General features: G+C 44.3%; 1 protein-coding gene and 1 long non-coding RNA gene across 2 annotated transcripts; one reads left to right on the top strand and one right to left on the bottom strand.

The window, feature by feature from the left end:
• The first annotated feature begins 45,788 nt into the window (after window positions 1-45,788).
• LOC147448314 (uncharacterized) lies at window positions 45,789-131,416 on the top strand. Its single transcript, XR_015189693.1, has 3 exons — window positions 45,789-46,088; window positions 131,083-131,151; window positions 131,280-131,416. It is a non-coding gene; the product is annotated as an uncharacterized LOC147448314 (long non-coding RNA).
• On the bottom strand, window positions 130,689-132,785 carry LOC147448313 (gamma-glutamyl peptidase 3-like). Its single transcript, XM_086524160.1, has 4 exons — window positions 131,836-132,785; window positions 131,576-131,731; window positions 131,302-131,469; window positions 130,689-131,180 (listed from the first exon to the last, which is right to left on the bottom strand). The coding sequence occupies exons 1-4, from the start codon at window positions 132,250-132,252 to the stop codon at window positions 130,950-130,952; spliced, it is 972 nt and encodes a 323-aa protein (XP_086380286.1). The 5' UTR covers window positions 132,253-132,785; the 3' UTR covers window positions 130,689-130,949.
• Window positions 132,786-144,179: the final 11,394 nt, after the last annotated feature.

Genomic DNA, 144,179 nt, shown 5'->3' with positions numbered 1-144,179 from the left:
CATCCAAGTCACTTCCCTAAGTATTGATGTTATGCTAATGTTAGATAGGTATGCTACAGACGTCCAATTGCGTCGACCCGCTAATAGTTATGGAGTGAGTTCAACGGAGCAAGATTTTTTTCCATCTCACCACCACTACCTCCCATTATTTCCCCTTACCACCCATGGCCACCTCCATCCTAACCTACCATCGATGGTTGGTGCTGCTAGCTTACTTCCACCATGTGCCACCCCTCCTCCTACCACCACTGCCCATTGCCGCCCCTCCTCCCTCTAGTGGATGCTCTAGCCAAGGACCTCACCTATCTCTCTCACACCTCATCCTCTCTCTCTCCCTCTCTCTCTCTCTCTCTCTCTCTCTCTCTCTCTCTCTCTCTCTCTCTCTCTCTCTCTCTCTCTCTCTCTCTCTCTCTCTCTTCACATTCAAAATGCCATATGTTCTCCAACACTTGGCTCCATTTGATCTTGCTCTATTTTTTAGACCAAATATAGTAGACATGCCAAACCCATTGCTCCGAGAAATCCAGCTTCTCATATAAGCTCGTGCAGCCAAAGCTGGTCGACCATAGGAGATGGCAGAGGCAGGGATGTGTATGCTAGTAGGTGCATGGCATAGAGCTAAAGCAGATGGAAAGATCTTGGGTAGATAGGTAGCAACTACCGTGTATGTTTGATGAGGTTTTATAGGCCAAGAGGGCTCCATAAATGGGCTAAATTGGACGGTAAGTACCAAGGATCACAGGGCTAGTTTTTGGCTTGGACATGTAGAGCTTGAAGTGCTAAGGGAGCTGGTCTAGACAGCTCATCAAACGGAGCCACAATGTGGAAGATATGGCGCTTTGAAGCTCAAGGTGTTTGCAAATCCAAGATGGGTAGGTCAAGTCGAGACAAGTGGTGGGAGCGGGTTTCAGCCTATGGACTTGAAAAACTCATTATGTGGAGCGTGTCAGTCTTTTCATATCGTCATTTGGAGTCCAAGATGTCAAGATATTAGCAGATGAAATTTTGTCGGGGGTCGGTTCTGTGCCGGTTTGATTGCTCAATTGATGTGCTTGCAGATGTTTTTTGAAGCTTGACAGGATTTACAGAGATAGTGTGCACTGCGTGGAATCAATAGGAAGTGACTCCTTGCCAATCAAGTGCCTGGACAATGAGATATGGCAAGTTGAAGTTTGTGCCAAGTGGCGGTGGTGCGGTGCCAAATGGTTTTTCTACTTTTTGATCGGCTAGGTTGGAGTGCCTAGAAATCTCAAAAGATGGTGGGATTCTGGAGTTTTGAGGCGGCAACATAAAATTTTGGTGGGAATTTTGGACTTGAGGAGAGGAGCTTTGAGCAGTAAATGGCAAGGGTTGGAAACGAGGAGGAAAAAAGTATTTAGTTAAGTTTTGTAAGTGTATTTGGGAGTGGCCTTCGAGGCTTTTGGATCTCAATCAATGAGGAACTGCCAAATGGGAGACAATTTTATCGCACATGGGGAGCTTGGGATGGCGGAGGGGGGCTATAAGGCCTGGATGGTGCACCCACTTGGGGCATGAAGTGTGTGTAAGAGAGAGAGCTCTTCCTCCTCTTGCTATGGTGACGCGTTTGCACGCGCTGCTTTGGCAGCAATTTGGTGCCTCTGATGGCACAGTGGCGCATGGTGGCACAGGTGGGTGGCGACGATTTTGGCCATTGTCAACAACAACATGATGATGTGGCATCCGTTGTGACAGGCGCAAAGCGCAAAACGGACCCCGACGGCCTCAATGCCAGGACCGTGCACGCCGAGCTAGTCACAGTAAGTGAACAAGGGGCGCCACCAAGCTTTGAGCGGCTAGGACACGAACAATAGTGATATAGAATAACACTAATATTACACAGTGGATAGAGAGAGAGAGAGAGAGAGAGAGAGATGTTAGGAAATAAGACGTAGCTAAATAGATAATTGAGTAGATTACTTAATGGAGAGAGACAGATTTATATACACGAGATTATATAGTAGAGAGAGAGAGAGAGAGTACACACGATATACGTGGTTCACCCAATGTGGGCTACGTCCACGGGAAAGCAGCCACTCAATGGCTTTAGTACTTCAAAACAAGAAGTAGTTTACAAAGGGATTACACCCTTAATGGAGCTCCCGCCTTGCTTCACTCTCACCACCTCACACTCACCTTGTTGCATCAACTTCACACTATGAAATGTGTGTAGAAATGGCCTCCTTTTATAGGCCAAAAGGGCTGCCCTCTCTTATGAGAGACAGCCATGTGTAGCCGCCCTTGTGCGAATAAGTCCAAATCGGACCCTCCAATCCGCCCATGTGTGGCCGCCCTTGAGAAGACAAGTCCACTTTTGAATTCGGCCACCGGCCACCGGCCATTGACTTCCGACCACCAGCCACCGGCCATTGACTTCCGACCACCGGCCATCGGCCATTGACTACCGGCCACCGGCCAACCGATCGGTTGTTTTCCGACCACTTTCCGGCCGCCATCCGGCCATAATATTCCGGCGAAAAAGAATATTCCGGCGAAAAAAGTCTCGGGGGCCTCCACCCTCGAGGCCTCTAAAGTTGCCCCTGATTCTTGTCCGTGAAAATTTTGGTTTCCGGTGAGTGATTTTCCTTCACGCACGATGGCTTCTCCTCATAATGGGGGCCTTACAAATGTGCGCTTTTACCACAGAAAATTACAAGGGTAAATCAGACTCCATACTTAACAAGAGAGACGTAGGTGATGAAAACCCCTTGGGATGTGAGGGAAACTTGATTCAAAGAAATATTTATAGAAACCTTAGTTTCAGCGAGATGGCGACTTTGGTGGAAGAGAGAGATAGAGAGCCTATAGTGCATTCTCTAGAGAAGATTTCATATACACGGAGATTCTACTCTTGTGTGTGGTGACCCTTGGAGTCAGGGTGTGTGCATGGCTTCGTTCTCAAGTGCTGACTCCCGCAAGTGCTGCTAAGTGCCACAAGTACTCAAATGCCCCAAAAGAATGCTCTCTCAAATGCCCCCCCTTGATAGTGACGTCTCAGTGGCCTTTTATAGGTGCAAGCTGCATTAGTTTAGGATAATTTGATTAGGTTAGGGCCCTAATTCGGAGAGATAAATCAAGGAGTCGGGTCCTGGATGGTTGACCCTTGCTTTGTTTTATGAGAACTTTTAAATGATATCTCCTAGGTGGGCCTTTGTGACCATCACCTAGAGAGAGGTGGCAATATACAATTGGTTTTTTATACAAGATTTTGGCTTGAAAATGGGAAAATAGATTACCCTATGGATATTTATTGCACAGATGCATTGTGGGCGAGATGCCGGTGAATGGCGGGGTTTGCTGGTGCGTCGGTGTAGCGCGTTCGCCAGTTTTGGGACCGGTCGGGGCATGCCATCAGCGTCATTCCTTGAATCGTGGTCGCCATTGTGTGATTTTGACGTCTTTTCGTTGTTGTGTTAGGCGTCGATGTTGTGTTTCTCTGTTTTTTTCTTCTTGTGTTTGCATATGATGTGCGTGTGCTTGTTTGAACGTGTGCGTGACTGTTGTGAGTGCGTATGTGACTGTTTCTGTGTGCTTGTAAGTGTACGATTGTATGGTAAGTGTGTGTGTGTATATAGGTTAAGGGGAAAGAGATTACTTACATAGAACGGGGGTGTGTATGTGAGTGTGTGTGTGTGTGTGTGTGTGTGTGTGTGTGTGTGTGTGTGTGTGTGTGTGTGTGTATGTGTGTGTGTGTGTGTGTACGTATGTGGATAAGTGTGTGTTTGTGGGAACGAGAGATAAGGGATATTATTTATATTTTATTTTTACCTACTTGGTCGATTACTCAGAGAATGAGAGAGAGAGTCTGAGAGATGGCAAGAGTGAACGAGAGGGAGGGGAAACTAGAGGGAGGGAGAGTGTGAGAGTGGGTGCTTGTGTGTATGGGAGGGTGTGTGTGGGTATAATGGAAGAGAGAGAAAACTACTCTATTATGCGCCATGCATGGCGGCTACACAGAGGGAAAGAGAGAGTCTGAGCGAGTGTGAGTGATGGAGAGAGAGTGAGTGTGTGTGTAAATAGAGAGAGAGAGAGAGAGAGAGAGATTATTATATGCTGAGCCGGCTGCAGCTACACATAGAGAGAGAGAGAGAGAGAGAGAGAGAGAGAGAGAGAGAGTGATTTGCTGAGAGGGGAGAGAGAGAGAGAGAGAGAGAGAGAGAGAGAGAGAGAGAGAGACGGTGGGGGGGGGGGGGGGGGGAGGGGGAGAGGATGAGTGTATGTTTGTGTGTGTGTTTATGTGTGTGTATAGGTAACAAAAGAGAGAGAAAGAGATATTATGCTAAGCCCACTGGGTTGTTGCCGAAACAGGAAAGGAGGGCGAGGGAGAGTCAAAAGGAGGGAGAGAGAGAGAGAGAGAGCATTTTGTCATGCTGAGAAGGAGAGAGGGAGAAAATGTGGGGGGCTAAACGAGGCGGAGAGAGAGAGAGAGAGAGAGGGATTTTATGTGCCCACTGGGTTGGTTACATAGAGAGTGAGAGAGAGAGGGAGTGAGAGAACAAGAGGGAGTGTGAGTGAGAGAGAGAGAGAGACTAGCTTGAATAATGGATGAGAGGGAGACAGAGAATTGTCCCATCCATGGCGGCCCCCTATGGGTTGACAAACGAGAGGGAGAGATAGGGTTTTCGGCTGCATGGGATAATGAAAGAGGGAGAGGGGAATAATGGAGGAGGGGGGGAGGGTGGTGCCAAGGGAGGGGCGGCCCACTATGGGTGTATGCATGGGAGGAAAAAGAGTGGCGGGGTGGCAACAAGAAAAAAACATTTTGTTATTTCTTTTTTTATACTACCAAGCTCCCCTTTTTTGGGTTTGGTTCCCGTGGCTGTAGCTTGTGAAAGCCGGCCATCATTAGCCCTCCCCTTCTGGCTAGAGGCATTTATGCTTCTAGCTCTGCTTGTGATTCCCTAGGAGCGGAGTTGGAGGCTTCTCCCTCCTCTAGAATATCTAAATGCCTCTAGCTCTGCTTGTGATTCCCTAGGAGCGGAGTTGGAGGCTTCTCCCTCCTCTAGAATATCTAGCATGAACTCTGGATCAAACCTTAAGAAGTACCTCTTTAGCCTCCATCCATTGACTCTGGTCTTGTGAATTGGACCATTGTGCTTCCATCAATTTGTATCTGCCATTGGCGTATCGCTTTTTGACAATGAAAGGCCCTTCCGATTTGAGCTGAAACTCCTTATCTTTCCTAGTGTCAAATCTGTTGTCTTATCTCAACACTAACATGCCTTTCTTCATACCCTTTTCCTTAAGCCCTTGATTGAATGTGAGTCGGCGTCGCTCTGCTTGCGTTGCATAGTGGTTGATTGCATCTAGCTGAAGCCTTTTTAGATCCAAGATGTGGCTGCGAAGATGGGCAATTGGGCGCTGTAGCTGGCTAGCCATGACTCGCAAGCTGGCTATGTGTACCTCGATGGGTAGAATGGCCTCCTTTCCATATACCAGATGAAAAGGGGTGAAACCTAGTAATGTTTGGAATGTCGTGCAGTAGGCCCAAAGAGCGGCCATGAGATGCTTATCCCAATTACTTGTGTGGTTATTCACCTGCTTTGTGATGATCTTATAGATCATGCCGTTTACCTTTTCCACTAGACCATTGCACTGTGAATAGTATGGGGTGGAGTGTTGGCGTGTGATGCCTAACTTTTTCATCAATTCTCCCACCAAGTCACCTCTGAAACTTGGCCCTCTATCAGATATTATCTCCAGAGGTGTGCCAAAGCGGCAACAAATGTGCTCAAATATGAACTTCGCCACTTCTTGGGCTATAATGCGTGTGGTGGCTACTGCTTACGCCCATCGGGTCATGTAGTCTACACCAACTAGAATGTATAGTTTACCTGATTGGGCCCTTGGTAAAGGACCAATTGCATCTATTCCCCACTTCTCAAGGGTGAAAGCATGTTAACATGTCGCGCTTTTTGTGCTAGTTAGCATTTTCAACTTAGCACATTTTAAAAAAGTTGGGCGTCCGGTAAAATCTTTACAACTTATATCAAAATTTATCGGAGGTTGTACATTTGAATTCCTTGTTTCAAGAGCTTTCTACTAATATATCATATGTCATAGATCTTGGAGATGTAGCTCATGTTATTGTACTAGTTAGCATATGTCAAAATTGTGCTAGTTAGCATTGTCCGGGACATGAAAAAGTGCGACACGTTAACATGATTTCACCCTCAAATGGGCCATATGAGATGATAGGAGTCTGTGGCTCATAGGTTAGTGTTCGATCACTGGATACCTCACAAGCTTTGCATGTTTTACACCAATGATGCACATCCCTGTTTAGACTAGGCCAAGAGAATACTACCTGTAGAATCTTCCTACTAGTAATATCTAGAGCAAAGTGGCCGCCACAAACACCATCATGGAAACTTGAGATTACCTCCGTGATTTCACTAGAGATTGGCACTCGCCTGAGAATCTGGTCTTTGCCCTTGCAATATAAGTTTCTATTGATAAGGCGATATCTTGTTGCCTTTCAGACAAGCCATTGTTTCTGGCCCTTGGTATACCCTTCAAGAAATTCTCATGTATCTAAGAAGCTAATGATATCAGGCATAGCATCACTACCCTGAAAGAGGGGAAGCTTCAGTTAGATTTCTCCTATGGGAACATCTTGTATTCTTTCCTTGGCTAGAGCATCTGCCTCTTGATTTTTTGCCCTAGGGACATGAAATAACTGCACTGCTTCAAACTTCCTTAAAAGATTCTTAACTTGGCGTAATTGGTCAAGTAAAACCCGATCTTTACAAATCCAAGTTCCATTTATCTACTTTATCAAAAGCATGGCATCACCAAACACATTTAGGTGTTGAACCCCTTGCAAAACACATTGTTCTAATCCAAGAATTAGGGCCGTGTACTCTGCTTTGTTGTTGGAGTGGAAGTGTAGTAACTGCCCAATAGAGAATACCTTTTCCTTTTTCTCATCGAAAATGATGATGCCAGCTGCTCCACTGTTCTTTTGTAAGCTTCTTTAAAGAAAAGAGAATGAGCTCTTTCTAGCTTAGGAATATCTACCACTGGTGTCACTTCTTTACCTTTTGTGTTGACCTTCAGCTTCTTCTCATAATGACGATGAGTAAGAATACCTGCTAGACTAGCCCTGGTGGATTTTTCCACTTGCATAGTGTAATAAACTCTTGTAATCTAGCAAGCCACTTAGAGATTCTAGATGAGACATCTATGTGTTGCATCACATACAGAAAGACCTCTTCCATTGTCAGAATTACAAAGGGTCTATGTTGGAATTAGGGTTGCAGAGAAACACACCTACTCTAGTAGAGGGTGCATTTTACAATAAGGTTAGTGGTTAGTAGTTAGTAATTATCACTACAAAATATTTACAAAATCATTCACCAAATGGTGAGATATATGATGAGAAAAGTTAGAGAAGGGATAAGCTTGTAAAGCAAGGTTGAAGCTTGGAAGTTGACATTCACCTCTTTACAGCACCGGTAGAAGAAGCGGTCAGCATGGCGAAGTAGCGCGTGTCGATGAAGCTATGTTATCTTCAAACCTTGGAAATTCATGATAAAAGCCTTTATATGCAGAGGTTATCATTGGATTTTTGCTGATTTTTTGAAGTTCTTTACAAAGCTGAAGAGGGTATGGTAATATGGACATATATGTAGAGAGAAAGGGGGACACATAGGGTGTAGAAATGGAGGATGAAGGTTATGGAGGTGTGAGAGACGTGGCAATGGTGAAGAGGGTGAATTAGGACATGGGAGTTGCAGGTTTGGGAGTGGGAAGGAGAGGGAGGAGTGTGTGTGAAAGAGGAAAATGATAAAGTGGAAGAGGGAGTGTGGCTGCATAGCATGGGCAAACTGGGGTCCACCAATAAAATCATAGCTCACAGCTCGTAGCTCAAAAAAAAAAAAAAAAAATTTGAGGTGAAAGTTCAGCTCACGATCTACAACTTTTGTTTGTATCACCTTTTCAAATTCGGAGAGCATGTGATCTTTAAAAATTCAGCAAAACCGACTGTTTTTCCACTGCACAAGGTCCTTGTGAGGTCCTTCTTTGGATGATTCTTTTGAATACCTCCAAGAGTGAGCTCCCCATGGTGCATGCATGCATGCTACATACCCTTGACCTTATTTGGTAGGTCTATAATTGAAAATATTGTTGAGATCATGATATAAGTGAATAGTACAACTAAGAAAATCAAATATTGAGGGGTCTAAAAAAATATGTACATGTCAAATATAAATAATATAGGTGGAAAAATATAAAGGGGTAAAAATAAATCTCTCTCATTATAATTCTACCATAAAAAGATGAATATTTTTGGTGTTCTAATTTATGAGAGTAAAAGAGAATAGATGTAGGAAGGAAAAATCACAATAGTGAAAAAATATACACATAAATAAAACTAGTTTTTTTGGATTTTTGTTGGGATGGAGTTACACCAAAAATAAGAGAAGCTTGCATGAAATTATTTTTATATGGAATAAAGAGTATGCAAAATGGTTGATGAGTCAATGTACATAGCATAAATAACACACACCTAGGTAGAAATATTTAATTAAATACCAAAATAATTATGAAAAATCCTTATATTTAGGCCCTATATACAATGAAATATTTACACACAAATGGACCATAATATACTTTTATTTTTTTTTTATTTTTTTTTTGGCTCAACTAGCCCAGTGACTAGCTAATTGAGGATTTTTAAGAAGATATGGGAAAAGTCCCCCAACTCACACACGCCTATGTACAATGAAATGGTAAGGATAACCAAAATGTTTAAGTGATTTGATAGGGTGGGGTAGCTTACTATGGCAATTATGGAAAGCCGAAAAACGGCTATCATTAGCCCCCCCCCTTAGATAATGGTACATTCATGTACCATTTATCCGATCATACAACATGTAGATTGTGTAACATCTGTCTTTGTTTGCTCTCATCTTTGAAGAACCTTTGTTGTATGATTAAGAAACCTTGTGTGATATGTAAGGTTCTCAGAGCCAATAGCAGGATGTAATGAAGTGACGGAGTAAACCTCCTCCATTGAGAAAGTTTCCATAAGCACCCCCCAGGATCAAAGATCTTGAAATATCTTTCCCAAAGAGAGATGTATGGTATGGAATCACTTACTGATTTCGGTTGAAGAAACTTGTAGATTTATTGTTGTCCATCATTGCATCTATCACTATGAATGTGATATAAAAGATTGGTTTCTCTTTCTCCTGTGTAAAGTTGATGTATCTGCTACGATCTTCAAGAGCTTGTATGAGCAAATTCTTGAACTGTAGCTCATAAATTTCATTCAACCTGGGTAGGCTCATCAAGTCAAAATTTCTATGATCTTCATGATTTAGGAAATCTTGATCCATGCTTCCAACTGCTATTGGAAGATATTGCAAACGGTTTACCACATAAGTAGATAATAGACGAAGGTTTCTATTGCTTCCAACACATTGGAAGAGAATAGATTTTGGTACTGATTCATGAAATATCCACATGTAGCAATCAACAAGTTTTTCATCTATGATGAAGACCAAAAGCATCACACTGTGCGACCTCCATACACCAAAGAACCAAATGAAGAAGGTTTGGAAACATCCGTTCATCACCAAGTATTCATGTCCTCTTCTACTTAAGAAGGTATGGTGCCCCCGATGAAAGGTATATGTGAAGAGAGGAGAAGTTGACTTTGAAGAGGTGAAACCCAATGTGAAGATGATTGGGGCTTCAAAAACTTGGATTTTCTTGCTAAGAGATTGTCCCATGAATGAAGAGCCACCCACTAAAACACCATTGGAGAGAATGATACCATTCTGATAGTTTCCTTTTATGAATTTATTTTTTACTACTCTGCCATGTTCTTCATCCCCTTCTAAGCCTCCCCTTTGGCAAGGTTGTAACTCCTCACATTGTACCACCTCAAAGGTTGATGGATTACTGTTTGATTTTGTGAAAACTTTGGCTTCTTGCATGATAGTTTCCTCCATGCTTAACATACATGGGTCATACCAATGCTTTTCAACATCCTCAAACACTTCTTGAAGATTATCCTCACATGGATTAAACTCACACTCTTCTACTTTGTTTTGGAGTTGGCATTCCATGTACACAATCATCTCTTGATGATCAATGTGGTCTATGATCTCCCCACCTATGATTTCATCTTCTTCTTCACTCTCTTCTTTTAGACAAGATACACTCTCAGAACATTCCGTAAGATCAAGGTTACCTTCAAGGTCTTCATTCTCCATAGAGTCATGTTGCACAAATGATTCGTCTGCTCGGACTAGAAATGGATCCTCCGCCAAAAGGTTGGATGTATCCATTATTGAATCATCAATGCCATTTGAGATATCTTGTGTCGATTTTTGCATGCTTGTGATAAAGGTAGAAGAAAGAGATTCCACATTTGAATCTTGGCCACACACTTTAGCACTTGAATAATCAGTTGGCATGTATGTAACTTCTTCAACATTTGCCGGAGTAGAAGGAGACAAGTATGGCAAAGGAGATGACTCCTTGATAGAAATACTTTCATGATGGTTGATTCTTCCAGCATGATGGAAACCATTTTTGATGTAGAAGTACTTGTGAAACTTCCTTCGGGCAATAGTGACCGATTCTTCAAAGGTAGAGGGTCCACTACAAGTAACCTTAGTCTTTAGGAAAGGAGACAAACCCGAAATAAATTGCTCCATTTTTACATAATCTGGAAATGTAGAACTAAACCCACATACTCCCCATTGACGAGAAAAAAATTCCTCATAAGCATAGTAGTCTTCACCATGTTGTTGAAGTCTCCCTAATGAAGCCCATGTTGTCTCTCTTGTTGAAAATTTAGAGAATCTGGTCTTCAAAGCTTTGGAAATTTGGTTATACCCATCTTCAATCTGAGAAGACATACTCCAAAACCATTGCTCAGCGTTGCCTCTAAGGCATAGCAATAGAAAATCTCCTTTTTCAATGTCATCCCTTTTACCAAGGATACGACAAACCATTTTAAAATCAGCAAGAAAATCATCAACATCTTCTTCTAGATTTTCGAAGAAGATTGGGATATCATCAAAGGTATAGCGTGTCATAGTCTCTCAATGCTAGAACCACACAAAGATTAGTTCCAAACAATCATTTCCTCTCATGACATCAACTAACTACACAAAGTTTTGAAAGGTCTTTCAACATGAATTCTAGATTCTTATGTGAAAATGTTTTTTTCCTTTCTTATGTTATGCTAATCCAAACCATATTCTAGATCAATCTTGTTGCCTTCAAATTAAACTCGGTCATACAAGCTTTCATGATTTATATAATCTACTACTTGATTATGCTAAAATTCAAGCATTCATGCAATACAACAATAATAAGCACAAAGTCATTCCTCCGTGTGGGCACCAATTTGAGGCGGTCCGGGGCAGGCAACAACAAGAGTGGCCTCTAAACACCCTTCGAGGCTCCCGTGCTGCTCAATTAGGGCTGGGGCAAGCACAATCAGAGACACAACAGCCCACAACCAGAAACCAAACAAGAAAAGGGGCACCACCTAGTTGTAGATGCGAACTAGGACGCACGTGAAATCTCCTTGTACTCAAATGCACAAAGAGAGGGGAATGCAAGATAGCCACACACACACCAAACACAAACATTCACCACGCCAGAGAGAGGTAAAGAGCACAAATCAACTTGAGCAACTCAGTCTTAGCCTTAAAGACTAGATGTACACAAAGCTTGATGAAAAACAAAGAGACAACACAAAACTTGACCTTGTTGCCAATACACAAATTGTCTTAGGGTCACGGGAGCCCTCTCATCGAGCACCCTCTTACAATTGACCTTTTAGGCAAACAATTAAACAAGCCCTCAAACCACCAAGCATGAAATGGCACAACAAACTTCAAGGACAATATATCTTCAACCACCTGATGAGCCAACTTATCAAGTCAATTTGGAGAGAAGAGTCGTAGTTGCAGCATACAATTGCACCCAAAACTATAAATCTTATTTATGCACAAGAGTAGGCTACAAGTGTGGTAAAGAGTATGGCATACACTCCACTCCTCTAGATGGCATAACTAACTTCAAGCGTCTCCATGCACCTATGTGTAATGATGGAATAGAGCACTCACAATGCACACACTCTACACAACTAGGCTTGAAGAGTGGTGTGTTATGTGTTGAGAATGGTGTGGTGTAGTGTGATCATGTGATGATTTACAAGGGAGAGAAGGGCTCTATTTATAGGTTTTAGAAGCCCCGATTAGGATTAGGCCTAATCAAGTTTATTTGAAGAAATAAAAGATTGTGCATAATTTATTTTTTTAAATGAGGGTGGGTCTCTCTTGTCCTTTGAGTCACATGGATGTGGGCTCAAGGGAAGAGAATTATTGAGGATGAAAGGAGAGAGGGATTGAGTGAATAATTTGGGAGTGCCTACTCTAGTAGAGGGTGCATTTTACAATAAGGTTAGCGGTTAGTAGTTAGTAATTATCACTACAAAATATTTACAAAATCATTCACCAAATGGTGAGATATATGATGAGAAAAGTTAGAGAAGGGATAATCTTGTAAACCAAGGTTGAAGCTTGGAAGTTGACATTCACCTCTTTACAGCACCGGTAGAAGAAGCGGTCAGCATGGCGAAGTAGCGCGTGTCGATGAAGCTATGTTATCTTCAAACCTTGGAAATTCATGATAAAAGCCTTTATATGCAGAGGTTATCATTGGATTTTTGCTGATTTTTTGAAGTTCTTTACAAAGCTGAAGAGGGTATGGTAATATGGACATATATGTAGAGAGAAAGGGGGACACATAGGGTGTAGAAATGGAGGATGAAGGCTATGGAGGTGTGAGAGATGTGGCAATGGTGAAGAGGGTGAATTAGGACATGGGAGTTGCAGGTTTGGGAGTGGGAAGGAGAGGGAGGAGTGTGTGTGAAAGAGGAAAATGATAAAGTGGAAGAGGGAGTGTGGCTGCATAGCATGGGCAAACTGGGGTCCACCAATAAAATCATAGCTCACAACTCAAAGCTCAAAAAAAATATGAAAAAATTTGAGGTGAAAGTTCAGCTCACGATCTACAACTTTTGTTTGTATCACCTTTTCAAATTCGGGGAGCATGTGATCTTTAAAAATTCAGCAAAACCGACTGTTTTTCCACTGCACAAGGTCCTTGTGAGGTCCTTCTTTGGATGATTCTTTTGAATACCTCCAAGAGTGAGCTCCCCATGGTGCATGCATGCATGCTACATACCCTTGACCTTATTTGGTAGGTCTATAATTGAAAATATTGTTGAGATCATGATATAAGTGAATAGTACCACTAAGAAAATCAAATATTGAGGGGTCTAAAAAAATATGTACATGTCAAATATAAATAATATAGGTGGAAAAAATATAAAGGGGTAAAAATAAATCTCTCTCATTATAAGTCTACCATAAAAAGATGAATATTTTTGGTGTTCTAATTTATGAGAGTAAAAGAGAATAGATGTAAGAAGGAAAAATCACAATAGTGAAAAAATATACACATAAATAAAACTAGTTTTTTTGGATTTTTGTTGGGATGGAGTTACACCAAAAATAAGAGAAGCTTGCATGAAATTACTTTTATATGGAATAAAGAGTATGCAAAATGGTAAGAAAAAATATAGTAATGATGAGTCAATGTACATAGCATAAATAACACACACCTAGGTAAAAATATTTAAATAAATACCAAAATAATTATGAAAAATCATTATATTTAGGCCCTATATACAATGAAATATTTACACACAAATGGGCCATAATATACTTATATTTTTTATTTTTATTATTTTTTTGGCTCAACTAGCCCAGTGACTAGCTAATTGAGGATTTTTAAGAAGATATGGGAAAAGTCCCCCAACTCACACACGCCTATGACAGTGAAATGGTAGGGATAACCAAAATGTTTGAGTGATTTGATAGGGTGAGGTAGCTTACTATGGCAATTATGGAAAGCCAAAAAACGGCTATCAATAGCTACATCTAAGGGATGATCCTAAACTATGCAACCATTCACGACTAAGAACCACATCTGCCCAACCTCCCTTTAATAGGCTCCTAGCCACTTTCGGACCCCTTTCCACTGCCATAACGGCGACAGACGATGCGTATGAGTTGGTGGACATGCAAGATTTCCGTGCATTGCAAACACGCATGACTGCTTGAAACGAATTTTACACAATTCAATCAGAATGCCACAGCATTATCCGATTTGATTAAGTTGCATATGCGGCAGCAGGCCATGGGCCCTGCTAGTCAGCCAACTCAGGAGCACGGCTCCACACCAGGCCAAGGGCCGGCTGCTGGGCAAGGCTCTCCTCCGGGACCGTTGCACTCTCTGACCCAAAAAGAGGTGGACGATTTGTTGAAAAATACAAAGCCACCAATTTTTCGGGGAGAAGAGCGTGAGCGAAACAAGGACACCGTGAATATTTTTCTCAGTAAGTGGGATGGTATTCATGACCTCAGACGTACCCCGGATGCAGCCAAGGCGCTGCAGACAAGTTTGACTTTGGACGGCAAGGCCTACAAATGGTGGATGTCTCTCAAGGAGAAGGGCATGCTACCACAGACTTGGGCAGCTTTTGAGACTGTCTTCAGGAAGGAATTTCTACCTACCAATGAGAAGGATAGAAATTGGACCGCCTGGGACGAATGTTTATGCACCAGCACAAAACATTATTGGAATATATTTCCCATTATCGGGATGTGATCCTCAAGCTGGAAGGGATGGATACCTTTCACCAAGTGCGTGGGTTCATCCGTGGGTTAACTCCCGAGCTTAAGAAGCACGTTAAAACCTAGGATCCACAAACACTTGAGGACGCAATAGTGCAAGCTCACATCCATGATGATCCCGATGATCGGGCATTGCACAGTTCGCATGTGCATGGCACTACACCTGTTTCAACACGTCCACAGCGTGTGCATCATAAAAGAAAAAATGTCTCTACTGCATCAGAGACCTCCAAAAAGCCCAAGGGGTCTAGAGGTCCTCTTTCAATGGAAGAGTTTGAGAAAGCCAAAAAAGAAAAGTTGTGCTTTAAATGTTTGGGAACTGGACATAGCAAAAAGGATTGTCCCAAGGGGAAATCTGCTGCTCAAGACAAGGGGAAGGAAAAAGCAGTGCACATGGTGCAGCTTTTACCTCTTGAATCCTCTTCCCAGTTTGCTAATGTGGAAGTAACACACACGGAGGCGGTGCATGAGTGTTGTATCACGGCCTCCATGTGGCAGCACACTTTCGGACCACATGAGTTGGTGCGTATGCATGGCTCTATCCAAGGGCACAGGGTGCGGATCTTGGTACACGATGGTGCGTTGCACAATTTCATCAATTATGAATTTGGCAAACGACTCAAATTGCCTCAAACCCCGAGTTCCCATCACTATAAGGTAGCAATGATTAACGGCCATGATGCTGCCATATGGGAAACTCGGGTTAAAGATGTACCTCTGGAAATTCAAGGATACCGTACCTCTTTGGATTTCCAAGTCATGAATATGGAGAGGGCAGATGTGGTTCTTAGTCGTGAATGGTTGCATAGTTTAGGATCATCCCTTAGACGTAGCTATGAGCATAATAGTCTAATGTTCGAATCCAATGGTGTGCACGTGCTGCTGTTGGGGGAGAAGGATGTACCTTCCTCACCACTTATTTGTACAGCTGAGCTTATGAAGCTCGCTTCTGATGATGCAATAGAAGAACTCTTTTTGTGTTACTCACTGTGCCATTTTATTTCCAATGTGGATGATGTTTTTAATGATGATAAAGTTTTAAATAAAACGTCCTCAACGCCGCATTCTTCTCTCTCTCCTCTTCCAGCTATGCCTACTAATTCAAAACAAGCAAATGTTGCTAATGCATTAAAGGAACTTTTAAGGGAATTCACGGATGTGTTCCCATATGATTTGATACCAGGGCTACCGCCGACACGTTCTGTGAAACATGGCATAGACGTGGTTGCAGGCAGTAAGCCAGTGAGTAAACCGCCTTACCGAATGAGTCATTCTGAGGCTGTTGAGGTGGAACGTCAGCTTGTTGACTATCTCAGTAGAGGGTTTATTCAACCAAGTTCTTCACCATGGGCCTCTCCCATTCTCTTGGTGTAGAAAAAGGACGGTAGTATGCGCATGTGCGTAGATTACTGTGGATTAAATGCGGTTACTGTTAAGAACAAGTACCCATTGCCACGAGTGGATGAGGTGTTTGATAAGCTCACCCACGCTCGTATATTTTCAAAGATTGATTTAAGATCCGGGTATCATCAAGTACGCATCAGGCTTGCGGATATACCCAAAACAGCGTTCCGAACAAGGTTTGGACATTATGAGTTTTTGGTGATGCCCTTTGGGTTAACCAATGCTCCAGCTACGTTCATGACACTCATGGATAGTGTCTTGAGACCAAACTTGGAAAAGTTTGTTATTGTTTTTCTCGATGACATTCTTGTCTATAGTGCCACTGAGGAAGAGCACTTAGCACATTTGAAACAAGTGTTTCATTTGTTACGCCAAAATTAGTTATATGCCAAGGAATCCAAATGTGATTTTCTCGAGGAAATTCACTACTTGGGGCATGTTATTTCGGCTGCAAGGTTACACATGGATCAATCCAAGGTGGATGCCATTCGGAGGTGGCCCTCTCCCAGAAATTTGGAAGAGCTCCAGATTTTTTTAGGCTTTGCAGGTTTTTATCGTTGATTCGTTAAAAACTATGCCCATATTGTTGTTCCCATGACAGATCAACTAAAAGCCAAGGGCAAGACCTTTCAATGGGGATTAGAACAACAGCAAAGTTTTGACAAACTTAAGGACACATTAGCCACAGCTCCTATTTTGGCTATTGTGGATCCCTTAAAGCCATTCGGTTTGGAAACGGATGCTAGTAATCGTGCGATTGGAGCAGTCCTTCTGCAGGAGGGAAGGCCAATTGCATTTGAAAGCAAGAAGCTGGATTCAGCACAGCAGAATTACTCTGCTTATGAACAAGAGCTCTATGCAATAGTGTCTGCTTTAAAGACATGGCGACATTATTTGTATGGTGCACAGTTCGAGATTGTGTTTGACCATGAAAACATCAAGTGGTTCACACAACAAAGTGATTTGAAGGGTCGCAAGGCCAGGTGGGCTGAGATTCTTCAGGAGTATGATGCCAAGCTAGGATATCGCAAAGGGCGGTACAATGTAGTGGCTGATGCTCTAAGCCGAATGCCAGAGATCAACTCTCTCCTTTTCATGGAATTGCGGAGTGAGTTTTTGGAATCTCTCAAAGGTAAGTGCGAGCATGATACTGCATACTCCAAGGTGTGGAGCTATGTTAGAAAGAGGGATCCTTCTCACTCCAATGTTGGTAGTGGTTTTGTTTCCTCCACACCCAGTTCTCCTCTTTCGAGTGATGAATTGCAGAGATGGAAGAATTTTTCCATAGATGATGGGTACCTACTCCACAAGGGGAGAGTGTGTGTACCGACAGACGCGGACATTCGGCGCCAAATTCTTTATGAATGTCACGATAGTCCAACTGCAGGGCACCCGGGAATTAAGAAAACTTATGCACTCGTAAGACGACAGTTTTAGTGGCCAGGTTTGCATGGGTATGTTCAAGACTATGTCTTGCATTGCCAAAAATGTCAAGTTAATAAAGCAGAGCACCTGAAAGCGGGAGGACTCTTACATCCTTTAGAGATTCCCAATGGTAAATGGGAAAGTATCTCCATGGATTTTATTGTGGGTTTACCAACCACTATTCGAGGACATGACTCGGTATGGGTGGTCGTAGACCAGTTGACTAAACTTTGTCGGTTTATTCCAACCAAGTCAACCATTAAGACTCCAGAATTAGCAAAGTTATTTATGGACAATCTTTACAGGTTGTATGGATTGCCAAGTAACATTGTGAGTGACTGTGATCCCAAGTTTAACAGTCATTTTTGGAGGGCTGTTTTTAAACGATTGGGTACACAACTTAATTTAAGTACGGCTGATCACCCTGAAACAGATGGTCAGACGGAACGAGTCAACCAAGTGCTAAATGATATTCTACGAGCATACGTTAGCAAGAAGCAATCCGATTGGGAAGATTATCTTCCTATTCGTGAGTTTGCATATAATAGTGATAAGCATGTTACAACTGGTTTTAGTCCATTCATGCTTATGTATGGTTTTCAACCTAGATCACCAGTGACGGTGGGGTTGGCAACTGAAAAGCTCCAACAGGTCAAGGAGTTCCTCCAAGATCATATGGAAATGCTGAGACTTGCTCGTCAAAATGTTTGACAAGCATAGGATCGGTATAAAAAGTATGCTGATGAGAAACGTCGGCAAGTTACCTTCACAGAAGGGGAAGAGGTATTTTTGGGTGTGCCAGTTGGAGATAGGGCCTACAAACTTGAGTTACCTGCGCACTCTCGTGTCCATCCGGTATTTCATGTAAGTCGTTTACATAAACGCTTGCATGGGGACGACAATGTTATCGGCCAGCAGATATTGGTTGATTTCATTGAACCTCCCATTCCACCGCATGAACCTGAACGCATTTTAGATTTTCATGAACTCCGTACTCGTCATCATGTACGTAGTCAAGCTTTAGTCAAGTGGAAAGATCGCCTTGAAGAGGGTGCCACTTGGGAAAACATTAGTGTTCTTGAGAAGAAATTCCCCACTTTTGTTTTCAAGGAGGAAAACGCTTCTCCAAGGGGGGAGTAATGTTAGGCCAAGGGCCAACCAAGGGGTCACAGACTCGGCCAAGGGCCGGAAGACGACAGTTTTACTGGCCAGGTTTGCATGGGTATGTTCAAGACTATGTCTTGCATTGCCAAAAATGTCAAGTTAATAAAGCAGAGCGCCTGAAAGCGGGAGGACTCTTACATCCTTTAGAGATTCCCAATGGTAAATGGGAAAGTATCTCCATGGATTTTATTGTGGGTTTACCAACCACTACTCGAGGACATGCCTCGGTATGGGTGGTCGTAGACCGGTTGACTAAACTTTGTCGATTTATTCCAACCAAGTCAACCATTAAGACTCCAGAATTAGCGAAGTTATTTGTGGACAATCTTTACAGGTTGTATGGATTGCCAAGTAACATTGTGAGTGACCGTGATCCCAATTTTAACAGTCATTTTTGGAGGGCTGTTTTTAAACGATTGGGTACACAACTTAATTTAAGTACGGCTCATCACCCTGAAACAGATGGTCAGACGGAACTAGTCAACCAAGTGCTAGAGGATATTCTACGAGCATACGTTATCAAGAAGCAATCCGATTGGGAAGATTATCTTCCTAGTCGTGAGTTTGCATATAATAGTGCTAAGCATGTTACAACTGGTTTTAGTCCATTCATGCTTATGTATGGTTTTCAACCTAGATCACCAGTGACAGTGGGGTTGGCAACTGAAAAGCTCCAACAGGTCAAGGAGTTCCTCCAAGATCATATGGAAATGCTGAGACTTGCTCGTCAAAATGTTCGACAAGCACAGGATCGGTATAAGAAGTATGCTGATGAGAAACGTCGGCAAGTTACCTTCGCAGAAGGGGAAGAGGTATTTTTGCGTGTGCCAGAGCATTCAGAAAGTCTGAAGACTGGGCCTACACCCAAATTATCTCCACGTTATTGTGGGCCATTCAAGATACTCAAGCGAGTTGGAGAAAGGGCCTACAAACTTGAGTTACCTGCGCACTCTCATGTCCATCCGGTATTTCATGTAAGTCGTTTACGTAAACGCTTGCATGGGGACGACAATGTTATCGGCCAGCAAATATTGGTTGATTTCACTGAACCTCCCATTCCACCGCATGAACCTGAACGCATTTTAGATTTTCATGAACTCCGTACTCGTCATCATGTACGTAGTCAAGCTTTAGTCAAGTGGAAAGATCGCCCTGAAGAGGGTGCCACTTGGGAAAACATTAGTGTTCTTAAGAAGAAATTCCCCACTTTTGTTTTCGAAGACGAAAACGCTTCTCCAAGGGGGGAGTAATGTGAGGCCAGGGGCCAACCAAGGGGTCACGGACTCGGCCAAGGGCCGGCTGCCAGTGGGAAGGGGTCTGAAAGTGGCTAGGAGCCTATTAAAGGGAGGTTGGGCGGATGGACCAGGACCTGGCAGTCCTGTGGTTTTAGACCTGAACCTTGTTGGCATGAAGAGGGGAAATTTTTGAATGAGATAAACTCTTTAGAGGTAGATTTGGAAGCCCATGTTATGAGGTTGGTTATGAGGGGGATTAACCCATGTTGTCCATAGTGAGGGATGTTCTCATAGCAATTTTTTATGTGTGCTAAGAAGAGGGAGGAAGCATTGCTTGGGATATTAATGATACAGTCATAAATGGAGTCAATAATCCACCAAGACTGGAGTTTGATATTATGGTAGAGTAATGCCTTTTTGTTGAGTATCCTGGCCCTATGTTTTAGGGCAGGGAGGCATGACTTTAGCAAGCATGCCATGAGTAAGGATAACTCATTTTAGGCACTAATGGCACCACAAGTAAGCCATCTGAAAGAATGTTTTTGCATTTAATTTGAAGCCCTTAAGGATGAAAGGGGTAAATGGCTAGGTAAACTCATTTTGTTCAACATGAATTCCACTAAATTAGTTGGATTTGCATCACAAATAGTGAAATCTGGGCTAGAGACCCACTCTTTTATTTCAGCATGTGCAAAAGCTTTGCAGATAAAAAGGGGTTTATTGGGGGACTTGTCAATACAAGTATTGAGGTATCTATTTTTGAGAGAGTGAATCAAGATATTGCAATCCATATCCGGGGTACATGAATGTTTCTTTGGTAACCATTCATGACACTATGCAAAAAAGAATTCTTTAACATTGCAATTACTATTGGTACACAAAATCTTCCCTTGTAAAGTAGGTACCATCATCTATGGAAAAATTCTTTCATCTTTGCTACAGCTCATCACTCAAAAGAGGAGAATTGGGTGTGGAGAAAAAAGACACACCACCATCATTGGAGTGAAAAGGATCCCTCACTTTCACTTGGCTCCATACTTTGGAGTATGATTAATCATGCTCATATTATCCCTTTAAAGATTCCAAAAACTGACTTCGAAGATCTGAGAAAAGAAGAGAGTTAATCTCAGGCATACGACTAAGAGCATCAGCTACCACATTGTATCGTCCTTTATGATACCAGATCTTAGCATCATGATCTTGAAGAATCTCAGTCCACCTAGCCTTTTGACCCTTCAAATCGGTTTGTTGCGTAAATCATTTTATACTTTCATGGTCAAACACAATCTCAAACTGACCCCCATACAAATAATGTCGCCACGTTTTCAAAGAAAACTATTTCATAGAGTTCTCTTTCATAAGCAGAGTAATTTTCTTGTGTAGAATCAAGTTTCTTGCTTTCAATTGCAATTAGCCTTCCCTCATGTAGAAGGACTGCTCCAATAGCACAACTACTAGCATTCGTTTCTAACACAAACAGTTTCATAGGATCCACAATAGCTAAAATAGGAGTTGTAGCTAATGCAACCTTGAGAACATTGAAACCTTGTTGTTGAGCTTCTCTCCATTGAAAGGTTTTTCCCTCGGCTTTTAGTTGATCCGTCAGTAAGAACATGCAAATCCCAAATGGTAATCTATGCACACGCGCATACTACTGGGTCCTTTTTCTTCACCAACAAAATGGGAGAGGCCCATGGTGAAGAAATGGGTTGTATGAACCCTCTTTTGAGATAGTCAGAAAGCTGACATTCCACATCCATAGCCTCAAACTGACTCATTCTATAGGGTGGTTTACTTACAGGCTTACTACATGCAACCATGTCTATGACGTGTTGCACAACACATGTCAGTGGTAACCCTGGTGGCAAAACACATCCTTGTATTCCATTATAATTCTTTTAATTTACTAGCAACATTTGCTTGTTCTGGTGATAGAGAAGCAGCCATAGATGGAAGAGAAGAGAGAGAGAGAGAATAAATTTGAATTGAGAAATTGTCATTTAAAACATTATCAATATTTGACAAAAAATGACACAACGAGTAACACAAAAAGAGTTCTTCTATTTCACTTTAAGAAAAGAGGTTCATAAGCTCAGCTATACAAATAAGTGGCAAGAAAGGAACATCCTTCTCCCCCAACAGTAGCACGTATATGCCATTGGATTTGAACATCAAACTAGCTACATTTTAATAATAACCCTGGCCCATATAACTACTCTTGACTGAGTATCACATCTACCCGATCCTATTCATGACTTGGAAATTCAAGGGCGTGTGATACCCGTGAATTGGCCACTGGTACATTCTTTACTTGTGTATCCCAACCTCGGCATCATGGCCGTTAATCATTGTTACCTTGTAGCGGTGGGAGCTAGGAGTTTGGGGAAAGTTGAGCCATTTCACTTAATGAAAATGTCTGAAGCTCTGTCATGCACCAAGATTCTCACCTTGTGACCTTGGATAAACCCATGCATGCGCACCAGCTCGTGTGACCAAAGGTCAACTGCCACATTGAGGCTGTGGTACAACACTCATGGACCACTTTGGTGTGTATTACTTCCACATTGGAAAAACAAGAGGAGGATTTGAGAGGCAAGAATTGCACCATATGCACTCCTTTGTCTTTAGTGTGAGGCCCTTGGGAAAGTCCTTTTTGTCGTGTCCACTCTCTGAACAGGTAAACCATAGCTTTTCCTTCTTTGCTTTCTCAAAATCTTCACTAAACAGATGGTGCCTAGGCCCCTTGGGCTTCTTGGACGTATTAGATGCAATTAATATAAATTTTCTCTTATTATGCACGTAATGTGTTTGTGCATTTTTCATGTAAAGTGTCAAGCACGTGAGTGTTATGCAATGTTTTCTGATCGAGATCGCATGTATGTACGCCTGCTTCTTGGGTTTTAATGTGCTTCTTAAGCTTTGGTGTTAACCTACGAATGAATCCACGCAATTGTTGAAAGGTGTCTAGACCCTCCAACTTGAGAATCACATGACGATAGCACAAAATATACCCTAAATATTGTCTTATGTTGATTCATAGAGCACTTGTTCCATACATACCAATTTGTACACACTTTATTTGTGGGCTTAAATTCCTTGCTAAACGCATCCTCAAAGGCCACCCAAGTTTGTGGTATGATTCCCTTCTCCTTGAGCAACCGTTTATAAGTTTTACCGTCTAGTGTTAAGCTTGTTTGCAATGCCTTGACTGCAGCTGAAGTGCGTCTAAGATTGTGAATACCATCCTATCTTTGCAAGAATATATTCACTGTATCTTTGTTGTGCTCCTTTTTCTCTCCTCAAAAAATCGATGTCTTGATATTCTTTTAACAAGTCATCCACCTCTTTTTGAGAGAGAAGGTGCAACCCCTTCAGATTGCAGCCTTGCTCTTGTGGACTAGGTGTGCTCCCACCAGGTACGACAGTCACAAAAACCCTAGTCTGCTCATTAACTGGCCCTTGGCCAACTGTTGCATGAATTGAACAAGCATATCAAACATCTTAGTGACATTCGCATTCAACTATAGAAAAATAGACTGTAAAACAGCCATACGTGTTTGCAGTGCTCTAAACTCTTGGATGTCAAGCAATTTGATGCTATCATCTAGCCCAATTATTACACAGGCACCCTCCATGGGAGTGGATGATCGCGGAGTAGTAGTAAGTGGAACTGGACTAGGGTTCTCAAAATCAAACGTATGCTGCATATCAACATCCAAATCCATGGCATAACTTTATTATGCTAGCAAGAGAAAATAAGATCCTTGTGGTAAAATTCACCTAGCAAAATCAAAGAATAATCGGCTATATGCAACCGTAAGAAAAATTGATTAGCTATGCTAAATTGAAGTTGTCAATTTGCAATGAAATGCCGACTTCAATTTTGAATGCCAGGATTCACCGTCTACTAGTAAAAAACTTACCAAATTTTCTTTTTACTTTTCGTTGACGTTTGGAAACTGTCAAATTCCGTTCCTTATTGGATAAGGAGTAGAAGGTGATGGACGCTTTGCAGTGCAACATGAATTGGGCAGAGATGACTAGGAAAATTTGAATAATGCTTTAAAAATTTCAAGAGAAAACTTGTCAAAATTCTCAGGCCTTGCTAGAGAATTTTGAGAAATCACAGAAATTGTACTCAAGTAGCATTGTGATTGCGATACCTTCCCATCAAAGGAGCTCTTGTACTCAAGCTTGTTGCTCACATCAATATGGTTGTTGGGTGTACACATGCCCTTGGACTTTAAAAAGTTGGGGTGCCCAACCTTTGGGGCACCTTAGTGTGTAAATAATAGCTCCAAGATATGGCGGCGACGAGTAGTAACATAGAGAAAGGAAGCAAACTTTGCAACACTCCTTGTGGCAACATGAATCTATCAAGCTCGTCTGTTGTGGTGGCTATTGGTGATGGTTTCCCTGGCGTCCTTCCCCCACAAGCCCTCGAGCTCACGCCCTGCTCTGTTGATCGTCTTTTGCTCCATGGTTTCAACTAATGCAACTTTGCTAAAAAAGACCACGTCTTGCCAAAAATCGCTATGATACCAATGAGAGACCACGAAGTCTATAACCTGCCTCACCTACCAGCCACTTGCCCCTTATATAGGCAAACCCTCGAGCTCGGTTCAGACTGGCCCCTGGCCTCTAGACCCTTGGCCTGGCATAGCATGCATTTCACAAGTAACAATAAAAACCATAGCCAATAATGTATTCAAAGTCCAAAAGGGGGGGGGGGGGCAATTGTATCATAGCAATATGATGTGATTTGGAGCGCACGAGAGCAAGATATTAACATCTTAATATCTTTCAATATCTTCACTCTCAATCTTCCCTCAAATAAAGGGTTCTATAAGGCAAGTAGATTTTGTATTAAGCTCACAAAACCATCTTCATGGAAGAAGAGGCTATGCTAGTAAAAATAATTTGCAATGACTATGAACTTTGCTGCACTTGATTGTGGCAATCCTTAGTGATGAAATATTGTGAAAGATGGGCCTCTTCCTAGCTCAATTTTTAAGAATCAATAGTCGTGGAGATTATTGTGTCCCCGCTCTTGTTGCACGCTATGTCCTTACTCTCTCTCTCTCTCTCTCTCTCTCTCTCTCTCTCTCTCTCTCTCTCTCTCTCTCTCTCTCTCTCTCTCTCTCTCTCTCTCTCTCTCTGTGTGTGTGTGTGTGTGTGTGTATGTGTGTGTGTGTGCGTGCGTGCAATGCTATGTAGTGGTTATTGGTGCAACATGGATGACGAGAGCATAGGTAGAGGGCTCTAGGCAACATCAGGCACTGGGACATGATTATGATGCATGGCAAGCCATGGGGGTGAGGGCGACTAGCTGGGGCGAACGTGGATGGAAATTGTAGGTGGAGACATGGGTGGAAGGAAAGACAGGTACATGTGGCATTCTCTCTCTTCTCCTCTTCCTTCCCATTATCCCCTCTTTGATGCAGTTGATATATATATATATATATATATATATATATATATATATATATATAGATATATATATATATATATATATATATATATATATATATATATATATATATATATATATATATATATATATATATATAGATAGGCATAAATTAGGGATTTAGGCAACATCAGGCACTGCAACATGATTATGATACGCACGACAGGCCACGGGGCTGAGGGCGACTAGCTAGGGTAGACGTGTGGCATGAATATTAATTTCTAACCTTCTAAAAGTATTTTTTGTCTTAATTTGTCCACTTAAGTCCATGGAAAATAAAAACAGAACAAGTGAAATTGATTAAGTGTTGATGGACCAATTAGTCGAGGCTTGGGACCAAAAGGGTAAAAGTCCTAGTTGTCTCAATCATAACTACATGTCCAAGAAGGATAAATGTATCTCACGCAACCTTGATCGAAGGTACTGGACAAAGGAGATGATTGAGAGCAATTATAGGAGTTTAAAAATAGAAAGTGATTGTGCTAAGCTCAAGTCATTAGAATAACTCTTTAGACTCCAAGGATGAAGTTTGGGAAACCTTAGGGTGAAATTCTAACTTTCCACACATTGTCTAAATTTAGCAGACTTTGGGAACAACTGGGCGGAACCTCCAAAGCACTATGCTAAGGTTTCACATAGGAGGTGACAGTTTTAAAGCCCAAAGGGTGAGTTTTATTCTTACCAAAGTTTATTCTAATTTAACAGTGAGTGGCGTTAAATGGTAACCTTGCATTTGCACTACATTTCTACTCAAATGTATATATTTTTTATCAAAGTTTTAACATAGTGTTCATTCTCTCTTTCCGTAATAGCCTTTTTCCATACAAACACCTTACCCTTCTTAGATCTTTATGCATTTACATCATATTTCTCTCTTCATGCTAAATGTAAATAGTAAACTTAATTCTACTCTCCTAGTTTCTTTACCGCATATTCTTTTAACTAATTACCTTTACTAATTTAAATAGCTATCTACATCCCATAATTTGTAAATAAATAATTTATGGGCACTTATCTTACCCATCTTCTCTCAAGGGTAGGGTTAACCTTGTAGGCCTTCCCTTCCCCACCACTATGTACCCAACTCTTGGATCATTAACTTGAGTTGGTCAAAAAATCTTAAATATAATGTATATCCCCAATAAATCAAACTTTATTGGAGCCTACCTCATTTGTTTAAGGTGGATTCTCTTTTGAAAAAAGCATGCTACACCTTGGATGCATGCTAAAGGGCCCCCTACAAGGAGACTTGGTTCAAAAGGTGTTTTGGATGCATCTTGAACGCCTTAGCTCATGGGTATACTTGAGGAACACTCCAAAATCAGCTTAAACACTTTGAGAAGGTCAACTTTTCCTTTTACAGCACCCAATTCTAAGTTACAGACTGAAAGTTATGGTGAAAACAAGGTGCTGCGGACACTGTTACTACAGGTCAAAGTTACAATCAGGTAAACCACAAAGGTGAAAAGTTTTCTTGACTTCTTCAACATTCTAAAATACCAATGGGGAGTTAAAAACCACTTGCATGTGGAGGGGTCGGCTCAAGATTCTTCCAGAGACACAACAAACAGGATGGGGACACTCTGCAGGAGCCACTGGAGGGACATCATGGTGGGGCCCACATACATTATCAACCCTGATGGAGCCTCCACGACTTAAAAGGATATTTTTAATAAAAAAATAAGTCCTTTATTTGCATAATTGAAGGAATGGTCAAAAGGGAACCTAACTATGGTTAATTACCTACCCTAGTCAAGTTTAACCTAACCCAAGGTCTTGTGCAGCTATAAAAAGACCCTTTGGCAAGCACAAAAAACACACACACCTACTCCATTGCTGCAAATAAGATCCTCTAAGGTTAGGGAAGCCCTAATCTCTCTCTCCTCTTGTCTCCCTATCCATTTCCTAAGCTCGCTATCATAAGCGGTACCATAGAGAGAGCATCAATATGCTATTGCTACTATTCTCTTGCAAACATTTCTCTTACCATACTCATCCCTAAATAAGGATTGTAGATTCTATATGAGAGCAAGGATATCAAGTTCAATGATCTATCTCATGGTTTGATCAACAAATTGTTGCAATTGGGGTGTCGTCGTTACACCTTTGCTCTAAACGCATGTAAAATTGGTAAGCATATCTTGGCAGCTTCTCATATTTTGTGCTCATTGGGTTGCTTGTTTGTTGAGAAAGTTTTTGTGCACCATGGTGTCTATTTGCTTGGCTTCGCTCCTTATGTTGTGTGTAAGTAAGTCTTGGGGCTGCATAGATGGAGAAGAGCTCTCTATGCATGCCGCCTTATGTGTGTAAGTAGTCTCTTCTTTTGGGAAAGGAAAGGAGTTGTCAAGTATTTGTGCATTATGGTGTTTTGAGTTTTGAGGTTGTGTGCTTGCTTTTCTTAGAAGTATATGAGCACTAATATGGTGAAGCTCAATCTTTGCATGTGAGTTTGTGCAGTGTTCAAAGGGATTGCTTAAGGAGTGTGTGTTGAATGGTTGAAGGGCATTTTGTGTTGAAGCACATAAGAAAGGTGTGAGTGTGTGTGTGTGTGTGTGTGTGTGTGTGTGTGTGTGTGTATATGGTTTGTTTTGGTTTCCTTCTTTCTCCATAAAAGAGGGTGGTGTCCCTAAGAAATATGTGTGTGTAGGGTCTCACGGAGTGGTTGTCTGGTGGGAGCCTTGAGTTGAGCCCCATCTCAAAAAATCCGCTCTCATAAAAGTGGTGCCCCCACTGAGGAACTTTCCTAATTGCCTTCTATTCTCCTCATGAACAATAGAGTTGCACCATATGCTTTTCATTTTGCACAATGCATCAGAATTAACATTTGTGTAGATCGCAAAATTTTTTACCAGCAACGCATTGTTTTTATGTTTGGAGCAGAAAGACTTGGTGAAATCTTGGCATCTCCAAATCCCATCATTCTTCCATTCATTAATTATGATGATTCATTTGATGTCCATGTTTTTATTTTGTTTTGAGGCAGGGACAAGAGGCGCCTAGATAGCGATCCACTCAAAAGGAAACTTTCTTCAAGAGAAAGAAAAAGGAGAACACATTGTCACATGAACCAACCTGGAGCTGCTTCTCCTTTTACACCCATAGCTCGTCAATCTGTGCACATCATAATTGCTACAAAATTTAGATTTCAAGCAGCCATTAGGAGAATTTTTGGACCCACTCGCCTTAATGAAATTAATGCCTCAATCAACCCTTTTATTTTGCCTATGATAAATTATGAACTAACACTTGATGTATATATTTTCATTTTGATGTGATCACTCATTGTAGTCAAAACTTTGTGGTACACAAGCCTCTTTGTATTGTAAAAATGTCAAGCACTTTTCCTACCTTTCATTCTAAAAATGGTGAGGATGCACAAGAATTTCTGGACAATTTGGAGATGGCACACCTCATCTCTGGGAGAGATCAAGAAGAGGTAAAGCTGCGTGCTTTTCCACTCGTTCTCAAAGGGGAGGCTAAGGCATGGTACGAGGCCTTGCAACCTCAAAACAAAACCAATTGGGAGAGGCTACGTGCAATTTTTCTTGCCAAATTTGGGCAAGGAGATACTCCAGAGGGTCTTTGGAAGTGTCTACTTCAACATAAACAGGTATTCCTTGAAGACTACCCATCTTATGAGGCTGTTTTCCTTAACCTATGGGATAGATGGGAGGCTACCTTACAAAACCAAGGTGGTGCACCAAACTTTCTAAAGAAAGATAGGTTCATGGCTGGATTGTATCCAATTTTGAAGACCAAGGTAGAGTTAAAATTCCCATCAACGTTTGAGGAAGCACGTGAGGTGGCCATGGTCAAATTCAAGAAGTTAAATTTTCAAGCACATAGAACAAGGGACCTAAATGAAGTCATTGAGAGGGATTCTTCACCAAGCATGGGAGCACAAGTTAGGGGCTCTCTTGCCCAAACTTCACAAATAGGGGAAGGATCACAACAAGAGATCTTGCAAAGATTAACTCAACAACTAGAGAGTCTCACCTTGAATCTAGTGCAGGGCCTACCCCAACAACGACAACCAAGAGAAGGGAATCGCAATCAACGACGTCAAGCACAAGAGTTGAGATGCTGGAATTGCAACGAAGTTGGTCATGGCATGTATAATTGCCCTCACCCTCGAAGGCTTCCAGGGGACATATACCCTCCTAGACCTCCTCCGCTCATGGTGTAGCAAGAGCATGCTCAAACCCCACAAATTCTTCGTCGACCACCACCACCTCCAGTGGCAAACATCCCTCCTGTCCCACCAGTGGAGGAAGAGAGAAGAGTAAACGTAATAAAGCTGGAAGAGGAGATAGAGGTGAGCCCTATACATTTTGATGTTATGCCAGCAGAAAAGCGCACAAGAGCACACAACAAGGAATGAAGAGTCAGAACCTACAAGGAAGGAGAGGAAGAAAAAGTCAAAGAAGGAGGAAGGAGACAAGAAGCAGAGATCAAGGCGAAGGGAGATCGGCATCAATGATTTTCCATTAGGAAAGAATATGGAACCCTACAACATCTTAGAAGATCTGCAAACTCAAAAGCCCAATATTTCTTGGCCTCAACTCCTACATCTATCACCCAAGGTGAGAAAGCACTGGTCCAAACTTGTAAGCACAAGACTCCCAAGAAAGAAAGAAAAGGTGACAGTAAAGGCATTGACTTCAAAGCCACAACAAGATGTGGAACCTATTGTAGATGCTTATGTAAGGGGTAGGAAGGTATCCAATGTGTATGTTGATGGTGGAGCACAAATGTGTGTGATCACGGAAAGAGCCATGAATAGACTAGGGCTTGGAATCACTAAATCCTCTAATTGTCAAGCTAGGCTGGCCAACAATGCAAGTGTGAAGTGCCTAAGGATCATCGAGAATGTAAAAGTTTCTGTATCTAATATAGATGCACGTGTGGACATGTATGTTATGCCGGCCAAGGGGGAGGGCTATCCCATCATCCTAGGGAGGCCTTGGCTCATTGCTGTGAATGCAGATCAAAAATGGGTACGAGGACAATTGATTCTCAAAAAGGGGCAACATGTAGTATACGATTGGCATGAAGGAAAGCAGCTCGACATCAACTATGAGACCACGGCTGATGAAGAAAGTGAAGAGAGTTTTGGCTCAAGCGACGAGGAAAGTTCAACCACTACATCCAATAGCGAAGAAGAATCATCTTTGGAGGTAATGGGAATCATCTTCAACACATCAAAAACTCCATCAATAGAGGTTGATCCAACAAAGGAGCAAACAAAGGATGACAAAGGTGACCACAAGCACTTTGAAGACTTTGAGAGGATGCTTGCAAAAGATCTTACCCCTTAGGAGAAGCGGTCCTACATCGATATGCTCAAGAGGTATCCCAATTTGTTTATCACTGATTACTCACAAATTAGAGGTGTGGATGTTATAGAGCATGGCATAGAATTAAAACCAGGTACTAAACCTGTGGCTCAAAAGCTAAGGCGCCCAGGAAAAATACAACAAGAGGCACTTTTGACAGAGGTTAACCGACTCCTCAAAGCTAGTTTCATTTACCCTGTGTCTAACTCTGAGTGGGTGTCCCCAATTGTAGTAACCCCTAAAAAGAACGGAAAATGGAGGTTCTGTGTTGACTACAAACCGCTCAATGCTGCAACAAAGAGGGATCATTTTCCTCTTCCTTTCCAAGATGAAATCTTAAACGAAGTAGCCGGCTATGAATGTTACATAGTGTGTGATGGGTATTCAGGGTATTTTCAAATCAGAATAGCAGAAGAAGATCAGTTAAAAACCACTTTCATCACACCTTGGGGTTGCTTTGCCTATAGAGTGATGCCATTTGGGCTCACAAATGCTCCTAGTACCTTTATAAGGTTTACAACTCTTGTCTTTCAGCCCTTCTTTGGAAAGTCAATTAGGGTTTTTATGGATGACTTCTGTATCTATAGTAGCCAAAGACTTCATTGCCAAAAAGTTGAGGAGGGGCTTAGGAGGCTTCATCAATTTGGGGAACAGCTTAATCCTGAGAAGCGTCACATTGCAGAGTCACAAGTGGTATTGCTAGGTCATGTGGTTTCTTTGCAAGGAATTCAAGTGGATCCATCAAAAGTAAATGCTCTCTTGTCACTACAACCACCAACGACAACCAAGGAGCTCATGACTTTCAACCACAAAGTAAGGTACATGTCTCGTTTCATTCACCTTCTAGCAGAAGCTATTGCACCTTTGCACAAGCTAGCAAACAAGCCCACATTTGAATGGAGAGAGGAACACAAATTATGCTTTACTGAAGTAAAGGGTATTCTCAACTCTCTTCCAACAATAATGCCACCAAATCCAAAGGATACATATTACATCACGCCAAGTGTAGGAATGGAGGCCATCGGTGTAGTTCTCATGCAAAACGACCTAAAAACATGCTACATGAGGCCAGTATACTTTGCAAGCAAAGTCATGACCGCTGCAGAGAAGGGCTACACCGATATGGAGAAGGTGGTATTCACAATTATGTTTGCGGTAAAAAAGTTCCGATCATATCTCTTACCTGCACCATTTGTCATTCTCACCATGGAAAACAATTTACCATATGTTGTGCAACACATGAACCTCTCATCTAGGATAGCCAAATGGGTTCTAGAACTTCAAGAGTTTGAATACACTTTTCTTGTGGAAGATAGCACAAGGGCAGGTCTTGCAGACATTCTCACATACAAAGTGAGAGAAAGGAAAGAGTCACCAAAGGCAGGAGACAAAGCTACACCACAAAATAATGAGGAGGAGATGAACAACGCACACATTTTGTGCTTTGATGGAGCTTACGGACGACAACACGATCAGGCAACAGGGGGGGTTCTTATTCTAAGTCCACAAAGGGAAGTTCTTGTTAAGAAAGGTATCACCTTGGAAAATGTTCATTCTAATAATGAGGCTGAGTATGTCACCTTAAAGTTGGGGCTTGAAGAATGCAGAAAACTTGGCATCGAAAGACTTATAATAAGAGGTGATTCCTTACTAGTTATTATGCAAATCCAAGGGATATGGAAGTGCAAGGACCCTACTCTAGTGGAGTGGCTTAGACAGGTGAAGGCATTGATAAAGAACTTTGAAGCTACACAGGTACAGCATGTTGTGAGAACCCTCAACAAGGAAGCAGATTATCTCGCCAATGAGAAACTTCAGATCATGGTGGGAGGTGTGAAGCTCTACGAACCAAAGTACCAAGGCCAAGAGGAATTGAAGGACATCATATTTTTCCTCCAAACTGGTGAGTGCCCTAAACACTTGGATAAAGTGCAAAGGCATGGGTTGGTAAAAAAGGCAACTCCTTACCAACTCATAGGAGATGATTTGTATCATAAAGGGAAGGATTTGGTGCTAAGAAGGGTGCCCTCTGTTCAAGAAATAGAGAGAATCCTCTTTTCATGCCATGATGATGTCTGTGGGGGTCATTTTTCTCATGATATTACAAACAGGAAGATTTTGCAAGCAGGGTTTGTTTGGCCAAGTCTACACCGTGATGTCCAGCATTGGTGTAAGTCATGCAAAGGTTGTCAGATTGCTGGAGATCGACGACTCACTTACGAACCTCGAGTTCCAATAATTTCGTATGGTCCTATTGAGAAGTGGCAATAGGCCCCTTACCTCGCACATCTACCGGGAAGGTCTTCATCATTGTGGGAGTAGATTACATGACACGATGGGCGGAGGCAGCAAGTACAACACGAATTACAGCCGAGGAGGTATCAAAATTTATCTTTGATCACATATGCAGTAGATTCGGCACACCATTAGAGATTTTGTCAGATCGTGGTCCAGGGTTTAGAGCAGAGCTCCTAGATAATCTTTTGGCAAAGTTAAAAGTCAAACATTTGCATTCTACACCTTACTACCCTCAGTGCAATGGGTTGGTTGAAAAGGTGAATGGAATGATATGTAAGATCATTTCTACGCAGGTTGCAGATCGACCAAACGACTGGGATCGTCATTTGACCGCAGCTCTATGGGCATACAGAACATCTTTCAAGGTATCCACTCAATTCACGCCTTTTCATTTGGTATATGGACAGGAGGCACTCCTTCCTATTGAGGTGGAGATTGCAAGCCTACGCATTCTCTCATGGGGAGCAAAGAGGGCAAAAGAAGCTTTGCAGGAAAGAATTTTAGATCTTCAACGACTTGAGCTTGATAGAGAAGAGTCCATCGACTATTACATTGCCCAAGCCACAAGCCAAAGGGACAAAATCAACAAGAAGCTCAAGGGGAAAGGATTGAAGGAAGGTATGTTGGTTCTTCGCTATGATAACCGACTTGATACTCGACTTGACAAAAAGTTTTTGCAAAGATGGGAGGGACCTTTCATGATAAAAACAAAGTTTGGGAATGGTAGTTACAGATTAGCAGATTTATCAAGAAAACTCCACAAGACCAAGGTCAATGGATGGAGATTAAAGCCCTACTTTCAACGTATCAATCCGTTGATAGGAGGTCATCTACCTACATCGTTTAAGCTCCAAATTGGCATGGCTTCCTTCAGCTTGGCAAATGCTCCACCTATTTTTAAAGCTTTGATGTGCAAAGAAGAACCACCCTTGGAATCTGAACATACCCAAGGCAACCCTCCCATCTCCGATTTATGGGATTGAGGTAATGAAAAGCAGGTCTAATGGAGTAAAAGAGTGTATATCACTCCTCCTTTTTTTATAAAAATAAGAAAAAAAAAAAAAGGGAAAAAACTCTTTTATTTCATCTAGGAGCATGAATGATCCTAGATGAAGGAGGAGGGCTAATATGAGTAGCGTTAAATGGTAACCTTGCATTTGCACTACATTTCTACTCAAATGTATATATTTTTTATCAAAGTTTTAACCTAGTGTTCATTCTCTCTTTCCGTAATAGCTTTTTTCCATACAAACACCTTACCCTTCTTAGATCTTTATGCATTTACATCATATTTCTCTCTTCATGCTAAATGTAAATAGTAAACTTAATTCTACTCTCCTAGTTTTTTTACTGCATATTCTTTTAACTAATTACCTTTACTAATTTAAATAGCTATCTACATCCCATAATTTGTAAATAAATAATTTATGGGCACTTATCTTACCCATCTTCTCTCAAGGGTAGGGTTAACCTTGTAGGCCTTCCCTTCCCCACCACTATGTGACCCAACTCTTGGATCATTAACTTGTGTTGGTCAACAAATCTTAAATATAATGTATATCCCCAATAAATCAAACTTTATTGGAGCCTACCTCATTTGTTTAAGGTGGATTCTCTTTTGAAAAAAGCATGCTACACCTTGGATGCATGCTAAAGGGCCCCCTACAAGGAGACTTGGTTCAAAAGGTGTTTTGGATGCATCTTGAATGCCTTAGCTCGTGGGTATACTTGAGGAACACTCCAAAATCAGCTTAAACACTTTGAGAAGGTCAACTTTGCCTTTTACAGCACCCAATTCTGAGTTACAGGCTGAAAGTTATGGTGAAAACAAGGTGCTGCGGACACTGTTACTACAGGTCAAAGTTACAATCAGGTAAACCACAAAGGTGAAAAGTTTTCTTGACTTCTTCAACATTCTAAAATACCAATGGGGAGTTAAAAACCACTTGCATGTGGAGGGGTCGGCTCAAGATTCTTCCAGAGACACAACAAACAGGATGGGGACACTCTGCAGGAGCCACTGGAGGGACATCATGGTGGGGCCCACATACATTATCAACCCTGATGGAGCCTCCACGACTTAAAAGGCTATTTTTAATGAAAAAATAAGTCCCTTATTTGCATAATTGAAGGAATGGTCAAAAGGGAACCTAACTATGGTTAATTACCTACCCTAGTCAAGTTTAACCTAACCCAAGGTCTTGTACAGCTATAAAAAGACCCTTTGGCAAGCACAAAAAACACACACACCTACTCCATTGCTGCAAATAAGCTCCTCTAAGGTTAGGGAAGCCCTAATCTCTCTCTCCTCTTGTCTCCCTATCCATTTCCTAAGCTCGCTATCATAAGCGGCACCATAGAGAGAGCATCAATATGCTATTGCTACCATTCTCTTGCAAACATTTCTCTTACCATACTCATCCCTAAATAAGGATTGTAGATTCTATATGAGAGCAAGGATATCAAGTTCAATGATTTATCTCATGGTTTGATCAACAAATTGTTGCAATTGGGGTGTCATCGTCACACTTTTGCTCTAAACGCATGTAAAATTGGTAAGCATATCTTGGCAGCTTCTCATATTTTGTGCTCATTGGGTTGCTTGTTTGTTGAGAAAGTTTTTGTGCACCATGGTGTCTATTTGCTTGGCTTCTCTCCTTATGTTGTGTGTAAGTAAGTCTTGGGGCTGCATAGATGGAGAAGAGCTCTCTATGCATGCCGCCTTATGTGTGTAAGTAGTCTCTTCTTTTGGGAAAGGAAAGGAGTTGTTAAGTATTTGTGCATTATGGTGTTTTGAGTTTTGAGGTTGTGTGCTTGCTTTTCTTAGAAGTATATGAGCACTAATATGGTGAAGCTCAATCTTTGCATGTGAGTTTGTGCAGTGTTCAAAGGGATTGCTTAAGGAGTGTGTGTTGAATGGTTGAAGGGCATTTTGTGTTGAAGCACATAAGGAAGGTGTGAGTGTATGTGTGTGTGTGTGTGTGTGTGTGTGTGTGTGTGTGTGTTGTATATGGTTTGTTTTGGTGTCCTTCTTTCTCCATAAAAGAGGGTGGTGCCCCTAAGAAATATGCGTGTGTAGGGTCTCACGGAGTGGTTGTCTGGTGGGAGCCTTGAGTTGAGCCCCATCTCAAAAAATCCGCTCTCAACAGGTCCTAATTAGAAGGTAGTTTGTAGCCTCGGGTCAGCTTCATAAGCCTCCAAGTTTTGTGCAAAGGTCTTGCACCCGAGGTGATTAACAAAAGGTAAAGTTTATGATTTTTAATAAATGAAAGGGAGAAGGTAAATACTAAGGTTAGATCAACCCTTCCTCATTTAGTAAGTTGACTCTAGTCATTGTTTACTAAGCTTGGCTATGCCACATGTCCAACGTAGCACACACTTGCTTTGAGTGAATTTAACAAGTGTGTGTGTGTGTGTGGTGTATATACTTGCCAAAAAGGGTCCAAGAGAAGGGGGGAAAGTCCTTCATGCTGGGCAACCTAGGATAAGTGTGTTATAAGCATGAGTTGCATTATGGGGTGTTCCCACCTCATTGGCCATGCAGCCCATGCTCCACCAGTCAATTTGATAGTAATGTGAGTTGAAGGCGGCACCACCCAATCGCTGGCAGTCGTCAACTGATGAGAGAGAGAGAGAGAGAGAGAGAGAGAGAGAGAGAGAGAGAGATTCTGGAGACGGCTACAGAGGGAGAGGGAGAGAGAGAAAGCTGTGGGTGGTTACCAATCGACCCCTCCATTGAGTTTCATTGGGATTGGAGAAGCTTGCTTCTAAGGATGTAATTGCAATCTACATTAGCACACCGCAAGGGACCGCAACACGTACTAGAGCGCACCACACCTTTAAATAAGTCACTATTGCAAGTCACATATTCTATCCAAGAATGCCTAGCAATGATCATGTTACGGATGTCCTTGATTATATTTTGAATGAAAAAAATTGGCTACTTTTTCTCAGTGCCCTACGTTGCAGCATCATTATAGCATGTACAACAAGTCACTTGTCTTATAAATGTTAAGATTGATTTTGACAAAACATGCTCTTCAGTTGTACCTTTGAAGTAGCTTAGGAAATTGGCACTTGAGGATGCCAACCATCGACTCATGTGCATATGACCCCTTTCATTTTTGCAATCATCCCCTTGCCCTGCTTCTACAATTTTTCTAATTGAACACATTCATTCAAATATCATTCTTGCAAATTTTTGCACACAGTGACATGGGTCTTGCGTATATCCAAGTAGTTGTTCTCGGCTCCCTTTCCTTTTTGGTGTTTTGGATTCTTGTAGATATTCTGGAATTCACATTTTTCCCCAATGGGAGGACTGGTGCCCTTGTTACTTGGTGAGCCAAAGGTTCTTTTTCCCCTATCTTGCAGCCATAGGCAACCACGTGGCATGGGAAAAAAAAATTAATTAAAAAAACAAGCGAATCGTGCAACACTAAAGTAGCGCCATGAAAAGCTTTGTAAAGCAGCACTATGCGTTGTCTGCAACACAGAAAAGCAGCATGAAAAGCTCTAAATAAAACTCCGTGCAAAAAGCTACCAAGTGATCTTCTCCACGAGCAGTTCGCAGGTTCCCCAATAGCGATCATAGCAGCTTTGTGTGCAACAAGACCCAGTGGCTAGCTGAGTATGACTCAGCTCGTTTTCCCATGCCTAATTCACACCAATTCTTTTCCGTGCAGTTTGCCTTTGCAGCAGTAAGCCAGGTAGAATCGGTAAGGAGTACCACAGACCTTTCAGGCCCTGGTTATATTTCGTAGATCATAAGCTGGAGAGTACTTCGGATGCTTGCGGAAGTGATGAGCATTCTCAAAGATCAGATATTTCGTGCGATCAACCAATGGCAGAGGTCTGTTCTAGTGCTACTGAAACAGAAGATAATCAGATTTCAATTGACGATCAGTTGGCCTAATCCAAACTCGAACCACTGAAACCCATTGCCTTCGCATGCCCGTTCAACACATTTTTCTGCTGATGCTGTTGGCGATGCGGACGGAAGAGACCAAAGAAATGGAAAGAATAAACATCGAAGTGGACATGAAGGCAGAAAATCTTATGATGGTTATCCTCAAGTAATTAAGCCAGCGGCTTCAGTGCTAGCTGCTTGCGCTTTTAATTAGCAGAGAGTGTGAGGGGATTAGAGGCAGACAACTCAATGTCGAGGGGAAGGCATTGGGGAATATTGCCGCTAGTGCAAGTCATGGTCTAATGAGTTGTTGACTTCAGTCGCACTCCTCGTCCAACTCTGTTGATAGCCTATCTAAAAATTTGATGAGGCAAGCATTTCAGAACGATATGCAAACAAAGAGAAACATCTCTCATGACCAATTCAATGCAGAATATGGTGTGCGTGGGAGTGGTTAATGTGTAACTCCAAGGAGATGCAGCAACATTGCAACGGAATTCAAGTAGTCAATCATACAAGTGCCTACGCTAGCGACCGGGATCAAAAGAATAGTCAAAAAGCAAAAGAGGAAGCTAGTTCTTTTTTCCACACAAAGAGCTTTGATGTTGGAGAAGCCAAAGAACAAGGACTACAGAGTAATGGAATTTTCAACGACAGGCATACCAATATGTCGGCACCTATTAGCCTCGAGTAGTAGTTCATTGCTGGCCATTCAACATCTGGGTGGGATAACAGAAATTTTATAGACAATATGGCCAATATTGCGGCTTGTAAAGAGATTCTCTTTCTAAACCGCGTGCATGCGGCAGCCAATGCTGCCGCAGTTGAGATTAGCAACAACAATATACTATAGCGTTTTTCTTTAGCAGATTCATATGAAGCAGGTGATGCCAGTCATGTGGATATGAACGCATAATATTTATTGTTTCGGAGCTCCCTTCTTGCCAATAACCACGATTCGGTGGCAGATCCTATGAGCAAATGTCCATGTACGCAACAATTATCAAATCAAGTTCAGAGGGTTGCAAATGCAAACATGTACAATTTGGTATTGATAGATAACGCAGGTTAGTCAACAACAACGAGGCAAGAAGACATAATTGCTGACCGTAGCAGCTTACAACTCATAGATAGATAGAGAGAGAGAGAGAGAGAGAGAGAGAGAGAGAGAGAGAGAAGGTAATATTGATCATAGGACATAGAGCATAAAGTTACATTTGCATGTTTTGTGTATGGCAAGGAGGACATGTATTCACAACACTGCACGTTCCAATTACACAAGCAGTACTCGAGCTTGACAACATTGCAAGGTCCATTATTTGCATCCAAATTTTCATGCGCATGCGTTTGCTTGGCGCTACACATAAACGCTACGGGGCAGGGTACAGCTTCTGTTTCTTATAATTTTTTGGAGAGACCACAGCGCCAGCTCTCCACCATACCTTTGTATGGCACCTCTGTATGATGTGCACAATATACTTTGCACTTTCAGTGTGACGTTTCATTGCAAGACGATATGTTTAACTATTCACATTACTTTTGTTATAGCTTGACTCACATATCGGCCTGTTGATTGGACGATCAAAAAACAGGAGTACAACATTGCAGGTGAGTAAAGTACCTCATTTATTGTTGTAATCCATTCATGCTTTATCTACTTGCTTGTTTTAGAATTTTCCGCATTACTTCCTTTGTTGTGGTTTATTTGGATCTCATTTTCAGAACTATACACTCAATGTCGACCAACATCTGCAAGTGAGTTACACACAATTTTTTGCATATGGTCTGCTTGCCAAATGTATGTGATGTATTACAGTAGTGAATACACAAGTAGTGAATGCATGTGGTGTATCATAGTAGTGAATATACACTCCTTTTGCCCTCACTTCTGTATTATTGTTGGGTGCTTGGTCATCGGAGTGTATATCCATTTCACGCAATGCCGACCTTCCCAATTAATTAGTTTTGCTCTTGTTCCCTTTAGTGTTAGCTGTTAAAAGTCAATTTGCATGTCCTGTTATATTCTATACATGTTATATAGCAAGGCCCACCAAGCAAGACTAGTTGGGGTTGTTCTCACTGCTGTGTTTAAAGTAGAGACAGACCTCACGATATTTGGCATCGTGATGCCAGGTGAAGGTTAGTGTATATTTAGAAAAAGTAGACATGTTTACGTAATTGGCTGGCTCACAATACGCACAGAAGCCATGTCGGCACCTCCTACACTAGAACGAGAGAGAGAGAGAGAGAGAGAGAGAGAGAGAGAGAGCTAAAACGCCCCTGTGCATGCGTCTTCGTCACCTCTTCGCTCCACCACCCCACCCTTCTCCACCTTCCTCACTCCCTGCCTCCCATGGCTGGAGACCACAGCTCGCCACTCTGTCAGAGAGAGAGAGAGAGAGAGAGAGAGAGAGAGAGAGAGAGATATTGGTGGCATGTCCACTCTCAGGAGAGAGTACTCGTTGCAGGACCGACAGAGAAAGGGAGGGTGCGCTTTGCAAGAGGCTTTGAGAGAAACAAATGGGCAGTCTATCGCAGTCGAGAGAGAGAGAGAGAGAGAGAGAGAGAGAGAGTTCTGAGGTGGAAAGCACCGTCTGTGTAGAGTGTACATAGACCGGCTAATAGCGGTCTTCGAGGGCCTTCAATGAAAGTGTGTCATGCCCATACACTGTCTCTACAGCTCCGTGAAGAAATCCGTTCTCTACGGCACCTCCCTTGACACAAGAGAGTCGCCTCTGAACGTAGTCAATCTGTTTGACTACGTTTGATCTAATGAAAGTTCTCGATTTAGCGAATTTGTGTTGGACTGTATAAGCATCTGGCTGTCGGTGAGTGATGATGCTATGGGAACCACTGCAATCAAGTTATGTTGTCGAAGCCTATTCCGATCGTTGGCCTCTCACGTTGTCTCAACTCTTCTGAAACCTTGAAACCTGTTGAAACCAGTCCGCGCCGGCGCGGGCTGGTTCCACCAGGTTCACGATATAAAATGTAGGCTTTTGTTTTTTTATAAAATCTTCTCCAATAGGAAGTTATTGGGGGCATAGGGTGCGTTTTACAAAGGACTGAAGGGCCATGTGATCAAGGGAGGGGAAGGGCTCGACTCACGAGGGAGGTTGTCTTCACGAGCTGATGCACGAGGGTGGCATCTAATGTCAAGTGTAGGGAGTGCCTCGAGGTCCATGCATCCTGCAAGGGTAAGGGATTGGGGAGGATAGGCAGGGGTTTTGTTTTATATATTAAAGGTCTCACACTACAGGCACAAAGAAATCATAGCTAGGATAGAATGAGTAACCTCTCAAGTCCAGTGTCTAATCCAGCTCGTGGTTATCAACTTTACCCAAGAATCTTGAAAGGGTCCAAGAAGATTTGTGTTGAGCGACTAGGAATATGTATCTACGATTACAAAGATGTAAAGGACACTTATAATTTGCACCACCGGCTTCCCTTATACTTTATAAATACTTCTACTTGCGTCCCTAATCGGCCCAGTAGGCTATGCTTTTGGCTAGGTGATCCCTCTGATCGGCTCCAGTAGGCTATGCTTTTCTCTAGGTGATCTGTCTCACCGATTCTAGCACATGGCAACACCATCCAAGCTGTGTTGCGGTAATTTTTTGTAAAACAAGGGTCAACCCCCTCCCACATGAAAAGCACACTTATCATGTCTATTTTCTCTTATCACTTTTGAAAAAATATCTCTAATTCACAAACAACTTTATTGAGGGACGCTCGTTTTTCTCATCGCTCGAAAAAACTCGCTCGCCATCTTGTAGAACGCGTTCTAGGGTGGGCTGGTAGTGGGTAGCTCAAGCTCATGCACCGTCAACTCCTCAGGGTTCAAGACTAGCCTCAGAAGGAGTGGTAGTTGCCGCATGCGGTGAGTGAAAGAACCAGCCATTGGTGATATTGGCCTTGGTGCGCATGTGGTGAGTGAAAGAACCACTCCATGGCAGTGGTTGACGGCCATAGTGAGAGAGAGAGAGAGGGAAAAGTTTGATTGGCCGAGAATAACTCATGTGTTATCCATTGCAGATGATGTTGGGCAGTGGGCCTACGATGCATGCAAGTGGAAGGGGCCTGGTGGTTGCATGCTGGCTCGTTGGATGTTGGTTGGTGTTCTAGGCCACCAAAGGGCGGTGAACAGTAGGAGGCGGCCTGCAGACGAGAAGGCTATTCTTTGCAGGAGTTAGATGTAGGGCACATCCTTGGGCATCCACGCTCGCTGTAACACATCCTCGGGCATCCACGCTGCAGATGGCGATTAATTAAGTCTATTTTATGGGTTTTAACTTCAGTGTTCTTATAATTTAGTCTTTTAATGTCCTTCATTTTGTTTTGTATCCAAGCATTGGTTTAAATCCACAAGAATTGTATCAACTCGCATCACAAGTAATTTTACCTTTTGAAGACATGTAAGGTACCCTTTCATCTCACCTTGCTCTCCCTTTCTCCCTCTTTCTGCTCTCCCCGTACCACTAGTGCAGAAATGGACATTGAAGACGCTCTTCAATGATTGATGTACTACTTTTTGCGACAACGCCCATTGTTGGGCATTCTCAGGCATTGACCATGATGATGACCCTTTTAGCATGATGTTTTTAAGCTCTTAGTTTTTACATCTTTCGCTTTACTTCATATATTGGATTAGATTCACTCGGATTCTGTTCGTTTGATCTCATTATTCTAAATGTCTATTCTCTACTCTCACATAGTCAAACATCTCCCTCTGTGAATGTCTCTCCTCGTGTTGCCCCACTCTAGCATAAACAACGTGAGGACTCTCATAACTCTAATGAGTGGTCTCACTCACTCAATAGACAATGCAAGTGGCTTCATATCTCATAGTATATTGGACGATGACATATGTGATGTAGCTTTATCTTTGTCTCTATATCCTACTCTCTAGTCGTATTCCCCCCTCCCTTCTCCCCCCCCCCTAGAATTACATTGACGATATGCCCCATCGACTATTACAATGTGACTAGATATTGACAAATGGTATAAATTTGCGGTGGGTAACAACACTAATTAAGGTAGAAAGTATTTGGAACACAACTACCCATGCAGAGAGTTCTCTTCTGATGGAAGAGATGAACAGGAAGAACACCACAGGTGGGTCTTCTAATGCATTGCACTTGAGAGGCAGGTCTCAACAGAGGGAGAAATCTGACAGTAAGAACAGGGCACGCAGCAAATCTCGTAGGAAAGATGTTGTGTGTCATCATTGTGGAAAGAAAGGGCATTATAAACGGGAATGCAATTATATGCTGGAGACGACCACAATCAAGCTTCATAAAGTGATCATAAGACCTAGGTTTATATAACTCTAATATCTTCAATGGATTCCATCACACTATTTGCAGAGATTTTATTTTACTTATAATTTGTGGATTTTTATGGCATGATTTGCATGATCTTTTTTCGGTACGTAGCACAATATTTTAAATCCTTGGCGATACCTAGCAATGTTGTTAGCATTTTATTTTCAGTTGGTTAATGTTTTTAATTAGCACAAGCTGGTACAAAATGTTCTATGCTCATATTCCTACTGCCAGCTTGCTCGGTGACCACTTTTTGCAACTTCATATAATTCCGGCTAGGCTATAGTGCATGCTCTTTCTGTAATTCCTTGTATTGATTGACGTTATCAAATGTCATGCATTCTTAATTGGTGACTTACAATTGGTTGCACTTATAAAATTTTGAAGATTTTCTAGGTTTTCTCCTCTTCAAATGGCACATTGTCATATTTTACTAGTTGCTGTACAGTAGCACTACTCAACACCGTTACCTTTATTTGGTTAACCACAATTCTAAGGAAATTAAAGTATCTGTCTTACTTGACCTCAATCAAATGGATTTTATCACGATCTTCATTTTTTTTTTGTTACATTTCTCTAACTCATTTAAGGATTCACAAAAACCTACGCAGACCATAATGAGAGGACGTCAGATAAGTCATCTCTTTACTTTATTTTGCAAACTCATTTTTACAGCTTCACTACTAATCTCCTAATCATATTTTATCCACTTTTATGATACCCTTCTCCCTTGTTATCAACCAAATATCTATACTCATCTAAACCTTATTCCTTAGTGGTTGACTATACTGCCTCTATCATACAATTGTGCCAAACTCCTCGCTGTGTTTCCTGATACCATTCAGAGAGACAACACGGCTCTCTCGACACGCATACTCAAGGACACCCATTCCAAATCCTCCCGCTACTCATGTGAGCAACGGTGATCTGGGATAGTGCACAACAATTTGTAAGTGCTTTGATATACTGCACTGTGATGTCAACAACATAGTAAATATTTTTTTCCTTTATGTCTTGTCTAGTCCATTGGTCACAGACACACATAATCACCGATTTAGGCAGGGTGTAGGTACTCATCTTGGTGCAAATCCGCCGATTTAGGCAGCACATTGGTAAATTGCAAATTCATGATTTTTAAACAATACCAAATACAAATTCGCTGATTTAGGCATCACGTCTTATTGGTGTAGATTCACCGATTTAGGCAACACCAATCACGAAATCATGCTGCAGTGGCTGGCCACCACTGTAACTGGTATGATTTTGTTACCAGGGTATAGAAATATTCTGGATTTGGATTTGGAATTGGTATATGATGCTTTTCTGTCGCGACAGTATTTATGGAGTTGGCCTTGAGATTGATGAGATCAATGGATTATTGAATGATGAGTGTGACCAACGATATCCTGATTCATCACGGTATGACATATACTGCTTATTCTAGTGGTATGGGACACTAGAATAGATAGTATGTGGATGACGGCACACATAAACAATGTTGTTTAGTTTAATAAATTATTTTTTTTATGGCAGGTTCCTAACACAGAATACTAATCACTATTTTTGCCAAGTACTGTTTGCAGATTTTTATCTTGCTCAACTGAGGACAGTTGCTTTCCAACGGAGAGGTATGTTATAGAATTGATATTTTATTATTTATGCAATTGACAGGTGGAAAAGACTAGACCAAGCTAGGCCTATGCGAATATAGCCAACTTGCACTTGAACGGTTAGTGATCCAAGGGAGTACTTCAAGCATTTTTTTTAAAAGTTCTTTTTTCCCAACTCCATGCGGCAATGCCGCTGCTCCCGTGCTCTTGTTCTGCCTTATTCCACTGCCTGCCCTACCATCTGTCACCTCGCTCTCCCCCTTGCGTGGCCTGTTGTCCTACGATGCCCTTCTCTATCATCTGCCACCTCGCTCTCCCCCTTGCATGGCCTGCTGTCCTACGATGCCCTTGTCTATCAATTGCTCTCGTTGCACACACCCATCTCAATGTCCGAATCCTCTGCAGTGGATCTTCACGAGATTCAACATACTAGCTAATACAATACTACTGGGCGATACTACATTTCAAATCTATTAGTTCCAAGATCCTTCGAATCTCTCTCGACGAGCTGTGAAAGGATGAGGCAGGGGTAGGCTGAATGCCATGAACGCAGACAGGCTTCCCGCGTGACGCACGAGAGAGAGAGAGAGAGAGAGAGAGAGAGAGAGAGAGAGAGAGAGGGCCTCAAGCTGTTGTATTGCGCCATCCAGAAGGGAAAAGTGAGAGAGAGACAGCCACGTGTTTGTCAGAGAGGCATTCACCCTCACCCTCACCCTGCCCTTTTCCACTTCCAAAATCCATCCCCCTTCCCTTTTCCCTCCTTTCACTAATGGCTCATTTTTTGTTTTAATTTTTTTCCAGCTGGCACCCCCTAGTGGTATAGCTAATGTGCAACTTAGCGCGCGTTCGTAGGGTAGAACTCCGTTGTAGTGTTTAACTCCAACACACGTGAAAGTGAGATGTCTTTCGAATGGAGATAGACATCTAGAATACAAACTCTGCCGATTTCTGCAAAGTTGAGACCACCCTACAGCGTTTTGCTTCCGCAAGCTGGCAGGGGTTGAACCCTGCCCGTTGAAAGAGTGAGGTTGATGAAAGACCTAGGTTCGATTCCGGGTGGCGTGCACAGTCTTATTCAGCTATACAAATTTGAATATAACGGCCATCAGCGTGACGAGTTTGAGCGTAAAGGCAGTTAGTGCGGCTAGCATGTAACGCAGGTATGGCTTTTTTCTTGCTAGATGGAGATTGCTTTGCTTTGCATGCTCAACACAACACTATGCAGTTCATGCCTAAGTCCTTTAAGAGTTCTATGATACTGGTGCTTTAGTAGCTTCTCAGCTGGTGGCCTTCGAAACAACGTAGGAAGAAAAAAACCATGACGTTGTTTTAAAGTTGAAGGTTTTCACTAATGGCTACACACTCGAGATGACCAAAGATTGCCATTGCCATTGTTTAAAAATGCGTTGAGGCTACATTTGAAACCAAGACATTACCTTTTTTGATTTTGATATTGGTGAAATCCCTAATACTCAGGCATTTCCTTCACGACTAGCCACCCGACTCCTTTGTCACAGATTACCTAGATTGAATAAATTCATATGAGATTTCAAGAGTATATATAGGCCGACAATACTCTGCGGAATTTGAAATGAGAATTTCTCAGATTGAACTTGTTTACATGTGCTCTTTCAAGTGTGTATTGTTAGATGTTAGAGATCGATGAGATTTGGATGTAATGGCTAGGTGGTGATTATAGTGCATTGAGATTTCTATCTAGATGAGACGACTGGATATTGTCATTAGTGCATCAAGAGTTCCGAAAGGATGAGATGGCTGCACATAGATCTAGGTGCAACAAAAGTTCTGGACTAGATGAGATGACTAAATTGACTGTTGCACCTCAATGTTCAGTGTGCACCGAGTGTTTGATTTGTGGAATGCATGCTCTGTGAATGTGCTGCCCTTTTTGGGATGGTCATTGGCATGTTTGCTCGAAAAGTGGGAAAGGATAAGAATCTGATAGTAACAAGATCTAGTGGATCAAGACATCCGTGAAAACATCAACATGAGATGGATGTGATAGCTAAATAAGTTACAATGATCATGATTTGTATCTAGGATCTCAACGGAAAATGTGAATGTTCAATGACTGTTGTCTTTGTGGAAGTGCTAGATGTGTGCAGTCTAGTGCTTGGGTACATAGAGTCAGTGTCTAGTTTTTCTCCTTTGTTTGTTTTGCAGGCGTAATCGAGAGTGATTACTCATGTTTTAAGAGGGGGTGTCACAAAATAGTGATGTGGTAGGACATAAGACATGGCAGGACATAAGGGGGATTAGGGTTTTTAATCCCTAGTCTCTACTAACTCAGAAGAACTCCGCTAAGGGGCCTAAAACCCTAAAAAGTTAAAAACGCGAATTTGCTGTTGACATGGCACCTGTGCGGTTGGCCCACAATTTGCGCTGACAGCTTGTTGGTGTGGCAGGTTTGTACGGCTAGTTTTTTTGGATATTTTGTGTGGCTTTTAAGGGTGAGGTGCTTTTAGAACTAATGTTGTTGGGACTCTGCTTTTAGATATCCCATGTAAGTTTAAAAGGAGCCTTTGGGCCACTCTCTAGCGCGGAGTCTAGGGGCTGGTGCGGAGTCTAGGGGCTGAGTCACGGAGGGTTGGACCCTTGGGAGTTATACCTTTATGATCGGAAATAAAGAAAGAAATATCAAAAGGGACGCCGGTCTCTGGGGTCAGTACATTTGTAAGCGGAACCTGGCTGGTCTTTTTCACACAGAAAAGGCCATCCTAGCCGAACATGTCTTCCCGTACCCTAATCTCCCGCACAAGCAAGAGTTTCTTAGCAGTGGCAGTTGCGCCAAAGAAGGACTCCACTGCTTGACAAGAAGCACGGATTACGATATGGAGGCTAAAGTTCAAGAACTCATCGAGGAGAACAAAAAGATGAAGAAACGCTTACATAAACTTGAGGAAGGGAAAGAAGTAGAGAGCCAAGCTCTGCTTGCAAAAGCACAGGAAGTCGAATTTCCCCTCGCCGAGAGTGTCATGGAAGTCCAAAAGAAAGCTCACGAGGCAGCCCATGAAAAGATTGACACCAAAATTCAAGTTGCCCTACAAGAGTGCCGACTGCAAGAATCTCTTGCCCTCAAGGTTCGGACTGGGGGGCTCCACCCACCATGATGCACTGACGAAGACACCCTTGAAGAAGCCATCACCAAACTTAATGACATTCTTCAACCAGCTCATATCAAGCCCGAAACTGTTTCTTGGATCAACGACATGCATAGGCCTGTGCCACCCAAGCAATGTATCCTCACTTTCAAGGACAAAGAGGAGCGGGTCAAGTTGCTACGCAATACCGACTCTTGAAGGGAACAAAGCTTTGGATCGCCAAAGAATTAACCACGACGCAACTCAAGATGAAAGCAAGAGAACTCAAGAGGATGCATGAAGCCCGCAAGCGAGGTAAATGTGGTAAAGCCATCATCCAAGAATTTTGAACTCCCAAACCAACTATCTCCTCGCCTAAGTCCCCCTTAGGGTTTTTGTTATTTTCTTCCATGCTTTTGATGGACCCTCAGTCCTTAAATGATATGTATCAAATGTCCCCACATACTTGGAGCGATTGTTATGCTTTGTTTATGGTCCCATGGGTCATATCTGACCTCAATGGACGATAATTTAATCTATCTATCTCTCTATTCAAGTTTAATTGTTGGAGTTTCTGTTCGTGTGTTGCTATTGATTTCTTGCTTGGAGTGTCCAAGTGTGTACAATCTAAAATTGAAATTGTTACAAAAGGTTCGTCCATCTCATCTGCCTATCCGAAAGCTGTTTCTTTGATGATCTGTAGATGTGAAATTTTATCTGAGTAAGTAATGTCTCCATTGAGTCAAAGCAAGTATCACTGCTGCTAACAACACTTTCTCGTAGATCTGTGCAACCCTCTCAGGTCTAGAGAACATTTTGCTCTCATAAGCTATGACATGGCCCTCTTGCAATTAGACTGCAGCAATACTGCTACCACAAGCATCACAGTGAACTTCAAACTGTTTCTGTAAAATTGGCAATATCAAAACATGATCAATTGTTAACTTCTCCTTAAGTGTGTTGAATGCTATAATTTTTGAGATCCCAAAGTGAATGGATCATCTTTCTGGGTCAAGGTATGCATTAGCGAAGTAATCCCCGCAAACTTTCTAATGAACTGCCTGTATTATAAGCACAAACCCAAAACACTTCGAATTTTATGTATAGTTTGAAGATTTGGCTAATTCCGAATGGTCTCTATCTTGGTTGGGTCCATCTGTACACCCTTTGTTCAAACGATGTGTCCCAAAAAGTGTATCTTAGCAGGAAGAACTTACTCTTCTTCCGTTTCATGACCAATTGTGTCTTTGCAATGCCTCTAAAATGTGTAAGAGATGTTTCCATTCTTGGAGAATACAATAATGTCGTCAAAGAAAGTGTTCATAAATTGTCTATGCTCTCTAAAAATCCGGTCCATCATCCTGTTGAACGTTGCATGGGCATTTGTGAGACCGAAAGGTATCACCAAATACTCGTACAATCCAAAGGATGTCGTGAATGGCACAAAGTGATGATGTGGCATGCCCAACTGAAAGAGAAATGGCCGAGTGGACAAGAGAAACTGAAGAAATGAACCTAAACGAACTTCAGAGCACAGGTCGTGGGGCCTCTGAGGAGGATTTCCGTAAAACGCATTAACGTGCTGACATGGCATGCTATACGGATGCTGATGTGGCGGTGACTGAAATTCCCGCGAATTGTGCTAGCTATGCCATGTTGGATTTCTGCAAATCACGTTGGCAGCTTTTGGCAGTTTCCAATGCTAGCTTTTGGGGTTTAGTGCTTTTGAGAAAAGTGCTTTTGGGGCTTTACTTTTAGGCAACCCTTGTATTGTTTATAAAGAACCCAAGGGTCTCACTCTGCAGAGCATCTGGACCTAGAGTCTGAGAGTAGAGAGCCTCGGGAGTTGTACTGTTGCGACTCGTTATAATAAAGAAATACCGGAAGGGGCGCCAGTCTTTGGGGCCAGTGCTCTGGGCGTAGAACTCCACGGTGCCATGTTGACTCTCTCTCTCATTCAGTGATTTTGTAGTTTCTGTTCGTGTGTTGCTATTGATTTCTCGCTTGGAGTATCTAAGCTTGTAATAGTGGTATTAGAGCTTTAGTTGTGTGCTTTTCTGAAAGCATACCGGTCCTTCACGAGCACACAGAGCAATCAAGATTTTGTTTGTGAAAGAATCTTCGTGTCCTTGGCTCGACTTATTCGTCACTCCACCCTTAGTCCATCGCGCATCGGGGGCGCTTTCGTCTTCATCGCTCTATCTGTTAGGCGAAGCGGAATGAATGTTTGTGCTTTGCTCAAGATGAGTGCTCCGAACTGTGCTCAAGGTTCCTTTTGTTCTTATGGAAGGGAGAGCCTTCCATTCTTAATGGAGAGTGCTACGATCACGAACAAAGTGAGTGGACACTGTGCGTGCAAGTGTATGAGACTGAGAGATAGAGAGAGAAGAGAGATACGACACCAGAGACATTGTAAAATTCTCCTCCGAAGGCTCCACTCTCGTCGGCGAGAGTGGTCTACTTATGATTGCACAATCTGGTACAATGGTGATGCATGTGAATGATGCAAGTCTAGGCTATGTCGACGATGACAACGGTGATGACGAAGTCGATTTAAGGGCTGAAATCTGCAATCTTTCTACTGCTGTCCAAAAACGCTATGGGCTGAAATCTGCGACTAGTCCGAAAACGCTGTTTTGGGGGGCTGTTTTGGTGGTTCCTTAACGCTGAAAATCTGCAGTTTAATGGCTGAAAACTGAGGTCTTTCGGGGGCTGAATTTGCTACTTCTTCATGGGCTGAATCTGCTACTTTTAGGGCTGAATCTGAAGGTCTTTATCGCTTGGAATCTGCAATCGCTGGACCTCCTCAAAACGCTAGGGCTGCTTGTCTGCTACTGACCAAAAACGCTAGCTGATCTTGCATCTTCAAAAACGCTGGGCATGTGAAAAACGCCAGGCATGTGATGGTCTTGTCGGCGACGATCTGATGCAAAAACGCCAAGGGCTTGGCTTGCTGGCGATGAAGGCTGTTGAAAACGCTAGGGATAGGTTGATGTAGGAAACGCTAGGTGAGGGAAGGGGCTATGGCGATGGTTCTTGCTCGGAGGAAAATCCACCAAGGGTCTTGTGAGAAGTTGCCTGCTGAGCTTGGCTCCTGTTGCCTCTTCTGCCATTTAGTGCTAATTTTGGTTTGCTTATATATTTTCTTACCCAAATTACCCTACCTACTTTTGTTGGAAAGTCACTTAAATTAATAAGTGAAAAATGTCAAAAATAGGGAAAATAGGCTAAAATCACAGGAAAATTCCCCTGATGGAATCTGATGGGAATACTGATGATCATGCTGTGTGCAACCAGAGGATATGCATCTATACTAAGTGACTGGGCATGCACGGTCTACGAATAGACTCACAAAAGTGCCAGATCACTTCTAATCTAGATTGACTGGACTGACTGAACCCTTGTCGTGCTGTAGCTTGTCCACGAACACATAGGGTTGGATGTGTCATGTGACATCTCCTCCTTTTTAAAGTGAGGTACTGGTGCCGAACTGTATGGCGTCGAGGGAGATCGCCAATAGCATCCGGAATCTTGGAAAGGACTCTTTGCTGGCCCACTCTAATGTGTGGGTCGTGCGGTACTTGAACTTCATAAAGGTCTACAACGCTCGCTTCTTTGGGCCGCGCCGAAAGCGACACAAAGGCTTTTGTGGCTCCTTCAATGCTTCAACTTCGTCTAGAGTCCTGCTTCTTTCTTCTTCAAGAATCTCGACAGCTGAAAATTCCTGAAACCACTTCCAACACAAAAACATGAACATACCTATTCCATGTAAAGTGACTGGAAAAAATCTTGTCTTCCTCAAAGACTGTGCACGCAACGTAGATGAACAATTAGATGGAGTGCTAAACCGTTCACCACATACATGCAAACAATGAGATCGAATCTTGTCTTTCTGATCTATATCAATCAACCGTGGCAATTCACAACGGAAATGCCCATGCTTGGTGCTCATACTTTCATGTGCTCTTTCTACAAATGTGTCATGCCAAGGAAGAGACATGGAATTTGACGTCCTTGAATGCATACTTTTCAGCTTTTCATGAAAAATCCGCATACATTTGTGCTCATTCATGAGTGAGATGTGCTCAACGTACAATATGTCGTGCCTAAGAAAAGGGATCACATAAGGACGTTGACTAAAATACAGGAAACGATCACGAATGAAACACTTGAACAATGTGTGCATATCAATCATGTGAACACATAATACTTCCTGTGAGGGTTCTTTGGACCTAGGCTTGAGAGCCAAGATCGGTTCTTCCTGAATGATCGAATCATCTTGTGGGGGTTCTTTGGCCCTTGTCTCGAAAGCCAAGATCGGTTCTTCGTGATTGATCGAATCTACAACGAGGTTAGCTTCGCTAGAAAAAGCATCCACTAACACATCATCCTTGTGAACAACCATATCATCTTCATGCAACTCATCATGCTCGTGAGAAATCACCTCTTGATCATGCAAATCATCATGCTCGTGAGAAATCAAATCTTGATCATGCAAATCATCATGCTTGTCATTGGCATCCAAATCATCATGCTTAGCAATATCATGCAAATCATCATGCTTATCTTTGTCATCCAAATCATTATGCTTGTCATTCAAATCATCATGCTTCTCACAATCATGCAAATCCCGTGTGTCATGCTTTGGAGAAGAAGAGACTAAGAGAGTCTCCTTTTCCCGAGTCTCTTGCGTCTGTGCCTGAGCTTGAGAAACGAGTCGCAAGAACTCTTTCATGTGTTGGTTGCTCATTCCTTTGACGGCGGCTGCCTTTCTTTCTTGGTGTCTACGCTCCATTTCTGCTTTTCTTTCTGCTCTTCTTTCTGCGTTTCTTGCTTCGCGTTCTAGATTCCTTTTCATAAACGTCTGCTCCAACTCCTCCATAGGAGTTAGTGCAATCTTTGACGTAGATGGGGAAGGGGGAGGGTCGGAAAAACCTCCTGGTGGGGAAAATTCTTCCTCGCCTCTCTCATGCTCATCACCTCCAAGCGAAGTATCCATTCCGCTTCGAGTGATGACCATTCTGAAGTCGTGGGTTCTTAAGTTCACGAGGAACTTGGGTTCTTGTAGGTTTTGGGTTCTTGGGTTCTTGGGTTCTTGAGGTTTTCTTTCGCTTGCAAACCGTGTTTGAGAATGATCTTCTCTTCACCCGAGTTCTACTTCTTTCCGCGGGTGCACCGCTTGGCGGCCTTGCGCTCACACCAAGGTTGCTTTTTCCCACCTCACGTCGATTGGCCGGCCGCTAAGTGCACGGTCCACTCTCAATGAGTGAAAAGAGACACAAGGGGAGGCTGGACCAGCCCTTCTTTCCTGGGATTCCTGTCACTCTTCAAAAACACGATTAGCAATTGACATGCCCAAGCGAACTTGGGTTCGTGCGACCGCAACAAGCAAAAAAATTCTTGTGATTCTTGTGGTTCTTTCCTTGAGTGATATAGAACACTGCCAAAGCTCTGATACCAATGTTAGGTGCAGCGGAATGAATGTTTGTGCTTTGCTCAAGATGAGTGCTCTGAACTGTGCTCAAGGTTCTTTTTGTTCTTATGGAAGGGAGAGCCTTCCGTTCTTAATGGAGAGTGCTATGATCACGAACAGAGTGAGTGGACACTGTGCGTGCAAGTGTATGAGACTGAGAGATAGAGAGAGAAGAGAGATACGACACCAGAGACGTTGTAAAACCCTCCTCCGAAGGCCCCACTCTCGTCGGCGAGAGTGGTCTACTTATGATTGCACAATCTGGTACAATGGTGATGCATGTGAATGATGCAAGTCTAGGCTATGTCGACGATGACGACGGTGATGACGAAGTCGACCTAAGGGCTGAAATTTGCAATCTTTCTACTGCTGTCCAAAAACGCTATGGGCTGAAATCTGCGACTAGTCCGAAAACGCTGTTTTGGGGGGCTGTTTCGGTGGTTCCTTAATGCTGAAAATCTGCAGTTTAATGGCTGAAAACTGAGGTCTTTCTGAGCTGAATCTGCTACTTCTTCATTGCTGAATCTGCTACCTCTAGGGCTGAATCTGAAGGTCTTTATCGCTTGGAATCTGCAATCGCTGGACCTCCTCAAAACGCTAGGGCTGCTTGTCTGCTACTGACTAGCTGATCTTGCATCTTCAAAAACGCTGGGCATGTGAAAAACGCCAGGCATGTGATGGTCTTGCCAGCGACGATCTGATGCAAAAACGCCAAGGGCTTGGCTTGCTGGCGATGAAGGCTGTTGAAAACGCTAGGGATAGGCTGATGTAGGAAACGCTAGGTGAGGAAGGGGCTATGGCGATGGTTCTTGCTTAGAGGAAAATCCACCAAGGGTCTTGTGAGAAGTTGCCTGCTGAGCTTGGCTCTTATTGCCTCTTCTGCCATTTAGTGCTAACTTTGGTTTACTTATATATTTTCTTACCCAAATTACCCTACCTACTTTTGTTGGAAAGTCACTTAAATTAATAAGTGAAAAATGTCAAAAATAGGGAAAATAGGCTAAAATCAGAGGAAAATTCTCCAATGGAACTGATGGATTCTGATGGGAATACTGATGATCATGCTGTGTGCAAACAGAGGATATGCATCTATACTAAGTGACTGGGCATGCACGGTCTACGAATAGACTCACAAAAGTGCCAAATCACTTCTAATCTAGATTGATTGGACTGACTGAACCCTTGTCGTGCTGTAGCTTGTCCACAGACACATAGGGTTGGATGTGTCATGTGACATTGTCTTACGGGACATAAGCCATAAAGAACCCAAGATTGGGGGGCACCTTGAAATGCCATCCATGGACAAATTTCCGGCGGGGGAGTTTGACAGAATGGAGTACAAACGTCAACTGCAGGTTGACATGTGTGTGGAAAGACTGATCAAGTACTCCAGAGACCGAAGTTTGTGAAACACCTGAAGGATTATCCGATTGATGAGATTCACTCGAGATGGCGTGAGACCGTAGAGTCTCCTTTCAAGTCGGGAAAAAAGCTGCAAGGACAGACAAGTGCAGAAAAGCAGAAACTATACTTGCAGGAAGAGCTTGACAAAGCTCTTGAAAAGAAGACGAACCAGATAATGAAAGGCTTAAAGCACTCTCGAAGAAGGGGAAAACGGCGGATTTTCCTGGTTATTTGGGCCGGAAGTCGACTTTCGAGGTGACAAGCAGATCCACGAAGCGTGCTTGTTTTGAGGATGACCCAGATTTCTGTTCTTCTTCAGAGAGTTCTGACAGTTTGTTGTCCTCTAGTTTTAGTGAGGATAAGACAAGGCGGAAGAAGCAGAGAAAAAGCAAGGAAAACAAATTTTTGAAAAAAATCTAGAAGGCATGGGAGGCCATCTAGCAATTCAAAGGATGAGAGCTTGTCCTCTTCTTACAGTGAACAAATGAGCAAGAAGACCAAGGTGTAACGGGACGGCAGCACGTGCCAACAGAAAAGACCAGATTGAACAACTTTAAGCACTTCAAATAACAACTGAATTGAAAGAGATGCACAAAACATGAGACGGGGGCGGTGGAGTTCCATCCCAAGAGAGCACTGGTCCCAAACCCTGGCGCCCCTTTTGGTATTTCTTTATATTGCATCAACAAGGTACAACTCCCATGGCTCAGCTTTGCATCTTCTGTTGGTAGACTGCTAAGTGAGAGCCCATGGGTCTTATTCAAAGACCCTTGGCCTCTAAAAGCAGTATATGAAAAGCATACAATTTAAAAGCATCTGATCCAAGCTGAGCTCACTATTGCTAACCCCCCCCCCCCCCCCCCCCCCCCCCCCCCCCCCCCCCTCTCGCTGCCGCCGCCCCTCTCTTGCTGCCCTCGCACTGCTGCCCCCTCCTCTCGTTGCCCTCGCGCTGCTGCCGCCCTCTCTCGCTGCCCTCGCGCTGCCCCCCCTCCCGCCTGTCCTCGCGCGCGGCAGCCCAGCCCGCCCCTCCCCCTGCTGCGTACTGCATTTCCCGCACGCTGCCCTCCTGCGCCGCCCACCCCCCCCCCCCCCCCCGCCCGCTGCCCTCTCGTGCTGCCACCCCCCCGCCCGCTGCCTCTTGAGCTGCCGCCCCCCTGCCCGCCTTATCAGCTTCCCCTCCCCCCGCCTTCCTCTTTCCCGAAGTCTCCCTGCAATTGGCTTTGGCGGCATTGTTCTTTGGACAGTGCTCGGCGCGCTCGATTGCAGAGGTTTTTTCTCCATCCGCTTCTTCGCCACAGTAGTAGACACAGATGGAGGCTCCAGCTCCGCCATAGTGGGACTCGTCTGAAGCCCCCTCGCCCGACCCCGCTGAGCCCACCATTCGACTTGCTCTTTCACCGACAGAGCAAGCGAGCCTTGCCGCAAAGGTAGAGCGCTTGCAGGCGACTTCTGTCATCTGCAAGATTCTCGACACCCGACTTAGTAGAGGAGAGTTGCGTGACCTTCTCGAGGCCCGCCTTCTTGCAGAGGTGGGCAAGATCTTGGACGTACAGATACTCAGACGAGGTTACTATCAGATCGAGTTTGAGACCTTCGAGATGGCGTCCAAGGTCATTGCCATGAGTCCACTGACCATCCGAGCAGCACGAGCCCACTTTCGACAGTGGAGACATGGTTTCGACCCTACTTCGGATGTTCTAGTAGAGGAGGCAGACATCCCCATCTCCGTCTGCTTTCCTAGTTTGCGGAGGGAGTACATACCACTATTGTCCTGGATAGGCTCAACCATTGGGACTGTCCTGGAGACACCTCGCACGGCAACCTCAGTAGCTGCCAAGGGGGCTGGCATTCCCTCAGTTTGCGTTTTGGTCAGAGACACTCACACGCTCCCTAAGGTCATTCTTCTACCTCGGGTGAGTGGGGGTTGGTTTAGACAGTGTGGAGTATTCGGGCCTCCCGAACCAGTGCTTCATTTGTCGACAGATGGGCCATCTTGCGAAGGCCTGTCTACGGAGGAGACCTCGACCTACACCACAGACTCAGCCCGAGCCTGCAAGGGCTGGCCAGCAGCCACAGACAGAGACACAAACTCAGCCCGAGCCTGCAAGGGCTGGCCAGCAACCACAGATAGAGACACAGCGCACACATGCAGAGCCACCCTCTAAGCCTGGGGCTCCAGCAGAGGAGGGATGCCAGCACGCCCGTGGTCGACAAGGGCAGGGGCCACAGCGACAGCCTGGCACTCAGAGTGGTCCTCAGGTGCCTATCCAGCAGCACTGGGTTCCTACGGGGAACCGGTTTGGTCCTCTTGAGCAGAAGGAGGTCCCTGCTCCAGCCCCCACCCCAGCCTCACCCTCGACAGCCCCTCCCCCCTAGAGTTCCCCCCCTCCTCATCATCCTCCCCCCCGCCTCCTGCTCCCGCCGCCTCTTTCCCCTGCCCCTCTATCTCTGCCGCTCCCCCCCGTCCCTCTTCTCCATCGTTCCCCCCTGCTCCTACTCCCCCCCTCCCGCTCCAGTCCCACAGTCAACCTAGGGGGCAGGGCCCTCTCCGGCTGCTAGGAGATCTCTTGGCAACGCCTTTGCCACGAGTCGCTTGGCGAGAGAGGGACAGCCTTTCTTGCAACCCCCTCTACAGGTACAGATGTCTCCCCTTGCAACTATCCCTCGTGGTCTGACGAGCATCGACATACGGCGCCGATGGGACTCCCTCGATTACGACTTTACTCGTTTTCTCGGCGATCCCTCAACAGACCATGAGACAGCCTGCTTCAGGGTCCATGTTCTGTTCCTTGCAGCTAGGGGGACAGAGGCCTTGGACTCAGCAGTTGGCTTCTCCTTTCCCCTTTGCGGCAGGGACCAGACTGAGTGGACTCTCGACTCAGTGTTGGGATGGTTGCACACACAGGTCCTAGAGTTCTCTCACCACATGGGAGAACTAGGAGTTATAGACATGCTTGAATTTGTGGCCATTAGCCAAGTTTGCGGTGACACCGCCAAATACAGCAGGATGTAGACACATTGTGGTTTACTGTCGATACACAATGCTTGCCATGCTATGTACACATTCATGAGGACTCCTGGACAGAGGAGGTTGCTTTGCGTACGGCTCGCTCTGCTTGGGCTTGGGCCAGACACTCGTTGCAGTCACGTCTATCTAGAGGACGCTCGGATGTGGATTACTCCCCATCCAAGCGAGCCTTGAAGATAGACCGTTTAGCTGCTGTGGCAGCATCTGTTCTCTCTCGCTCCCCATGAGGATCGTCTCATGGAACGTGTAGGGACTTGGTGGGGCCCCAGTTTCAGCGTCAGCGGGGCCGACTGCGTCAGGAGCTTCAACGCTGCCTTGTGGGAGGAGAGATTGATCTCCTTATGCTTCAGAAGTACCATCTGTGTGTGAGCCGCATTAGACGTTGTGGTCAACTCTTGCGTGGACGATATGATACTTTTTGGTCAGCTGCTTTTGGAACTGGAGGCATGCAGGGTGGGGTATGTATGACTATTGCGGACTCTTTGCAGCAGGCCATTATGGGCAGAGGGATTATTGTGCCAGGCAGGGCTCAATGGATTACTATGCAGGTTCAGGGTTGCCTTGTGGGCTTCCTGAACATCTATGTGCCCAATGTGGCGAGTGCTCGAGCAGAGTTTTGGTCACAGATAGTTGAGTCCCTGCCGCAGGCAGAACACTGGTGCATAGGGGGGGACTTCAACATGTTGGAGGACCCTTCTGACAGGATTGGTGGTAGCCATGCTACTATGCATGGGGTTGAGCTGGCAGCTTGGGAGAGGTTTTGTATGACTCTGAGGGTCTCGGATGTTTGGCAGCACTCTAGTTTTATGAGCCCCCCAGACAGCCTTGCCTTCTCTCGTTCGGACCGCAGAGTGGGAGGAGTGAATCTATCGCCGATAGATCGCTTCTACACTAGTGACCATTTCAGTGACTTGGGAGGGACAGTTGGCATTCTGGCAGGGACTTCCTTCTCGGACCATGCACCAGTGATCCTCACAGTGGCAGACAGACAGAGGAGAGGGAGCACGATGCTTCGCATCCCAGAGAGGGTCTTGTCGGACTCTGCACTCAGAGAGCGAGTAGAGGCTCTCTGGACAGAGAGCTTGGACAGACAGGTTTCTCCTGCTGCTGACAGAGTGGCCTCAGGACTAGCTCAGATTAGCCGTTTCTTTCTCCAGGAGTCTTTCGCTCGCCGGGCTGTAGCGAGAGAGGAGGAGTAACGTCTCAGACGGGGCATTGCTTCGTTATAGAGGATGCAAGAGCAGCATCCAGACAGTCCTTGGTTGGAGGAGCAACTACAACAGACTCGACAGGAGCTTGTTAGCACAGAGGAGAGGCGACACGAGTTTGCTTTCCACCGATAGGCATCTCAGTGGACACAGGTGGGCGACAGAGTGACTGGTGCTTTCTTTGAGGCAGTGGGTCCTCGGCATTCGCTTGCCAAGGTCAGTCAGTTGCGTAGGCCCGACGGGTCAGTTGCTCTCGAGCCCGAGGATATGTGTGCAGTTGCTACTGACTTTTACCATGAGTTACTGTTTGCAGAGCCTCAATTAGAGTGTCAGGATGCATGTAGGGAGTAGGTTTGGGCACAGATGCCTTGTCTTGTGACTGAGGAGATGCGTCAGAGGCTTGAGTTGCCACTTCAGCTTGAGGAGCTGCACACGGCTCTTAGGGCCCTCCCCCGTGGTACCTGTCCAGGTGAGGATGGGTTGACTCCTAGTTTTTTCTTAGAGTACTGGGACCTGCTTGGCCCAGATCTCCGTAGTGCTTTTCAGTACATTTTGCACACAGGAGTGATGTCTGACAGCATGAGTGAGGGCTTGATCTACCTCATTCCCAACGAGGGTGGCTCCTTGGATGAGATTCGACAGTGGCGCCCCATCACCATCCTCAACTCAGCTTACTAAATTCTTGCCAAGGCTCTGAGTTTGAGGATTCAGCCACTTCTAGAGAGCCTTATACATGGGACTCAGACAGGTTTTGTCAAGGAACGCAGTATCCTTGACAACATCTTTACTTTTTGGGAGGCTTCTGCCCTAGCACGGCTCCGTGGTGAGGACCTAGTGATTCTTCTTCTCGATTTTGAGAAGGTATACGACAGAGTTGACTGGGACTTTCTAGAGGGCACTCTACGTAGGATGGGCTTCCCAGTTGCTTGGATCAGAGGGGTGTCAGCTTTGTACAGACAGCCTCACAGTCATGTACTTTTGGCAGGAGGTAGAGGTGATCGCTTCATGCTCATACGTTCAGTCAGACAGGGCTACCTCTTGCCCCCTTCCTCTTTCTGTTCTATGCGGAGGCAATGAGCAGGTTTTTGGTGTCGCAGCAGGTTGGTCTACGGGGCTTAGCATTCCCTATTCGGGGAGATGAGCTATTGGACGCTGAGTTGCCGACGACTCAGCCTTGTACTTAGATGGCTAGGAGGCCAACCTTCACAGGTGTGAGCAGGCTCTAGAGACCTTCTGTTGTGCATCGGGCCGCTTCAGGCACACTGATCAACTGGAGAAAGACAATGGCTTTCTCGGTTGGTAGTGCTCCTGTGCCCGATTGGATGCCAGGAGAGGGTTTTAGGTGGATTCCTCCAGAGACTGCGGTTCAGTACTTGGGCTGTTAGGTTGGTTTGGACTTGTCTCCCGAGTAGCAGATTGCTCCCCTCCTCCTGTCTATCAGGAGAAAGTTGTTACACTGGAGCTCAGCACGACTTTCTTTGGCTGACAGAGTAGTTGTGGCCAACCAGGTGTTGTTGGCGACTATGTGGTACATCACTTCTTGCTGGATCTTCTCGAGTTCTTGTATCAGCCAAGTAGAGAGGCTGATCAGGGACTTCCTTTGGTCAGGACGTGACACTCAGATAGCCCGAGCCAAAGTGGCTTGGCAGGTCATCACTCTTCCTTGTTCACAGGGAGGGCTTGGGATCATTGACCCAGCACAGCAGAGCAGAGCCCTTCTTGGGAAGTTCATAGTCAGAGGACTTCTTCTAGGTGAGGAGTCCTGGACGGAGTTCTTGCTACAACGGCTTCGTGCTAGGGTGCCTCAGGCTGGAGGCCCCTGGCGACCTTCGACGAGGTGGATCTTCACAGAGATGCGCAGAGCTGGTTTGAGCAGGAGACTGGAGGACCGCTTCGCTGTGAGTTTGCTTCGATCTTGGGAGCTCTTGCGGCGAGGCCTGGAGCAGAGATAGCCTACTTGCACGAAGGAGCGCCTACGGCAATCCCTTGTCTGGAACCCCATGGTTAGCACTTAGAGAGGCCACTTGGTTGGTAGTCGGCCTCATCTTTCCTGGGGTCCCATGGCAGCGGGCCCAGCGCGCTCTTTAGGTGACTGGTTAGAGTTCACAGGCTTGTCAGAGGAGGTGCAGGGTTTCCAGCTACAGGGCATGAGAGGGGTGCAGAGCATGTGCTAGGACATCTAAGAGGCAGTTCCAGCTGAGTGTCTTACGCCTCTCGAGCTAGTAGCACCCAGGTTGATGGGAGCCTTCACACCACTAGAGGTTCTCATCTCAGTCAGGGCCTGCTCAGAGACTGTTCCATCCCTTTTCTTCGAGCTTCAGGGTGGGGGACGCTTACAACGAGTTGCAGTAGAGGCCCCGCAGGTGGCAGAGTGCTGTTTTCAGAGTATCCGAGTAGTGGGCATCTGTGGGAGGACTTGTGTCATCGATCCTGACCCAGCAGCTCTTGAGACTGGACACTGGAGGTTGTGGGCTTGGGAGTGCTGTCCACTGGCACGAGTACATTGGGATCCTGGTGAGTGGCTCTGGAGGGACCCTTTCTCTTCTGCAGACCACCTAGGTGTCCCGTTCTTTCAGTACACTGTTCGACTGGGAGGTCATATACTAGCAGCACAGAGAGAGGCCCGCCCCACTACAGCACCTCATTGGCAGAGGAGGGTCTCACAGCTGGCAGCCTTCTGGGAGAGGTTGTGGGACTCCAGACAACCGAGGTGAGTCACCTTGTTTCAGTGGTTGGTCGCACACAAAGCTACAAAAGTTGGGAGCTGGCTAGTGCATAGTGGTCTCTCGGCCGCATGTGCAGCTTGTGACCATCTTGTGGAGAGTCAGTGTCACTGTCTTTGGGACTGTCCTTCGACTCAGCAGGTGTGGCTTCGAGTTCTTCGGCTGATGCCTGCTCTCTCCACGGCTTGACAGTACACTTGGGGAGCAGCGGCTTGGTCCACCCTCACTGGCCCAGCACTTCAGTTTGAGCTATCTTCCACTGCCAGGATGATAGTGATGCAGGAGGGGCGACCTACACTCAAGCCTGCCACAGAGCTTACTCCAGAGGAGTGGTGCAGCGAGAGAGAGGAGTGTTGGGAGCTCATCAGTGGCCTGACCCTCTGGTTCATCTGGCGGGCCCATTGCTTCCGCATCTTTGAGGCTCGCCCTTTGCCACAAGCAGAGACTGTTCGCGATTTTTGGCTAGAGCTGATCTACACTCTCAGAGGACAGCTCGAGGGACTACAGGGCAGCTCCGACCGCATGCGGGAGCGTAGAGAGGCTTTCCTTGGACTCTGGCGTCCTGGGCCTTTCTACACCATGGTCCAAGGTGTGCTCCGATGGCACTACCGACTACCTGTGTGGCTTTTTCCTCCCCCCATTTCTTGATTTAGCCCCATTGTACATATGCTGGTTTTTTCATTGGAAGAGTCTCCCACCATGGTTGTTGTAGCCCTCTCTTGAAGAGGTTGTTGTAGCCCTATGGGCAGTTTCAGTAACTAATAGAAGGATCTTTTTCTCGAAAAAAAAAAGTATATGATCCCAAGAGTGTGGAGTCCAAAAAGTTGTTTGCATGTTTCACACAAATGCGTATTGCCGCGTCAACAACCTGTTAGCGCGAATAGCGGCGGTCTGTAGTGTGCCACGTCAGCATGTCAGCGCAAATTGCGGGCTGTCCGTTCAAGCCTGCTACGTCATCAACTTCATTCGAAATTGACTTTCCGGCTTTATTTTAATTGTCTTTGGGTCACTTCAAACTTGGGTCCCATCTGACAGGGGTCCCATAAGTTGGTAAACTTTTATTAATTTTCCCCACTCCGCGAGGACCTGTAAGTTGGTGAGAACTTCTTTTGCTGCTCCTTCTTAGGGTTTAGGCCCTTGGTTGAGATCTGCAGGTTGGCTCCGTTCTTCAATGGCTTGACACGCCAGCAGTTTGTGATACAAGGAGTTCAAGGAAGGGGGTCAAGCCGTCATGTTTGAGACGTTTGTAGGCTACCAGCACACCCATTGAGCCCTTGAGTTTATACAGTAGTTTGACATTTCCTTCTCTGGAGGTTGGTTCTTGGAACACTTCAAGGTGCAAAGGGCGGCATCTTACTTGAAAGAAAATGCACAGACATGGTGCTCTACTTTGTTGTTACGTAGAGAAGCACCTATGAGCGTGGATAAAATTCAAGAAAATTTTCACATCAACTTGGATTTTTTACGAATATGAAGAAATGTTATCACGGCTTGGCATCATTTGAGGATGACTAAGAAAGACACGTTGGATGACTATTGCTAGAGGTTTTGGGATACTTACTTGCTAGTGTTCTTGTTTCGGAAGATTACTTTGAGGGACCAGATTGAGCGGTATTGTTGTGGTTTGCTAAAAGAGATTCAAGAGTATTGTCTAGAACAAAAGTTTGACTCTATTCAAAGACTTATGGGACATGCTAAGCAAGGATTTGGAATGCATGGTGGCTTATTGACTTATCCTACAGACAGGATAGTATCCACCTCAACAGGGCAAGAGTCTTTCAATGAAGAGAATGAATCAGGGGAACCGGATGACAGCTCATTATAGGATTCTGGAGCAGTGAGAATCAGATGGTAGTGTATCTGAGGGTTCTGACAAACTAAGGGTTTAGTTGATACTTTTTCTAGTGAAGCTAACCTCATTGCAGATTCGCTCAATCACGAAGAACCGATCTTGGCTCTTGAGTAGAGGTCCAAAGAACCCCCACAGGAAGTATTCTGTGTTCGAATGATTAGTCAGCACACATTGTTCAAGTGTTTCATTCGTGATGCTTTCTTGTATTTTAGTTACCGTTCTTATGTGATCCCTTTTCACAGGCATGCCATATTGTACGATGAGCACGATTCACTCATGAATGAGAACGAATGTATGCGGATTACTCATAAAAAGATGAAATGTTTGTATTCAAGGAATTCACATTCTATGTCTCTTCCTTGGCATGACACAGTATCCGAAAGAGCACAAGAAAGATTGAACATCTTGTGAACAATCACATCATTATCCTGCAAATCATCATGCTTATGAGTAATCACATCTATATCATGCAAATCATCATGCTCTTGACGAATCACATCGTGATCATGCAAATCATCACGCTTATCATTATCAAGCAAATCATGTGTGTCGTGCTTTGAAAAAGAAGAGACTGAGAAAGTCTTCTTCTCCCGAGTCTTTTCAATCTTCGCCTACACATTAGAAATGAGAGATGAAGAACGAACATGTCACAAACGGGAGCACATAGCAATATAGAATATACTCGGATAAATAGAATTTATCACTTAATACTGAAGCCAGAGGGTATATATATATATATATATATATATATATATATATATATATATATATATATATATATATAGAGAGAGAGAGAGAGAGAGAGAGAGAGAGAGAGAGAGAAGATCGACACAATACTGGGACCAGAAGATGGGCTGGTACCCCCCCCCGTAATAGTATCTTCATTATTGAGGAGAAGTCTATACAAGCACTTGAACGGAACGTATTACCACATTTGTTCTAGAATAAGACTTAATGGTTCCCGGAAGCCTTGGCTTTCTATTTCTGGGGCAAAACCCTATTCCAAGGAACTTCCGTTCCTTATTCCAATTCCTCGAGAATCAAGGTTCTCGCCTCTTGATCTCACCTTTCAGACTCAGGGCATGGCATCCCTGCGACTCTTTTCCGACTCTGTTTCCAGAGTCCTCTTCCCACAGAGAATAACTCCGCTTTGCCGGACATGAAGTCCTTACTTTGTAATCTCAACTTTCGGATCCCCAACTCGAGAGTCTACCACTCTCGGATCCATGGATCTACGTCCCAAAACTCGGGTACGAAACCCTTGGGCTGATCTTGCTCTAGTTCCTCAGAGCGCTTTTCTCCTGCAGAGGCTCATGCCTTCCTCTGCTCCTGCTTCCTCACTAACACCTGCAAAGAAATACTTAGAGATCATAACATGAAAATCGTTACCTTCAAAGTCTCGATGCTCAAACGCAACTCGGTTCTCGAAAAGCAATTCCCCAGAAGAGATCTCTACACAGAGAATCGTCTCTTCCAATCCTACACACAAAAGAGGTGTGTTCTCGAATTCCTTCTCGTAAATCAGCCCCGTCTACGACGTTTGTGGGATGAAAACAGAGAAAAACAGTAACTTGTCGCGATGGAAACACGCTCCGTAGGCACTTCTTTGCGAGGGAACTCGCGTGTTGGGACTGAGCAAGATCTGGTACACTTGGGGCAGCCATGGGCATCATCGGCTACGTCTTCTTTACGGATGAAATTTGCAGCAACATCTTCTTCTTGCAAAAACTGATCTCCTCCTTTGAGTGAGGGCATGTGATGCTTTTATAGCTCGGCCACGGCACGAATAGCTGCTCGTGTAGAGATCACGGTCGTTTTTTTTTTCTTTTGCCAAAAAAAGAGAGAAAAAACGCTGGCTTATTGTTGCCTTATTTATCAACTTATTAAGTGGGCAGCCGGCATATTTTAAAAATAGTATGAATCTATCCAAAAACTCAATAAAACCTTATAAGTTAAAAACAATGCTTTCACAGCACTTCCCAGGCATCCCTGGATGCAATCACATGCACAATTGCAATGCAGACATAGACTTCCTTGCGGGAAAGCATCTGCTTTTCCGAAAAGCAATCCCGCTTTCTCAGAAAGCATCCGTTTTTCCTCAAAGTTTCCTCTGAACCCATCTTCATTCAAGTGCTTGCTTTTCCTTGTGCACAATTCTAACACAGTTCGGAATTTCCTCGACAATGGATATTCCCTTATTAATGCACCTGTCACCCACATTGTGACGCATCAGGAATACCCATCACCTAGTCTTTTTCTACCGAACTTACGGTACAATCTCCTTCACGATGCTCTATGTCACCCATCCTATGACGCATCAGAGACGTTCGCTCCTGGATGGTCGAATACTTCTTCCCGATGCTCCTTGTCACCCATCCGATGTGACGCATCAGAAGTACCTGTACATCAGAAGTACCTGTTCTTGGTGGACTTACAAATATTCCCGTTCACAGTGCTCCCGTCATTACTTTGAATGACACACTAGGAGTACTCTGTACTCGGATGTCCCCAGTGAGAAAAACCCTCTCACTTAAAATTCCAATAATTCATTTAGAATTATTTTTCCTTGGTGTTCCAAGCGAGAAAACCCTCTCACTTATAAATCCAATAATTCATTTAGAATTATTTTTCTATCAGATAAAGCCAATTTAGCAATATCCCTCTCACTTATAAACAGTTGTCCTCAACTGTAGAGGTCCAACTGAACTGCCCGGAGAGAAACCGGAAAAATTCAAAATCTTGCTCAATGGTGAGTTGAGCTGGCCCTTTCTTAGAAGAGAAATTAAAAATTAAATTAAACCAAAATTCAAGAATTCAATACTTACCTTACCAGTTCATGTCCTTCCTCTAGTACCTCGAGGATATCCTTCACCAATCATCAAACTTACGAGCCATGTAAGAACTCGGCATTCATGTCTTTCCAACAGATCCGAAGTTTCCTCATCCGAGAATCTGTTAACTCACTTTCGCCTTCTCAACCTGGAGAAGAATAATCCTCCTAGAAATCAATCTAGGTATCTGTCCTTGCGCATAATCCTGCACTGTTAGTCCAGAGGGTATTAAACCTCTTGTGTCCTCACACATAGGGAATGCCCAAATCATAGAGTATTAATCTCGATATCTTTCTTTCACAAATAGAGGCTGCGATCACCTTAAAGAAGGTTCTTGTTCCAGGCCGTCGCTCAACGTAGGCAGACGGTTCCAGTCCGAAGATTCCATGTGTACGGCGATACTTCTTTCTAATCTTTTTCTCCTTTGAGTTATTACTACCAGCAGTGTTTTCCCGACGCCCATTAGCGTCTCTCCGAATCTGTGAATATAAGTGGAGAGAATCTGTGAATATAAGTTCAAACTAGGCCCTTTGAAGGGCGAGCTCGCTTTAGATCTCAATGATGTTCTCCCATATGTGGTTAAGGTAATTCTTACCATTTGTAAACAGTTGGCGAATTATACTCTTACGAACATTATTGTTTGAATTGATTCAAGCAGCGTGTAAATGCTACTTGACCTGCTCATGGAGAAACATATACCGCAACCAAAAGGTGCTACTGTAATGGTAAAAGCACATAACATACTCAATGATCAACGACCATCAGAAAACCTCTTCTCCGTAGAGAAACTCAAATTTCTTCTACCGAACACATTACAAATAGAGATTCTCGTGTTTGAATATCCTTGCACGCAAAAAGGCGCTCAAGAGAGTATAACAAACTCCTGTCCAGTTCCTTGGCATAGGTCTGCATCTTTGTGTGTTATCCATGTACCCAAAGGTGTACATAATTCTTTAGTTGTGTTAGAGTTTCGGTGAACCTGGGAAAATTACCTTCCCTTCGTAAGATCTTTAGAGTGAAAACGCTCAACCTGACGATCCCTTGGCTCGATCTTAGAGCAAAACCCGGTCATCAAATAAACTTGGATTTCAAATGTGGAATTGTACGAGCATAGACCAAGGCCATCTCTTGCTTCTTCCCTTATAAAGAGAGTATTCCTCACTTGTGTAAAAAGCACTACCATATCTTCCCTTACCGGGTAGGGGGTGTGGGCTTAAAGAGTACTCAAGCTTAATGAAAGTATTTCTTTGCTTGAAAGCTCAGAATGGTTCCTTCATAATTTCCTACCTGCAGTAAGCAGGTGATCTGTTTGAGAATTACCAGATAGCAGATCAATCATGGACCTTCTGGATGGAGCCGTCATTACTTTGAATGACGCACTAGGAATACTCTGTACTTGGATGTCCCCAGTGAGAAAAACCCTCTCACTTAAAATTCCAATAATTCATTTAGAATTATTTTTCTTTGGTGTTCCAAGCGAGAAAACCCTCTCACTTATAAATCCAATAATTCATTTAGAATTATTTTTCTGTCAGATAAAGCCAATTTAGCAACAGAACAACTTGCTCTCCACGAATGCAATGGGAGAGTCACTTTCAACATTAAAAGTGAACATATTTTCTGCCCAATCAATGCGAGGGTTATGCTCACGAAACCATTGAATGCCCAAAAGCATATTACATCGTGAAAGAGGAGAGACTACAAATTTTTTGCGGAAGGACACTTGTTGAACAATGAACAAAACATCAAGGCACTCTTGCGTGATGAGAGAGTCCATACCGGGAGAGAAGCCTGACACCTCGAAAGGAGATGTCTTGCTAACCTCCAAGCGGGCTCGTTCGACAAGAGAGTCACTAATCAAGTCATGCATACTGCCTGGGTCAAATAATATGACAAAACGCTTACCCTTATGACCATAACACTTAATGAGAGACTTATCAACGGGAGGATTATGAGAGACTTGGGTTACACTCGTGTTCTCATTTATTGCATTGACAGAGGAAGTGGGTTCTGTGGGTTCTTTAGATTCATTAGATTCAAGCTTACGACATGTTCTTTTTATGTGACCCTTGATGTGACAATGATAACAACGACCTTCCTGAGAATAAATGCTTTGTTCTTCTGACGTGATGTATCCTCCTAAAATTCCTTGTTCTACCTTTTCATTTGGAGTGAGCTTAGGTTTAGAAATTGTGTTAGCTTTACCCTTAGGTTCATTTGGAGAGTTCTTTTCTCAGAGACTAGAGGAAGATTGGTTAGAAGAGTTACCATTCTTACCATTCTTACTGTTCTGAGAAGTGTGAGTGGTACTTGGAGAAGTCTTGTTTTCCTTGGGCTTTCCATTGTTGTGCTTTATTTCCTGTGCGAGAGCAATCGCCACCGCCTTGTTGAGATCGATTGGGTCGAGGACTTCGACATCAAACCTGATATAGCCGTCCAACCCGAAAATGAAAGCCTTCTTGCGCTCATCATCCAATTTGCATAATTGGGTGCCGAGCTGCAAAACACGATTAGAGAAAAATATACCATGTTGCTTGAGATTGCGCCTGAAACCGGCCTGTACTTTCAATCTAAAAAGGGCGGTAGACTTTACTTCAAACCTTGATTTAGCTTTCACCCATTATTAGTCGTCTATTCTACCTGTACTTTCAAGACACAACACGGGGGAAAGGGATACAGGCTGCTAAATTGCACCTGTATGAGAAGACTGACACCAGATTGGCCCCTAACTTAGACGCCCCTTTCGGTATTTCTTTATTGCTTAAAAGAGGGAATAAACGCTGTGGTTCCCTACAAGTTGCCCCGCACAAGCTTGGCTGAATTTCAACTGTTCCGGCCTGATTTCGACAGCATAACTGTACTAGGACCCTTCACAGTCAGTATTCCCACGCATTGAATGACTTTCCCGACGCATACGGGCACTTTGCAAAACCTGGCGAGAATCTGCAGCACGCTGAATTCTCTGTTTTCAGCCCCGAAAATGCGCCAGATCACCTGTACAGCAGTCCCCTCGCGTCCCCGAACCTCCTGGGGGTATTAGGGACCGTTTAGGGCCAAAACCCTAAACCTGCAAAAATACACAGCAGGCTGTAATTTACTGTTTCGGGCTCCGTTTCGCGTGCCGGTCGCATCCGTAGCAAGTCCTCGAGCTCCCGCAGCTGTAGGGCTACTTGCCCTTTGAATCGGACGAGATTTCTGGCGTGAAACCTCTCCGAATTCACCTGTACCTACGGGGGATTAGCCCCTAGCTAATCCAGTACCTGTGCAAGAGGCTCTTGCCTTGGCTATCGCGCATGCCACACAACTGTACATTGGTCAATTGAAAATCCCACTAGAGGGGCATAACATATTGCCATAGGGGAGAGAGAGGGCAGTGCGTAGCGTGCAGGGCATCATTCCTGGCACCGCACTGTACATAGGAGGGAAAGGAAGCACTCCATAGCTCTTAACCTGTGACAAAAATCTGCAAATGAGCCTCTCCCAGCTTAAAATTCAGCGCCACCTTCTCTTGCATGAGGAAAGTGCACCAGAATGTGCCACTTGGCGAATTTACAAGCATTTTCCCGTTTCGGGGTTGCCGCCTAAAAATATCCTGACCGGTTGCCCAGTTGACTTCGCGGCAGAGTAATAAAATGTTCCCTTTGTCATTCCGAAGGTAATGACGCGGACACATTTTCAGGTCCCAAAATAGCAGTTCCCTAAATTTTAGGAGATGCTGCCATTGTATCTTTGTAGGTCATCCGACCCTCTTTGTACACTGCAGCCACATCAAAAACTGAAATGTAGCCTATGTAGCAAAGGATTCCACTTTGGCTAGTCAATGACCCCACTTTGGCTAACCATAGTCCTTGTCCAACCTTAGTGCTCTCTTGCTCTTAGGCCTGGACTCCCTCTGGACAGTTCCACACTAGCTATGCAATGCAGGGCAGTTAGATTTCCCGAGGGGTGTTTCCAAAAAGTGAAAGTAAATGAATAATAAGAAAGAAATCAACAAAAAGGATAGATAGTAGTCACACGCTGGTGACATACCCCCCCTCTTGAAATCTCAAACGTCCTCGTTTGCATCTATGTCGTACATGCTCACAGTCAACACTGATGTATTCAACACCTGTCGACACATGTACGACACATACATGCTCATTGTCAACCCTGGTGTATTCAACACCTCGTCGACACATGTATTGCCTGCGTGTGAACCCTGTCCCAATGACATAGTGGTAGCTTCGCACTCTGCCATTGCTATGAGTCACTAACTTTCCAATGACAAAATGGTAGCTACACATTTTGCCACTGTCTTATAGTACACGTTGGGCCCAGTAACACTTTCGAGCATACCCAAACCGACAGTTCAAGAATGCAGTTACACATGTACCCTATAATAGAAGCAATTACTGTATCCTTGACAAACTGACAAGAAATACTCACTTCTATAGCACTAACCAAACTTTTGGACATTCCATAAGAGTAATTGCCAAACTGACAATCTGTACAGCTCTAACATTCATGTAACAGGTATTTTATTTGAGCTCACTTTAAATACCATGTACATCATTTGTTTTAGAAGCCATTGTCACACTGACAATCCATGTAGCTTTGAAACTCAAGGGGTCAAGGTAGGTTGCAAATCGAAGGCTTCAAGGTAAAGTGATAACACAGTTGGTGACTCTGCAAGTTCACCTTCTTCCATTCACTTAGCATCCATTGGTGGATAGTTTCTGAACTTTACCAAGTAACGCCTAGCAACCTTGCCTTTCACTTTTCTTTCTTTATGTGCCAAAATCTGTTCCGGGACCAAGATCTCGTCAAGTTCCTCGACTTCCGGCTGATCTTCAGCTGGCATATCTTCTGGCACATCACCCACATAGGGTCTGAGAAGACTCACGTGAAATGCATTGTGAATCTTCCAACTGTGAGGCAATTTCAGTCTATATGCAACATCACTGATTATGTCGCACACTTGAAAAGGCCCATAGTAAAGCATGCTGAGCTTTGGAAACAGTCTTTCCTTGCCCTTCATCTTCTTTAACCTTGCCTTTTCAAAGCGCAGAAGCACCCAATCACCAAGTGAAAATACCACTTCACGACGGTGACGATCAACTGCTTTCTTTTGCTTTGCCTGAGTCTTTTCTAAGGCCACTTTGACCTTCTTGTACATTTCATCCATGTCCTGAACATACTTATCTGCTTCAAATATCTTGTCCTTTGTATGCAGTATGGGAGGAACTTTCTTGCCACCTTCAACTATCTCAGAAGGTGCCTTGCCAGTTGATGAATGCACTGTATTATTGTATGCATACTCCACCAATGGCAAATACTGCTCCCACTTTCCTTTATGCTCTGACACATAGCACTTCAGCAGATCTAGGACAGTAGAATTTGCCTCTTCTGACTGCCCATCTGTTTGAGGATGAAATGACGAAGAGAATTTGAGCGTTGTGCCCATATTCTCAAACAAGCCTCTCTAGAACAAACTTGTCATGCGTGGATCACAGTCGCTAACAATCGACTGTGGCATGCCATGATACTTGAAAATATTGCTCATAAACAAGCGTGCCATCTGATCTGGCTTTATCTTCTTCCTGACAGGAATAAAATGAGCCTCCTTGCTGAATCTGCAAATGATGGTCCAAATACCATCGTTTCCTGTCTGCGTTCTCGGAAGATCAAAGATAAAATCCATAGCAATACTTTCCCATGGTTTATCTGGAATAGGTAGTGGTTGCAATAACCCTGGTGCCTTTTGCTTGTCAAACTTGACCTTCTGGCAAATTAGGCATTCTCGCACAAAGGCATCCACATCTCTTCTCAATGTAGGCCAATAGAAGAATGTCTCAACCGCTTTAACTGTAGCATCGATACCACGATGCCCTGCATACGGTGGGACATGACTCTCTTCCATAACTTTGCGTCGCAATGGCTTTGTGACACACAATCTGCCATGCATCATCATGAACCCGTGTTTGAGAAGATAGTGTTCATGACGTTGTCCATACATTAGCTGCTTGAAGACCCTTGCAAAATCTTCATCATTTGCATACTGTTCCCTCATATCATCAAGTTCATGATGATAAGGAATTGACACAGCTGAAATTTGTGGCTTCCTTGACAAGGCATGAGCCACAACGTTGTTCTTGCCTTCCATATGCACAATCTGAAAATGAAACATGGACAAGATATTTGCCCATCGCATATGCTTCTCAGATAACTTTGTCTGTGTCAAGAAGTATCGCAAGGTCTGATGGTCCGTTTGGACAATGAAATTTGCACCTAGCAGGTCGTGTTTCCAACTTAAGAGCGCATGAATCACAGCCAGTAACTCTTTCTCATAGACCTGCATGGTCATCTCTGGCCCTTGCAAAATTCTGCTCTCATAGGCTACTACCCTGCCATCTTGCATTAGCACTGCACCAATGCTACTACCACAAGCGTCACACTGGACCACAAATGACTTCCTAAGATCTGGCAACACAATGACTGGATCTGAAGTCATCTTTTCCTTTAAGAGATTAAAAGTTGAAATCTCTTTCTGTGTCCATCTAAAGGTGACTGCCTTCTTTTGAAGAGCATGTAAAGGTGAAGCAATCTCAGCGAAATTTCGGATAAACCGTCTGTAATAGGAGCATAGTCCCAAAAAACTTCGGACATCGTGCACCGTCTTCAAATTTGGCCATGACTTGATCGCTTCAACTTTTGCAGGATCCATTCTGACACCATCCTTTGAGACAATGTGTCCCAGAAAGTGGATCTCTTCCAGAAAAAATTCACTTTTCTTTGCATTGATGAGCAACCTATGACTGCGTAGCTCTTTGAACACAATGGCCAAGTGATGCCTATGCTCCTCTTCATTCTTTGAGTAGACTATCATGTCATCAAAGAATGTACCAACAAACTGCTGGTGTGGACGGAAAATTCTGTCCATCATCCTATTGAACGTAGCAGGAGCATTTGTGAGACCAAAGGGCATCACAAAAAATTCGTAAAGGCCAAACATCGTTCTAAAAGCAGTCTTGTGTACATCCTCTGATCTAATGCGGATCTGATGGTACCCACTCTTTAGATCTATCCTGCTAAACATAGCTGCTCCTTCTAAATTGTCTAGAATATCATCAATTCTAGGTATAGGGAACCTATTCTTGATGGTATTCTTATTCAGTGCACGGTAGTCGATGCACCACCATGAGCCATCCTTTTTCTGCACCAACAACACTGGAGAACAGAATGGGGATGAACTGGGCTGAATCAGCCCCTTTTCTAACAGCTCCTGTACTTGGCCCATTATCTCTTTCTGCTGAGCCGCACTTATTTGGTGGCTGACTGCCTGTCACCAAATCTATCGCATCGTCCTCGGGTTCTCTCTGGCGGTAAATGAGACGTAAATGAATCGAAAAACAGTCACTATATTGTTGTAAAAACATTGACCTTTCTTTATCTAGCACAGATAAATTTGATTCATCACAATCTGACACTTTACGTGCAAAAACCAAGTACGCAGAAAGATGCTTTTTCATTATAGAAGTAATAGCAGAAGCTGATACAGCGGGAATAGACTCCCCTTTAAGCTTTACATCCAGGATGTGAGTCTTTCCCCTGCTCTGTACAGTGATCTTTTTGTTGTAGGCATCCATGATTCCCTGTACACGGAATAAGCAAGGAATACCTAACAACACATCACATCCGTCCAGTGGCATGATGTAAAATTCTTCAGCATCTACATAGGACTGGATATGTAGGCGTAACTTTCCGATGATGGGTGTCACAGCCTGTGTATGGCCAGGACATGCCAAACCTGCCTCTACTGTATACCCCATCTCTTTAGGTCTGATTCCCAACTTTGAAGCCAATTCTGGGGAAATGAAGTTGGCTTTGGCACGTGGATCAAAGAAAAGCACTGTTTGATCCCTGACCTTTCCCCATGCTCTGCAAAGCTCACTTGCATCTGAATTTGGCTTGTCGCCCACCATATCTGGCACTAGACCAGCCATGGGCTTCTTTCCTTTCCACGGAATAAGCAAGGAATACCTAACAACACATCACATCCGTCCAGTGGCATGATGTAAAATTCTTCAGCATCTACAAAGGACTGGATATGTAGGCGTAACTTTCCGATGATGGGTGTCACAGCCTGTGTATGGCCAGGACATGCCAACCTGCCTCTACTGTATACCCCATCTCTTTAGGTCTGATTCCCAACTTTGAAGCCAATTCTGGGGAAATGAAGTTGGCTTTGGCACGTGGATCAAAGAAAAGCACTGTTTGATCCCTGACCTTTCCCCATGCTCTGCAAAGCTCACTTGCATCTGAATTTGGCTTGTCGCCCACCATATCTGGCACTAGACCAGCCATGGGCTTCTTTCCTTTCTTGTCCTCCTCGTCTTCAGAATCAGCTGGCCTTTTCTTTGTAGGACAGTTGTAAGCAATGTGGCCAGGCTGCTCACAGATAAAACTTTTGTTCTTTGACCTCAGGACCTTCTTTTGCTCTTCAGACTTGCGAGGAAAACGTCTTTTCCATTTCTTCGTTGGTCCCTTTTCCGATTCAGCCGAAGCTTTGTCTTTCCCTGCGTTGGCCAGCTCCTGAGTCACTTTCGGAGCCTCCTTGGGAACATACTTCTTCGTTGAATTTTTCTTGGTTGATTCTTCCTTGACGCCAGTATTGAATTCACAATCTTCTCCCTTGAGCAAACCATTGCCAGTGTGTGCTCTACCTCAATGAGTTGCGTCAAAGTAGTGACTTTGGTCTTCATGCAATACTTTCTCAATCCTTTGGGTAGGCCACAACAGTATTTTTCAATCTGTTCTGTCAATGGCACAAACCTATAGGAAGTTACTTGAAGTAGAGCTTTCCAAAACTTCCGATTGTAGTCATCCAGATTCTTGCAAGTGGCAGCATTAAGCTGGTGCCATTCTGTCATGACATCTGCTTCGAAATCATTAGATAACCATGCTACTGCAAAAATCTGCTTGAAATAAATCCATGTGAACGGAGCTTGCCCTTGGAGCAATAAAGTTGTCCACCATTGTCCCGCACTCCTTGTCAAGAAAGTGGCTGCCTTGCGGACCTTTGAAGCCTCTGTAAAGTTTCCCCCTGCATAGGCCTTGTCAAACTGCTGGAGGAATGAGAGAGCCTTTTTCCTATCATCAAACCCTGTAAAGGTCGTGAAAGTCACACCTTTGCCACCTTCTTTGTACGGAGTTGGCCTCTCCAGCGGCGTTAAATTGTCATAGGGAAGTGACTGAAACATGGGAACACTGTTAGGGTTCATTTGTGTTCCCTGACCGCAATTAAGTTGACCTGGAAATGCCATATTTGGCTGCTGATTTGTAATTCTAGCCATACCAAAATTTGCCTGTGGCATCCCAAATTGGCCCTGAGTGCTCTGAAACCCTGGTAGCATGCCCGTGACACCATACATGGGGTTAGGCATCATTGTTTGAGCACCCCCAAACACTGTTCCTGGCGTGAAAAATTGATTTCCAGGTGCATGACCAACCATGCTCTGGAATACCGATCCACCTCCAAAATAGCCTGGGTGTACTGAAGGTGGTGGGAAGACTTGTTGCATAGCCTGTAGGTTGCTTCCCTACCCATTAGAATCTGTCAGCCATAATTGCAATTCCCTGTGTCTGGTCTATGATCCCCTGTGTCTTCAAGCCCAACTTGACCAAGGCTCACTTCTATGGGAAAAAGTGATTTAATCCAGGAGATGGAACCATGAAACCGGCCTGTACTTTCAATCCAAAAAGGGCGGTAGACTTTACTTCAAACCTTGATTTAGCTTTCACCCATTATTAGTCGTCTATTCTACCTGTACTTTCAAGACACAACACCGGGGGAAAGGGATACAGGCTGCTAAATTGCACCTGTATGAGAAGACCGACACCAGATTGGCCCCTAACTTAGGCGCCCCTTTCGGTATTTCTTTATTGCTTAAAAGAGGGAATAAACGCTGTGGTTCCCTACAAGCTGCCCCGCACAAGCTTGGCTGAATTTCAACTGCTCCGGCCCGATTTCGGCAGCATAACTGTACTAGGACCCTTCACAGTCAGTATTCCCATGCATTGAATGACTTTCCCGATGCATACGGGCACTTTGCAAAACCTGGCAAGAATCTGCAGCACGCTGAATTCTCTGTTTTCAGCCCCGAAAATGCGCCAGATCATCTGTACAGCGGTCCCCTCGCGTCCCCGAAACTCCTGGGGGTATTAGGGACCGTTTAGGGCCAAAACCCTAAACCTGCAAAAATACACAGCAGGCTGTAATTTACTGTTTCGGGCTCCGTTTCGCGTGCCAGTCGCATCCGTAGCAAGTCCTCGAGCTCCCGCAGCTGTAGGGCTACTTGCCCTTTGAATTGGACGAGATTTCTGGCGTGAAACCTCTCCGAATTCACCTGTACCTACGGGGGATTAGCCCCTAGCTAATCCAGTACCTGTGCAAGAGGCTCTTGCCTTGGCAATCGCGCATGCCACACAACTGTACATTGGTCAATTGAAAATCCCACTAGAGGGGCATAACATATTGCCATAGGGAGAGAGAGGGCAGTGCGTAGCGTGCAGGGCATCACTCCTGGCACCGCACTGTACATAGGAGGGAAAGGAAGCACTCCATAGCTCTTAACCTGTGACAAAAATCTGCAAATGAGCCTCTCCCAGTTTAAAATTCAGCGCCACCTTCTCTTGCATGAGGAAAGTGCACCAAAATGTGCCACTTGGTGCATTTACAAGCATTTTCCCGTTTCGGGGTTGCCGCCTAAAAATATCCTGACCGGTTGCCCAGTTGACTTCGCGGCAGAGTAATAAAATGTTCCCCTTGTCATTCCGGAGGTAATGACGTGGACACATTTTCAGGTCTCAAAATAGCAGTTCCCTAAATTTTAGGAGATGCTGCCATTGTATCTTTCTAGGTCATCCGACCCTCTTTGTACACTGCAGCCACATCAAAAACTGAAATGTAGCCTATGTAGCAAAGGATTCCACTTTGGCTAGTCAATGACCCCACTTTTGCTAACCATAGTCCTTGTCCAACCTTAGTGCTCTCTTGCTCTTAGGCCCGGACTCCCTCTGGAGAGTTCCACACTAGCTATGCAATGCAGGGCAGTTAGATTTCCTGAGGGGTGTTTCCAAAAAGTGAAATTAAATAAATAATAAGAAAGAAATCAACAAAAAGGATAGATAGTAGTCACACGCTGGTGACAGCGCCAGTCGTCTCTCAACCGTGCTAGGTATTGTGGTGGCATAAACCGCGCCTTGAGCTTGTCTTGGAAGTCGGCCCAGTTGAAAGAAAGATGCGCGCCATCCTCGGCTTCCTCTAGGTGCGCGGTCAACTGTGCCTCTTGTCATGCGTGATACCAATTAATGGTATCATTGGCAAGGTACATAGCTGCTATGACCGGCCTGTACAACGTAGAGGGCGGTACTATTTCAATTACCTGTTAACTTTACACAGAGCACTAAGAAGGGAAGAGAACACAGTTGCGTCCAGCGACTAGAATGTCACTGCGCACACGAGACCGACACCCTATAGGCCCCAAAGACTGGCGCCCCTTTTGGTATTTCTTTATTCAAATTAAAGTAGACGATCCGACCACTTAGCACAAGCTTTCACAAAGCTGTCCAAACCTGGCGAGGGGGCTGAAAACGCAGGTTTTCGACCTGATTTTGGCAGCATAACGGAGCAAAAACCCCTGTAGGTCAAAAGCACCTGTCTAGGACGGATTCCCTCGCTATCTGGAAGCTTTCTGGTGAGCTGTCACAGAAATTCAGCGGGCTGTAATTCCCTGTTTTTCACTGCCGGGTGCCCAAAAGCTTGTACACGCATCCCAAGGCTCTCACGAGGCTCCCCAGGGTTCCCTTGTAGTTTAGGCGCGAAACCCTAAACCTGCAGAAAAACACAGCAGGCTGTAATTCGCTGTTTCGGATTGTTTTTAGTGGAGCAAAGGGCTCTTGCACGCAATGGGACAGTTCCCCTGTGAATTGGACGAGTTTTCACGCGAGAAAACTCTCCGAACTCGCAATCTTTCGCGATGGAATTGTGCGTACCTGTGGGGGATTAGCAATTAGCTAATCCGGTTCCTGTTCAGAAGGCTCTTGCCTTGGCAAACGCGCATAAACCCCCAGAATTGTACATGTTCATTTGAGTAGCCCGACTAGTGGGGCATTACCATATGTGCCAAAAGGGAGAGAGAGATGCACGAGAGCAAATCATCGCGCTACATGAGACAGAGGAGAAGGCAAGCTTTCCATTAAAGCTGTAGACCTGCACCCACAACTCACACACACTGTAGGTCACTTAGAGTAAAATACAGCCTCCTCTCTCAAATTGGATGCCCTCTCTTTATGCTGGAAGTGGCAAAACTGCCTGGAGCCGCCATGTGTCCAGTTTGCCCCTTTTGAGTTAATTCTCTAGTTCTCACTGACTTATAAAGTTATAAGTGACTTTCCGAGTGGCCCAGACTTCATTTGGCGCACACAGGCTTCCATACTCATCAGAATTCAATGCTAACTGGCCCGACCAGTCCCAGACTGATCGACCCAGACTCCCGCTATGAGAAACCTATTCGGCCGCAGCCGTTTCACACTGGCCATGCAATGTCCACTTGCACCTTTTCAAGGGTTCCGGGGCAAACAAGTAAAAATAAAAATATATAGTACTTATTTACGAAAGGCAACAAGAAAAATACACCTCCTGGTGACACACCCTACCCTTAAAATACTGCAAGCGACCTCGCTTGCATGCCAATAATACATGCGGTATCTGTTGATATCACACATATTCTATGATGGGAATCCAAGATATACATGCTTCCGGAAATGTAGCGTTGGACGATTAAACAATCCCACCAACCTGGCTACGACACATATATCAAGCATACAAGCCTTCTAGTGTACTTTGAAGCACAAACTTCTCTAGCTAAATTCTGTATGGAAAGAGGAGATACAATTGCTTAACTACTCTCTTGAGCATCATGAACCATGCTCTTGCCTTGCTCCAAAAAGGCTACATCAAGTCACTGTGGGTTGCATCTGAAAGGCTTCAAGATACAATTGCAATAGCTGAGGTGAATCAAGCAATTCATACTCTTCCATCCATTTGGCATCCAACGATGGATAGTTCTTGAACTTCACCGAATAGCGTCTTGCAACCTTTCCTCTAACCTTTCTTTCTTTATGTGCCAATATTTGTTCAAGAACAAGGATTTCATCCAATTCTTCCACTTCGGGTTGTTCCTCATCAAGCATATTCTCTGGCACATCACCAACAAAGGGTCTTAAAAGACTGACATGAAAAGCATTATGTATTTTCCATCCTTCTTGTAGCTTTAACCTGTAAGCTACATCGCTGATCTTTTCTGAAATCTGAGGACCATAATATCGCATATTGAGCTTAGGAAACAAGCGTTCCTTGCCTTTCCTTTTCCTTAACCTGGCCTTTTCAAAGCGCAAAAGCACCCAATCACCAAGTGAAAATACAAGTTCACGACGGTGACGATCAGCAGCTTTCTTTTGCTTAGCCTGAGTCTTCTCAAGAGCAATCTTTATCTTCTTGTATGTTTTATCCATATCTTGCAGATACTTGTCTGCCTCAAAAATCTTGTCCTTAGTCTACAAAATGGGCGGAACTTTCTTCCCTCCTTCCACTATCTCAAATGGTGCCTTGCTTGTTGACGTATGCACAGTGTTATTGTAAGCATATTCAACCAATGGAAGATGGTGTTCCCAAGTTGCCTTGTGCTCTGACACATAACATTTGAGCAGGTCCAGAACAATAGAATTTGCCTCTTCTGACTGTCCATCAGTTTGCGGATGAGACGAAGAAGAGAACTTTAGCATAGTGCCCATGTTCTTAAACAATGCCTTCCAGAAAAGACTCGTCATACGCGGATCCCTGTCACTGCCAATTGATTGAGGCATCCCGTGGTATTTAAAGATATTACTCATGAATATCTTGACCATGTGTTCTGGCTTTATCTTCTTCCTAACAGGAATGAAATGGGCCTGCTTACTGAACTTGCAAATGATAGTCCAAATCCCATCATTGCCTGTTTGTGTTCTTGGAAGATCAAAGATAAAGTCCATTGCTATGCTTTCCCATGGCCTATCAAGAATCGGCAATGGCTGCAACAATCCCGGTTGCTTTTGTCTGTCAAATTTGACTTTTTGGCATACTAAGCACGATCTTACAAATGTGTCAACATCTTGACGCAAAGCTGGCCAATAGAAGAATGTCTCAACCCCTTTCACTGTCGCATCAATTCCACGATGCCCAGCATAAGGTGGAGCGTGACTTTCCATCAAAATCTTTGGCCGATAACTTTCCATGCTTCATGAGAAAGTCATTCTTAAGCATATAGTGCTCATGATGTTGCCCATCAACAAGCTGGTCATAAATCCTTGCAAAATCTGAATCTTCAACATATTGTGTCTTCATTTCGTCTAGTTCACAATGGTACGGAATTGACACTGCTGAAATTTGGGGCTTTCGTGACAACGTATCAGCCACCACGTTCTTTTTCCTTGCACATGCACAATCTGAAAATGGAACATTGACAAGATGTTTGCCCATGGCATGTGCTTCTCAGACAACTTCGTCTGTGTGAGAAAATATCGCAAGGTTTGATGATCCGTTTGGACAACAAAATCAGCCCCTAGCAGATAATGTTTCCAACTAGTGAGAGCATGAATTACTGCCAGCAATTCTTTTTCATAGACTTGCAAGTTCCTTTCAGTCTTCAAAAGAATTCTGCTCTCATATGCGACTACTCGGCCATTCTGCATTAGAACTGCACCAAGACTATGGCCACACGCATCACACTGAACTACAAAAGGTTTCGAAAGATCTGGCAAAATGATTACCGGGTCTGAAGTCAGCTTCTCTTTCAAGTGTTTGAACGCTAAAATTTCTTTGGCTGTCCACTTGAAAGTAACTCCTTTTCCTTGCAGTGCATGGAGTGGAGAAGCAATCTCAACAAAATTTCGGATGAACCTCCTGTAGTAGAAACATAAGCCTAGAAAGCTTCGAATGTCATGTACGGACTTCAAGTCTGGCCATGACCTAATTGCTTCCACTTTAGCGGGATCCATGCGTATCCCATACTTTGAAACAATGTGCCCAAGGAAGTGAACCTCTTGTAAAAAGAGTTCACTCTTCTTCGCATTAATGAGTAGCCTGTTGTTACGTAACTCATTGAAAACTGCAGTCAAGTGATCCCTATGCTCCTCTTCAGACTTCGAATAGACAATCATGTCATCAAAGAAGGTACCCACGAAGTTTCTATGTGGTCTAAAAATTCTGTCCATCATTCTATTAAACATGGCAGGAGCATTTGTGAGACCAAATGGCATGACAAGAAACTCATAGAGACCAAATGTTGTCCTGAACGCAGTCTTATGGACATCTTCTGGCCTAATGCGTATCTGATGGTAGCCACTCTTTAGGTCTATCCTTGTAAACAATGACGCTCCCTCAAGCTGATCAAGAATGTCATCTATCCTCGGTATGGGGAACCTGTTCTTGATGGTATTCTTATTCAAGGCGCGATAGTCAATGCACATGCGCCATGAACCATCGTTCTTTTGCACTAAGAGTACAGGCGAACAAAAAGGGGATGAACTGGGCTGAATCAGCCCCTTCTCTAAAAGCTCGTTGACCTGACTCATAATCTCTTTCTGCTGGGCTGCACTAACCCTGTATGGTGGTCTATTCGGTGGACTAGAACCTGGCACAAGATCTATAGTATGATCCTCTCTCTCAGGAGGTAACTCCCCTGGCAAAGAGTCCGAGAAACAATCACTGAAACCACTCAAAAAAGTTAACCCTGTCTTTATCTAAGGTAGACAAATTAGATACATCTTGAGGTACTTCTTTTGCAAAGATCAAGTACGCAGAAAGATGATTCTTTATTACAGATGAAATAGCAGAGGCAGAAACAACTGGAACAGACTCGCCTTTAAGCTTTACATCAAGGACATGAGTCTTTCCTCAATGTACAAGGGTAATCTTTTTGTTGTAAGTATCCACCATAGCATGCAACCTGTAACACCATGGGATACCCAGTAACACATCAGAGCCCTCAAGTGGCATAATATGAAATTCTTCTGCATCCACATAACTCTGAATGTGCAGACGAAGCTTCCCCAAAATGGGAGTAACAGGCTTTGAATGACCTGGGCATGCCAAACCTGTTTCCCCTGTCATACCCATCTCCTCTGCATGAATGCCCAACTTTGATGCCAATTCTGGTGATATGAAATTTGCACAGGCTCTTGGATCAAAGAAAACCAGCACTGTCTGGTCTGTAACTTTGCCTCAAGCTCTGCACAGCTCCGTGGCATCTGTGTTTGGCTGGTCTCCAACCAAATCTGAAACAAGTCTTGCACTTGGCTTTGGCTTCTTCCCTTTATGGTCTGACTTGTCATCCTTATCATGTGACTTCTTCTGTGGGCATTCATTTGCAAAATGTCCTTCCTGTTCACAAATGTAGCATTTCTTGGCCTCCCTAAGAGCTTTCCGTTCTTCAAAAGTTTTGCTAGAAAAATGCCTCTTTTGTCCTTGTCCTCGTCCCGAAGAAGACTTAGACTGCTTCTTGGATGTATCACCTTCTTCAGTGGAGGGCTTCTTTGTGGGAGGCTCAGAAGGCTTTGCTGCAACATTGCCCTTGGCTGAAAACTGTTTGCCCTGGGACCCTTTCTTGGTGGCTATTAAATCCATCGGAATCTCCCTTCGACAGATTGATGGCCACTCTTGCATTCTCTATCAACTGAAACATATTCATGACAGTAGTCTTTGTGCAGTAGTCCCTTATTTTCTTGGGCAATTCGCAACAGTACTTCTCAATCTGTTCTGACAATGGCACAAACCTGTAAGGTGTGACTGGCAACAGTGTGGCCGAAAACTGTTTATTGTACTCTTCCACATTCGCACACTGTTTAGCATTCAACTCGTGCCATTCTGTCATCACATCCACTTCAAAAGTGTTTGTCAACCATGCAGGCGCAAAAAGCTGTTTGAATTGGACCCATGTTGTTGGGGCTTGACCCTGGTTCAACAATGCGGTCCACCATTGAAGCGCATTCCCTTTCAAGAAAGTGGCAGCCTTGCGTATCTTTGAAGATTCCGTGAAGTTTCCTCCAGCATAAGCTGCATCGAACTGCTGTATGAAGGTTAAAGCCTTCAATTGGTCCTCAGTTCCTCTGAAAGTTTCAAACTTCACTCCCTGGCCACCTTCCTTGTAATCCTTCAGCTGACTCAAAGGAGCCACATTATCATAAACAGGTGCCTGTAACAGTGGTGCTCCATGATTGTTCATTCCAGCACTCGCATCAACTGTTTTACCTGTCGTATCTGCATTTTGTACGTATGGCTGCGAAAAACCAGCCATACCAAATTGTGTTCCAGGCACTCGAAATTGGCCGTAGGTACCCTGAAAACCTGGTTGGACACCCATGTTCGCGTACGTAGGGTTACCTATGCCTGTTTGCATTGTCCCGAACACATTCCCTGGCATATAACCTGTGGAAGGTCAAGCCATAGCTTGAAACACTGAACCACCTCCAAAATAACCAAGATAAGTATTAGGTAATGGAAGGGTCTGACGCATAGCGTGTTCATTACTCCCTTGACCATTCACAAACGGTTCCTGTCCAGCTAAAGCAAGTTGATTTGGATCATTGGACACCGCTAGTTGCTCAACCACATGGGCTTTCCCTCGAGCATCGTGAGTCCTCTGCGTATTGGAAATCTCCTTTTCCTGCAACGGCTCAGTCATGTCCTGTGTAGGAGGCTGAAAACCTTGTGTCGGAGCGTGTAAGAACTCCTGCATCCTTGGGTTGTTAGCCAACTGCTGAAACATATCCATGCAGCAACGCAGTTGAGTTCTAAACAACCTGTCCTCTTCTTGAAGAGTTGAAGGAATTTTCTCTGGGCCATGTGAGGAAGATCCCTCTTCAGGTACTTGGTCTCTCTTCTCTGCCATAACGACAAGCTCTGTGTTGCTTTCACCCACAACAATCCACGCTGCACTTTTTGAAGAAAAAGTGACTACCCGTCGATGGAACCATATAACCGGCCTGTACAACGTAGAGGGCGGTACTATTTCAATTACTTGTTAACTTTACACAGAGCACTGAGAAGGGAAGAGAACACAGTTGCGTCTAGCGACTAGAATGTCACTGTGCACACGAGACCGACACCCTGTAGGCCCCAAAGACTTGCGCCCCTTTCGGTATTTCTTTATTCAAATTAAGGTAGACGTTCCGACCACTTAGCACACGCTTTCACAAAGCTGTCCAAACCTTGCGAGGGCTGAAAACGGAGGTTTTCGACCTGATTTTGGCAGCATAACGACGCAAAAACCCATGTAGGTCAAAAGCACCTGTCTAGGACGGTTTCCCTCGCTATCTGGAAGCTTTTTGGTGAGCTATCACAGAAATTCAGCGGGCTGTAATTCCCTGTTTTTCACTGCCGGGTGCCCAAAAGCCTGTACACGCATCCCAAGGCTCTCACGAGGCTCCCCTGGGGCTCCCTTGTAGTTTAGGTGCGAAACCCTAAAGCTGCAGAAAAACACAGCAGGCTGTAATTCGCTGTTTCGGATCGTTTTTAGCGGAGCGAACATGCCTATGCGTGTCCCAAGGGCTCCCGCACGCAATGGGACAGTTCCCCTGTGAATTGGACGAGTTTTCACGCGAGAAAACTCTCCGAACTTGCAATCTTTCGTGATGGAACTGTGCGTACCTGTGGGGGATTAGCAATTAGCTAATCCGGTTCTTGTTCAGAAGGCTCTTGCCTTGGCAAACGCGCATAAACCCCCAGAACTCTGCATGTTCATATGAGTAGCCCAACTAGTGGGGCATTACCATATGTGCCAAAAGGGAGAGAGAGATGCACGAGAGCAAATCATCGCGCTACATGAGACAGAGGAGAAGGCAAGCTTTCCATTAAAGCTGTAGACCTGCACCCACTACTCACACACACACTGTAGGTCACTTAGAGTAAAATTCAGCCTCCTCTCTCAAATTGGTCGCCCCCTCTTCACGCTGGAAGTGGCAAAACTGCTTGGAGCCGCCATGTGTCCAGTTTGCCCCTTTTGAGTTAATTCTCTAGTTCCCACTGACTTATAAAGTTATAAGTGACTTTCCGAGTGGCCTAGACTTCATTTGGCGCATACATGCTTCCATACTCATTAGAATTCAGTGCTAACTGGCCCGACTAATCCCAGACTGACCGACCTAGACTCCCGCTGTGAGAAACCTATTCGGCCGCAGCCGTTTCACACTGGCCATGCAATGTCCACTTGCACCTTTTCAAGGGTTGTGGGGAAAACAAGTAAAAATATAAATAAATAAAAATATTTAGTACTTATTTACGGAAGGCAACAGGAAAAACACACCTCCTGGTGATAGTTGCTGTCAAAACCTTGCTATTTCCTGTCTTCTTAGTTGTCGCAAAACAAGCATTAAATTGATGCAACCAAGAATGAATAATTGTAGTATCCGTCTTACCATCATACTTATTGAACGTGATCTTCTCTGTGACGGGGTTGTTGGAGTCTGAATCTCGGCTTGCGCCACTTGATGAACTACCAACATCTTTGTCCGGCTCGGGTTTCGAGGTGAGAACTTGTCGAACCAACTCTTGCATGCGGAGGTCTCTCTGTATCTCATGCTCTAACTCCAAGGGCGCTCTTCTTTCTTCGCGTGCTTCGCGCTTGCGCTCCAAGGCAACGCAATTTGCTTCTTGTTGTGCCATCATGTTCATCCTTGACTTGACCAAAGCCTCTATGGGATTTGGTACAAACCGTGGCGTAGATGGGGAAGGTGGAGGGTTGGAAAAACCTCTTGGTGGGGAAAATTCTTCTTCACCACCCTTATGCTCATCACCTTCATGCAAAGTATCCATTCCGCTTCGGGTGATGACCATATACTGATGTCGTGGGTTCTTAAGTTCACAAGGAACTTGGGGTCTTGTGGTTCTTGGGTTCTTGGGTTTTTGAGGGTCTTGAGTTCTTGAGGGTCTTGAGGTTCTTTGAGGTTCTGGAGTCTTGAGGTTTGTGAGGTTCTTCTTTTGCTTGCAATTTGTGTTAGAGAAGGATCTTCTCTTACCCAAGTTCTTCTCTTTCCAGCGGACGCACCCCTTGGCGGCCTTGCGCTCACACCAAGGTTGCTTTTTCCCACCTCACGTCGATTGGCCGGCCGCTAAGTGCACGGTCCGCTCTCAATGAGTGAAAAGAGAAACAAGGGGAGGCTGGACAAGCCCTTCTTTCTTGGGATTCTTATCACTCTTCAAAAACACGATTAGGAATCGACACGCCCAAGAGGACTTGGGTTATGTGCGACCGCAACAAGCAAAAAAAAAAATCTTTCCTTGAGTGATACAGAACACTGCCAAAGCTTTGATACCAATGTAAGGCGCAGCGGAAGTGAATGTTGAACTTTGCTCAAGATGAGTGCTCCGAACTGTGCTCAAGGTTCCTTTTACTTACGGAAGGGAGAGCCTTCCGTTCCTTTAGTGAGAGAGTGCAAATGATCACAAACAAAGTGATGAACATTGTGAATGAAGGTGCTGAGACTGAGAGATAGAGAGAGAAGAATACGACACTAGAATGTTGTCAACCCTCCTCCGAAGGCCCCCACTCTCTATGGCGAGAGCGGTCTACTATTGATTGCACAAATCTCTACAATGCCATGGACTTACCGACGATGTCGACGGCGATGAGGACGATGACGAGACGGGCTGAAATCTGAAAACGCTAATGGCTGAAATCTGCAAATCTTTATCTGCTGAATTCTGACTCTATGTCGGTGACGACGATGCGACGACGACACGTTGAAAACGCAGATGCTGAAATCTGCGTTTTCTGGGCTGAATCTGCAAACTTTGGTGGATTTGACTGTGCGGAGGATTTGCTGCGGGAAGGTGAGATCTACGAGCTTTGGGGTTTCTACTGCAGTGTCTATGTGTTGGAAACTGACAACGCTGAGGCTATGGTTGAATCTGTCGCCGCAAATTTGCAAAACGCTAGGATGTTCTGCAAATGCAAAAACGCTAGGGCTGATTTTTGACTCGCTGCAAAAACGCTAGTGATTTGCTGTGTCTTGCTGTCGCCAGGCTGCTGCAAATGTAAAACGCGAGTGTGAGCAATAGATGGCTTTCTATCATGCCATGCTTCATATGGAGTCATAGACTGCAAAGCTTTCGTAGGACACCTGTTAAGTGCATAAGTGGCACATGATAGCCTTAAGCCAAAACGAATGTGGCAAAGCTTGACTTTTGACTGTACATCGTGCCATTTCCGGAACCGACTTGTTTTTCCTTTCAGCAACACCAAATTTTTTTTTTTTCCGAGAAAAAGATCCTTCTATTAGTTAATGAAAACTGCCCATAGGGCTACATCCACCTCTGCAAGAGAGGGCTACAACAAGCATGATGGGGAGACTCTCCCAATGAAAAAGCAGCATATATACAATGGGGCTAAATCAAGAGATGGGAGGAGGGAAGAGCCACACAGGTGGACAGTAGTGCCATCTGAGCACCCCCTGGACCATGGTGTAGAAAGGCCCAGGGTGCCAGAGTCGAAGGAAAGCCTCACGGCGCTCCCGCATGCGGTCGGAGCTGCCCTGTAGTCCCTCAAGCTGTCCTCTGAGAGTATGGATCAGCTCTAGCCAAAAGTCACGAACAGTCTCTGCTGGTGGCACAGGGCGAGCCTCAAAGATGCGGAAACAACGGGCCTGCCAGATGAAGCAGAGAGCTAGGCCGCTGATGAGCTCCCAACACTCCTCTCTCTCACTGCACCACTCCTGTGGAGTAAGGTCTGTAGCAGGCTGGAGTGTAGGTCGCCCCCCCTGTATCACTATCATCCTGCTGGTGGAAGATAGCTCAAACTGAAGTGCCGGGCCCGTGAGGGTGGACCAAGCCGCTGCCCCCCAAGTGTACTGTCGAGCCGTGTAGAGGGCAGGCATCAGCCGAAGAACTCGTAGCCACACCTGCTGGGCCGAGGGGCAGTCCCAAAGACAGTGTCGATGACTCTCCACCAACTGGTCACATGCTGTACATGCGGCCGAGAGACCACTATGCACAAGCCAGCTCCCTACTGCTGTGGCTCTGTGTGCAACCAACCACTGGAACAAAGTGACGCGCCTCGGTTGTCTGGAGTCCCATAGCCTCTGCCAAAAAGCTGCCAAGAACTCAACTGCGAGGCCCTCCTCCTGCCAATGACGTGCTACAGCGGGGCGGGCCTCTCTCTGTGCTGCAAGTATATGACGTCCAAGCCGAACAGTGTACTGAAAGAAAGGGACTCGTGGGCGGTCTGCAGAAGAGAAGGGGTCCCTCCAAAGCCACTCACAAGGATCCCACTGTACTCGTGCCAGTGGACAGCACTCCCAAGCCCATAGCCTCCAGTGTCCTGTCTCAAGAGCTGTTGGGTCAGGGTCTATGACGCAAGTCCTCCCACAGATGCCCACAACTCGGATCCTTTGGAAACAGCACTCTGCTACCTGCGAGGCCTCTACTGCAACTCGCTGTAATCGTCCCCCACCCTGAAGCTCGAAGAACAGGGCTGGGACAGTCTCTGAGCAAGCCCTAACTGAAATGAGAACCTCCAGTCGTGTGAAGGCTCCCATCCACCGGGGTGCTACTGGCTCGAGAGGCGTGAGCCACTCAGCTGGAACTGACTCTGAGATGTCCTGACACATGCTCCGAATCCCTCTCATGCCCTGTAGCTGGACAGCCTGCACCTCTTCTGACAAACATGTGAACTCTAGCCAATCACCTAGAGAGCGCGCTGGACCTGCTGCCATGGGACCCCAAGAAACATGAGGCCTACTCCCAACCAAGTGGCCTCTCTGAGTGCTAACCATGGGGTTCTAGACGAGGGGCTGCCGTAGGCGCTCCTCCGTGCACGTCGGCTGTCTCTGCTCTAGGCCACGCCGTAATAGCTCCCAAGAATGCAGCAAACTCACAGCGAATCGGTCCTCCAGTCTTCTACTCAAACCAGCTCGGCGCAACTCTGTAAAGATCCATCTGGTCGAAGGTTGCCAAGGGCCTCCTGACTGAGGCACCCTGGCATGAAGCCTCTGCAGCAAGAACTCCTTCCAGGGCTCCTCGCCTGGAAGAAGTCCTCTGACGATGAACTTCCCAACAAGGGCTCTGCTCTGCTGTGCTGGATCAATGATCCCAAGCCCTCCCTGCGAACAAGGAAGTGTGATGACCGACCAAGCCACCTTGGCTCGGGCAATCTGAGTGTCGCGACCTGACCAAAGGAAGTTCCTGATCAGCCTCTCTACCTGGCTGATGCAAGAACTCGAGAAGATCCAGCAAGAAGTGATGTACCACATAGTCGCCAACAACACCTGGTTGGCAACTACTACTCTACCAGCCAGCGAAAGTCGTGCTGAGCTCCAATGTAACAGCTTTCTCCTGATGGACATGAGAAGAGGAGCAATCTGCTGCTCGGGGGACAAGTCCAAACCAACCTGACAACCCAAGTACCGAACTGCAGTCCCTGGTGGAATCCACCTGAAACCCTCTCCTGGCATCCAATCTGGCACAGGAGCACTACCAACCGAGAAAGCCACTGTCTTTCTCCAGTTGATCAGTGCGCTCGATGCACAGCAGAAGGTCTCCAAAGCCTGCCCACCTCTGTGTAAATTGGCCTCCTGGCCCTCTATGTACAAGGCTGAGTCGTCTGCAAACTCAGCGTCCAGAAGCTCATCTCCCCGTATAGGGAGTGCTAAGCCCCTCAAACCAACCTACTGTGACACCAAAAATCTGCTCATCGCCTCCGCATAGAACAGAAAGAGAAAGGGGGCAAGAGGACAACCCTGTCTGACCGATCGTGTGAGCATGAAGCGCTCACCTCTACCTCCTGCCAAAAGCACCTGACTGTGAGCCTGTCTGTATAAAGATGACACCCCTCTGATCCAAGCATCTGAGAAGCCCATCCTGCGAAGCGTGCCCTCTAGAAAGTCCCAGTCAACTCCGTCGTATGCCTTCTCAAAATCGAGAAGAAGAATCACAAGGTCCTCCCCACGGAGACGTGCCAGGGCAGAAACCTCCCTGAAAGTGAAGATGTTGTCAAGGATACTGCGTTCCTTGACAAAACCTGTCTGAGTCCCATGTATAAGGCTCTCCAAAAGTGGCTTAATCCTCAAACTCAGAGCCTTGGCAAGAATTTTGTAGGCTGAGTTGAGGATGGTGATGGGGCGCCACTATCGAATCTCATCCAAGGAGCCACCCTCCTTCGGAATGAGGTAAATCAGACCCTCACTCATGCTATCCGGCATCACTCCTGTGTGCAGAATGTACTGAAAGGCACTACAAAGATCTGGGCCAAGCAGGTCCCAGTACTCCAAGAAGAAGCTGGGAGTCAGCCCATCCTCACCTGGACAGCTACCACGAGGGAGGGCCCTAAGAGCCGTGTGCAGCTCCTCAAGCTGAAGAGGTATCTCTAGCCTCTGGCGCATCTCCTCAGTCACAAGACAAGGCATCTGCGCCCAAACCTGCTCCTTGCATGCATCCTGTCTCTCTGACTGGGGCTCAGCCGACAGTAGCTCATGGTAAAAGTCAGTAGCAACTGCACGCATATCCTCAGGATCACAAACAAGTGACCCATCGGGTCTCCTCAGCTGATTGACCTTGGCATGCGAGTGCCGAGGTCCCACTGTCTCAAAAAAAGCACCTGTCACTCTGTCACCCACCTGAGTCCACTGAGATGCTTGTCGGTGAAAGGCAAACTCATGGCGCCTCTCCTCTATGCAAGCAAGCTCCTATCGAGCGTGCTGTAACGGCTCCTCCAACCATGGACTGTCTGGATGCTGCTCCTGCATCCTCTGTAGTGAAGCAATGCCTCGTCTGAGACGCTGCTCCTCCTCTCTTGCTGCAGCCCGTCGAGCCAAAGACTCCTGGAGAAAAAAGTGGCTAAGCTGAGCTAGGCCTAAGGCCACTCTGTCTGCAGGTAGAGCCTGGCTGTCCATGCCCTCTGTCTAGAGAGCCTCTACCCTCTCTCTGAGTGCTAAGTCCAACAAGACCCGCTCTGGGATGCAAAGCATCGTGCTCCCACTCCTCTGCCTGTCTGCCACTGTGAGGATCACTGGAGCATGGTCCGAGAAGGATGTCCCTGCCAGGATGCCCACTGATCCCCCCAAGGCACTGAAGTGGTCACTAGTGTAGAAGCGATCTATCCGCGATAGATTCACTCCTCCCACTCTGCGGTCCGATCTAGAGAAGGCAAGACTCTCTGGTGGCCTCACAAAGCCAGAATGCTGCCATGTATCCGAGACCCTCAAAGTCATACACAACCTCTCCCAAGCTGCTAACTCGACTCCATGTACAGTAGCATGGCTGCCTCTGATCCTGTCAGAGGGGTCCTCCAACATGTTGAAGTCCCCTCCTACACGCCAATGGTGAACCTGTGGCAAAGACTCAACAATCTGTGACCAAAACTCTGCACGAGCACTCACCACATTGGGCGCATAGATGTTCAGGAAGCCCACAAGGCCACCCTGAACCTGCAAAGTAATCCACTGAGCCCTGCCTGGCACAATAATCCCTCTGCCCACAATGGCCTGCTGCAATGAGTCCGCAATAGTCATACATACCCCACCCTGGATGCCTCCAGGTCCAAAAGCAGGTGACCAAAAGGTATCATAACGTCCCCACAAAATCTGACCACATCGCCGAATGCGGCTCTCAGACAAATGGTGCTCCTGAAGCATAAGGAGATCAATCTCTCCTCCCACAAGGCAACGCTGAAGCTCCTGACGCAATCGGCCCCGCTGTCGCTGAAACTGGGGCCCACCTAATCCCTGCACGTTCCACGAGACGATCCTCATGGGGAGTGAGAGAGAACAGATGCTGCCGCAGCAGCAAGACGGGCTATCTTCGAGGCAGGCTTGGATGGGGAGTAATCCGCATCCGAGCGTCCTCTAGATAGGCGAGCCTGTAGTGAGTGCCTGGCCCAAGCCTAAGCAGAGTGAGCCGTGCGCAAAGCAACCTCCTCTGTCGAGGAGTCCTCATGAATGTATACATAGCAAGGCAAACATTGCGTATCAGCAAAAAAGTACACCACAATGTGCCTACATCCTGCTGAGTCTGGGGGTGTCACCGCAAACTTGGCCAGTGGCCACAAAGTCTGCAGCAAATCTGTAACTCCAAGTTCTCCCATGTGGTGAGAGAACTTGAGAACCTGTGTATGCAACCATCCCATCACTGAGTCTACGGACCACTCTGTCTCGGTCCGACCACAGAGGGGAAAGGAGAAACCAACTGCTGAGTCCAAGGCCTTTGTCCCCCTAGCGGCGAGGAACAGAGCGTGGACCCTGAAGCAGGCTGCCTCGTGGTCTGCTGCGGAATCGCTGAGAAAGCAAGTGAATCCGTAATCGAAGAAATCCCAGCGGCGTCGGAGGTCAATGCTCGTCAGACCACGAGGGATAGCTGCAAGGGAAGATGTTTGAATCTGCAGAGGGGGCCGCAAGAAGGGCTGACCCTCTCTCGCTAGGCGACTCGTGGCAAAGGCACTGCCAAGAGATCTCCTAGCCGCCGGCGAGGGACCAGTCTCTTGAGTCGACTGTGGTACTGAAGCAGGAGGAGGGGGACAAGGAGCTGGGGGGGGGGGGGGGGGGGGGGAGAAGAGAAGCGGGGTGGGGCGACAAAGACTGGGGGGCGAGGTGGGGAGTGGGTGGGAGCAGAGGGCGGGGGAGGGGATGAGGAGGAAGAGGGGAAATCTGAAGGTGGGGTGGCTGGCGAGGGTGAAGCGGAAGTGGAGGCTGGCGTAGGGGGCTCCTCCTGCTCAAGAGGACCAAAGCAGTTCCCCGTGGGAACCCACTGCTGCTGAGTAGGCACCTGAGGGCCACTCTGAGTGCCAGGCTGTCGGTGTGGCCCCTGGCGTCGACGGCCACGGGCTTGCTGCCATCCCTCCTCCGCTGGAGCCCCAGGCTCGGAGGGTGGCTCAGAATCTGTGCGCTGTGCCGCTGGCTGTGGCTGCGGCCCAGCCTTGGCAGGCTGGGGCTGAGGCTGAGCTGCAGGTCGTGGCCTCCTCCGTGGAAAGGCCTTCGCTAGATGGCCCATCTATCTGCAAATGAAGCACTGGTTCGGGAGACCCGAGTACTCCACACTCTGTCTAAACCAACCCCCACTCACCCGAGGCAGAAGGATGACCTTCGGGAGCGTGTGGGTATCTCTGACCAAAACTCGAATTGAAGGGATGCCAGCCGCCTTGGCAGCTACTGATGCTGCCGTACGAGGTGTCTCCACGACAGTCCCGATGGCGGAGCCAATCCTGGAGAGAAGTGGAAGGTACTCCCTCCGTAAACCCGGAAAGCAGACTGAGATGGGGATGTCTGCCTCCTCTACTAGCACATCCGAAGTCGGGTCAAAACCATGTCGCCACTGTCGAAAGTGGGCGCGTGATGCTCGGATGGCCAGTGGACTCATAGCTATGACCTTGGAGGCCATCTCGGAAGTCTCGAACTCGATCTGGTAGTACCCTCGTCTGAGGATCTGGACATCCAAAATCTTGCCCACCTCTGCGAGAAGGCGGGCCTGGAGAAGGTCTCGCAGCTCTCCTCTGCTAGGACGGGTGCCGAGAACCTTGCAGATGACAGAAGTTGCTTGTAAGCGCTCTACCTCTGCGGCAAGGCTCGCTTGCTCTGTCGGCGAAAGAGCAAGTCGAATGGTGGGCTCAGTGGGGTCGGGCGAGGGGGCTTCAGGCGAGTCCCTCTGTGGCGGAGCTGGAGCCTCCATCTGTGTCTACTGCTGAGTCGAAGAAGCGGATTGTGAAGAAGAACTGCAACCGAGTACGCCGAACACTAGTCCGAAGAAAAAGCGATGTAGAGCTAGGTGCAGAAAACCTTCGGGGGCAATGCGGACAGGGGGGGGGATGGAGGGAAGGATACAGTGGCGAGCGAAGGAACAAAAGGCTGCGGGGGGGGGGGGGGGGGGGGGGGGGGGGGGGGGAACAGCCAAGGAATGGGGGGGCAGCGGGCGGGTTAAAGGGCAGCTAGGGGCGAGAGCGGCGGGCAGCCGTGGCGGGCTGGGCTGGGCGAGGGAGACAGTGCGAGGGCGAGAGGGGGGGGGGCAGGGGAGGCAGCGCGAGGGCGAGGGGGGGCAGCGCGGGGAGGGCTGGAGGCAACGTGAGGGCGAGAGAGAGAGGGGGGGTGGGGCAACGATGGCGCAGGGGGGGGGGGAGCGTGCAGCAGCAGCGAGCGTTCGAATTCATCTATAGTCAGCAACACCATTTTGCTGAGGTGTATACGGCACTGTACATTGGTGTTTTATCCCACGACTAGCGAGAAATGCATTAAATTCATGAACATATACTCTCCCCCTCGATCGGAACGGAGGGTGCCCACAGTACATTTAGAGACATTTTCAGTCATAGCCAAGAATTGCTTGAGGCACATAAACACTTGGACTTAGCTTTAAGCGGATACACCCATGCATGCCTGGAGTAATCATTAATGAAAGTCACGAAGTAAAGGTAATTGCCCAAGGACGGAGTTTGCATGTGTCCACAAACATCACTATGCACAAGTTGCAACCTGCATGTAGCCCTAACTGAACCATCCTTTGAAAACTTCGAACGTTGCATCTTACCCAAAATACAGCCTTCACAAACATGCTTCAAGAGGCGGCAAAGAAGCAACCATATCAGATTTCTGCAAGTGCAAACGTAGCAAACTGGGAAAATTCAGATGCCCAAAACGTGCATGCCAAAGTTTTGCACATGAAACAGTCTTTGAATCCACAATCCCATTTGCAAAATTCTGTCCACACTTGTCTTACAAAGTGAGCTTATACAACCCACGCCACAAAGTACCAGATGCAACAATTCCATCAAAACTGTGATCATGAATTGTACATCTGTCATCCATAAATTTTACAACAAGACCAAGTCTAGCAAGTGCAAATACAGGCAAAAGGTTCTTTTTGATCTCAGGTACATACATTGCATAGACAAGTGTGAAAGAACTGCTATTTGCAGCAGTCATCACAATCTTTCCAACTCCCTTGACCGAATACGAGGCATTGTTGGCACAAGTGACTGTATTTCCATGAGGGACATCCTCGAGAGAGGTAAACAAGTCACGATGAGAGGTAATGTGCTTTGTAGCACCACTATCGAAGTATCACATATGTGAATCTGTAGCAACTGACATACATGCATCATGGACAGAAGGATCATAAGTGCACTCTGCACTAAATGTCCACTCTATATCTACATCAACATCACAATCTCCTTTTACAGAAGACTCTACAATAGCTGCACTTATAGTGGAACCAACCTCTTTCTTCTTAGCCTCTTTTGCCTTCAATTTCAGACACTGCTTGATCAAGTGATCATTGGCTTTACAATAATGGCAACGCATCTTCTTTTTGTCCTTTTCACAAGAATTCCCGACGAAGTGCTGTCAGCAGAAGCATTAGGAACAAGTGCCTTTTCACTCGTAGAAGAACCATGAGAAGTGGCCACATTGCTGTTACCACTTTTTCTTTGAGCAACAATAAAGGCCTATTCAACTGCACATTGTTTAGCCCTGTTTTTTCTTGAAAGCGACAACAATGTGCATAATGCATCAAACTTCTGGGGTCATAAGTTTCCAAGTACTGGTAAGAATCTGGCAAATCATCAAGAGGGAACTGTTAGAAATGACTTCGTCCGCATAAATAATTTGCTCATTAATATCCTTGATACTAGCAAGGAAAGTGTCCATTTCATCTTCCTCATGCATAATCTTCGACTCCACCTCTTTACGTAGCAATGCAATTTTAGCCTCATTGCGACTTGCATAAAGACAAGCTAGATTATCCCAAGCCTGTCTTGTAAATTTAGTTGAACGAATGTGAGGAGTAATAGTGCGCTTCATAGATAACGCAATCAATGCGTGTGCCTGTGCATCTCTAACATCCCAACGAGCCTACTCAGCCGTAGGCAAGTCAACTCTAGCAGCAACAATTCTGCCAACAAAACCTGCAACATCCTCAACATTGCCTGTATCCAGAGAACCAGGACGTACATCAACACCCTGCACAAGTTTCCAAACACCCTTTGACACAAGAACATGTTGCATCATGTAAGCCCCATTGGTTAATTGTCCCCATCCAATCTATCCTTAGCAATAAACATTTTGATCACATCTGTGTTGTTGTCAGCCATGGCAAGTGACTACACCTGATGTGAAAACTGCCTGAAAAGAGGAGAAACGGAGCAGGACTAATGTGTGCTATATAGCACAACCCGAAGAAGACTGTAAGGGACTTGCTATGCAGAAAACGGCATAGACAGAAATTTTGCACAAAATGACGAAAGGCGTCGAAATGAGCCCAAATAGAAAATCTGAGTAGGCCTGCTGACGCTCACCAAAGCTCACTGAAATCGGAGAAAGGGAGCAGGCATGTGCTGGTGATGCTGGCGACTAAGCCTGAGAGGATGCAACCTGCTTTGATACCAATTGTTGGAAATAGGATTGCAGGGAAACACACACAGCTTGGAGAAGTTGAAGAAGCTTAAGGCACACAACAGAGAGTAGTATTACTTGGTGTGCAATGGAAAGATAAGATAGCCCTAAATTGATGGGTGTAAATACAATGAATGGGGGAAAAAATCTCCTAGTGAGGGAAAAAATGCCCTGGCGGTCCTAAGTGTGTTCACACACATCCTTACCACATGTATATGGTAACAAAGTTTACCATCGATCCTGGGCAATGAAACTTGGTCTTGATGGTGATTTTCTTGAGAGCTTTGTAGTCAGTGCACATTCTCTCCAAGATCCATCTTGCTTCAAACCAAGTAGCACTGGTGAACAAAAAGGTGAGTACTAGGTTGAACGAGTCTCTTTTCGAGAAGTTCTTTTACTTGGTTCATTGTTTTGTTATTCTGGGCTTTGCTCACTTTGTAAGATGGCTGGTTCGTTGGCGTCAAGATGGAACCAAACGTAGTGTACAGTACGGATTTGTACTTTGTACTGATCGGTTTGGAGTTTAAGGTATGTAAAAATATGTACCATCGTTAAAAAAACCATAAATATAGGAATATATTTCTAAAGACATGTACACAGATATATGAGATATCTATCTACCAACCTTATTTGGACAACTTATCCTCTCCCCTTATCACCAAGAGACTTAAAAACTTGCCTACCTGGAGTACCGCGGTCCGTTACGAAGGACGATTACATTTTACAAACTACTATGCAGTTTAAAAGTCTGAAGTCACGAATCTTTCACATAACAACCAATAAACAAGTTACCAAACCTGAAAAGACAGCACTGCAATTGTCACACCAATTCACAATAGACAAAATAGTAGTACAAACAACAATGATGAGCAATATAAACCCTCAAGACTAAGAGTACTGGTGTCTGTTACAATGTCAAATAAAGGCTCATCAATGAGCATAGTACGTATATGAATGACAAATAAAACCATCCATGAAGTACAATCGGACTACTAGATACTGGACCCAATGTCAGAATGTCTCATACAAAGATATGCACGCTTGAGCACTTCTCAACTAGAGAAGATAGTATATTGTAGAGACAACATGAGACTCGTGCGAGACTACCACGCTTTGGGGACACCCAAACGGGTACTATGTTTTTAGAATGACGTTACTAGACTGAGAGACTCTTATCTCCACTAGCTACTAACTTTGTGCTTGCTTTTACGTCTAACAGGCTGATCCTACGAACATCAAAGATGATGGCTGATCGAGCACAAATGAGGTGGAGCGGCTGGTCAAGAATGAGCAAGAGGGCATCCTTCGACTCCTTCACAGGGAGTTGAAGAGTTTGGATCGACATGTAACCACGTCACATGCACGTACACACAGCATTCCGCAGCACGAGAGAGTTGCAAATCCGGAGAGTGCACGAAGGGAGAGCATTCGTAGAGGGAAGCTTCTGGTACGCACTCCCCATGGACGTGCGAATGAGGTTGTCCGTCTCATTCACCCTCTAGAGGAGGACGATTCAGGCTAGGATGATGTGGCAGGAACACAGGTGTCAGTGGTAGTAAAGCCAGATTACGACGAGGAGGGAAACACATGGAGACATGGGCTCTACAGCAGAATCGTCATCCTCATCTGATGATGACTATTGAGTCTACTAGACATTGAGTTCTTAGTTTGGTATGTAGTAGTTAGATTCTACTTCAATCTTCATGAATGGTTTTATTTGTCATTTTATGTTTGCTTAGTGAAATGACAAATAAAACCATTCATGAAGATTGAAGTAGAATCTAACTACTACATACCAAACTAAGAACTCAATGTCTAGTAGACTCAATAGTCATCATCAGATGAGGATGACGATTCTGCTGTAGAGCCCATGTCTCCATGTGTTTCCCTCCTTGTCGTAATCTGGCTTTACTACCACTGACACCTGTGTTCCTGCCACATCATCCTAGCCTGAATCGTCCTCCTCTAGAGGGTGAATGAGACGGACAACCTCATTCGCACGTCCATGGGGAGTGCGTACCAGAAGCTTCCCTCTACGAATGCTCTCCCTTCGTGCACTCTCCGGATTTGCAACTCTCTCGTGCTGCGGAATGCTGTGTGTACGTGCATGTGACGTGGGTACATGTCGATCCAAACTCTTCAACTCCCTGTGAAGGAGTCGAAGGATGCCCTCTTGCTCATTCTTGACCAGCCGCTCCACCTCATTTGTGCTCGATCAGCCATCATCTTTGATGTTCGTAGGATCAGCGTGTTAGACGTAAAAGCAAGCACGAAGTTAGTAGCTAGTGAAGATAAGAGTCTCTCAGTCTAGTAACGTCATTCTAGAAACATAGTACCCGTTTGGGTGTCCCCAAAGCGTGGTAGTCTCGCACAAGTCTCATGTTGTCTCTGCAATAGACTAGCTTCTCTAGTTGAGAAGTGCTCAAGCGTGCATATCTTTGTATGGATCAAAGAATACGCACTCCAATTATGCTCGCAAGCACACACCGCCCGAGCAATCTTGTGGTGGCAAGACAACGAGCAAGAGTGTCAGCAGTGAGCGCTCTGAAGCACGTAAAGATAAAGAAAAAAATCAGCTTTTGAGTTTTGATCCTTGCTTGTCAGAGGACTCGTGGAGCAAGATGGGTCAGCTTTGGAAGACCTTGTCTTCCATAATTTTTCCACCATGTGAGAGGGAGCTTGGTGGCCTCATGCTCATGGCAACAAGTCTAGCAAAAGAAGGCCCCATGTAACAAACTGCTGACGTGTCGACCTACTGAAGAACGGAGCTACCGGCCGAGGGGCCTAAACCCTAGAAGAAGCAGAAGCAACAACAAATTTCCGAAAATTGCGTAGTTGTTGATGATGTGGCAGATTTTCAAAAATTGCACTGGCATGATGACATGGCAAGCTGTACGGATTTTTGCGTTTTGCATTGACTGCTGTACGTATTTTCGTGATTTACGCTGGCAACTTTTTGGCTTTGCTTTTGGACCATATGCTGTTGAGTTTGAAGGCTTTTCACTGTAAACTGCTTTTGGGGCCTAGGGCCTTTAAATATGAGGCCATGGGCTCATTCTCTGGCATGCTTCGTGGAGAAGGTGTAGAGTCTGGAGTACTGGCTTGTACTGTGTTGATGCAATATAAAGAAATACCGAAAGGGGCGCCAAGGTTTGGGGCCAATACTCTCTGGGGTGGAATTCCGCCACTCCTTGTCGCGTGTCGTCTCTCTCATTCAGTTTGGTTGTTATTGAAGTGCTAAAAGTCTGTTCAGTCTGTTCTTTTCTATTGGCATGTGGTGCCTGTCTTGTGACAGTGGTATCAGAGCATCAGGCATGTGCTTTTCTGAAAGCACACCGGTCCTACAAAAGAACAAACAGAGCTATTGGAATTTTATTCGAGGTATCTTTGCCATCCAATCCGAACTTATTAGCCACTCCCACCCTTCATCCCGCATCGGATAAGCCATAAAGATCACTTACAAGAGAAGGATCCAAGAGTTGTTTGGAGGCAATGCTTTTCTCAGAGGCAGTGCTATGCAGATGTTGATAGCTACCAAGCAGCATACTCCAAGTACTTGGCAAGCTTTCAAGAAAATTTTTGCCCGAAGTTATATGGTTTCTGATATCTTCCTTCGGAGTGCAACTTCTGGCAGAGTGGGGTATCCTGAAATGCTTGCGATGGAAACCCTAGCAGATTATAACTTAAAATTTCTCGACATCTCCCAGTAGATGTCTCTTCACGAGCAGATGACCTTGGAGGTTTAGTGCGATTGCTATCTTGGGACTACCATTGTCGCCAAAGAAACACTGTTTGTTCGAGAGTTGATGGACCATGCTGTGCTCGGCTACGACCTCATGGAAGGAACCTAACCCTAATTATTGGTGCAGGTTTCAGGATGGAAAGTCAGTCGACTTTTCGAGCTCGATTGATGTCGAGATTGCTTTTTAAGTTTTAATTTTGTTTGAGTTCTGTTTGAGAACTTGTTTGCTGATCCTGTTTGGAATTTGTTTGAAATGGATGGTATTTGTTTTGAATCTCTCTTGGCGCCGATTTGAATTGCTTGACTCTGGTTTTAATACTGGTTTCAATGATTGGTGATTTTACTCCCGGGTGGAGTAGTGAGAAATTATGTTTGAGAATGCTTGTTCATACTCATGGCCCGGACCCTTGTGGTTATTTACGGGGGGAGTATTGTTGTCGTGACTCCCGGTCCGGACCTGGATGGTTATGCGGGAGGAGTATTAATGAGTCTGAGCAGTGGTTACTCTCAGCACCTCTCCAAACGACGCAGGCTGCGGTCTGGGGGGCGTTTGGTTGTAAAAGGCCTCTATATCTCATGGCGCGGACCTTTTTAGGTTATTTGCGAGAGGAGTGATGAGGGAGTCGTTGAACAGCTCATGGCCCGGACCTGGATGGTTATTTGCGGGGGGAGTGTTCATCGGCGACTTTATGTTTTTATGTTTTGTAACATGCATATGTGAGCATTTGTTTTGCATTGTGATGTGCCAACCACTGAATATTCCTAATTGGATGAGATTGCTTGGGTATGTAATTTTAGTGCATCAAGACACCCGTGGAAGATCAATACGGTCTGGGTGTGATGGCTAATTTTAGTACGCCGGAATATCAAGAGTTCCGATCTGAACGAAAGGAGAAGCTAACTCCTTGATCAAAAGAGTTGAAAGGAGAAGCTAACTCCATCAAAATAGCTGAAAGGAGAAGCTAACTCCTTAACAAAAAGAGCAAACTGAATGTCCCTCGGAATGACCCTCGAAAGTTTTTGAGCTAACTTGAGTTGTTTTGCAGGTATGCTGTAGTCGCGGACGATTACTCTCTTTCAAGAAGGGGAGATGTAACAAACTGCTGACGTGTCGGCCTATTGAAGAACGGAGCTACCGGCCGAGGGGCCTAAACCCGAGAAGAAGCAGAAGCAACAGAAGAAGCAACAACAGATTTGCGAAAATTGCGTAGCTGCTGATGACATGGCAGATTTCCGAAAATTGCGCTGGCATGATGACGTGGCAGGCTGTACGGATTTCCACGTTTTGGGTTGATTGCTGTACGGATTTCCGTGATTTACGCTGGCAGCTTTTTGGCTTTGCTTTTGGACCAGATGCTTTTGAGTTTGAAGGCTTTTCACTGTAAACTGCTTTGGGGGCCTAGGGCCTTTAAATATGAGGCCATGGGCTCATTCTCTTGCATGCTTCCGGGAGAAGGTGCCGAGTCTGGAGTACCGGCTTGTACTGTGTTGATGCAATATAAAGAAATACCGGAAGGGGCGGCAAGGTTTGGGGCCAATGCTCTCTGGGGTGGAATTCCGCCACTCCGTGTCGCGTGTCGTCTCTCTCTTTCAGTTTGGTTGTTATTGAAGTGCTAAAAGTCTGTTCAGTCTGTTCTTTTCTATTGGCGCGTGGTGCCCGTCTTGTGACACCCCAAGTTGTTCATGTAACATCACAACTCTCCATCTATCTCTAGCTGCTTGGTCCTCCTCGTACATCAATAAGATGTACGAGGAATGGGACTGCTTATGAAGCTCCATTGGCTCTCTACAATGGCCAAAATGTCATCTTTGTTGTAAACAACAAGTAAAGATTTGTAAGTGTCAATTAATGACGAGCTCAAATTAAAAAATGTGTAGCGAGTTGCAAGCTACAAGCATAAACTAGTGAACAATCAACAACTAAGTACTTGGTGCTTACCGTTGCTGTGAGACAGTAGTACATGCAGCAATGTGACTCTTCATCTGCATTAAGAGAGTGAAGCTCTCCATGTGTGTCACTCGTAGGAGCACGTAAACTGGCTGCAAAGCCACAGTGAGACTCTGCACCTCCACCCAAAATGACTCATCCAAAACCTGCCTCTGTGTGTATTTTGTGGCCTCTGTCTGTGCATGATAAATTTCTCTTCACTTTGGATCCACAACTGTATGTAAGAATGAATCCCTCAACCTGAGAAGCCTTTGCAACACCAAGTACATGTATGAAAATTCGGTTTTGGAAGGACGCACCATATCTAGGGTGCTATGGCTCCTGAAGATGGCCAATGCTTGATGCTTCTTGTGGAAAATGTAGTAATCTTCACTGCATCGGAGACAATAGGTTGTACCCAAGATAACTTGCCTATGCCCTCCATGAACAAGTCTAGGCAATGAGCTGTGCATGGAGTCCAAACAATGTGAGGGAACTCCGCCTCCACCATCTCTCCCATAGCCTTGCTATTGGAGGCATTGTCCGTAATAACCTGTACCTTGTTCGTAATAACGTGTACCATGCCGTTCCCTGGATACCCCTGCAATGCAACCGTAGTTTGCCAACGATAGGTGTAATGGTTATATCAAGCCTGGGTGTTGCTAAAACTGCATTCATCTGTGGTCCCATTTCTTGAGATGTTATTCCTAGTCGAGCTGGCAATTCTGGTGAAATGATGTTGAAAATGGCTCCTCCATTGAAGAACATCAAGACCTCGCTCCCGCAAAATCTGGAACCAATCTTGCCTTTGTCTTTTCTTTCTTTGCTTGCTCTACTACTGCTTTGAAACCCTCTGGCTTGTCTTTAGTTGTCTCTTTTGATTCTTTCTTAGGACACTTTGCCAAAATGTGCCCTTGTTCCCCACAACCATAACACTTGCCCTCTTTGTAGTACTTTGCACGTTGCTCTGTTGTCAATTTAGGGCATGTGCCTGCTTCTTGCCCTTCTGCTTCTTCTCCTCGGAACCCTCTTTCTTGGTCGACTTGGACATTGGCTCGTCCGATGCATAAATCAAGGAGTCTGAATGCATGGAGAAACTGTCATTGTGTGTTCCATGAGCTTTTGAATGAGCTTGGACTTTTGCTTCAAGCAATATCATTGGATTTCTTTAGGTAATCCGCAACAAAACCACTCTATTTGCTTCAAAAAAGGGACCTTCCAAAAAGAAGCAATTGGTGGTCAAGGGATTCATACGACCTAGTGTAAGTCCATTTGCTGCTCCTATTTTGTTTGTCCGCAAGAAAGATGGGCCTTCTCGTTTGTGCGCAACACTCAATAAGATGACAACTAAGAACAAGTTTCCTATGCCTGGTATTGAGTATATCCTCGATAGGCTCATTGGGGTTGAGGTTTTCAGCAATTTCGATCTCACGAGTGGGTACCATCAGATAAGGGTATTCAAAGGTGACAGCTCGAAGATTGTCTTTTGGACCGAGTGTCACAGACTTGGGCATCCCAAGTCGAGAATCCGACACGACACACAAGAGAATCACTTAAAATACTTCAAAACTTTAAAATCACAGTTCAATTTTGGTTGACACGGCCCGTCGTAGTTCTGTGCCCAGAGAGATTGGCCCCAAAGACTGGCGCCCCTTTCGGTATTTCTTTATATCAATGCTCGAGCAAAGTACAACTCCCGAAGGGGTCCTCTACTCTCAGACTCTTCACATCACATCACATTTAGATCACAATCAGATCACATCACATAGAATCTAACACCGTGATTCTTGGCGACGTATTTAGCAATCGCATCTAGGACCTCACTGATATCGATTTAACTAATCCCATATCGCGATCACGTCCACGGATTTTGTTATGATCTAGGACCATGATTTCTGGCAACGCATTTAGCAATCACATCTAGATCTATCCCAGATCTCACTGATGTCGGATTGACTAATCCCATATTGCGATCATGTCCATAGATTTCTGCACTCAAGCATTGTCATGTGCGAGTGACTATTCCATTTGCACTCAAGCATTGTTGTGTGTGAGTAATCATTTACGGGGATCCCAATCCATCACTATGTTCATACTGAACAGAGTGGTTCAATCATTCAGTTCTAGCTGTGTGGCCATCTCATCCCACAGGAACTCTTGATGTGCTCACGACAGTTCCATTGAATCGTTCGTGATTCAAAATTCATAATTCAATATCAGGTCCATTCGAGAGCTGTCACTGCTCCAAAATCATCATCATCTTATTCTTAATCCTGTGATCTGTTCACAAATAACAGGTTCTTTAATTCAACATTAGTTTCATACTTAAATCAAAATCATCTTCAAAAAGTCCTATCTTATTCATATCATAAAGAAAAATAATGCTAGTTCATCCATGATTTTCTACCTAATATTTGTTCTGGAACGAGTATCTCCTCGCCTCATTCTATTTTCGATCTGTCAACCATTTTCGTTCTTGTGCCTTCTTGGGGCACCGTGCAGAAATATGTCCTTGTTCTCCACATTCAAAATATTTTCTTGCTTTGAAATGTTCATCTCTCTGTTCTTATGTCCGTCGAGATCGTGTATCTCTCTGTTCTTTTGTGAGTCGAGATCGTGTATCTCTCTGTCGTCTGTTTCTGTTCTGACTTGTTGAAGGTTCATCTGGTGGGTAAGTCAAGTTACCCGAATGTATAGCAAATCCCCGCTTCACATGTCCCACAAGACAGTAGTCTCGGATCTCTTTAGGAAGTCCACAGCAAAAACGCTCAATTTGCTCCTTGAAACTGATCTTCTTAAAGGATGAAGGAGGTTGGAAGACATCCCAAAATCTTTCACAGTAAGTATCCAAAGGTTCTGCCTTGAGCATCCGAATATGATTCCAGTCAGTAATCACGTCTCGTTCGTATTCTTGTGTGAGCCATGAAGAAATAAAGAGTTTCTTAAATTTCAACCACTTCTTTTCTTAACAAAAGAGTGGACCACCATGTCCGTGCATTGCCTTTCAAAAAGGATGCTACCCATCTAATCTTGGAGTGCTCCATATAACGGCCTCCAGAAAATGCTATATCAAACTGTTGGATAAAGGCTAAAGCCTTGGGAGCATCTCAAAACCCTGAAAAGTACTCAAACTTTATTGCGTGTCCTCCCTCTTTGAATTCCTTGGCCTTTTTGGCCTTGTGGTCGAGAAAATCATACTAATTGACTCTGTAAAAGTGCTTCCTTTTTGAATAAAACGTATGGTCCTTTCGTCGTTTCTTGCCCTTTCTGTCCTCATCACTCGAGTCAGAAGAGGATGAGCTGTCCGAGCTGTCAGAAGAAGATGAGGACGAACTGGATAATTCCCTTGTTACGTTTCTTCAGTTGCCTCTTCTTTGACCCCAACAATTGGTTGACTCGTTTTTTGACAATGTCCTCAAGTTCATCTTCAGTAAACATCCGTGGAATAGGAGTTTGCTTGAGGGTTGACTTTATTGGTGTATCAATGGCTTGTTGCCAATGCGTATGCACCTCATCAATCGGGTGCCGGGTCAAAAATTTGCATATTGTGGATCCTTTGCAAACTTGAGCATCTGCTTTGCGCACTCATCAACCTGCTGTTGACGTTGCATCTCCATTAGCTGATACTGCGTAGGCCGAGGTGGCCCGTATACGTGATCTGCTAATCCATTCAAATTTTTCGTATCGCCTCCCGTTTCATAAGTATCGGGCGGGTTCGTTTGATTCTTGCCGTAATCCATGGGTGTCGTGAGAAAACGGATCGGATTTCCTGGTAGAAGAGAAATCGGCCAAGCTTTGATACCATTGTCACAGACTTGGGCACCCCAAGTCGAGAATCCGACACGACACACGAAAGAATCACTTTTTTTTTTCCTCGAGAAAAAGATCCTTTTATTAGTTAATGAAACTGTCCATAGGGCTACAACCACCTCTACTAGAGAGGTCTACAGTAATCATAAGGGGAGATTGAAAAAACAACATATGTACAATGAGGCTAAATCAGGAGATGGGAGGAGGGAAAAGCCACACAGGTGGACGGTAGTACCATCTAAGCCCACCATGGACCCACGAGAGAATCACTTAAAATACTTCAAAACTTTAAAATCATAGTTCAATTTTGGTCGACATGGCCCGCCGTAGTTCCATGCCCAGAGAGATTGGCCCCAAAGACTGGCGCCCCTTTTGGTATTTCTTTTATATTAATGCTTGAGCAAAGTACAACTCCCGAAGGGGTCCTCTGCTCTCAGACTCTACGTCTAGATGCTCTGAAGAGTGAGGCCCCTTCGATCCTTTTATTCTTACATGGGATGCCAAAAGCAGAGCCCCAAAAGCAGTTGAACTCAAAAGCAATTGGTTCCTAAAAGCAATAATCCCAAAAGCAACTTATTCCAAAAAGTAATCCAGAAAAGGCATCAATGCAAAAAGCGAAATTTCGTACAATCTGCCACGTCAACACCTTGTCAGCGTGTTTTACGGGCGTCCGTATTGCGAGCTTGTCAGTGCATTTCACGGGGAGCCCCACTCTCTACCACATTAGTTGTCGTACAGCCAATCGGTACAATTACTGCCACGTCATCATTGTGTGTCCGGGCAGTACTGCCACATCATCATTGTGTGTCCGGGCAGTACTGCCACATCATCAATTTGAGACACCGAGCGAGGGGAGTGGGAGTATGTTGTTATGCCTTTGGATTGAGAGGTGCCGTGGGAACTTTTAGTCATCTCATGGTAGGTTATAAAGATGACATGATCGGCATATAAGTTTACTTTTCTAGATGACAATTCTCATTTTTTCTTGCATCATGGGAACAACATGAACGGGATGTAGAGAAGGTTTTAGGTCATTTAGATGAGTGCCAGCTGTATATTGTAGCTAAGAAGTCCGAATTTTTTCTGACCGAGGTTACTTATCTGGGCTATATCATCTTTGCGGATGGTGTCAAGCTTGACCCTGCAAAGGTAGACAGGTTTGTTATTGGGATTTGCCCAGAATAGCATATGATTTGCATTCATTTTTAGTTTTTTGTCAGGCATGTAGTTCGCATATAGAAAATTTTGCATGCATTGCCACACCAATGACTGATGTTTTGAAAGGGGTTAAGATTTGCTGTCAGCATATTGTCTTGCCCGAGGTGGCTGTTGAGGCTTTTGAAGCTCTTAAGGTTATGGTGATTGAAGCTCCGTGTTTCATCCTTGCGTCTTGGGATGATCCCTTGTAAGGGAAACCCGAAGGGATGCCGATGAAGCAAAGTCGAGGTGCTATCCAAACCTGAAATCGGAGCAAAAGGGAGTTGGAAACACCACGAGAACGCAAGGGTTTGAGCAAAAACGCCAGGTGATGAGCACCGGATGCCGAGAAGGTAAGTGAGGGGTGTAAATGCACCAAAACAGGCTGAAAATCTGCAATGGAGGGATCAAGAAATCACCAATAATAGTCACAACTGTTCAGCTTCCAAGGGGGAAGACCAAGGGCCAGGAGCGGAGTTCCGGCTGTCCAAGATCTGCAATAAGGAAAGGCTGATGCAGGGGGTAAAAAACGTTGGTCCAATCTACCGCTGTCTTGCCCAAAAAAAACGCAAAGGTCCGTTGGCTGCTGTCTTGCCCAAAAACGCTAGGACATAGGGCTGAAAAAAAATGCAGATTAGCGGGCTGCCCTCCTGCAAAAACGCTAGAGCATAGGCTGCCTAAAAAATGCTAAGGCAAAGGATGGGCAGCTGATGAGGCAGAGGGAGGGAGGGCGCTAGCAGAGGAATGCAGAAGAGGTTGTCCACCAAAAAACGTAGGGGCTGCAGCAAAAAAGAACGCAAGATCCCAAAAACGCTAGAGGAAGAAGCAGCATGTCTTCGCGATGAAATCCTCCGCAAAGTCCTCCCAGATGTAGGTGATGGCAGATCCAAGCCTAGAGCTCTAATACCATGTCAGAGTGAGTAGTGGAAGGTGAGAGAGAGAGAGAGAGAGAGAGAGAGAGAGAGAGAGAGAGAGAGAGAGAGAGAGAGAGAGAGAGAGAGAGAGAGAGATGCAATGGCGATGGATACACAAGAGACATATGGAAAAGGCTGGCAAGCCCCAATAACTCCAGATGGCAAAACTGTTGTGCACAAGACAAGATAGCAAGATGAATGGGAGAGTGCAACCCCCTCCCCCCCCACCCCCCCCCGCGGGCCCCCCCTATATATATGAGAATAGGGAGTAGGTAGGGCAAACCAGAAGCCCCAACGACAATGCACAAAAAACCCATAAATATGAAAAAAATGGAAAAGGAATAAAATAGGTCCGGCCGGGCAAAGTGCTGAACAAAACCCTAAATGTGCCGAAGATCCTTGTCTAGCAGGTGTACGGATGGCCAACCCACAACCAAGGGCCAGTGCACATGATGTGTCTGAAGCCTGTAGTAGGCAGGGTACAAAGCATCTAGAGATCAAGAATCTAACGAGGTAAACAACTGCAAATTCATAGACATATCTTCTTCTTTTCTAATAACTAGAAAGGGGTTATGCTCCCTTAAAGACCTAGGATCCAATGTAGATGAAAAATGTAACGGACTGTCGTACTTTCCAAAGAGTGCGTGCCAAAATGTGAGCTAAACTTGACCTTTCTACCTAAGACTATCGACTTTGGCAAACCACAAGGGGAAAACCAATGCTTGATTTACAATCGTGCTAATGCTTGTGTTGTGATTGTGTCTTGCAAAGGAATGAACATGCAAAATTTATTGACACGACAAACAATGGTGAGACATTGTGTATTCCTTGAATGCATTCTTTCTACCTTTTCTAAAGATACTTCCTAAATGGGTATTGTGAACCTCGACTCGAGAGTCAAGATCTATCATGCGTGACTGATCGTATCTACAATTGGGTTAGCTTTACAAGGAACATAATCGATTGAACCACCAAATTGTTCACAAGATTGGAACCATCTATCTTAACGATCACTCCAAGGAGTACTCGATATAGATTGGAGCCACTTGAGGGCTTGATGATCCTTACGAACAATTAAATCGCTATCATGCAAAATATGCTTCTCGTGCTTTATAAAATGATGATAGAGAGAGGCTCCTTTTTATGCAATGATTGATTCTTTTCTGAACTATTTGAGTGTATACTGAGAGATGCTCTTGAACTATGCGTTTTACCCTCTTTCAAAACATGTCTTTTGTGAACTATTTGATTGTGTATTGAGAGATGCTCTTGAACTATGCGTTTTATCCTCTTTCAAAACATGAGAGAGAGAGATTAATGACAAAGACGGGATGCTTTGCACACCGTAAAACGGTAAATGACCACATGAGAGGCACCTTCGAAAGTGATAGTGAGAGTGTTTTCTTTCCAATTAACTTGTGTACTTTTCTCACGAAACCACTTAATGCCAAAAATCATATCACAACCAAAGAGAGGAGAAACAACAAACTTGCGACAAAAAAAACATGCGTGAATTACACAAAGTAGCACATACGACATTCATGCGTGATGGAAAAGTACATGCCAGGAGCAAATCCAAAAACCGCAATGGGATCTACTAAAATAGGTTCTAAGCGTGCCCTCTCACAAGAGAATCACTAATCATATCATAAATACTGTCAAAATCAAATAAGATCACAGTGCATTGACCATTTGCACGACCATAACACTTAATAGGAGACTCATCTAATTGATCATCAAAAACTTGGTGCATATCACTTGGCTCATTTACGACACTAATTGAAGATGCGGGTTCTCTCGGTTCTTTTTTGGGTTCTTTCTTAGGACAATCTCTTTTCATGTGACCTTTAGTGTGGCACTTAAAACATCTTCTTTCCTTTCCATACTCAAACCTTTCTTCAAGACTTAACCAATCTCCTACTATTGCTTGAGCAAATTTTCATCAAGTATCAACTTAGGAATTTCCTGAGTTTTAGCCTTTTCTTTATTGTCACTGTTAGGTGATGAATTTTGTGCTCTAGGTGTAGTGGAAGATTGAAAAGGAGAGGTACTCTGGTTCTTACCATTGTTCTTATCATTTTGCTCATTCTGTCCGTTTTGAGGGTTCTGTGGGGTACTTGACTTGTTCTCCTTCAGGTTACCTTGTTGTAATTCATTTCTTGCTTAAGAACGATTTTGACGGTGTCATTGTAGTCTTTAAGGCTGACCAAAACAAAGAGGAAAGCCTCCTTGTAATCCTCATCCGACTTTCACAATTGAACGCCAATCTACTTGGATCTGCGATGTGACGATGAGGTTATGGCTGAAATCTGCAATCAATGTGGCTTGAGGCTGAATGCTGAAAAACGCTGGGTTGAGCTGCTCCTGCGGAGAGAATCTCCAAACACTAGGGATGCCGAAGCAAAAATGTTGGTCCTACAAATGGCAAAACGCCCAGGTTGCGGTGCTCAGGGGATGGTTGTCCCTAGAGCACTTCTTAAACCATAGAAATAGGAGTTAGCTTGTCCACATGCAACAAGGTTAGATGTGCATGTGACATTGTTTAACTTGCTACTACTGAGAAATGCAACTGGACAACCATGCTCCTACAACACAGCTCCTATGGCGACATTGCTCGCATCCGTCCATACCTCACGTACCCCCTACTTCGCGGTCTTTTGGCGTTCTATCCGGCATGGTTTTCCGATCCTATCCTCACCTTTGCTTCTGATTTTACACACGAGACTTCTCTCCTGATTTTTTGTCTGTACCTATGGCAACACTCCCAACCATGCCCATCTTTCCTCCCCGCAAAAAGCTTGACGGATCCCACTTTGTCGTCTAGAAGATGAAGATCATGGTGATGCTTATGCAGTTTGACCTTTGGGACTAGCTTAGTGATCCTGCCAATGCCGTGTGATATGGTCTTGCTCTTGCATCTGGTGCTCCTACATCGACATCATCAGCTACCACGTCTGTTGTTACACGTGCTGGCTCCTCATCTACTTCTTCTTATGGTACTGCTTCTAGCGGATCAGGTATTGTGGTTACACAGGCTATGGTGGTTTAGTGGAATCTGAACCATCGTAGAATTTACTCTTTCTTACTCATCAACTGTGCGGATAGCGTGTTGACGTCTTTACGCTCTCACACAATTGCACATGAGGTATGGGGTTTCCTTTGCAACATGTACGAGGTGAAGACACCTGGAAGGATCCTCGCTTTGGAGAAGACTTTGATGGACTTACAGGTCTCGTCATTTCCGACTATCCAGAAGTTCATATCCCGCATGCTTCTGCTCTGTGATGAGCTAGCAGCTTGTGGTCACCAGATCTCTTCTGAGGGCATGGCAACTTGGTTGCTGCTCAAGCTTCCCGACACTTATGATTCCTTGTTCCAGTCACTTACTACCTCTACGCGCCCTACTCCTATCACTTGGGAGGAGCTCTTACCCACTGTGCAGAAGATAGCTTCGCTCATTCAGGACAGAGCCACCTCAGATGCCCTTGCGAGTGCTAGTGCATTGGTTTCTACATCCGGTGGTAGTGCTCGAACAGTCTGGTTTTGGTTGTACACCTCACCCTGACATTACTTGTACCTATTGTGGAAAGAAAGGTCATTATGTAGCAAAATGTTATAAACGATGGCGGGACCACAAGAAGGATTCAGATCCTGAGGATGGCACGGCTTCTCAACATACGTATAACACTGCCATCTCCAGCCATTCACAGGCCAATGGCTTCACCCTCTAGTTTCATCCATCTCCTGCTTCCCTCTTATGATCGAGATCTCCTTTTGGCTTGGAGTTTGTCGGTTTACCACCTTGGCCTGCTATCCTTTTGTGTCAGAGTGCTCTTCAGGGGGGATTCTCTCTCTTCCGTCTGTCTCCTTTGTTGACCTCCAACGATGAGCTCCCTGCTCGTCTTCCATCTTTCCCTCATGTATATCCTCTTCAACGATTTGTTCTGTTGTTAGCCTCTCCATCAGCTTCCTTGTGCGACTTGATCAACCTGACCTAGCTTCGGTCATCATCACATTGGTGCTGGACGGTTGCTTGTTTTTTTTTTTTTTTTTTTTTTAAGGGGGGTGGGGGGGTTGCACTCTCCCATTTGTCTTGTCATAGGCCACATGAGCACATCTAGTGTCTGCTAGGTGTAGGCACTGAAGAGTGTTCCCATACAATTGCATTTATATCCAACTGTTGCATGTCCAAGCCACATGAGCACATCTAGCTTATGACATTGTCAAGATGGGTGTCCAGTGTTTGGGCAGATGTAGTGTGAATCCGGCCAGTGTGGCTAGTTACTTTAGTAAAAGGAGGCCAAGGGCTCATTTGTAGTTATTGACCCCCACTCCTGTCATGCCGTGGCATGTCCATGATGTGAAATGATGTGTAAGATCCCATTTAGCATGGATTCAGATGCATGGGACCAAGTGCCACAGAGTACTTGATATACGTATGCTTCTACGCGGTAGCCGTTACATGAACATATCTTACTAGGGAGTTGGAGCCCTAGATGTGGTTCTTTTTATGCTAAAATGCTTCTAGATTATACATAATATGGGTTTAGAATATGGCAAGTGTGTTTGTCGTAGTGTAAATACATCACCCTCAAGTTCTATGTGGGCAAAACCTGCCAAAACTAGTAGCTGACAGGCGGCGTCGTAAAATTGCCTGGAAAGTGACCCAAAATAGATAATTGATGAAAACTGATGCATATCTATGTTTTTAATGCTTATGCAAGTGATCTCACAAATTTAGGGATTTTTCTAACTCCGTGTGGGATTTTTCACATAAAAAATGGCCTTATCTGGGTAAAAAATGAGCTGAAAATGACCTAGTTTTGGTCCAAAGTGGAAAAAATGGCCCAAAAATTAATACAGTAGCTGATATTGCCGAGGGGAAGAGAGAGAGGACTGCTTTTTAGTGAAAAAACATGGAATTTTCCCCTTCTGTTCAATTCCCTTTATGGTTGCTCAATTATGTGTAAGGTAGTCTAGATTCTTTGCAATCCTGTATCTGAGCTTGTGAGGTAGTGAATTAGGGTTTCCCTTTATCAAAATGGTGTGTGGGCTTCAATATAGAAGCTCTTAAATCTCTGCAAAATTAGAAAATAGTCGTTGTGAAGGTAGAAGATCGTATATTCCTTTCAACTGTTTGAAGTTACGACTATGTAATTGGGGGCGAGGCTATATGATTCCATGAAAGAGGTTTGGGTTTTGGTTTTGAATGGGATTTGTCCTTGTATGAGAGTTGAGGTTTTATGGTTGAAATTTTAGTGTTTTTCGTTGCTCTTTTTGAGTAGAATTGGATGTGAATTGGTGATCCTTTCATCACGAACTCGCTTCCAAACACAAGCAAATTCCAAGCACAACAAGAGAGATAGTTTGTGACTATTTTGTCATGAACGCTCATGAACTCTCACAGCCAAAGATTCTGCACCTTCCCAACTAGACCGCACACAATCCGACAATTCTGGTGAATCGGATGCGAAGTTGCTGGGGTGGGAGTTTGTGAGATGATCTACACACTTTCTTAGCCATGGATGAAAATTCAGAGACACACGGGATGCACTTTGATTCTGCGTCATGCAGATGTTTCCATGTATATGCAGCAACAACAAGCTGCGGAAAGAGGCAAGATTTCAACCACCAAAGCACTGCAATCAATTGTGAAGAGAACTGACCAGTTTGATGGCAAGGACATCACAAAGTGTCTACGAGATTATACAAAGGGAAATGGAGTTAAATCGAGTGTCTGAGACAAAGATGCTCCGAAGTTTTGAGCTAATTTGCGTCCCAGAGATCAAAGACCGCATTAGGGCAATCCAAAATGCTCATGGAAGAAATTGGGAGGAATTCAAGATGGCTTTAAAAGGAGACTTCTTTATGGAGGACTCTGAGAGGGTGACCAAAAGAACTTTCTTAGACTAGGTCGCAAAGCCTAAAGAAGGGATTTCCGAGAAGGTAGAACTCTTCCTATAAGCAGCAGGCAAAGAAATCAAAGAATAATTAGAGCTTCTCTTGGAAGACAAAGATACAGATCAAAGGTTTGAAGACGGGGTGGAATGATGTACAAGATGCAGTCTCCCTAAGGACAAAAAGGCAGCGCAGAAGAGACAAGATGGTGGTGAATAACGGTACTTCAGTTTCTGCTATTTCTAAAAGTGAGTCAAAACCTGCTATTGTAGCTTCTAAGGATGATGGATCTATGCTTGAAGAACTTGTGAAGGGCATACCTGAGCTGAAATTAAAGCTAGCAAGGCTTGAAGCAAAAGGGCAAACATCTAAACAGTTGTCAAGTCAAAGACCTCGAAACAAAGAGGGGTTTGTAAATAGGTGCATATGGTATGACAGCCCAAACCATCCAAGAAGGGACTAAGAGAGAAGTTGTCTGGCCATTTGTGATGGAGTTAGCTAGAAAGGAAAAAGTTAACTAAGAAATCTTGGATGAAACTGGAGATTGTATCTGTCTTGAGACTGGTTGGAATGAACTTGTAGATGCCTTCTCAATGCATGCCTATATTGCAAAGTGTCAAGCAAACAAGGCACTTGTTGAAGAAAAACATAGGAGAGAAAATGGGGATAAAAGTCCCTCAAAGTGGGCTACTACAGGTGGAGGAAGAAAGGATCCGGGTCCCTCCCAAGAGCCCGTGTCAAGGGAACCTCCATCACAAGAAGTACCAATGAGAGATGCTGCAACAAAGGAAAAGCAAGATAAAGAAAAGAGCAAAGTAAAAATCCCATTTTACAAGCTACAATCAAATATTGAAGCTGCCACAGGTGACAGATTTCAAGAAAGTTCTAGAGGTAAGAATCTTTTAATAGCAAGGTGGAGTTTACATTGGGAGAAGTCCTTGCATTGCAAAGAGAGAGTTCCATGAGGAAATAATTGACATCATAAGAAGAAAACGACAAGCTTTAACAGAGTCCGAGGCTGAAGGGCCCCTACTCAAGCAGATGGTTCACAATACCAAAGAAAAATGGAGCTCTATGCTTCATTCAAGACATGCAACCTGTCAACAAAGTGAGATCGGGAATATGGGTATAGGGCCAATTGTAGATGAGTTTGCAGAAGCATTTGCAAGAAGGGCAATATATTCTATGGGGGATTTGTACTCAGGGTACGATCAATTCCAACTAGCAATGGAAAGCAGGGACTTGACTACCATGAGGACACCTTTGGGTTTGGTAAGGATGTGCACCTTACCGCAGGGAGCAACCACCAACTCGGTTGCGCACATGATGAATGGTATGAACAAAGTCCTACGTGACTTCATACATCAAATTACAATGCCCTTTCTTGATGATGCACCAATCAAAGGATGTGACATAGCCGAAAAAGATGAGGCTCTAGATTCGAGGGGATGCGATTGCGACGATAATTGCATATGTCCTTGTTTTACGTTGAAAATAGAATTCTAGTTAAAGTTTCTTGTTTCTATGTAGTAAAACAGGAAGTTTGATGATTTTGCATCTAATTTTTAGGTAAAATCAAAGAGTTGCTTTTTAATTTGCGGATTGATAAACAAATCCAGCACAATCTACTTTTATTAACCTCTTTGTGTTCTTTTTTTGAAGCAGGATGATGGGAAAAAGATACAGAAACAAAGATAAAGAAAGAGAAAATGGTCTCTCTATTGCTAAGGGGGCACCTGTATGGTTTGGAGCACTCCCAGTGTGGGTTTGCAGCTCCTCACAGAGTCCAATGTGGACTTCTGCATAGAGGATTCGAGAGGGAACTGAGAGTCTAAGTTAGTCTATTGCACATCTCTCACATGAAGTAAAAGGAACTCTCATGAAGTAAAAGAAACCTTGAGTACGCTGTGGACACTCACCTTGAGCATTCACCATAAATCACTTCCACTGCACATTATAGAGAAGCACTGGTGTCATCCTTGAAGAGCGTGCCTATTGGGTCCACTATCTGCCTCGAAAGTCGATTTTCGGCCCAAGTAACTGGTAAAATCTTTCGGCTTACTTTTCTTTCGAGAGTGCTTTTTGGCTTTCATCATTTGACTAATCTTCTACTCAAGAGCTTCATCAAATTCTTCTTGCGATTATAGTTTCTGCTTTTCTGCACCCGGCTTTGCTGTAGTCTTCATGGCCAACATGATAGGTCAATGGATGGCCTCAAGACTGAACCTTATCAAGTGGATTCATTGCTAGAACTATCACAAATTGTTGACGTGTCAAGCCACTAAAGAATGGAGCCGACTTGCAGATCCCAGCTGAGGGGCCTAAACTCTAAGAGAAGCAACAAAAGCAGCAGAAGAAGATCCAACCAACTTAAGGTTCCTGTCTAATGGGGCCTAAAGTAAAGCAGCCCACACACACACATACAAAAAGCGTAGAAGTTGATGGCATGGCATCCCGTATGGAACTCCGCATTTTGCGCTGGCTTGCTAACGTGGCAAATTGTATGGATTTCCGGATTTTACGTTGGCTACTGATGTGGCAGATTGTACGGATTTTCACGTTTTACGCTGGCTGCTGACGTGGCAGAGCTATACGGATCTTCTTGCTTTTGCGCTAGCAGATTTTGGACCAGATGCTTTTAAGTTCACTGCTTTTAATGTAATTGCTTTTGAGGCCAAGGGCCTTTAAATAAGGCCATGGGCTCTTTCTCTGGCATGCTTCCTGGAGAAGGTGCAGAGGATGGAGTACCGGCGTTGTACAGAGTTCAAGTAAGATGAAGAAATACCGAAAGGGGCACTAAGGTTTGGGGCCAGTACTCTCTGATGTGGAATTCCGCCACTCTGTGTTGCGTGTGCTCTCTCTCTTTGAGTTCAGCTGTTATTGAAGTGCTAAAAGTCTGTTCAGTCTGTTCTTTTCCGTTGGCACGTGGTGCCCGTCTTGTGACAATGGTATCAGAGCATCAGCCGTATGCTTTTCTGAAAGCATATCGGTCCTACAAAAGAGCAGATAGAGCAAACTGGCACCTCCAAAGGCTATAGAGTTTTATTTGAAGAATCTTCGTGTTCCGACCCGGGACTAATTAGCCACTCCCACCCTTACTTCATTGCGCATCAGGCACGCTCCCGTCTTCATTGCTCATGTCTTACAGGGCATAAGTCATAAAGATCACTTGCAAGAGAAGGATCAAGATTTGTTTCGACCTGCTGTTTTTCTCAGATGCAGTGGTGGATATCTACAGCTACCAAGCCGCTCACTCCAAGGACTTGGTAAGCTTTCAGGAAAATTTTTGCCCGAGGTTATATGATTTTTGACAGCTTCTGGCAGAGTGGGGTATCCTGAAATGCTTGCCGCGGAAACCCTAGCAGAATACGTCTTGAAGTTTCTCGACATCTCTCATCAGGTGTCTCTTCCCGAGCTAAAAACTTGGGGTCTAGTGTGATTGCTATGCGTGGGACTACCATCGCCGCCAGAGGAACAATGTCTGTAAAAGAGCTGATGGACCATGCTGTGGTTGGCTATGACCTTATGGAAGGAACCTAACCCTAATTTTTGGTGTAGGTTTCAGGATAGAAAGTCAGCCAACTTCGAGCTCAACTGATGTCGAGATTGCTTTTTAAGTTTGAGAACTTGTTTGGTGATCCTGTTTGGAATTTGTTTGAAATGGATGGTTTCTGTTTTGAACCTGTCTTGAGGCCGATTTGAACTGTTTGACTGTGGTTTGAATACTGGTTTCAATGTTTGGTGACTTACTCCCGGGGGGGGGGGGTAGTGACAAATGATGTTTGAGAATGCTTGCTCATTCATACTCATGGCCCGGACCCTTGTGGTTATTTGCGGGGGGAGTATTGAGTGTTTGAAAAGTGCTGCTTTTACTCATGGCCCGGACCCTTGTGGTTGTTTACGGGGGGAGTATTAAGAAGTCTGATTAGTGGTTACTCTCAGCACCTCCAAACGACGCAAGCTGCGGTCTGGGGGGCGTTTTGTTGTAAAAGGCCTCTATATCTCATGGCTCGGATCTTTTTAGGTTATTTGCGGGAGGAGTGATGAGGGAGTCGTTGAACAGCTCATGGCCCAAACCAAGATGGTTATCTGCAGGGCGAGTGTTCATCGGTGACTTTATGTTTCTATTCTTGTAACATGCATATGTAAGCATTTGTGTTGCATTGTGACGTGCCAACCACTGAATATTCCTTATTGGATGAGATACTTATGGGAAGTCAACGACCCAGGATATCAAGGGTTCCGATCAGGAATGAGACTCCTTATTGGATGAGATTCTTCTAGAAAGCCATTGACCCAGGAAATTAAGAGCTCCGATTTGGAATGAGAAAATTGATCGTCCCTTGGATTGTCCCTAGAAATATCCCTCGGAAATTTTTAAGCTAACTTGAGTTGTTTTGCAGATATGCTGTAATCGTGGACGATTACTTTCTTTCAAGGAGAGATGTCACAATTTGTTGACGTGTTAAGCTGTCACCAGCGTGTGACTACTATCTATCCTTTTTGTTGATTTCTTTCTTATTATCTATTTACTTTCACTTTTTGGAAACACCCCTCGGGAAATCTAACTGCCCTGCATTGCATAGCTAGTGTGGAACTGTCCAGAGGGAGTCCAGGCCTGAGGGCAAGAGAGCACTAAGGTTGGACAAGGACTATGGTTAGCCAAGTGGGGTCATTGACTAGCCAAAGTGGAATCCTTTGCTACAGAGGCTACATTTCAGTTTTGGATGTGGCCACAGTGTACAAAGAGGGTCGGATGACCTAGAAAGATATAATGGCAGCATCTCCTAAAATTTAGGGAACTGCTATTTTGGGACCTGAAAATGTCTTCGCGTCATTACGTGCAGTTTGACATGGGGATCATTTTGTTACTCTGTGGCCAAGTCAACAGAGGCTGCAGGTGAGATATTTTTAGACCCGAGGGTCTAAAGCGGGAAAATGCACAAATGAGTGACACTTGGCACTCTGAGGCCAGTTTACTACTTATAGAGAAGGCAAAAACGTGATTTATAGCTGGGAGGCTCATTTTGCAAGTCTCTGTCACAGGTTAAGAGCTATGGAGTGCTTGCTTTCCCTCTTATGCACAGTGCGGTGCCAGGAGTGATGCCCTGCACGCTACGCACTGCCCTCTCTCTCCCCTTTGGCAGTATGTTATGCCCCTCTAGTGGGCTTTTCATTTGACCAATGTACAGTTGTGTGGGTTCATGCGCGATTGCCGAGGCAAGAGCCTCTTGCACAGGTACTGGATTAGCTAGCGGCTAATCCCCCCGCAGGTACAGGTGAATTCGGAGAGGTTTCACGCCAGAAATCTCGTCCGATTCAAAGGGCAAGTAGCCCTACAGGTGCGGGAGCTCGAGGACTTGCTAGGGATGCGACCGGCACGCGAAACGGAGCCCGAAACAGTGAATTACAGCCTGCTGTGTATTTTTGCAGGTTTAGGGTTTTGGCCCTAAACGGACCCTAATACCCCCAGGAGGTTCGGGGACGCAAGGGGACCGCTGTACAGGCGATCTGGAGCATTTTCAGGGCTGAAAACAGAGAATTCAGCGTGCTGCAGATTCTCGCCAGGTTTTGTAAAGTGCCCGTATGCGTCGGGAAAGTCGGCCAATGCGTGGGAATACTGACCGTGAAGGGTTCTAGTACAGTTATGCTGCCGAAATCGGGCTGGAACAGTGGAAATTCAGCCGAGTTTGTGCGGGGCAGCTTGTAGGAACCACAGCATTTATTCCCTCTTTTGAACAATAAAGAAATACCGAAAGGGGCGCCTAAGTTAGGGGCCAATCTGGTGTCTGTCCACTCATACAGGTGCAATCTAGCAGCCTGTATCCCTCTCCCCTTTGTTGTGTCTTGAAAGTACAGGTAAAATAGACGACTAATAATGGGTGAAAGCTAAATCAAGGTTTAAAGTAAAGTCTACCGCCCTTTTCGGATTGAACAGGCCGGTTTCATGGTTCCATCGACGGGATTAAATCACTTTTTCCCATAGAAGTGATCCTTGGTCAGTTTTGGGCTTGAAGACACAGGGGATCATAGACCAGACACAGGGAATTGCAATTATGGCTGATAGACCAGATGATGTGACTGAAGAGGTTTCCTCTTCACAGGGTCAACAGACACATGAAGTGGGTGAGTCCTCAAGACCACCACAGACAGATGACGATATATTCAGGACCCAGTTGGCTACTGCTGTGGCTATGTTCACACAAGTAATGCAGAATCCGAGGTTTTTAGCCTTTCTGCAACCTCCGGTTCCGTCTCAGCAAGTTGGGTCACTGGATCATATTCAAAAGCCTGTTAAGGCTCGAACACAGGTGATTCATACCGCACAGTCAATGGAAACACCTGTACACTTGACGGAGAACATGCAGTCTCCACAACGTATGCCTAAGGTGCAAGAACAGGTGGCTGAGATGCCAGTTTTTCAAGCTGTACCAATTCAGCCCGCCACCTTTCAGCAGCCTATAGCTGGTTCTAATGGGCAGGGAAGCAACTTACAGGCTATGCAACAGGTCTTCCCACCACCTTCAGTACACCCTGGCTATTTTGGAGGTGGATCGGTATTTCAGAGCATGGCTGGTCATGCACCTGGAAATCAGTTTTATACGCCAGGAACAGTGTTTGCGGGTGCTCAAACGATGATGCCTAACCCCATGTACAGTGTCATGGGTATGCAACCAGGGTTTCAAAGCACTCAGGGCCAATTTGGGATGCCACAGGCAAATTTTGGTATGGCTGGAATTACAAATCAACAGCCAAATATGGCGTTTCCAGGTCAAGTTAATATCGGCCAAGGAACACAGATGAACCTTAATAGTGTTCCCATGTTTCAGTCACTTCCATATGACAATTTAACGCCGCTGGAGAGGCCAACTCCGTACAAAGAAGGTGGCAAAGGTGTGTCATTCACGACCTTTACAGGGTTTGATGACAGGAAGAAGGCTCTTTCATTCCTCCAGCAGTTTGATAAGGCCTATGCAGGGGGAAACTTTACAGAGGCTTCAAAGGTCCGCAAGGCAGCCACTTTCTTGACAGGGAATGCGGGACAATGGTGGACAACTTTATTGCTTCAAGGGCAAGCTCCGTCCACATGGATTTACTTCAAGCAGATTTTTGCAGCAGCATGGTTATCTGATGATTTCGAAGCAGATGTCATGACAGAATGGCACCAGCTTAATGCTGCCACTTGCAGAAATCTGGATGATTACAATCGGAAGTTTTGGAAAGCTCTACTTCCAGTAACTTCCTATAGGTTTGTGCCATTGACAGAACAGATTGAAAAATACTGTTGTGGCCTACCCAAAGGATTGAGAAAATACTGCACAAAGACCAAAGTCACTACTTTGACGCAGCTCATCGAGGTAGCAAACACTGGCAATGGTTTGCTCAAGGGAGAAGATTGTGAATTTAACACTGGCGTCAAGGCAGGATCAGGCAAGAAAAATTCAGCCAAGAAGCACGTTCCCAATGAGGCTCCTAAAGGGACTCAGGAGTCAGCCAACGCAGGGAAAGACAAAGCTACGGCTGAATCAGAAAAAGGACCAGCAAAGAAATGGAAAAGACGTTTTCCTCGCAAGTCAGAAGAGCAAAAGAAGGTCCTGAGGACAGAGAACAAATGCTTTATATGTGAGCAGCCTGGCCACATTGCTTACAACTGTCCTACAAAGAAAAGGCCAGCTGATTCTGAAGACAAGGAAGACAAGAAAGGAAAGAAGCCCATGGCTGGTCTAGTGCCAGATATGGTGGGCGATAAGCCAAATTCGGATGCAAGTGAGCTTTGCAGAGCATGGGGAAAGGTCAGGGATCAAACAGTGCTTATCTTCTTTGATCCAGGTGCCAAAGCCAACTTTATTTCCCCAGAATTGGCTTCAAAGTTGGGAATCAGACCTGAAGAGATGGGGTATACAGCAGAGGCAGGTTTGGCATGTCCTGGCCATACAGAGGCTGTGACACCCATCATTGGAAAGTTGCGTCTACATATCCAGTCCTATGTAGATGCTGAAGAATTTTACATCATGCCACTGGACGGATGTGATGTGTTGTTAGGTATTCCTTGGTTGTTTCGTGTACAGGGAATCATGGATGCCTACAACAAAAAGATCACTGTACAGAGCAGGGGAAAGACTCACATTCTGGATGTAAAGCTTAAAGGGGAGTCTATTCCTACTGTATCAGCTTCTGCTATTACTTCTGTAATGAAAAAGCATCTTTCTGCGTACTTGGTTTTTGCACGTGAAGTATCAGATTGTGATGAATCAAATTTATCTATGCTAGATAAAGAAAGGTCAATGTTTTTACAACAGTATAGTGACTGTTTTTCCGATTCATTACCGTCTCAATTACCGCCAAAGAGACCCGAGGACCATGCGATAGATTTGGTGCCAGGCTGTAGCCCACCAAATAAGCCTCCGTACAGGGTTAGTGCGGCTCAGCAGAAAGAGATAATGGGCCAAGTACAGGAGTTGTTAGAAAAGGGGCTGATTCAGCCCAGTTCATCTCCATTCTGTTCTCCAGTGTTGTTGGTGCAGAAAAAGGATGGCTCATGGCGTATGTGCATCGACTACCGTGCACTGAACAAGAATACCATCAAGAATAGGTTTCCTATACCTAGAATTGATGATATTATGGACAAATTAGAAGGAGCAGCTATGTTTAGCAGGATAGATCTAAAGAGTGGGTACCATCAGATCCGCATTAGATCAGAGGATGTGCACAAGACTGCTTTTAGAACAACGTTTGGCCTTTACGAATTTTTAGTGATGCCCTTTGGTCTCACAAATGCTCCTGCTACGTTCAATAGGATGATGGACAGAATTTTCCGTCCACACCAGCAGTTTGTTGGTACGTTCTTTGATGACATGATAGTCTATTCAAAGAATGAAGAGGAGCATAGGCATCACTTGGCCATTGTGTTCAAAGAGCTACGCAGTCATAGGTTGCTCATCAATGCAAAGAAAAGTGAGTTTTTTCTGGAAGAGATTCACTTTCTGGGACACATTGTCTCAAAGGATGGTGTCAGAATGGATCCTGCAAAAGTCGAAGCGATCAAGTCATGGCCAAATTTGAAGACGGTGCATGATGTCCGAAGCTTTTTGGGACTATGCTCCTATTACAGAAGGTTTATCCGAAATTTCGCTGAGATTGCTTCACCTTTACATGCTCTTCAAAAGAAGGCAGTCACCTTTAGATGGACACAAAAAGAGATTTCAGCTTTTAATCTCTTAAAGGAAAAGATGACTTCGGATCCAGTCATTGTGTTGCCAGATCTTAGGAAGTCATTTGTGGTCCAGTGTGATGCCTGCGGTAGTAGCATTGGTGCTGTGCTAATGCAAGATGGCAGGGTAGTAGCCTATGAGAGCAGAATTTTGCAAGGGCCAGAGATGACCATGCAGGTCTATGAGAAAGAGTTACTGGCTGTGATTCATGCGCTCTTAAGTTGGAAACACTACCTGCTAGGTGCAGACTTTGTTGTCCAAACGGACCATCAGACCTTGCGATACTTCTTGACACAGACAAAGTTATCTGAGAAGCATATGCGATGGGCAAATATCTTGTCCATGTTCCATTTTCAGATTGTGCATGTGGAAGGCAAGAAGAACATTGTGGCTGATGCCTTGTCAAGGAAGCCACAAATTTCAGCTGTGTCGATTCCTTATCATCATGAACTTGATGATATGAGAGAACAGTATGCAAATGATGAAGATTTTGCAAGGGTTTTCGAGCAACTAATGGATGGACAACATCATGAACACTATCTTCTTAAAGATGGGTTCATGATGATGCATGGCAGATTGTGTGTCACAAAGCCATTGCGACGCAAAGTTATGGAAGAGAGTCATGTCCCACCGTATGCAGGGCATCGTGGTATCGATGCTACAGTTAAAGCGGTTGAGACATTCTTCTATTGGCCTACATTGAGAAGGGATGTGGATGCCTTTGTGCGAGAATGCCTAATATGCCAAAAGGTCAAGTTTGACAGGCAAAAGGCACCAGGGTTATTGCAACCACTACCTATTCCAGATAAACCATGGGAAAGTATTGCTATGGATTTTATCTTTGATCTTCCGAGAACGCAGACAGGAAACGATGGTATTTGGACCATTATTTGCAGATTCAGCAAACAGGCTCATTTTATTCCTGTCAGGAAGAAGATAAAGCCAGATCAGATGGCACGCTTGTTTATGAGCAATATTTTCAAGTATCATGGCATGCCACAGTCGATTATTAGCGACCGTGATCCACGCATGACTAGTTTGTTCTGGAAAGGCTTGTTTGAGAATATGGGTACCACGCTCAAATTCTCTTCGTCATTTCATCCTCAAACAGATGGGCAGTCAGAAGAGGCAAATTCTACTGTCCTAGATCTGCTGAAGTGCTATGTGTCAGAGCATAAAGGAAAGTGGGAGCAGTATTTGCCATTGGTGGAGTATGCATACAATAATACAGTGCATTTATCAACTGGCAAGGCACCTTTTGAGATAGTTGAAGGTGGCAAGAAAGTTCCTCCCATACTGCATACAAAGGACAAGATATTTGAAGCAGATAAGTATGTTCAGGACATGGATGAAATGTACAAGAAGGTCAAAGTGGCCTTAGAAAGGACTCAGGCAAAGCAAAAGAAAGCAGCTGATCGTCACCGTCGTGAAGTGGTATATTCACTTGGTGATTGGGTGCTTTTACGTTTTGAAAAGGCAAGGTTAAAGAAGATGAAGGGCAAGGAAAGACTGTTTCCAAAGCTCAGCATGCGTTACTATGGGCCTTTTCAGGTATGCGACATAATCAGTGATGTTGCATATAGGCTGAAATTGCCTGACAGTTGGAAGATTCACAATGCGTTTCATGTGAGTCTTCTCAGACCCTATGTGGGTGATGTGCCAGAAGATATGCCAGCTGAAGATCAGCCGGAAGTCGAGGAACTTGACGAGATCTTGGTCCCTGAACAGATTTTGGCACACAAAGAAAGGAAAGTGAAAGGCAAGGTTGCCAGGCGTTACTTGGTAAAGTTCAGAAACTATCCACCAATGGATGCTAAGTGGATGGAAGAAGGTGAACTTGCAGAGTCACCAACTGTGTTATCACTTTACCTGGAAGCCTTCGATTTGCAACCTACCTTGACCCCTTGAGTTTCAAAGCTACATGGATTGTCAGTGTGACAATGGCTTCTGAAACAAATGATGTACATGGTATTTAAAGTGAGCTCAAATGAAATACCTGTTACATGAATGTTAGAGCTGTACAGATTGTCAGTTTGGCAATTGCTCTTATGGAATGTCCAAAAGTTTGGTTAGTGCTATAGAAGTGAGTATTTCTTGTCAGTTTGTCAAGGATACAATGGTTGCTTCTATTCAGGAGTACATGTGTAACTGCATTCTTAAACTGTCGGTTTGGGTATGCTCGAAAGTGTTACGGGATCCAACGTGTACTATAAGACAGTGGCAAAATGTGCAGCTACCATTTTGTCATTGGAAAGTTAGTGACTCAAAGCAATGGCAGAGTGCGAAGCTACCACTATGTCATTGGGACAGGGTTCACACGCAGGCAATACATGAGTCGACGAGGTGTTGAATACACCAGGGTTGACAATGAGCATGTATGTGTCGTATATGTGTCGACAGGTGTTGAATACATCAGTGTTGACAGTAAGCATGTACGACATAGATGCAAACGAGGACGTTTGAGATTTCAAGAGGGGGGTATGTCACCAGCGTGTGACTACTATCTATCCTTTTTGTTGATTTCTTTCTTATTATCTATTTACTTTCACTTTTTGGAAACACCCCTCGGGAAATCTAACTGCCCTGCATTGCATAGCTAGTGTGGAACTGTCCAGAGGGAGTCCAGGCCTGAGGGCAAGAGAGCACTAAGGTTGGACAAGGACTATGGTTAGCCAAGTGGGGTCATTGACTAGCCAAAGTGGAATCCTTTGCTACAGAGGCTACATTTCAGTTTTGGATGTGGCCACAGTGTACAAAGAGGGTCGGATGACCTAGAAAGATATAATGGCAGCATCTCCTAAAATTTAGGGAACTGCTATTTTGGGACCTGAAAATGTCTTCGCGTCATTACGTGCAGTTTGACATGGGGATCATTTTGTTACTCTGTGGCCAAGTCAACAGAGGCTGCAGGTGAGATATTTTTAGACCCGAGGGTCTAAAGCGGGAAAATGCACAAATGAGTGACACTTGGCACTCTGAGGCCAGTTTACTACTTATAGAGAAGGCAAAAACGTGATTTATAGCTGGGAGGCTCATTTTGCAAGTCTCTGTCACAGGTTAAGAGCTATGGAGTGCTTGCTTTCCCTCTTATGCACAGTGCGGTGCCAGGAGTGATGCCCTGCACGCTACGCACTGCCCTCTCTCTCCCCTTTGGCAGTATGTTATGCCCCTCTAGTGGGCTTTTCATTTGACCAATGTACAGTTGTGTGGGTTCATGCGCGATTGCCGAGGCAAGAGCCTCTTGCACAGGTACTGGATTAGCTAGCGGCTAATCCCCCCGCAAGTACAGGTGAATTCGGAGAGGTTTCACGCCAGAAATCTCGTCCGATTCAAAGGGCAAGTAGCCCTACAGGTGCGGGAGCTCGAGGACTTGCTAGGGATGCGACCGGCACGCGAAACGGAGCCCGAAACAGTGAATTACAGCCTGCTGTGTATTTTTGCAGGTTTAGGGTTTTGGCCCTAAACGGACCCTAATACCCCCAGGAGGTTCGGGGACGCAAGGGGACCGCTGTACAGGCGATCTGGAGCATTTTCAGGGCTGAAAACAGAGAATTCAGCGTGCTGCAGATTCTCGCCAGGTTTTGTAAAGTGCCCGTATGCGTCGGGAAAGTCGGCCAATGCGTGGGAATACTGACCGTGAAGGGTTCTAGTACAGTTATGCTGCCGAAATCGGGCTGGAACAGTGGAAATTCAGCCGAGTTTGTGCGGGGCAGCTTGTAGGAACCACAGCATTTATTCCCTCTTTTGAACAATAAAGAAATACCGAAAGGGGCGCCTAAGTTAGGGGCCAATCTGGTGTCTGTCCACTCATACAGGTGCAATCTAGCAGCCTGTATCCCTCTCCCCTTTGTTGTGTCTTGAAAGTACAGGTAAAATAGACGACTAATAATGGGTGAAAGCTAAATCAAGGTTTAAAGTAAAGTCTACCGCCCTTTTCGGATTGAACAGGCCGGTTTCATAAGCCACTAAAGAACGGAGCCGACTTGCAGATCCCGGCCGAGGGGCCTAAACCCTAAGAGAAGCAACAGAAGCAGTAGAAGAAGATCCAACCAACTTAAGGTTCTCGTCCGATGGGGCCTAAAGTAAAGCAGCCCACACCAATGTAACAGGGAACGGGTGGAACACAGTCCAAACGTTCCGAAACGGTGTTCCGGACGAGTCTCGTTTCGAAAACAGAGTTTGGAACAGAACGCCGTTCCGGAACGGGGTGTAGCCGGAACGGGGTTTCGGAACAGACGGGAACATGGTGGAACACAGGGTGGAACGGGCAAAAGTAGGCATTTGGGGGCAGATTCGGGGCTGTTTGGGAGACATATTTGGGCCACTTTGAGGGCAATTTTGGGGCTGTTTAGGAGTTGATTTGCGACTAAGTTTAATGGAGGTAATTCAAGCCTTACTTTAGTCGACCGTTCTGGCCCCGTTCTTGTTCCGACCCCCCCTCCTCCCCGTTTCCGTCTCGTTCCGGACCCTCCTGTTCCCGTTCCCCGTTCCCGTTCCGGGTAACTATGGCCCACACACACACATACAAAAAGCGTAGAAGCTGATGTCGTGGCATCTTGTACGGAACTCCGCATTTTGCGTTGGCTTGTTGACGTGGCAAATTGTACGGATTTTCGAATTTTATGCTGGCTATTGATGTGGCAGATTGTACGGATTTCCGTGTTTTACGTTGGCTGCTGACGTGGCAGAGCTGTACGGATTTTCCTGCTTTTGCATTAGCGGATTTTGGACCAGATGCTTTTGAGTTCACTGCTTTTTATGTAACTGCTTATGAGGCCAAGGGCCTTTAAATAAGGCCATGGGCTCTTTCTCTGGCATGCTTCCTGGAGAAGGTGCAAAGGATGGAGTACTGGCGTTGTACAGAATTCAAATAATATAAAGAAATACCGAAAGGGGTGCCAAGGTTTAGGGCCAGTACTCTCTGGGGTGGAATTCCGCCACTGTGTTGCGTGTGCTCTCTCTCTTTGAGTTCAGTTGTTATTGAAGTGCTAAAAAGTTTGTTCAGTCTGTTCTTTTCCGTTGGCACGTGGTGCCCGTCTTGTGACAAGAACCCATGTGTGTTGCAAGAAAAAGATCGGATTCTTCGGAGGAGAAGAACCGTCTGAGCTCTGATACCATTGTAATAGGCTTGGACACCCACGCGAGAAATCAAAAGCAACACATGAACAAAAACTGCAGCAATTGAACTTAGAGAGAGAGAGAGAGAGAGAGAGAGAGAGAGAGAGAGAGAGAGAGAGAGAGAGAGAGAGAGAGAGAGATGAACTGAAATGATATATAAAGGTAATGAAAGGATATATTAACGTCCTCAAAAGGCCAAAATGACCTATGAGACGCAGCTGTTACAACATAGTGAATCTTATACCATGTCTGGAATTAGAGAGAGAGAGAGAGAGAGAGAGAGAGAGAGAGAGAGAGAGAGAGAGAGAGAGAGAGATGAACTGAAATGATATATTAACGTCCTCAAAAGGCCAAAATGACCTATGAGACGCAGCTGTTACAACATAGTGAATCTTATACCATGTTTGGAATTAGAGAGAGAGAGAGAGAGAGAGAGAGAGAGAGAGAGAGAGAGAGTTGACGCAAAAGCGGCTGAGTTCTGCTTCCAAATGCACTATCCCCAAAGATTGACACCCCTTTTGGTATTTCTTTCTTTAGTGATCACAAAGGTACAATTGCCGAGGGTCTTTTTCTCTGCGAATGCTCCCAAGCTAGTTTACTAGAGAAGGGGGCTGTGGCTTTGCTAATAAAGGGTTACGAAGGTCCCTAAAAACAGGGTGCCCCAGTGCTTTTCACAATGCCCAAAAGCTAGGCTTCCAAAATCCTTATGCTAGGAGCTCTTTGAAGGGCCATACCGCCCTGCCACCTGTCAACACAAAACGCCGTGTGATTTTTGGCAGCCACTTTACCAGCCCTTGTTCACATAATTTTGAAGCTTGCTTTACTAGGTTATGTATGCCCTCTTTAGTGGACCCCATAGGGTCCACTAGGGTAGTGGCATGTCATCACACTTCTGACACACCCATTCAAGGTCTTTTCCTACTTTTCAAATGGATAGAACCATCTTGAGTGTTACTGGCTATGCCCTCCCTCTTATTCTCGGTCTTGTAGTATGCCAACTTACAAATACTTTGTGTCTTTAGTTTCATCTGTGTGATTGAGTCTTTTACCACCACGGTCCACACCAGGTGTTTTCTATATAGGAAGCTGGGGAGTGACTCCAGTTCGAAAAAGCTTTTATTACGAGCAGGATCTAAGGCAAAAGATCTAAGCTTTTTCAATACTTATCCACCCATTCATAATGGGTAGAACCTGGTACATTTCTTTCCAGAGGGCTTCGTCATAGGCCCGCAGCCCTCTACGAGGTACTTTGAAAGGGCCTTCCAGAAGTGGAAGAATTACCTCCCGCAAACTGCAATAGCACTACTTCGATCTAAAGTGGAGATGTTTCGACCACCCTCTACATCCACCTTCAAAATGGAATCTGGATACCTTATCAGAGCAGGTCATCTATATTGTTTGACCCCTTTGGCACTCACTATATCTTGAAATGTAGGCCGGTTCTTACCTTCTATAATGCTCTATTATCAAAAGAAAGCCTTGAGACATTTCTTTGATTGCTTGTTGTGCTGGCACATTCTAACAGGGCTCTATGTTCGCTTCTTGTTTTGATTGAGGCTGCCCCTCCATTCTGACAGCAAAAATAGGCAGGCAGCTGATCTGAAACAGTTTGTTATGGTTTACCAAGAGAGGATTGCTTTCAAAGTCTTTGTAAACTTCGATGAATATAGCTCCCTATTGCTCGTTGTTTCTCTGCCAGCTCTGCCAATTCGTCTCAAACTTGCTATACGACGTGAATATGGTTCCCTTCACACACCCTTAGGCCATGATACATGCTGTGTTGTATCATCATTACTGTAAGATTCAAGGCGCAGGCAAGATTAATTACTCTGTTGTAACCTTTTGTGGTTAGTGTTGCCAGTAGCCAAGTAGGAAAGTTCATAAACAAAAATTAGTAGTATAATTCAGGAAGTCGGGTTAAAAATAATTGTTTCAATGAGGATTCCTCGATTGTCTTTGTATGGTCACAAATTTCGTACCCTAGCCATTACTTTGATACTATCTTAGTACTGTGTAAATTACCCACTAGTAGTGAAAGGTCCTTGTACGTGTCTACACAAGGGCCTTGTATCACATATATGTTGCAAATGATGGTCACAAGGTAATGTTGCATCATAAGAGCAATAAATTTGACGTGTGAGTTCATTGTCTGCAAATTGCGCTCCTCAGTTCATGCTCTAATTTGCTGTCCAGGCTGTAACATTCGAAGCCTTTTCTAGCTGCATATGCCGTCTCAATACTCATCTGACTGAAATCAACCGTTTGCATTTGACAGGAAGTGGCCTTGATGAAGGATTTGCACATTCGCCTCAGTATCTGACTATCAGCTTTACTTACTTGCAAGGTTAACTTTGCCCTGGCGACGACTCCCTCCTACGTTTAAACATGTAGAGCATGTGATTTTCTTTCTTGTGTATTGGTCTAATTTATGAAGTATTTCAAAGACTCAGACAATGACGATTGGTATGGCAGGAAAAACTTCATAAACACGCACCGGAATGCCGTGCTTCTTGGCATAAGTATCGAGTATGTCAAATGCAATATCCTCGGTGAATTCGGGATGACCTTGAACTCCCAAAACTTGATTGCCCATTGCAAAAATCTCCACACATGTTGTCTTCGACGACGCAAGCACTTCTCCGCCAGGTGGGAGTTCAAAAACCTGCTCATTGACAACATCCAGGGAAATTTTGAAGAAACAAAAGCAGGTTTGGCTAATGTTTCACGATGCAAGTCTAGCTTGAGAAAGACCAGATGTAAAATTTTACCTCATCCTGATGGGCCTCAAGGATATTCAAGGAGGATGGTAGTTGGTGAGCATAGGACTTCAGCCACATAGCATCAGCGAGCTGAATATTTTTGACACCAAGTTCCCACCCATGTGTAGCGCGTCCTGTCCTACCTCCAAGAGCACGGCATATCACCTGTTCACAAATTTGTTTTCTTAAAGAAGGGGGGGTGTGTGTGTGTGTGTGTGAAATGTGTGCTTTTGATTGATGATTCATGAATTGCAAACCATATGGTTTACCTGATGTCCAAAGCAAATGCCTAGTAGTCTTTTCTTCATTTTGTAGGCTTTACGAACCACCTCACAAAGCCTGAGGACCCACGGCTTGCTCCCATGGGAGTCCTCAAAACTCCCAGTAATGATGAAGCCCTCATATTTGTACAAGTCTTCATCAGAGGGGAACACACCATCGACGATATGAAATGTATCCCATGTCTCGCCATCATCACTCAACATATTTTTAATCAGTACTGCCACTCCGCCATAAGTCTTGCGTATATATTCAGACGCATGGCCAGATAGGAGAATGGCGAATTTGCGATGCTTGGTTGGGTCTACACTGCAGGTTGGAACCTGGAGGCCCATGGAGTTGTATGTGTGCAAAAGCTGAATGCAATCTGTGGGTTCTACAGCTGCCGTCAGAACGTGAAGACCCATGGATTTCACAAGCTGTTGCTAGGTAGATGCAATGTCTGTGCCTCGGGTTGTTGGGTAGACGAATTTTCGAGGGCTAGGAAATTCCGGCTCAGAGATGATGGCTATCAAATTGCTCACTTATGGATCAGTGCCCAGAAATGTCTGATTGTGAGTCAGTGCCTGCTAGTTGACCTCAAACAATGCAGGCCTAAATAGATCGTCGTGAACATTACAACAGCAATGCCGTTTCGATCGACTCCATTTGTGGACGGATTATTGAGGGTATGAGGCAAATGCAGGTGCAAGTTGGTGGGAATGGAGGAATGATCGAGATGGAGGACTTGTTTGGGGAAGAGGGGGAGCTAAGTATAGGCCTATGCGTGCATGAGGGGCCAACGTGAACGATGGTCGGGAATGGAGGATGATGTCAGAAGGACAGGAAGGCTGTATTTATATAAATGACAAGTGGAGGAGGAGAGAGTAAAGAGGATTGGTAAAAGGGCCGGCAAAGCCTTGGAAAGTGGGAGGAAAGATGTAGTTTAATCAGAATGCTGAGAGAGAGAGAGAGAGAGAGAGATATTGTGTGTGCACTCTGTGTGTGAATTTGGGTGAAACGGCAGCCATCCATATGTGTGTGTTGAGTGCGCATCGTTAAGCTGGCAATTTGGGAAAAGCTTTAGATGAAAGAGGATGAGTGCTTTTCCTTTTGAGGAAACGCAGGTTCAATTCCACCCACAAATGCCGCAGTCAAGAAAGCAAGTAGCAGAAGATCCCCCACTCGCCAAAAGTGGCTTTGCTTCTAAGTTCTCCCTTAGCCCCTCTCTCTCTCTCCCTCTCTCTCTGACACCCCCCCCCCCCCCCCCCCCAAGTGCGCGCAAGCAAGGGAGCACGAATTCCGAACTGGGTTGAGTGTAGAATTAGTGGTTCCTTCCGTTTGCACTTCGTTCACGTGGATTTGCCCCAGAGAGAGCGACTAGGATTTTATTTGGACTTTGGTAGGTATAAGCGACCGCATTTTTTTTGCAATCTGCATACCATTTCCCGTCCTGGGACAAAACATTTACTTGCCAACGGTGGCACGACACAGAGAGAGAGAGAGAGAGAGAGAGAGAGAGAGAGAGAGAGAGATTCTACAAAATAACACTGCCACAAAACTCAACCTGACCCCAACTCACAAGCATTGGCTTGTAAGGTGTCTAAGGAGAGTCAAGGGATCGACGACATGGGCGTGTGATCGGTGGCGTGCACGCTTTGGGCCGTCGAATCTTCACAGCAAGGGAGCGGATCTTATACACGTAGGGTATAAGATGTCTGAGGAGAGTCAAGGGATCGACGACATGGGCGTGTGATCGGTGGCGTGCACGCTTTGGGCCGTCGAATCTTCACAGCAAGGGAGCGGATCTTATACACGTAGGGTTGCCTTCTATGCATCATCGCGCGTTAGCTCAGGTGGATAGGACACAAGACTTTGGAGGGGGATTTTGCAGGTTCAATGGGTGAATGCGATGTAGGGGACCCTATTTTTTTTTCCCCCATTGGGATGGATGAATGGCCGATTAAACTCAAGCCGTCGATCCCTTGACTCCTCCCATGTCACTTATTGACAAGGGTGACGCCAAACAAGTAATTATGTTCTTTGCCTCCAAAATATGAAGATTTTTGGCCAAAAACCTAGTATGTTGTCCCTTTGGGCTCAACCAATGATGCTTGTATGCACCCTCTTGGGTTCCTCGAAAGGTAATTGTATGCACCCTTCTAGGGGTGATCTCCAAATAAGAGCAAATGGTTGCCCTCTTTCTGTCAAAACCTTGCAACAACAACTTGCTCTCAAAGGTTTCAACGTTGGTCGTACATGCTGCATAGAAAAATCTGTAGGTGGGCTTGCTTAGTAGAAATGGATGACATGAGAAAATAATTAGACAGGGATGTTGCTTCCTCTCGTCTCTTCACAAATTTTTATTACAAAGGCGCTATTTTTCTAACGAAGTATGGTGCTGGAAACTAGAACCTTAAAATAGCTTTAGAAAGCCTAAAAAATGTGTACAACATTTCATAGGCACCATGCCTATATCACTATCTGCAAGCAAGCAGTGCCAACATAGACGTCATGTGTTCAAGTCCAGGCTCAGGGTGACTTTGACGTAAGTCTTATGCATGATTGAATGCTGTTCACATCATCTTGGATATGGCCATTTGCCTTGTTCTTGTCTTGCAAGGAATCTGACCTTCATTGATTCAAAGTTCCCGATAAGATTATTGTGTTCAAACGAAATAATTGCCACTCTGAAACAATTCATCAGTGTGGAAACATCATTTCTCCAAACACACACATTATAGGTAGATCGATCACTCTAAAAAAGAAATGATTTCACATTTTTGAAATGGTGACATTTATAACTAAATTTTTTGTAAACCCCTTTTCCCACCTAATTTCAATGTTTTTTTAAATTCTGAAGCGTTTTTTTGAATTAATTAGAGAGAGACCATCTGAGTAGTCCAAGGAAGGAGATCTGTCATGGGTAGAGATGGTTTGTATAAAAAGGGGCTGTACTTAAGCTAGGAGTAGCATACTCTTGCCAAACTCACTTTATATGCCTTTTGGATCAATGGAACAATTGCCATCATGTACATAATGTGCTATGTGTGGGAACGGTTACTACAGCGTACATAACTCAGCGCGAAGTTCTGGCCTTGGATGCAACGTTGTAAGTGATTTTGTAATGTAAATGATCCCTAATATGCTTCGGGAATGTTGATGGACCTGATGAACCTATTTGAGCACTTGTCTCATCTTGAAAGTTTGATGCGGATGAAATTATAAAAAAATAGTAGGTTTTGTGTGCAATCGTAAATGATGCATCTAAAATGCTTGCCAAGTGGAAATCTGAGGTTTAACATGTAATATGAGTAAAAAGGGATTTTTCCATAATTTTGGGGATTTTTCGAACTTGTTTGGGTTTTTTCCCCGAAGGATTCACTTTATATACAAAATGGGATGCCACTTGCGAGAGCGAACAACTTTGATAAAACCCCTATATACGACTTATATTAGAGAATATGACCCTCCTTTCTACGTTTATACAACAATCAATGCAAAAAACTACCATACCCCTATCTTACATATACAATTTAGTTCTCACATGATGTAACTGAGTAAAACTAGTCAAAGAGTGTAGCATAGTGACTGGCAACATACTAAGGAACCACTTCTATTGATTACTAGATGTACCTTCAATGTGTCTTAGTTTGACTTTTAAACTATGTGCCCATTCAGCCTACACTCTAGCTCCTTGTCCAATTCTAATGCATCTTAATTACTCAAAAAACATGGCTATAAAGTTGTCCTAGATTCTCCGTGTAAATTTGTATCTATACAAACTCTTTATAGCTTTCATTCCTCAACAAATGAACCATAATCACAAAACAAGCAATTGATACAAATCAGTGTTAGTTCTTGCATGTATCTTTGTAGCTATTGACTCACAAGCTCGAGGGAAGACTCTTTTGGGAAGCAATACCCCCTCCCTTATGTTTAAGCTTCGAATATAAATTATTGGGGGCCTGTCCCTAGCTTATACACTTATGTAACTTGTAAAAAAACCCCTCTGCCCTGCACTTACGTGGTGCGGTAAGTTTTCCATGGTGAATCCCCCAGGGTTTTTTCACGAGCAAAAATGGCAGTTTTGGACTAAAAATGGCAAAAAATAGATCAAAAGGCCATATTAACAATGGTGGATGTGACTTCTAGGATGGGAGCTAGCTCTTGAAAGTAGAGATTTGACAACCATGAAGACACTTTGGATGGGTAAGAATATGCACCTTGCCTCAAGGAGCAATACATTCAGTAGCTCACATGATGACGGAATGAAAAAGGCTCTACGTGACTTCATATAGCAAATCACAATGCCATTTCTTGATGATGTACCTATCAAAGGATGTGAAAATGAAGATAAAGATGTATCTACAGTTGAGGGGGTGTCATAAGTTTATTGCAAATCATATAACAGATTGTGAGAAGATCGTGTCTAGATCGAAGAAGTTGATCTTTTTCGATCAAGACAAAAGTCTATATTTGGAGTCAAAGAAGTGCTTATTGTGGGGCATATGTGTGGTCCATATGGTAGAAAGCCATGTTCACAAAAGGTGAATGCAATCCAAAACATATATAAAGGCAAAAATCTATATTTGGAGTTCAAAAAATGCTTGCCAAATTTGTTATCATGAGGTTCTCCAGATTGGTATCCCGCACGCAACACATAAAAAAGATTACCATATGAAAAGGTTTTTATTGGGTGTATATAATGGTGGATTTTCTTTCAGTTGTCCAAGCGCACCCTAGCTTGTGATTTGAACCTATTGCCATTCTTCATCGCACTTACTATATGTAGGTGAGAGACCTATCTTTTGGATCATCGAGGTAGGTTTTCCAAGGGGGAGAACAATAACCAAAAGTTAGGGACAACATTTACTCCACTATTTGATGAATCAAGGGGGATTAAGTAGAGTAGAATGCATGCTAACACACACTAATTAACGTACTAATTACACAAGATGTCACACACACACACACACACACACACACACACACACACAGTATGTAGACTCAAATGATGAATTAACTATCTTGAAAGAGTGTTTACAAAAGGTGCTTATATATCACAAAAGAGGCAGATCTCACTTGCAATGAATTTGGTCTTGGCATAAAGGGATGCTTTATGATGAGATCCTTAAACACACATGCAATGATATTTGTCATGGGCATGTGTCTTGGCCAATTGTGATCGTAAGGAGGCTTTTCCAAACCTTGTATATAGAACAAAAAAACATGTTAGTCGATTGGTGGGATGCATGGTTGTTTAAAAAGATGTTGGTTGCAATAGATACTCAAGACAAGTGACAACCTGTTAGCCCAACAACTCTCTCTCCTTATGCCTCATGGCATTTTTTTTAAATTAAGAAGCAATGGAGTATCCTTTTTTTGGGCTGGAATGAAGGTGGGTCAGCAATTGAAAATCATTCGTACACAATATATGGTGGAATCAAGAAAGGCTACAATTACTCCCTATTAAAATGATTGTCCAAGGAGCTAAACATTTTGTATGGGTCATTGCCTATCTAGAAGATGCAGTTGGATGCATACATGCTTTCCAACATTATTTGTTAAGTAGCGAAGAGATGTGCATGTGGATTGCAAATTTGGAAGTAAAGGTTGAGAAAATGGTGGAGCTGCAAAATGCTATGGAGGGATGTTTGGTAACGTAGAGATGTGCATGTGGATTGCAAATTTGGAAGTAAAGGTTGATAAAAATGAGGACCTGCAAAATTCTATGGAGGAATTAAGCCAATTGAAGGATGAAAAAGTGGAAAATGATAAAGCTGTATAAATAATAAAGATGGAGTTGGTGGAGCTCTAAGAATCTACCAACATGTTTAAGGTTTGGACCACAAACCGGAAGGAAAGTGTTCACAAAATTGTAGGCTTTGACTACAAACATGGATATTGTGCAGGAAAAGATTTTTTTTTTGAAGAATTGGTTTTCTACATTAGAGATAACGGAGAATTTTGGAGAATTGGTTTTCTACATTAGAGATAACAGGGAATTTTTTTCTTGAGGAGGATATGTAGATGCAAGGAGTTGTCATATCTGAGGGGATGACATTAGATTGATGAAGTGGTTATCTTTGAGGATGACATTGGAGATTCTTGAGGAGGATATGCAAATCCAAGGAGTGGTCATATCTAAGGATGACATTGGAACGATGGATTCAAAATTAGGTATGTATGCATAACAACTCTCAAACAAACTGGTGGAAACGGTGACATACTCGTTGAATAATCCATGTAAAAAACTAAAGGGCATGTTTAGATCTGAGGCAGATACATGTGTGCTGATGAAAAACAAATAGCTGGAGATCATCTTAAGGATTAAAGAAGTCATTGAGGAGGTCCAAAAACCTAGATTTGGAATATTGACTCTTTCATATACTTCAAAAATAGTGGTTTTAACCACTAAATTAGAAACATGGGATAATGGACCTAAGGAGTTGATAATGCAGGATTGATTGAAGGGTGATCAAGAGGTTGATCCAAGTTGAATGGAAGGAGAAAATTGTTTGGAGTCGGTGGCTAGATGGTAGGATGCAGGAGCAGCTGCTGTATAATCTGAGGATGTGCACCCAGAGTGGATTGATCAATGGATAATGAATCTGGGTCAATTTCTTTTGCAAAAAATTGAAGCGACTAGGTAGTGCCTATGTTAGGGGCATTTAGGACTTGAAGACATTGATTCACTTTTGTAGATACCTTTTACTCAGAATTGACACGGATTCCTACTTTCTTGGGAAGTGATCTATTTTGATTGTTATGGATCCGATCTTAGTATTATTGTAATTGAAAAGCTTTCTACTTAAGAAGCATTGTAGTTTGTGTTTTGGTATTCCCAAATGAAGACACGTTACATCTCTGTCATGAGTATTGCGTCTTTACAAACTTGTGAGACCTCTTGCTAATCATCTATTTGGTTTTGTCATGAACCTCTATCAATGGAATGCATAGTAACGAAGTCTATTTGTGAGCCCATAAACAATCTATTTATATCTCTCTAGATCTATGCTTTTATCACTCCACTTCACTTTATCTATATACTTTAACTATTCATAGTAACTCATCTACCTTTTGCTTGTGTGTGCATGTACATACATGTGTGAGTGTGCATGCATTTATATGTGTGTGTATGCATGTGTTCCTATGTGTATTTGGGAGGGCATGGGTGGGCGAGAGATGAAGAGGCAAGGGTTCAAAATTAGCTCTCGAGGTTTCAAGTTTTTTAAAAGAAAACTACTAACTACATTGCTATTTTCATTGATATCACAAACCAAATATAGTATGTGTGCATGTATTGAGGTTAGGTTGTGTTAATGACTTCTTCAACAAGCTTTGTAACATCTGGAGGTGCTCATTGATGGATTGTCTTCTGGGATGTTTCATGTTGACTAACATCTTCCAAACCCTTTTTAGGTTTAAGTTGATGATGGAACCTCACCTTCTCTTCTAACTTGGCTTGATCATTGTCGTGGATGTGATAACTTGTGTTTGGTCCTTTGTAGAGTTCTTGGTTCAATACTTATGTACTAAATACAAAGATGGAACTTTTTCCATAGTATTTTTTAATTGTTTTAGCTCCTATAGAATGATGAGGGTGTTTTCTCTAGTCCCTCTTCCCATTCTCCTTCATCTCACAAAGACTATTATTGTGTTCGTTTGATGCTTACACTTTATGCTTTTGGCTATTGACTTCTTTAACTTGCACCATGTTATCATGCTACTGACCACCACCTAGCATTAGTACTAAATGATACACTCTAGCTATCAAGAGATACTCTTGTACACAATGTCTACTTTGTTATGAATGGCTCATTGGCTTATCCACACCATTGCATGGCATTAGCCCAAGATGCTAATCTCTAGCTATAAAGAGAGACTCTTGTACACTATCTACTTTTTTATGAATGGCTCATTGGTTTATTCACACTAATACCACACATGAGATAAAAGCCTTTTGAGGTTTAGTACCCCATAATCCATTACAATCTCTAGTTAATGAACCGCCTTAAGTTTAGTTTCTCTCTCACAAACTATTGATACTTAATTAAGTGTGGGAATGTTCTTGGGACCCATGAGCCACTACCCTCCTTATTGTTTTGCTTTGATTGCTATATATTAGGGTTGAATTAGGTCAATTAGGGTCTCACCTTGGTTTCATTAATCACTCTTATAATCTCCTAATTAAGAAGTCTAATAAGTCATAGCTTGTTTTCTCTCCATATTTTCAATTGAGCTCTTGTATTTGATCATCCATGATTTTATTATCACTTAATAACTTTACGAGGACGTATGAGACTATGCCTCATCTCTATTTGGTTTAAGATTTCAATTTTGTGTCAATTTTCTTCTAGTATTATCATTTTTATTGTGCCTTACTAATGTGAATTTCTTGCATGAAGAGTGTGTATACAAAGTTTTTACAATAGGATTTGAGATGAGCCCTCATGTGCCTAATTTGCAAGCAATTAAAAGCCTCCAATCACCCGTTGTGTGTGTGTGTGTAGGACGTTTTATTAATCAAGCCTTGTTAATGCCATTAATTGGGCCTCCTAATCACAAGGTCCCATATGCATGAATGGAGAAATCCTTTGGGTATTATTGGGTGTGTGGATTCAAGATATTGGATCCTGTTTTTTTTTAGGAAGGCTTACATGTGGATTTGATATCTCGTCCAATGTGCTTCATAATCATCGTAAGGTATGCAAGGGGAGAATCACACGTAGATGATTAACAAATATTTGGATTGTGGATGTGAGCTACTCACAAATTGAACTAACTAAGTGCAAAATCCAATAAAGAAGACCTTCTCGTTGAGTCATTCCCATGGAAGATCACATGATCTCACTGAAGAGAGCTTTCACAAGTGTAAAGGGAGTCATCTACTTGATCCTTTCTAAGATAATTTTCCTTCAAACACTTTGTGACCTGTAGAAACGTTTTTTTGAAGAAGTCTAGATCACTTCTCCAAGAGTATACTCTGTTGCTTTCGTAGCATTTCCTACAAGCTCATCCAAAAATTTCAAACTTGACATTGCAAAGAAGATCACAATAAGTCACAAAGGGAAATTTCTCAACCTTCTCTCTCTCTCTCTCTCTCTCTCTCTCTCTCTCTCCCTCTCCTAAAAAGCATTTAAACTCAAATACATCTCGCCAAGAATGAAATACAATGTATACCTCCCTTTTTTTTTTCCATGTTCACAATTGTGAGTGGATGTATTAAATTCACCATAAAGAAATGTACAAAAACCCTCAAGCATGAGACTCTTGAGGGGCTACGACATACATATAGGAGCTACATAGCCCCGAACTGATGTAAGCTACTCTTGAAGATAACTTTCGTGGTGTTATCTAGTTGTGGTTGTGATGGCTTGAACTTTTATAGAGTTTCTCCTTTTCCCAACATATATGATTACTTCCCTACTTTTCTAAACCACCTCATCGAAGTCAGCTAGTGAGAGATAGTTTTCAAAGATGCCCCCAGTTTCTAGTCCTCCATATTTGTTTAATGTAGTAGAAGTGAACAATTTGCATGCATATTAAAATAGCTTGGTTTTTCAAAATCTTCTTTCCCAAGAGTAGATTGTTCTTGTAGAACGCTATCGTGCAGGTCTACTATATCCAATTGTAGATTTCTTCACTTGCTACTTTGAATTGTGAGTACTTGTATGAGCCAATCCCTCTGTAAAGGATCTTAGTGCTGATTAAAATGGGGCCCGATAGCAACTTCCAGAGGAAGATCCTTATTGCAAGGGGCCACTGAGGGTCTCATATGTCAATATCATCTGCCACCTAGATTTCAATCATTGCTTAGGCCAGTGAGGGTCCCATATGTCACTTGATATTTTCTCCCACCTATTTTTTGGCCATTGCTTATGCCATTGTTTATGAAGGGGGGGAAATTAGTCTATTTTAAGCATCAATCTATAGTAGATTTCCTTGGTTTGAGGTTTAGAGAAGTTTTTGTTCTTGGGCCATTGCCAGGATTTCCACTCGAATTCAACTTTGCAAATAGGCATCATTGTCCAACTCTTCAATGGCTCTATTTATTAACATACTTTTAGTTTTTTTGAGGTAAAATTGTGTAGCCAATTGGTCATCATCCCAAAATTGAGCTAGATGTTGAAGTCCTTTGTTGTTGACATTTCTGGCAATTTATTTCCAAGAGGGATTTGAAAATTCACTTCCCACTTTAGAAATCCATGGGGACCAATGTGCTATGGAGTTTGGGAATATTTGGCTCCCTTTTCCCATTCAAGAGTCTGCTCCTTTGGTATACTTCTGTACCAACTCGCTCGTGGAGCCACCTAATTTCAAATTGGTCCACTCAGGTGCCAGTAGTTTGTTGTGGACCCCTAACTCCTTCCAAACCTTTTCTTGTGAGAAATTTCAAACCCAAGAAGGTCCCCAAGGTGGCAGAAGACCTTTCCTTTTGAGACAATCTCTCATGAACATTCAAATGTGTCAAACGAGTCACTTTTTGAGAGCAAGATCAATCTTGATTTCCCAACATTGCACTTCTAACCGGAGGCTGTGGAAAATGTTTGAACAATCTCCAAAGCCTTTCCAATCATCCGATGGATTGATTTTAAAAGTAGTAGAGAGTCATCAATGAATAGCTTAGCCAATATGTTTTTGTTACCTGGTAAGGAGAACTCTTGATCAAACCCTGTTTGGTTGATATTTTTACCTCAAAGGACCCCACAATTCTATTATTAAATAGTAGCTCAAAGTGGTTGCCTACTCCAAGGCTATGAACCAACCAACGTAGCTATGGTCCAAAACCCAACAATTTCATGACATCTTCTATGAAGGACCAGGGGATTCAGTCATATGCTTTGTCAAGGTCAAGTTGTCGAAGGATACAATCTTAGTTGGTGAAGTTTGCGTTCTCAATGCCAACCATTTCTACTAGAATATTTGTCATATATAAATCTTCCTTTGATAAATCCATGTTGGTGAGGGGTGATAGCTTTATCAACAAAAAGAAATAGCATAAGGGTGATAGCTTTGGCAATTATTGGGCTGCCAGTGTTTCACTTGGAGCAGTAAAATTTCTTAGTAATAGGTTTAGTAAGACCCCTTTTTAAGTTTGAATCAAGCACTCCTTCCACCAAGGCTTTGGTTGGCCATGGGCAACATAGGATCCTTTAGATCCTCCCCAAACTCTTTGAAGAACTCAATTATCAAACTGTCCCAAATTGGGGACTTCTCTTTGCATAATGAATGTTGTCCATTTATCCACGGTAGAGACATTCTCCAATAGGTTTTCTTCCATTTGAAAAATTGTTCTTCTGACACTACTGAGAAGTGGTGATTTGTCTTTGTCCACTTCTTTGGACCAAGACTCTGATTGACATATGATATCGCTTAACTAATAAAGAATTTACTTAGCCATATTGTCGAGGTCTTGCACAACCTTCCCCTTGTCATCTATAAGAGAGTGGATGGTTCTTGCCTTCCTTATCTCTTCAAGCTGCTACTTAGCCAAGTCTGCTTTCTAGCCATCTCTTGTGATCCGCTTTGGAGGCCATCCCTTCATATTTTTTTGTGATTGAGCAATTCAACTTCATTTTTTATTTGGTTTTCTTAATGGGTCTTCTTCATTCTTGGACCAATTCTTTTAATCTCTTTTTGTATACTTTGAGAAAATATATCCCAAGCTCTCAGATCCTCCATCTTAGCATATTTATCCAACTTGTACATAGATTTTTTGGCTAGACTTTTAAAGAGGGCATCTTTAAGTTTTTGGCTAGACTTTCATTCTTGGACCAATTCTTTTAATCTCTTTTTGTATACTTTGAGTAAATATATCCCAAGCTCTCAGATCCTCCATCTTAGCATATTTATCCAACTTGTACATAGATTTTTTGGCTAGACTTTTAAAGAGGGCATCTTTAAGTTTTTTATTGCCCCTTGGGTATGCTGCCCTCCCCCTTGGATTTGTTAAGTTTCATGTGTAGCAGCAGTTGATATGATAAGCTATGAAAATTTACTACCTTCATTTCAATTGTTGATGAAATCTAGTTAGCTTGATGGGAGTAGTAAAATCTGCCAAGCCAAATAGCTGTGTGGGCATATTGGAAGATGATGTAAGTATAGCCCAACATTTTATTCCATGGACTAGTTGACCACATGACCATCAATGTCCATTTCTCACATAGGCTCTATCATTTTGCTTTTTCAAAGCCTTCCAGTAGACGTTGAGGAGATTGTTTAATTATTTTTCTTCTCCACCATAAGTACTAAAGCCTCCTATGAGGAAGAATTCCCCTTCAATAGAGGTGTCTCTAAGATTCATCCACAATTTGTCTCTATCTTTGACATTGCAGGGGCCATAAATGTT

This window comes from Adiantum capillus-veneris, chromosome 11 (genome assembly GCF_014529385.1).
Source record: "Adiantum capillus-veneris isolate H3 chromosome 11, ASM1452938v2, whole genome shotgun sequence".
In the NCBI taxonomy this organism is placed as follows: Eukaryota; Viridiplantae; Streptophyta; class Polypodiopsida; order Polypodiales; family Pteridaceae; genus Adiantum; species Adiantum capillus-veneris.
Note: the sequence above shows the minus strand (reverse complement) of the source record. Positions and strands in the feature narration are given on the sequence as shown.

Bases quoted from the DNA above. Each gene is read 5' to 3' on its own strand.
- LOC147448313 (XM_086524160.1), bottom strand. From the start codon at position 132,252: ATGGGTCTTCACGTTCTGACGGCAGCTGTAGAACCCACAGATTGCATT. The intron at 131,470-131,575 runs GTAAAATTTTAC...GTCAATGAGCAG, and splicing joins TTGAGGCCCATCAGGATGAG to GTTTTTGAACTCCCACCTGG. The intron at 131,181-131,301 runs GTGCGTGTTTAT...GTTTAAACGTAG, and splicing joins CCAAGAAGCACGGCATTCCG to GAGGGAGTCGTCGCCAGGGC.